The sequence below is a fragment of the Xenopus laevis genome, chromosome 3L, assembly GCF_017654675.1.
Source record: "Xenopus laevis strain J_2021 chromosome 3L, Xenopus_laevis_v10.1, whole genome shotgun sequence".
Taxonomy (NCBI): Eukaryota; Metazoa; Chordata; class Amphibia; order Anura; family Pipidae; genus Xenopus; species Xenopus laevis.
Window position 1 is genome coordinate 78,883,919 of NC_054375.1, and position 144,179 is coordinate 79,028,097.

Genomic DNA, 144,179 nt, shown 5'->3' on the forward strand with positions numbered 1-144,179 from the left:
AACGCTAGCGAGTTTTCGCCAGCGTTGCCACCCGTAGGGACATCACCAATTTTCTAACAGGCACAGGCGCCAATTCACTAGCGAACAGGACTGTTGCTAGCAGTCATTCGCACTCTTTCTCAAGGCGACTTTTCGATCTGTCAAACGGACGTTACTCCGCAAATTCACTAAAATGTGGATTTTACTGAACTTTACCTCTTTCGCCAGAGTTGATTCGCCACCTCAGACCAAGCGAAGTGCTAAATAGAAGTTAGATCTTCCTCAATCTTCTGTCACATCATATCCCGTGAGCTGAAAATGCATCAAAGTTCAAAAAAAGCTGCTGACTTTTCCTTTTTTGAAGTTTGAATTGGCTACAAAGGTCCTAACTTGAACTCTTTTTTGGCTGACAAACTTTTATTGGGTAACCGGATTTCTCCACATATTTCATGACCTGAGTATCGTCAAGTCTTGGACCCTCTTCCCAAACTACTTCCCCCCTATTATTAAATAAACCACAGAACACTTCTTTAATGGATTGGAAAGGCCCCAGCCACTTTTATTTATCCACAAGTTAATCACATATATTTAACATTTCCAACGTTAACATTATAACCAATGTCCAGTGGGATCCCCACCCCTAGCCGCTGAAGGCTGCTCCTATGGAGATCCCCTTGCTACTGGACCTATCTACATCCTGAGGCTAGGCCCCTTGTTTTGACCTTCCCCTCTTAACCGTGGCCAATGACCACACCCCCTAGCCTCAGACCTACCAAAAATTCCGCCACACTCCCTTCTCCCATTCCATCACCTACCCTCCTGAGCGGCTGCGACTTGTTCTCCTTAACCCTCACATCTCCCTGACAAAAAAGGGGCGGGTGGGCGGGCAGTTTCTTCAAAATGGCGCCGACTCCTTTCCCGCTCCTGCCTTTTGCCTACACCAAATTACCCGCCGCCTCCCTGAAACTACATTCCCCACAATCCCTTGCGCTGACTTCCGGGTTTCCCCTCCTCACCCGGTCATGGCCCTATCCCTCCAGTCTCTTCCGGTCTTCCCGGTCCTGCTTGACCTGAGTATCGTCAAGTCTTGGACCCTCTTCCCAAACTACTTCCCCCCTATTATTAAATAAACCACAGAACACTTCTTTAATGGATTGGAAAGGCCCCAGCCACTTTTATTTATCCACAAGTTAATCACATATATTTAACATTTCCAACGTTAACATTATAACCAATGTCCAGTGGGATCCCCACCCCTAGCCGCTGAAGGCTGCTCCTATGGAGATCCCCTTGCTACTGGACCTATCTACATCCTGAGGCTAGGCCCCTTGTTTTGACCTTCCCCTCTTAACCGTGGCCAATGACCACACCCCCTAGCCTCAGACCTACCAAAAATTCCGCCACGGGCGTCCATGATGAAGCCTCATCCTGGCGCGCCCCCCACCCCCATGCGCAGGGCCCTTCCAATCCCATCCGCTAGGCCAATATTGAAAATGTCTGCTCCCACCACCGACAAATGTACCCCATCTTTACAATAGTAACCCGGCATACGGGATTCCAAAATCTTATGCCGAACCACTATTCCCCCGGATTGCCTTATGAAGGCACTGAGCAGTTTGTTCAGCTTCTGTCTACTTCGCTCCATAGCCTCTCGGTCCCGTGCCCACCTCCAGACCAACCGACCGACCATCTCTGACCAGACTATCTTCACCCCTTGAAAAAATGACCTAAGCTTATCCACGTCTCGCTTCATTGCCCTCACCAAGTCTCTTTGAGACATAACCCCCATATCGTTCCCCCCAGCATGAAGCACCAAAACGTCCGGGTGTCCCTCTGCTGCTGATAAGCTAAATGCTTTGTCCATCACTCCCGGCCACAACAACCCGCCAAATCCAAACCACCTGATGGTCACTTGATCTTCCGGAAAGCCCAGTTGCGCTCCTCCTCTCCAAACTGCGGCTCTCTCCCCGGCCCTGCGGATGTACGAGTGCCCCAACAGCCATACCACTTTCTTGTTACCTTTTAACGAAACAAACAACAAACCAGCAACTAGTATAACATGGCATCGACAGCCCCCGACCCTCCATCCACCCATTGTACTCCCATTTACTTTTAAACCAAAGCGGGGCATACGTAGCTCTTAAACCTCCTGGACTCCCAACGTCCTATTTTCTTTATTGTCTCCTCCCCCAGTCCGGCCCTAGCCGCCTCCGTAGCCGCCCCAATGCGGAATGAATGTGTCCCATATTCTTCTGGAACCTTGCCTAACTTCACTAGGGCCCACCTAAAAACTGTTAGGAACTGATACCTAGATAATGGTACCCCATCCTCATGCATTAGCAGTGGTCCACCCCCCTCTGGGTGTACCTGCAAGTAACGCCGAAGGCATCCCCGCGGGCAAATTGTTCCCCCATCCAACTCACCCAGTATAATTTGTTTGCCCTTGGCCCATTTGTCGGTTTTGGACCGTCTTAACCAGATCCGTACACCATGCTCCTCTATGGATATATCGCCCATGGCCAACCCCCCCGGCTTGGACCTACTCGGGCTAACCAGTTCACCTATTCTGAAAGCCCCGAAAAAAGCCAGTGAGAAAGCTGCTTGGAACAAGCGTACCTCATATGGAGACTTACCTATTCCCTCTACCCCTTCCTGTATACCACCCAACATTTCCACCGACACCGGCCTCCTGGTATCCTGCCCCTTCGTCGCCGTTTTTCGGACCCCTTTCAGTACCTGCCTCACCTCAAAAACTTTGGTGTAATCCTCCCAGCCCCGCAATTTAAACAAAAATGCGAGGGCTGCCAATCCCCTCTCCAAACTAGCCACCGACTTACCCGTTTCCACTTTCCAAAAAACCCACCAAAGCAATGCCTCCCTTCTGTCCTCCGGTGAAAACGTCCCACCTGACCAGCCCGCTAGGCGGTCCCACTCCACCCAAACTCTTTGGTAAGCCACCCATGTGGCCTCTGACACCGATGTCCTCACCAGCCCACCAAGTCTCCTGTCCCGAGTTGCCACAGACCAGCTAGCATGGGACTCCCGACACGATCCGCTCCCGGTGCCACCTGCCAAAAACGCTCCCACTGGGAGCGGGACAGAGCGTCAGCAATGACATTCAATTTCCCTGGGACATGTACTGCCCTGAAACCCAAATTAATCTGCAGACAGCGCAGTACCAAAGCTCTCAATAATCTCACCACCTCCGGGGAGGTAGCAGACTGCCGATTGATTGCCTGCACGACCCCCAAATTGTCACATTGGAAAATCACGCGTCTGTTTGCCAAAACCGAACCCCACAAGTAGACCGCCACCAGTATAGGAAACAGTTCCAGAAAACATAAGTTTTTAACTGTCCCTGCCTGCACCCAGTCTTCCGGCCATCGGTCCGCACACCATCTCCCACCCAGATAGGCTCCAAAACCTCCTCCTCCCGACGCATCCGTGAATAGCTGGATCTCCTCGCCCGAAACTTCTGTCCCTGGAAACACCACCTTGCCGTTAAAATCTCGCAAAAACCGTGACCATATCTCCAAGTCCCCTTTGACCTCCTTAGGAACTCTGATGTGGTGATGTTGTTCCTTCACCCCCGACATGGCCAACCCGAGCCGACGGCAAAACACTCTCCCCATTGAGATAACCCGACAAGCAAAGTTGAGTTTACCCAAGAGTGATTGTAACTCCTTCAACGTAGCTTTCTGTTGCCTCCTGAGCTGATCAATTACCTGAGACAAATCCCTTAATTTGTCCTCTGGCAACCGCGTCAATCCTGCCTCCGAATCTATCTCCAGGCCTAAAAAACTCAGCCGAGTTGTTGGGCCAACCGTCTTATCCGGGGCAAGCGGAACCCCGAACTCCCCTGCCACTTCGCTCAGCATTTCCAGCAAAAATGAGCACTCTTCAGACGCGGCGGGACCGACGCATAAAAAATCGTCCAGATAGTGTACAATCTTACTCGACCCCGTCTGCCGTCGCACCACCCACTCTATGAAGCTGCTGAACCGCTCAAAATATGCGCACGATATCGAGCAGCCCATCGGAAGGCAAAGGTCCACATAGATCTTTCCTTCGAATGCACAGCCCAACAAGTGATGGCATTTCGGGTGTATAGGCAACAGCCGGAATGCCGCCTCGATGTCAACCTTCGCCATCAGTGCGCCCTTCCCCGCCTCCCGTACTTTCTCTACTGCTCTGTCGAACGATGTATACGACACGGAGCAAAGTTCCGGGTTGATGTCATCGTTCACCGATCCCCCTTTTGGAAACGATAGGTGATGTATCAACCGGAACTTTCCCGGTTCCTTCTTAGGTACAACCCCAAGTGGAGAAATTCTCAAGTTAGCTAAAGGTGGGTCCGAAAACGGGCCCGCCATTCGTCCTAGGTCTACTTCAGTGGCCAGCTTTTGACGGACTACCCCGGGATTGTGCTTTGCCGATTTCAAATTGTCATGTACCTCCCCCCCCTCCCGTGGCTTGAAGGGGATCCTAAACCCATTCAGGAAACCTTCCTTTAAAAATTCTGCGTCTCCCCGCCTAACGTACGACCCTAACCAAGGAAGCATTGCGCTTAGCCGCACTGGCGTCCTCCCCCTTTGCAGCATCGGCTCCCTTTGCCCCCCCTTTTCCTTTCTTAAAACATCTGTTGTAGGGATGGTTGGCGCCGCACCCAGAGCATTCATGCTTAAATTTGCACGAGCTGCCCCATTTGCACTGCCCTTCATTGTACAGCCAACAGAAACCCAATTTGTGGCCCGCCGATGATGATCCTGACTGGTCCCCACCGGCGGGCCGTGGAAAGGGTGAGACCTTCTGCGCCAACATCAGCTTCATCCATAATGTCATGTCTAGTTGATCCCATCTCATCCCTGGGTTTGCCGCTAACCGCTGCCTAAATTGTTCATCGTAGCGCCACCACGCCAAACCCCCATACACCCGGAAAGCCTCCCATATCCCATCCAAATAGCAAAATAAAGCTGAACACTTATCAGGCTGTTTTTCTCCGATGACCCCTGCTAGTATGCAAAAGGCTCTGAGCCAATTACCAAAAGTTTTTGGAATTTTCCTGTATCTCTTGGCCCTTTCTTCCTCCTCTTTCTTCCCTTCCTTTTTCTCATCCTCTTTCACCTCTACCACTTCCTCTAATGGGAGCAGTGAAAATATTTCGACGAACTCCCCTTTCCATATTTTTTCTCTACTTTCTTTCTTTAAATGCACCCCCCACGGGGCCTGCGAACGACACGTACGCGTTCTGCCTTGCGGACTCCGCCACTCCCCCTATGATGGCCTCTTTTTCTTTTTCCCTGGCCGTCTCCGACCCGCCGTGTGCCTCCCCGGCGCTTGTTCCCGGGACCTCAACCGTGGCCGTGGCTCCGCTGGCCACCGGCTGCCCCACTGTCCCAACTTCGTGTACTAACGCCGCCGACCCGGCCTCGCCTCTGTTCCCTTCCCAGACTCTGCCTATCCCTGGATGTTCCCCACTCTTGTCCTCCCAACCCGCTAGGAAACTTTTTAGACCTTCCAAGAGTGTCCCCCCAGCCTTTACCCCCGTACCTGCTCCTGGCCCTCCTTGGGCCGTGGGGGATGCGATTGCCTGGACACCTCGAGGTACTGTCATCTCAGCTGCGCCGGCCACCGCCTCCTGCACCGGTGAACTCTCCGTCCCGATGTCCCTCCGATCCGTCCGCACTCCTTGGCCCTCAATCCTCCGTCCATGCGTGTTGGGACTTCTCTCTGGCTCCCGACTCCTCTGCCTGTGTGGAGAAGTACAGCGGCAGCAACCATCACATCTCCCCCGGTTCCCACCTCCAGTCCCTGGTCGAGGCCGTGGCTGATCCTGGCCCCCTCTCCGCTCCCGAGCTGCCCCATACCGCTCATTTTCCCATGCTCTCCTGCCTCTGTCCCTGCTGTCCTCTCTGGTGCGGCTCCTAGATAGCCTGTTCCACCGCTCCGTGCTACTGGGCCGTGACTGCCTCCTCCTCTCTGGGGCCCTGCAATCTGGCCTGCCGCCTGAGGCCCTCCTTGCCCTCCGACTATCCCTGTTTCCCTCGCCAGGACTTCCGCGCGACGGGCTCCTCCTCCCCACTCCCTGCCTCGGGCCCTCTCTCTCCCGTGCCTCCAGAGCCATGGCTGGGCTCACTGACATGGGCCTGCTTGAATCCATCCTAGGCCCCTGTTCCTGTGCCGCCTCCTGACCAGCGTGTGGCCCTTCCACCGCTGCAGCCCCCTGACTGGCCTCCTCTGACCCCGTTGTGGCTGTGCTACACACTCCCTGGTCCTTCCTACTCAGTGCCCTTACTTGCCTGGACCTCCTGGGCGCCTGATTCCTGGGCTCAGATCTCCTCTGCGTCCCGCTCTTGCTCGGTGCCGGTCCCTGCACCTGCTGTCTCCTCACCTCTGGGCTGCGCTGTCTCCCCGCAGATGGGCTCCGCCGGCTTCTCCTGACGTCGGGTGACCCAGGGCTTAAGCACTCTGGCGGCCTGGTCCTCCTCGTCGGTCTCCTCACCGCCTTCACACTTGCCGGTGTTTGCCTTGCGCCGCCTCCGGCACCCGACAGCAGTGCCTGCAGCTCCTTCCGGAACCGCTCTGCATCTTGCCCGGTGAGCGCTGCTTTGATCCCGTCCATCACCGCCTCCGCTGCCATTCTGCTCCTCCGCTCCTAGCGCTCGTCCTGTTCGTCGGGCAGTTTCTTCAAAATGGCGCCGACTCCTTTCCCGCTCCTGCCTTTTGCCTACACCAAATTACCCGCCGCCTCCCTGAAACTACATTCCCCACAATCCCTTGCGCTGACTTCCGGGTTTCCCCTCCTCACCCGGTCATGGCCCTATCACTCCAGTCTCTTCCGGTCTTCCCGGTCCTGCTTAACATATGGAACATTCATTTTACAGGGGTTTCGTGTGTAGGGCATTATATTAATTCTCTTGTCTTTATTAAGGTTCCCTGGACATTTAGAAAAAGTGGTAACTTCACGCATTTGCACCAACATTTATAATAAAGACCTCCATACAACTTTAAATTACGCGCCGTATGCAAATTGACCTAAGCGTAAGAGCACTAATGAATTTTGCTAGGTACAAATGAACGCTAGAGGGGCAAATTCACTAAGATGCGAAGTTGCGCCAGGCGCAACTTCGCCGCACTTCGCCAGGCGTAGTTTCGCCAGCGCTTCGCAAATTCACTAAAATCCAAAGTTGCGCACAGGGGTAGCGTAAGGTTGCGGAGTTGCGCTAGCGTTGTTTCGCTATATAAAGCGAAGTTGCGCTAGCGAAGGCTAATTTGCATACGGCGCGAAATTCAAATTTCAATGGAGGAACACGTATCTGCACTACAAATGCCTAGAAAACCTTCAAATCTGCAAATAAAAATTTTATTTTGCCCTACACATGTGCCCACTGTCTAGGTAAGTTGCCATGAGTCAGGAAATGTAGGGGGGAGGAAGGGGAGCCCCAAAAAATTTTCGATCTTTTTCAGCCTATCAGCCATCATGTAGAAAACACGCCAGCGTTTTTGGGACTTAGAAAAAATTTTGACTTTTTTTGAAACAATCCCTATCTACTCTATTGCGCTTCGCCAGGTCTGAGGTGGCGAAGGAAGTCTAGCGTAAAAGGTAGCGTTCACTACACTGCGCAAGTTAATGAATTTGCGTAGTTTCGTCGCTAGCGAAGATTCGCCTGGCGTAAGGTTGCGAAGTAACACTAGCAAAACTACGCCAGCGTTCGTTAGTGAATTTGCGCAGTAGCGAAAATGCCAAACGCTAGCGAATTAACGCTAGCGTTCGGCGCTTCGCGCCTTAGGGAATTTGTCCGAGTATTTTTGCTATGAAATGCTCGCACTGCGGAAGTAGCGCTTGTGAAAAGTCGGCATCGTTTGACACCCGGGCACAAAACTTTGCATTTCAGTGAATTATCGTATTTGTGGCGCATTTGCGCCTGTCGAAGTGGTACAATGTGTATGAAGCTGACACTGGCGACAATTCGCACTTTAGTAAATCTGCCCCTAAGTGAGGTTAAAATGCTCCTGTCTGCCAGTCACTGCTTCTGATATTAAATGTAAAGTCACATGACACAAAGTGATGACAGAGGCATTTTACCTTCTACTGAATGCTGATGTACAAACCACCCTGTGAGCCATAAGCCTAATGAAAACTGCCTGAAACTGCTGCTTTAATGCAAATTTTCAGACCAAGGAGCACCTGTACATGCTGTGTCAGGCAGTTTCAGTTCAAGTCAATAGGAAGAGATAATCAGTGCTTTCAGACATATCTCTGCCAGCTAAAATATGCTGTCAAAAAAACAACCCCTTATCCCCTTAACGTTAGACTCTGAATAAACTTGTACAGTAACGGCCTTACTCTTGTTAATAAAAGTACAGTGACCTTCAAGAACAATATCCCTACATACCGGTGAATTATATACAGTAAGAGGCAGTGGGTACTTAACACTCTAAGGGGCATATTTACCTAGGGTCGAATATCGAGGGTTAATTAACCCTCGATATTCGACTGTCGAATGTCAATCCTTCGAATATCGAAGTCAAAGGATTTACCGCAAATACCGCAAATTTTAATCCATCGATCGAACGATTTTTCTTTGACCAAAGAAAGATTGCAAAGCCTATGGGGACCTTCCAATTCGATGGTCGAAGTAGCCAAAAAAAACATTCGAAATTCGAAAGGTTTTTTTAATCTATTCCTTCACTCGAACTAAGTAAATGGGCCCCTAAATAAATGAAATACAGTGAGAGGCAGTGAGAACATTATCTACCAAAAATAATATACAGTCAGAGGTAAAGAATCCTGACACTAAAAACCCTCCTCCTTGGAGAAGATTTTTAACATTCTGCAGGTCAGCATTAGCTCAGAAATTGCATTGACAGCTAAATATTCATCCTTGCACCTAGTTGCAGATTAATTATGTGTGGTATTGATGTGTGGGCCAACCAGTGACCCATGGGTTGGACCACTGGTTGGGCGGGTTTGGGTTGAAATTTGGCCAACCATTGCGGGTTTGAGTTGGGTGCAGATGGTATTTCGTCTCTCTTTCGCATAGGATGATAGGAATTTCCAGTGCTTATGAGTAAAATTACATCTGCATGGGATCAGGGTTGCCATCACGGGGGGACAGGGGTGAGAGTTGTAGGGGGCCCCGAGGGTAAGGGGGCCCGGCCACGCCACACTTACTTGATTAGCCGGGCCCACCATCTTTCTGAGAGCTGCTGACTTCGGGAAGGCACGGACGTTTAAGGGGCCCTGGCCACCAATTTTCTTATAATGTGGGGGGGGGGCTGGCCACCAATTTTTTTTTCTCATGTGGGGTCCTAGCCACCAATATTTTTTAATGGGGGGCCCTGGCCACCAATATCTTTATATTTTTTATTAACATGTGGGAACCCTAGCCACCAATATTTTTTTTGTTTTTTTACTGTGTGGTGGGGAGGGTGGACCGGTAGGTGGGGCTTGCGTGGGCGCAGCCCAGGAAATTTTGTCGTATGGGGCCCTGCGATTTCTGATGGCGGTCCTGCATGGGATTGTTATGGTGCAAATATGGTGCAGCTTCGTGGTGGCAGTAACTCGAGGGTTCCCGTGTGTCAATACGCACAATTGCCCATAGTTCAGAACAGGGAGTGGGATAGACGCACTGGTGCTGAGCACAACTATATAGAAGTGCAAGGAACGTCTTTGGACATAATTACCTTCAATGAATGGTGCCATTCATTGCTCTCATAATGAGCATTCCCCCGACTGCACCTGTTTTCTGCCACGGAAATCTTTCTGGTAAAAGAAGTGTTAATCACTAACCAGTGATTAAGCTGAGCTCTTCTCTTATCTCATACAAGTCCATTGACGTGCCGGATTTTGGAATAATTCTGGGCTAACTCTTGATATTAATAAATAGTTTACATTGGTTTAAAAAATTATCAGGATTTGTAAAAAATATGTATTTACTTTACTTTTACAGAAACATGAAATATGTAAGAAAAGAAAAGCACTGGGGTAAATACAGCAGTTTAACTACAGCATAATCTTAATAGCTGGTTTGGAAAAGGCAAATAACTTTTCAGACTAATGGTCATGGTGACAGTGACATTGTTCTAGTAGGTCACACACAGACTGTGTCAGCAGCCAGACTTCAGACTTGATGAAAATCAAAAACCTAAATGCATCTGCAGAGAGATAACACATAGCAAACACTAAAAGCTCCCTGACCTGTTCAGCTATTTTTTGGCAATTTTTGTGATTCAGCTGCAATAAACTGTAGCCATTGTATTACAATGAAAAAATATTTGTGTGTGAGTGACCTCTACTGGTGAAAATTGGAAAAGTTCCCATTTAGTGTACAAGTGTATTTAGTATAAAGGTACAGGTATAAAGGTGATACCTTTATTGGCTTACTAATATAATCATAGGAAGCTTTTAGAACATTTTAGTTCCTTTTTCAAGCTGATTACAATGAAGCTGTGGTGTTCTCTGGTGTATATACAACATTCAGCTCATATAAAATAATAACCAACAAAAGGGAATATCAGTCTATGTGTAAGGTGTCAAAGTCATTTACGAGGGGATCTGCAGATAAGGTACAAGATAATGTGGGTCAAAGAGGCTGAGTATAAATTAGGGCTGAATTTATACACTTTGATAAATTAACGGATTTACGATCCTTTGCCTGAGCGAAAATTCACCTGAGAAAGTTATTTAGCAATGAGGTAATTTACTAGCGAATTGTGTTGCTTGTCTTTCAGTAAATAGTAAACAGTAAAAATGTCGTTGTGCATTGTTTTTTTAGTGACAATTCGTCAGTAAAACACAATTCGCTCTTTAGTAAATGTGCCCCTTCGTGGCCGGATTTACATAGTATGTGCCCCTAGGCAGGGCCGCCATCAGGGGGGGACAGGGGGGACAAGCGTACCGGGCCCGGGCATGAAGGGGGGCCCGGCAGCGCTGCATTTTTTGAAGATCCGGGCCCCCCTTACGAGCGCCCGAGCCGTACGTCATTCCTCTTCAGTGCCGAATGCGGAAGTGCCGAAAAGCCGAAGCCGATGCGCCGAAAAGACCCGAAGTCACGGAAAAAGCCGAAGCGCCGAAAAGACCCGAAGTCACGAAAACAGCCGAAGTCCTGAAGCAGCGCAAAGACCCGAAGTCACGAAAACAGCCGAAATTGAAGTCCTGAAGCGGTGAAAAGACCCGAAGTCACGAAAGGAGGCGAAGTTGAAGTACTGAAGCCATGAGTTCAATTCTACTGAACACCAGTTTGTGTTTTTTTTTTTTAATCCCCTGGCCAACAATTATTATTATTTTAATATTCTATAGGCCCCTGCCACCAATCTTTTTTTTAAAACTTTTGTTTTTGGGGCCCCAATTTTTTTTTTAACTCGTAAGGGGCCCCTTGCCACCATTGGTTTTTTTTGGGTTTTTTTTTAAAAAAAAATTAATTTTCTTTTTGGTGGCCCCAAATTTTTTAACTTGTAAGGGGGCCCCTGCCACCAGTTTTTTTTTTTAAATTTTTTTTTGGGGCCCCAATTTGTTTTTAACTTGTAAGGGGGCCCCTGCCACCAGTTTTTTTTTTTTCAAAAAAATTTTTTTTTTTCCAAATTTTTTTTTGGGGCCCCAATTTGTTTTTAACTTATAAGGGGGCCCCTGCCGCCAATGTTTTGTTTTTTTTTTCAAATTTTTTTTTGGGGCCCCAATTTGTTTTTAACTTATAAGGGGGCCCCTGCCACCAATGTTTGTTTATTTTTTAGTTTTTTTTACATTTTTTTTTGTTGGGGCCCCAAGTTTTTTTTATAAGGGGGCCCTGACCATCAATAGCTTTTTACAACTTGTGGGGGGGGGGTTACTTTTTTAGCGCTGATGTTTGTGTGGTCTTTTAACTGCGATGTGGGCGGGATATGGGGCGGAGCTTGGTCATCAGTGTGGGCGGGGCACAGGGGGCCCCAAAAATTTTGTTGTACGGGGCCCCGTGATTTCTAATGGCGGCCCTGCCCCTAGGCCCACTGTCATTTGTCGCCCCGTCCACTCCCTTTTATTCAATCAAATTTTTATCATCTGGACCAGAGCAATGGGGGATTGAAGTACAGGAAATTTTAAAAACGGTTGTACCTCCTGCACCTCTCCAGCGTTTCTGAACTAATGTGGGTGTGGTTGGGCAGCCTAAAATCCTGCCACCCTAGGCCCAGGCCTTGGTGGCCTCTCCACAAATCTGGGCCTGTGCCCCTTAGAGGGTATTTGTTGATTGACCAAAAGCTTGACCAAAGCAAAATGCAGTCATGTTTAAAGGGGAACTATAGCGTAACTGAAAATGTAATATAAGTTCAGCATACTGAAATACGAAACTTTCTATATACAATCAATTAAAAAGTCGGGCTGTTTCTGAAATAATCAAGTTCATCTTCACTATTCCTCTCTCAGCATCTGTTTCTCTTCATTCTCTCTTCATGCAGGAGTTGGATGTCGGATGAATGATCCAATATATCTTATAGGGGACTCCTTTTGCCTATAAGATGTATTAGAGCTCACTCACCAGACATTATGTCTCTCTATATTCAGGATTTGTGCAAAAGGCAGTTATTTTGTTAGATTTTGTTTGTACTGGAATCAGTTATTTGAGTGAGCTCTAATAGATCTGCTAGGAAAGGAAGCCCCCCCTATAAGACTTGGATCTAACTGTCAATGAATATCTGACACCCAACTGCTGAATGAAGAGAAACAGATGCTAAGAGAGGAATAGTGAACATAAATGTGATTATTTCAGAAACGATGCAGAATATTTAATTGATTGTATTTATAAAGTTTCTTATTTGAGTATGCTGAAGCTGATATTACATTTTCATTTTTGTGATTGTTCCCCTTTAATTGATCACATGGCAACAGTGACACCTAGTGGGGAGTTTGCTATTGCAAACTGATATAAATGGCATGAAATATGTGTAATATGTTAATTTACACTTTGCAGTGGTATAACTACCAGGGGTGCAGAGGGTGTGATTGTACCCAGGCCCACTCACCACGGGCCAGTTGGAGACACACAGTGATACAAGGTAGAGAAAAGATAGGCATTATAAGCATTAGTGCATGGAGTGTGGGAGTCGTTGAGGGTCTTTATAATAAAACACCCTTGTTTGCACCTCAATATGAAGCCTCCTTTCTTCCAATCTCAACTCTATTGGAAGGATCTACTCGTAAATAAAGCATCATAGTCCATAGAATTTATTATATGGTCCCCTTATATATTTATACATAGTTATCATATTCCCCACTCTTAACTCTTCTTCAGTGTAAACAAACCCAAATTGGGGCATTTCAATTTCTGCTCGTCAATAAAAAAAATCTGGAATTATTCTGTCATCTTTGTTTTTAAGCAAATTGTTGGTTATTAAGCTCAGAAACACAGTTAAGCGACATTAGAATTTTACAGAGAATACCTAATGTTTTAAGGGATTTGTGTAACCTGATTATAATATGGTTTGGACTAAGCTGTTGGATCAGCCTTATTTGTACACCATGTGATTCTATTGCATATTTGTTCATTAGCTCAGTGTAAGGGTAAGCCGCCTTTGGCAAGTCAAGCCGTGAACAGTTAGGAATAAAATCCTAGGACTGTCCACAGTAATAGTAAAGGATGTTCTAGTTATTCAAGCATCACACAAGCCTGCAGAATAGATTTGGTGAAAACTAAGCAGAAGAGACAGTAACAGAAGAGTTTCATCTGATAAGGGAACATTTAAGGGGTTATTTATTAAGGTTTGATTTGTGTTTTTCGTGAAAATTCGAGTTTTCAAGTGCAAAGTCACATTTTCGGGTTCAAAAAAACAAATTTTTCGACATTGATTTTACCTCGACCCTGTAAAAAGCTTAGATCCAAAAATACACCATCTAAAATCTGTCGAGGTCATGTAGGAGTCAATGAGGTCCTTTGAACCATTTGAAGATATTAATAGCTTTGGTGATGTTCTGTCATTCTGTGTAGCAAAAATGAGCAGGCACTTCCAAAGACAGACATCTTCCAGACAGACTTGTCAGTTAAAAAGTATTTTTATTGCAGTGTACTAGGATACAGCCTTATGTGTTTCATATCATAAGAATACTTAATCATAGCCTATGATTAAGTATCCTAATGATATGAAATGCGTAAGGTTGTATCATAGAAATATTTTTTAACTGACAAGTCTGTCTGGAAGATTAGTCTTTGGTAATGCCTGCTCATTTTTGCTACTCGGTTATCCGCTACCTCAGCTTCAGGTTCAGGGGGGTACACCTGGACCCCTTTTTCAAACTGGTGAGTCTTTACTTTGAGACCTAAGAATTTTACTGCAAATCATCACCTACCATTGTTTATTATTCTATACTCATTCTCAGTAGTGATGGTATGCTTTTTACATAATTTATAAGCTGATGTAATTGACTCTTGTTTGTTTGCATAATTGTTTGTGTAATAGTAATGAAGTAAGTGGGGTACCCCTCTTAAATAACCAGAGATGTGTCTAAGACACAAATGAAGCAGTAAAGGAGCAGGTTTAGGGTGAATGATTATCTGCTTTCCTAAATACATCTGAAAGCCATGGATGAGGGTCAGTTCAGGTAAGATTTGCTATTCTAGATATTCCTGGAACTAAGACTGAATGACTGAAATACTGATATTTTCTTATATATCTGTAACTCGGAAGGGTGCTTGAACATTGCTTCCTGTATTCCCTGGTAGGGTTATACTTCTAAGCAAATCTGTTGTATTCTATATACTTATCTAATTCACTGCCAGCCTGTTTGAATGCAAGGAAGAACCTGTAATAGCTTAATGCTACAGAAATGTTTTAGTCTCAGTCTGCTGTATTGCTTATTTTTACAAATATATTCTGTTTTGTCAAATGTTAAGCCCAAGCATATCAGTGCAAGGCATATATAGCTTTATACAGAAAGATTTATGAATTTAAAATGTTGTGCACTGCAAGTCTCAACCCCCGACAAATATGCAAGCTGAATGCGTTTCTATCAGAGAACACAGTGTTCCAGGCCTGGAATGTTACATTTATTCTTATAGAAATATACATTTCAGCAGATGTCAGCCTAGCAAAGAGTGAAATGGTGATATTATTGTGATTATTGTGATGTAAAATTATATTTTATTTTGAAACTTAGATCAACAAAATGTGTTTAAAGGTCTAGTTATGTAAGACAAATCCAAGTAATTGAAGAGTCTGTGATACACTGCAAGATTAAACAAGTAGTAGGAATTTCCTTGTAATGTAGATAATCATTCAAGAATTGCAGATATAGGGGTACTGCATGAGGACTGGGTGATATTTCAGGAAGATAAGACTTATAGGCCCTTTAGGAAGAGCAATCTTATCTCAACCAGAGCAATAAACCAGGATAGCAAGGTACAGACTTGAGCACTGGAAGCCTGATGTTATAAATCAGTTACACAATAACAACACTTCTCCAGAGGATCCTCTCCACACACAGACACAAACAAACACAGCATTCCCTCTCCATAAGTCTCCAGTGTCACTGTCATGTGGAAATGCACTGGCAGAGTGCCATTAGCCATTGAGGGGCCTCCTTTCCCAATAAAGTTATTTCCCCCTTCTCTGTCATGTCCAGCATACAGTGCCCAAGCTTCTCTTTGCCACTACAGTTCCTATAGGTTCCTACTAACCTACATCTGAACATTCCAATTCCTAACTGGTGCACATACGCCCATGGCTCTAACCCAAAATACTGACTACTCATTGGGACAGCAGACTGTCCTTGCTGAGACTGATTAGCTCTCACTTTTAAAGACTAATACTAGCCTCCAAATTCCCCTAGTTCTAACAGGGCACAACCTCCTAACTGGTTAAGTCTGAAGTCTGTCTTGTCTTTGATTTTATCCTGGCTCCTGCACTTGTTATACCGTATAGGTTCCTGTAGGTAATTCACCTACAGCCCAACCTTAAGGATTAACTGAATATTACCTAACTATTTATATTTAAAAGACATCTCTATTTAACTTCCTTGCACATTCTTCTACTGATTTTCAATTCAGACTTCCAAACTACTACATTGTAGTTACAATCATTTACCAAATAGCAGTTGAAATTTGTTGTAAATATTTAAAAAAACAACAAAAAAAGAAACAATGATGTAAATTGCAAATTGTCTTACTATATACTAAAATTTAAGGTAACTACCCCTTTAGGGTACATAGACTGACCTTAAAGTTTAACAACTGATTGGTCTGTGAGTCAAAGGCTTGGTTACAGAGTAATATAGTCATCCATTCATTGAGGCCATAGACATAACTGAGAGATCCAATTCATGTGCCAAGAAGGCAGATGGGATTAACACTGCTATAGAGTAACTTCATGGAGTTCCCTTCTGTCACCAAACCTCCCCAATTTGTCATAACATAGCCTAGTCTTCTTAAATATAAATAAAGCAAATAAAGGAAAGGTAAATAGAAAGAGAGAGAGAGAGAGAGAGAGAGAGAGAGAGAGCGATAGATAGATTAATGTGTACATACCTCCTGATAAAACATAAATAGAAATATTAAAAATAGAGGATAACAAGGTGATAAAATACTGTTTGTTTTATTGAAATAGGACAAGGAACACAGTGTCCTGCTTGTTTTGAAACTAAACAAGACATTGACTTAAAAGAGCAAACCTATCCATAAAGATTTTGAAAAATAAAGCTAAATGATTCATTATTGTTACCTCCCAAATGACATGTACAGTACTTCAGAGTTCAGAATTCACGTAAATGTTTGCAGTCTCTAATAAACAAAGTACCATGATAATTACTGCACGAAGGAAATGTAGTAATCTCAGATTACACTAAACAGTCCTGAAAGCCTTTTGTGCGTCATTGCTTTAGCACTGTTGAATTAACAACAAGTATCCAATATAACTACAGAATTTATGGATGTTACAGCAATTATGTGCCAGTCAGGAGAATTGTATTTATAAAAGCCGATTACTTTGATACTATGTCTTTTAGATGCTCTACTGAGCACAGCCCTCTTTACTTCATGTGTTGGTTACTTTATTGTATGTAATCTGTAAACTTGATGTATACACCCTTCTATTGTGCAACGCTGCAGAATATGTTGGCACCTTGAGAGTGTGTTAATAATGATACTGTATTTTAATGATAGAACGAGACATTGATTATGTGTGTTAATTCTGGGCAGTGTCATTCTGTGGCTACTAAAGCAAATAAAGTTCTGTCTTGCATAAAAAAGGGCATTAACTCAAGGGATGAAAACATAATTATGCCTCTTTACAGGTCTCTGGTAAGGCCTCATCTGGAGTATGCAGTGCAGTTTTGGACTCCAGTCCTTAAAGGAGAAGGAAACCCCCAGGGCGCTAAACCCCTCCCCCCCTCCCCTGTGCTGCCCCCCCTCCCTCCTCCCCCCTGGCCTACCTGTCCCCCTGGGCAAATGCCCCTAACTTTTTACTCACCCCTCTGCGCAGGTCCTGTCCACGGAGTACGCAGTCGCCATCTTCTCCCACGCGCGTCTTCTTCCTGCTCTGACCGGCGTATTCTGGCGCATGCGCAGTAGGAACAGGTACCGGTACGGCTCTACTGCGCATGCGCCGAATGTCACGAAGTGAAATCGGAAAACTTCGTAACTATGTAACTATGTGTAAAGCCCTAAACCAAATACATTATTACATTATACACACAAAAACATTTATTGGTTACAGATAATTTCAAAATAAAAACTGTAAACTTCATACCAGCACATACTTGCAAATCTGCAAACCTCACATCATTTTCATATTCTGTGTATCTCCCCTAAGCATTGCAGTTACAAATTATCAAATAAATACATTTAGAAGCTGACGAATTACTCATGGAAAAAACTCACAAATGAGAATTCTACAAAATGAACAAAAACTTGATTAAAGATACAAGAGAATTCACAATGAGAATACTTATTAGCCATGTTAGACATCTTGCTGTTATTTTACAAATAGAGATTATTAGGTCATTTTGGCTTTATTCTATTACACTGTAATCAACTATACTGTACTTGTTCAGTGCTAGGAAACTGTAGGAGAACCAACCCCTTGCTAATAAAAAAACCCTACCCCCTACCCTACATAGACCCCCTCCCTGCTTCCCCCCAGCCTAGGTGTTACCTTTGGTAAATGCCCCTAACTCTTTACTTACCCCTCAGTGCAGATACAGTGAATTGGAGTTCATGGGTGCCAACTTCTTCTCTTTGATACTCTTCGGCAATAGATTGCTGTAACGGCGCATGCGCCGTTGGATCAATCTTCTGTTTCACGACAACTGCACATGAACTAAAAGTCACAGAAATTGCAGAAGTGCCGGAAGAAGACCCGAAGATTACCGAAGAGAAGAAGATGGCGCCTGTGAACTCCAATGCCCTGAATCTACACCAAGGTATAAGTAAAGAGTTAGGGGCATTTACCAAAGGTACCACCTAGGCTGAGGGGAGCAGGGAGGGGGGTCAATGTAGGGTACGGGGGTAGGGGTTTTTATTAGCAAGGTTTTGGTTCTCCTTTAAAGATTCTAACTCCAAATGCAGGAACAAACAACATGGAGCCAGAGTTACACATCAGGTGTATTGTAACCTCTCAGACAGTTGACTATTAACTTCTAGTGGGAATTCTTCAGATTTTTGCAATCTGGTCTTCAGATGCATAATGGTTCTCTTCTTCTGTTCTTCTCTCTCTCTGTTCACTCTGTATTTGGGAGACTTGCCAAGTAAAAAAAAATTAATTTTAACACTGCCATCCATAAAAGTACATAAAAGTATGTGGTCAAAATTGTTCATTACAACTAATTATTAGTGATATATGTGTAACTATGAATTTTTAGTAACAAATTTCCATACACATCAATTTCTCTTGCTATAGAAAAGAGGAGGATGTTATGAAAGCAGTAAAGAGTTTTATGAACTTTTTCTGGAAACTTTTGAACCTATAACCCATAGTCATAGTCATAATGCTTACAGCACTAGGAAGATTTTACATCCCTTTACTACTGTCATTATTCATGGAGACGCCTGTGTCTTTGCCAAGAATTGCAGATCCTCTGATTTAAGAACCATTTGCTATTTTAAATACAAACCTTGAGCACAAGCTTTGACATTTGAGTTGCTGCCTCTAGATATCACAATTTCACCACAACAAACTCTGCTTTGTTAATCTCTAAAGGAAAGTTTATGTTACAGATACATACCACCACATCAGAGGTAAATGTAGAAACAGCCTTGAATTCAAGAAAATATGCCAAGACAGCACTAGTGTAATAAAGTGCATAAATGCTAGTGTTATTGAGTATATTTAAATGTCTGTGTTCTTGCCAGGTGTGGGTAGATAACATGTCAATATGTCAACAATACGGTCTTCAACCCTTTGTAATAATTAAACCTAGACTAGTCACTGTCCTTGAGACTCTGATCGTTTATATTGCTATTTCCAGAAGAGTTGTCTAGGAAAATAACTATAAAAATCAGCTGGTAGGGTGGCAATACTTTCATCTGTATCCTGAGTTGAGGGGCCAGCATTTAAAGAGTATCTATTCCTGTTTTGTTAGAACATTTATAAAGTACAAGTTTTAATGGAATTACCAATCAAATTGCAATCTTTGAGGGATATAAGTTTTATCCATGAGGCTCTACAGGTGCAGCAAGATCCAGGTAAGCACAAAGTGATGGGTCCATTGGCATTAAGCAATAACATGTAATCTGACTGCAAAGGTCAAAAGACCATGCAGCATAAAGTCGCACCAACAATGCATTATGATTTGTATTTGTATATCTCTTTGTTTCTGTTGCATGTTGCATGTAAATTATGAGATTGGCACTGATAGGGTGTGGCAACAACAGCATGAAAAAAGTCCCTTAATACCAAATAATGCTGTGATTGGATATTTGGTCACCCCTATGTAGACTGGCAGCCTACAGGATGCTCTTTCTAGCAATAAATCTGGTTATACGCTACCAAAACTTGCCTCTAAGCCTGAAATCCAAAAAAAAAAGCACCTGCTTTGAGGCCACTGAGAGCAGCATCCAAGGGTTTGGTGAGCAACATGTTGCTCATCATGAGACACAGGTCGGGGATCACAGATGTGGAGAGTGATATTATGAGAGTTTGCCAATGGTATTCATTTTTTATTATTTGTAGTTTAGTTATTTAGCTTTTATCAGCAGCTTTCCAGTTTGCAATTTCAGCAATCTGGTTTCTAGAATCCATATTCCCCTAACAACCGCGCATTGATTTGAATACGAGACTGAAATATGAATAGGAGAGGGCCTGAATAGAAAGATGAGTTACAAAAAGTAGCAATAACAATTCATTTGTAGCTTTACAGATCAATTGTTTTTAAATGGGGTCGGCGCCCCCCCCCCTTTGAAAGCTGGAAAGAGTCAGAAGAAAGAGGCAAATAATTAAAAAAAACTATAAAAAAAGGAAAAATGAAGACCAATTGAAAAGTTGCTTAGAATTATCCATTCTATAACATACTAAAGATAACTTAAAGGTGAATGATCCCTGAAAGCAAAAGACAAATTCTTAAAATATATAATTTAAAACCTGGAATACATTTTTTTTCTTTCTTTTCAGAGTAAAGGGGATTTATCACATTCCCCTCCTTATCTGGCAGCTAACTGACACCTGAAGCTAGAACACATTGCACAGATCCTGAAACATAACAGAATAGTTTGTAAGCAAAAGGATTCCCCTGGCATCAGACAAATGGCCATGATTTTGCAGTACAGTATTAACAATGATGCAACTTTTTTTTGAAAGTCTGGAGTTTAATGGTGTCAAAGAAACATCTCCTATTGATTACAATACTTCACTCTATCTATTGTTTCTTACAACAACAAAATGTAATCTTTAAGCAGCATATCATTTTATAACCATAAGTCATACTCCATTTATTTCTGTCATCGAGGAGCAGCAAACAGACGGTGCTGCACACAATTTCTTTAGCACATTTTTCTTTGCACGTTCAACATCTGCTACTGTTTCTATGCCAAGTTTCTGTACAATCCAATGCACTATCAATACAAAGTTTTGTTTTTATTCTTCACATTTCCTGCAGTATTATTAAGTGCTCTGTTATCATGTGTCACTCATCTAGATAAGCTGTTTACATTGATATATCTGCTACAGGTATGGGATCCGTTATTCAAAAAGCTCCAAAATACGGAATGGCCATCTCCCATAGGCTTCATTTTATGCAAATAATCCAATTTTAAAAAAATGATTTCCTTTTTCTCAGTAATAATTAAACAGTACCTTGTACTTGATCCAAACTAAAATATAATGAATCCTTATTGGATTCCAGCCAATTGGGTTTATTTAATGTTTACATTATTTTATAGTAGACTTAAGGTATGAAGATCCAAATTACGGAAAGATCCATTATCCGGGAAACCCCAGGTCCTGAGCATTCTGGATAACAGGTCGCTTACATGTATTAGGAATTTTGATGTGACTTTCTACAATGCACCCTGTCACTGGTTCAACATAGAATGTAAAGTTTATAAATTGATTAATAGCTCCATATGCATTATAAGTGGTTTCATGTACATGATTAGCTGCACAGAACACCCCCAAAACTCAGCTTTTACATGCATGGAGGCTGGTAACCTTAATATAATCTAAGGACAACCTATACATAAAACTGTGCATTTCCCAGCACATGGATTGCATTTCAAACAGACAATGGGACAAATGCTGAGACTATTTGCAAAGCAAAAAACAGCTTCTACTTGGCTTGTTGCCGCTTCCTCTATAAAACACATGTATCTTCTGTAAAGTCATTGCATAAGAGATGGCTCTTCCGAAATTCCCTTTTAAAAAGCAGCATCATTGCAGAGATGCTGCCTGTGATCTTGTTCATTATATAATGGTTAATCCTGTCTTGTCTGCACTGTGTCAATAAGCAGAAGGTCATTTTTGTGTTTGGGGAGGTTAATAAAGGCTTTTTATACACAAATTACTTTAGGTCAGTTCCATTTATAATACCCTAGAAAGCATTGCAGGATAAATGCAATGACAATTTCATGCAATATGCCTGCCTGAACATCTTGCAGGACCATTCATGGCTTTGTACAAAAATCCAGAATGAAAACATTTCTCATATGAAACAGGATAGAAGTCGTAGTTGTCTTTTCCCGCAAGTGTTTCTTAGCATTTGCCCTACAGAGTCTCTAAAATAATCTTTTAACTGCTTAACTCTGATAGGAAGGATGGCTTTTCATAATTAAAGTGAACTCACATCCTCTATACCTCTGAGATGAGATACATATGTATAAATGTATGAGTGTAGTCTCTGTATATAACGGCACTCACCAAACTTTGAATCAAATTCCGGGTGTTCCTCATTAAATGTAGGTAATAGAAGATATTAGGAGCACATTTATAACAATAAGGGGCAGATTTATCAAGGGTCGAATTTCGAAGTGCAAAAAACTTCGAAATTCGACCATGAAATAGGCTAGTTCGACATTCGAAGTCGAATTCGTAGGATTTTTAAGATCATACTTCGAAACGACCGATTTGAACGATTTAATCGTACGATCGTACGATTTCACTTCGACTGCTAAAAACTTAGCCAAATACTGGCTATAGGTTCTAGGAGGTCCCCATAGGCTAACATAGCAATTCAGCAGGTTTAAGGTGGCGAAGTGTCAAAGTCAAAGTTTTTTAAAGAGACAGTACTTCGATTATCAAATGGTCGAATAGTCAAAGCATTTTCACTTCGAATCGAAGTCGAATTTGGCCTATTCGATGGTCGAAGTACCCAAAAATTACTTTGAAATTCAACATTTTTCAATTCAAATATTCACTTTGAATTCACTTCGACCCTTAGTAAATGTGCTCCTAAGTGAATTTATTGGAATTTTACAAATTCCCCACCTATGTATTAGTGTATGTGTATACAGTCATATGATAAAGTTTGGGAACCCCCTCTTAAATCTTTGGAGTTTTGTTTATCATTAGTTGAGCTTTCAAAGTAGCAACTTCCTTTTAATATGTAACATGCCTTATAGAAATAACAGTATTTCAGCAATGATCTAAAGTTTATTGGATTAACAGAAAATATGCAATAACAAAATTAGACAGGTGCATAAATCTGGGCACCCCAACAGTGATATTACATCTGTACTTAGTTGAGCCTCCTTTTAACAGCCTCATGAATTCATCTGACCCTCGACTTTAACATGGGCCCAAGTCTCTGAACTAGCCACACAGCCCCACAGCATGATGGAACCTCCACCAAATTTGACAGTAGGTAGCAGGTGTTTTTCTTGGAATGCGGTTTTCTTCTTCTGCCATGCAAAGAGCTTTTTGTTATGACCAAATAACTCAATCTTTGTCTCATCAGTCCAAAGCACTTTGTCCCAAAGTGACTTGTCTAAATGAGCTTTTGCATACAACAAGTGACTCTGTTTGTAGCGTGCGTGCAGAAAGGGCTTCTTTCTAATCACCCTGCCATACAGATGTTCTTTGTGCAAATTGTGCTGAACTGTAGAACGATGTACAGATACACCATCTGCAGCAAGATGTTCTTGCAGGTCAAGGGTACCCACATTTTTGCACAGCTAGTTTTTCACATTTGATCTAATTTCATACAACTGAATGCTGCTTCACTAAAAATCTTTGTTCAGAAAACACCCCAGTATTCAGATGTTACTGGGAAATTAAAGACATAGTGCTATTATCTTACATAGTTACATGGTTTTAACTCTATTTTAACCTGCCTAACTTCTTCCATACATGACTGAATGTTAGTGGCTGGTGTTGCCGACAGGCAAGCAGGACTGTTAAAACCTAGTGCCTATCGTACATGGAATATTGTGTATATATAGGATGTTAATAAGCAGAGAAGGGTTTCTCTGTTTAAAGACTTTTGTGGCCAGATCTTGGAAGCTGGGATATTCTGGAAGGAACAGGCAAGCCAGGTACTCTGATCCAGTAGTCCTGCTCACATTTGGAGCTCACTTTCCATAGCTATCCTGTGTAAAAGTATTTAATTCTAGTGAGACTATTAGGAAGGTCTCTCTTACCAGGGCACAGCAGGAAGGATACCTGTCTGTGTGAGGAACTGTGTGGATTCTGCAAACTAATATATATATATATATATATATATATATATATATATATATATATATATATATATATATATATATATATATATATATATATATATAGCAATTAAGGTTAATCTACCTACTGTAGCCTATATAGAGTTGAGCCTAAATTAGGGCCTTGGTTTGCTAGGTCCGTTTTAGAATTTGGATAAACTGTTTACAGAGGATTCAGTATTCGACCTAATCCAAAAATAACAGCAGAACTCAAAGTAAAATACTGGATTTCAACCTCAAACCACATGACAGTTGTACACGTCTGCATGGTGATCAATAGCAGTTCCTTATTTTCCTAACAGATACCATGGAAACATAATTTAAAACATTAGTTACTATGACGATGATTCATTATTATGCATTATTTTGTAAATGAAAAGGTGTGTATTTGGGCAGAGAAGTTGTGTAGGTGTGGCTAATCATGCTGGTGCATATTTACAGAGTTTGCTGAAGCTTGATGGATGTGTCAGTAAATGACTATGTCCTGCTTATGTGACACATGGATTTCTTAAGTGCAACTTGCTGCATTGTGGAAGAGAAACATAGCACACTGTGCCAATATTTTGCAGTTTACTGTTGTTAGTAAATGAATCCCATAATATATTTTGTGCATGTATAGGAAAGTGTATGAAATGGTTAAGTCTTGTTTCATTCGCGCCCGTAGCAGCGGCATTCTATGGCTGAGATTGTGATAACTTTCAAAAAGAAACAATCACACCCAAACTGCAATGGATACTTAATAATTTTGTTTTTTTTGTTTTTTTTATACATAAATGTGTGCTTGCTTAGTTGAACACTTTTTAAATCTACCTATTTAACTACTATTTTCTTAAGAGCGCATTTGGCAAAATTGTTGGGTTTATTTTCAAAAGTTGTCTGAAGGAAAGCGAATGGTCATGAACTGCAGTAGTGAAACTGTCCTGAATATCAAAGTTCATCCCTAATCAAAGATTTTTGTGGTGGGATAGATACTAAAACTGTTTGACCCCAATGGCCTTTACATACATATTAGTATGCGTTCCACCACACAAGAGCGCATGTGTTAAAAATCTCCTTTATTTCCGTTGTATTGCATTCTCATGAGGCTGTGTTATAACTGCAATAGATAGGTGACATGCAACATGCTGCATTTGGCGGTTTAATGACGCCCTGTGAGTACAAGCCACATAGCAACATAATGGGCTCCGTTAACACAAAACATTCCTAGGAGGTGAAACGTATAAAGAAAGCCGCTGCGGGGGGCTCATACTAAAATGCTCATGTCTAAGGGCCTTAAAGGCCATGTAATGCCTACATTTTCCTACCATGTATATAAGTTGGGCACATCTCCTCCACCCAAATTGCATTAATTGCACTGCATATATCCCCTCTTTTTGCCAGCGTCATTTCATTTCCCTAAAACAAATAGCAGCTTTCACCTCTGACACAACATCACTGCATTTATATCTGCCAACAGCACATATGTGATCTAAAGTGCATGCAATTAAAGAATGCAGAAAGTCCTGCTTGAATTGAGCACTGTAATGGTTACTCTGAGCTCAGGAGAGGGGTTTAGGATTTAAAAATAATAGCAGACAGCTAGAGCAGAGTTTCTATGGGAACCAGCAATGCCGTCTCTTCTTTGGCTGCTAGACTGGAGGGTGTGGTTATTAATCTGAGTTGAGAAAAACTGAGCATGCTTATGAGCCAACAGCCAAAGGAAAAACCCTGAGGGAGGGGGCTGAATGGGTTAGAGGAGCAGAAGGAATCCTAAGTGATTAAGAGGATGCTGCAGCCTTACTATTAACTTTTGAACAACTAGAGTGGCAGGAATTTAGAGATTTCAAAGAGGCTCTTTAGTGTTTGTTTTGTGTGGGGGGGTTTACATGTCCTTTAAGTCCCCATCCAGCAAGTGTGAAAGAGCAGTATATAGGATTTCCGTTTCCCTTGCTGCAAACCTAACATGTTTAGCTTACCGTTATTAATCTGTAATTCATTTTAAATGCATTGTCTTTAGATTTACTCCACCTTTGAGAGGTTAGAGATGTTAATATGGCACTACTGAAGGTAGGAATATAGAAATACTGCTAATTATAATCATAGCAGCAGATTCTTCTTGCTATCCATTGAAATCCATCTTGCAGGATGAATCATGGCTGTAACAGCAAATAAAAACCCAAATACGACAGTAGCTCAGTTTAGATACAACCAAAACACTTATCTCACAGGTCAATATCAGCTGCTCCCCTATGCATTTCCCTTCACTGGCTCCCAATCTCCTCTACAATTAAATTCAAACTACTCACGCTCACATGCAAGGCCCTTAACAATGAAGCCCCTCCCTATATTTCATCTCTGATCTCAAAATACTCTCCTTCACACAAACTTCACTCTGCTTCTGACTTTCACCTTGCTTCTCCTATCGTCACTTCTGCCCATTCTCATCTACATGACTACTCTGGGGCATCTGCTTGTCTCTGGAACTCTCTGCCTCGAACAGTCAGACTCTGTCCTTACTTCCAAACGCTCCCTAAAGGCACACTTGTTTATGGAAGCTAATAAAAGGTATTCAAAATGACAAATTTGTTTCTAAAATCCTTCTGTCTCCATCAAACCCCATCCCTTTAGTTTATAAACTCTTGCAAGTAGGGCCCTCTAATCCTACTAATCGCACTCTGTAAACCTTTGTTTGTGATTTGCTGTTTCTTCCCTGTTCTTTATCTAATGTAAAGCACTGTGCAACTTGTTGTAGCTATATAAATAAATGATGAAGATCTCAGACCTGATTTGTACAACATTGTACTGAATCACTACACTGCCAGATTATGCTTTGGTGCCATCAAGTGTATATTCATGGTATTGCCTCTTGGCGATTCCAGTTGCATTATTAACTATAGACCCAAATCTGCTCTTGATAAAATGTTAAATCCAGTTAAACAAGATCATATGACTTCTGAATTATATTTTAAAGGCTGAATAACTAATAATTTAAAATAATAAAACTTCTTGCCCTTTTAACTGTTATGATACAATACAAACAATGGACCTGGATTTTCCATTGGTGGCATTATATATAACCAATTATATACATTGTGGTCCCATTCATTGGAAAGTAACTTTTTCCTTTATACAGTGTTTTAAGTTAGAGCTAGACTATTCAATTCCTCTCTTCCACCTGGCCTGAACACAGGAGTGGTAACTGCAGGAGAGCAGGGTGGGGTGCTCCCCTGTAGTGGCTACAGTTCCTTGAACATTGTCAGGATTCTAAAATATTTCTGATAATCACCAGAGTGTAAAGCTGGCCATACATAGGGAGATATGCTCGTTTGTCGATGTCGAAAAACAAGCAGATCCTCCCCGATAGATCCACCTTGAGGTGGGCAATATCAAGCTGATCCAATAGTGGGCCCAATGGCCCAAAGATCTGATCACGAGAAGAATACGGGTGGTCGGATTGAGGACCAAATTAACCAACCATTACTGTCCTCGATCAGACAGGATTTTTAAACCACCCTAATCAACATCTAGCGGACTTTCAGACAGAAATCAATCAGAGAAGCCCATCAGAGGGCCCCATACACTGCCCAATAAACTGCCGACTATCAGCAGTTTATATCGGTCTGTGTATTATCTGGCCTTAACTGTGCCAGCCAAGGTATGTTCTAGGTATCAGTGGATGTCAGGGAGGTTTTTGAGAGATACTCCGTACTTAAAACATTCAGCCACACCAAAACTATACTTTTATATACATTGCAGTGCAAATGTATTGTGTAGTCATTTCTTAAATCTTAATCCTAAATGAACTACTGTGTAAAGGACCAATTATTTCATTGCCCACCCATCAGAGGATGGGTGGGGGAGGAAAAAAACGGTCTGCTTGAAATCAACTTGCATCCCTTCAGTGTATGTGTACACACACACACACACACACACACACACACACTAGAGGACCCGGAATTCTACAGCAATTGCATGGAGTCAGAGAAAAAAAAGTTAGAGTTTTGATAAATTCTGAAGAAAAACTGGAGGTTTTTTTTTTAGTTATCAAAACAGTAGGTATTTCCCTTTTGGTTCAAGGAGAGACTGTGACCATTGCAATATATATTTGTTCCAGTGGTCCATCACCTTGATGCACTGCTAGGGGGTGATCATTTTTGTAAGTCAGTTTGAGTACCAGCTGCTGCCTAACCATGAATTAGTATGATGGTAGGATGATGAATGGAACAAACCTTTTTTTAGTATAGAAGTTATATTTGAGCAATACACTTTCCTAATGATCCACTGACATGCACTTTTATCATAGATGGAGCCAGGCAGTACATTTTCACAGAATGAAACAAGTTTATTATAAAGTATTGTAGGAAAATAGAAGTTCACACTTGTGTTGTATTAAGAAACATATGCAGCGTTTAGGGCAAATCCAATCTCATTGACATCCAGCATCACTGGTTGGCAAAATGGTGACTCCTTTCACATGGCTACCTTCTTTGTAGAGTGTAAGTTTACATTTAAATAACTTAAAATGTTGAATGTAATGTTTTGGTAAATATCAGAGGTCCTCATGGGCAGTGTTTAAAATATTTGTGTCGCTTGCTGGGGTCCCCGTTTCACCTTCTGTAATTTCAGGGTTTTCTAAAAGAAAACAAAAAACACACAAATAAAGAGCAGATAAGTTTGTTATTTAAGGAAAATGTCTACACGGTCTGTTTCTTACAAAGGCAATACCCCCAACATTCCAGTAAACCAGCCAAATTCCCTGATCCACTCTGATCATGCCTAGTTACACCCATGCCACCAACACCATCCACTTTCAGTTGGACCCCTACCACATTTGAGGCCTGTGAATCTGGATTTCCCATTTAACTGGTTTGTAGGATATATGTATCCGTGTTCACAGTGGATAACATAATAAAAGATGCAATATTGGCTATAGTCTAGTAGCTGATAGCAAATAATGATTAGGTAGTAGTGTTTTGTAACCAAGTGTTAAAGCAGCAACTGTAGACAGCATGACTCCTCCCCCAGATTGTAATGGAAAGAGGATGCCTGCAATCTAAATGCCTGACAAAATGGTCACTGTTCATCATGTCTGGGGATAACAAAATTCAGGGTCTTACCCGTTTCCATAATTTTTACACAGTTTCCTTCCTTATCTTCAAATCCTTCTGAGCATGTGCACTTGTAGCTGCCTGCAGTGTTCAAGCAGACTTCATTTTCTCGCAAACATAGTTTTTCTGAAGCATCACATTCATCAACATCTAAAATGTAAAAAAAAATTATAATTGCCTTACTTATATTTTTAAAAAACTTTTCTTTTCTTGGCAAAGCTAGCGATAGAATGCCACATATTCATGTTAGAATTAAATATAATATTTCTACTCCATTTCAAACTTAATATTCTGAAGTAACAAAAACCTCAAAGTTTCTATCCGAGCTGGAGCTGCAGAGCCCCTGAAGTGCTTAGGCAAGGAATGCTTCTAACAGCAGTGAAAATAAAAAGATGACCATTCAGCACTTGACAGAATACAAACTGCATTTTAGCTATTTATTATTTTTAAGATTTTTAACATAACGTCCCATCTTTTTTGCATTAGGATTTTTCTTCGGGCTAAGAAAAGAGGGAAGTTATGATTACATGTGGATTGCTTGAGCACATACCTGTACATTTTCCAGACAGCATAACAAAGCCAGTAGCACAGTCCTTACAGCTTTCAGGGCCTTCACCAGAGCAGCCTGAGCAGCTTCCATCACATTCTTAAATAAAAGAAAAATTATATTGCATAGTGATAAATATATATATTTCTTTTCAACATCTGCAAATAGAAACAAATAATGCCACTAACCTTTACACAAAAAGGAGCCTTCGGTATTTAAACAATATTGGCTATCCTTGCATGGGGACTCTTCTGAGGCACATTCATTTAGGTCTAAAGGCAAAAGAAAACAATATTAGTATTAAGCAAATACCTGCACATTGCAGGTCTCTATACAAATGTATCATATGCACTGTTTCATATAAAGCCTTTTCATGAAAAATAAACATTTCAAGTAGTATGTGTCATCGGAAAATGGCAAATAGAAAAACTACTCCACTACTTCTGGCTGATATGAGGCATTGTGCTCACACACAAAGGGCACACATACATGCTAGGTTACATCAGCCGATAAATGGACAGTGCTGTACTTTAACAGTCCCACTTCCTGTTACAGTTAGACCTACATTACTTCCCATGAGGTGGTCTCTAATGGAGCACAGACCATACCAAAAGATGTAGAAGAGCAAGATTTACAGATATGCATCTCAGACAGCAAATATGCTTTCTCACCAGAAATCACCCTAAATGGCCTTCAAGCTTGGGTTTCAGGTGTACAGTATCTGTGAGCACCCACAATATGAGAAACCACTGCCCTAAAACTTTACCAAGAGGCTTTACTTGTCCTTTTAATTAATATTTACTAAACAAATGTGCCGTATACTACATAATCTTTCTATTCAGGCTTTCTTCTACAAAACACAACCAAAAAACGCCAACTTAAAACACATGCAAAACAAAGGAATACCAGGTGCAAACGGTCATTGAATGCCACAGTCTAGTCAAAATATTGTAACACCCAGTAAAATTTAGAGGAATGATAATCCAGCTGTTTAAAGGAGAACTAAACCCTACGAATGAATATGTCTAAAAAATTCATATTTTACATAATGAACTTATTGACCCAGCCTAAAGTTCCAGCATCTCAATAGCATTAATGATGCAGGACTTCAAACTTGTCACCATCTTGGAAAGTTACTGCGACACTCACATGCTCAGTGCTCTGAGCAGCTGTTGAGAAGCCAATTATCTGTATTAAATTACTAATCAGCCTATTATTGTGACATTTCTATTCTATGTATACTGTATATAGTGAGTGGGTCCTAAGCTCAGTAATTGAGAGTAGCACAGAGCATGTGCACCGAATCGGCAGAAAAGAAGATGGGGAGCTACTGGGACATTTTTTGGAGGCACAGATTTTCCCTACTGAAGGGCTGTGGGACGCGGGACCTGTTGTCCCAACAGACCCAGGTCTGCTTCTTTAAATCGGAACTGTGGGTGCCAATCGCGACACTACCCCCCTTCCTGCGAGTAAGGTATGTGGTAGGGGAAGGTAGCTCTCAACACTGGGGGGGGGGGGGGCAGATTCCAGCTCTTAAGGGCCCTGGATACCCCAGTATGACATTGGTAGTAAAAATCAAAAGTATTCAGTATACACTACTTACTAAATTTCATAGGTTTTAAAGTTATTTGTAAATGTATTTGCTTTTGAAAGCAGTTGCCATGCTTAACAAACCTGAAGGAAAACTGACTGATACTTAATAAAGCTAAACACCATGGGGCAAATTTACTAAAAGGCGAAGTGACTAATGCGGGCGAAAATTCGCCAGTGTGACTTCATTTAGGAACTATGCCGATTTATGAATGGTCGCTGGCGTAACTTCGCTAGCGAAGGAGATAGACTCTAGCGGTACTTCGCTCCCTAACATCAGGCGAATTTGCGCTTTGGCGAATGGATTTAACTACGCAAATTCACCAAGATGCGGATTTTAATGAACGTTATCTCTTGCGCCAGACTTGCCTTCGCCACCTCAGACCAGGTTGAAGTGCAATAGAGTAGATAGGAGTTCCTCAAAAAATAGTTGAAAATTATATATAAGTCCCAAAAACGTCTTTTCCTTTTTTTCAGGGTGATAGGCTGCAAAAGAGCGTAAATTTTTTTGTACCCGGCTTCCCCCCTACATTTCCTAACATATGGCATATAAACTATACACTGGGCTCATGTGTAGGGCAATATAACAATTCTATTTTCTTTTATTAAGGTTTCCCGGGCTTGTGTAATGTAAGGTATTTGCTGCAACATATACGTCCATTGAACTTGAACTTCCCGCCGTATGCAAATTAGGCAACACTGGCGCAACTTTGCTTTGCATGGCTCAGTAACGCTAGCACAACTTCGCCAGTGTTTGGCGCCCTGGACATCACTTCAGATTTTAGTGTCCTGGTGAATCTACGCCCGGCGAAGTGTTGTGCTGTGAGCGAAGCCGTCGCTGGCAAATTTTCGGAGGTTAGTAAATTTGCCCCAATGGGAGATTGTGTAGGATCATGTTGGATAGACAAAACATATCCTACAAGGATGTAGTCACAAGGATTAAAACAGAACAGGACTGATACAGAAATCTGATGGGTAAACTACATGAAACATTTGCCATCAGACACGCCAGTTTGGTGTTGGAGACACCTTTTTTTCTCATTGAAATGCAGTGACTATTGGATGTAAACTCAAAAGATTTAATCCAACTTTATCTGGTCCGACTTTACATTACAGCTGTGGGGGATCAGATTTCGTAACATCCTACAAAATCTCCTGGTGTTGCATGACAACATTAGATAAAATCTGACCCACAAAATCTGATCAAAATCTCTATTGGAGCAGAGACACACGCTGCTATTTCGGGAGATTAGTCACCCAGTGACAAATCACTTCTTTATCGGGGGACTAATCTCCCCGAACTGCCTTCCCGGTGGCTATAATGTAAGTCGACGGCAGGATGGCACTCGGATCATTTCCGTTTTCCAAAGTTGCCCAAAGATTCCTCGTGAAGCAACTTTGGGCGACTTCGGAAAACGAATCGTTTCAAATGCCATCCCGCTGGTGATTTACATGCAGTGTCACCATTTCATTAAGCAAATCATATGATTTTTTTTCCTCACTTGAAACATGCCATCAGTTGGCGCTCTATAAATACATGTTAATGGATTATTTTTTAGTAGACGAAGTATGGTGATCCAAATTATAGAAAGAACCCTTTATTAGGAAAACCCCCGGTCCCAAACATTCTGCATAATAGGTCCCATAACTGTAGTGCCATTCTTATTACACCAGAACAGTTACCATGCCAAATAACCGGAAAACTACAATATTGTTAATTAAATTATACACATAGAATATTAATAATAATGGTAAAACAAATCATATTTAAATTAAGGCACCAAAGGCTTTATAATACAAACACATACCTACACATTTTCCATCGTCCTTGACCCATCCATTATTACATTCCTTGCAGTCTTCATTAGATGGTCCATTACACGTTTTACATGCTTGGTTGCAAGCTGTGGATGTATTAGTAATGTGGATAATTAGCAATATCATCTGCATTTTGAAAATCTACTTCTACAGTAAATGCTGCAATACCCAGTACCCAGCCAACACCATGGTACAAGGTACTTAAAGGGGCAGTAGAACATGGGTTCAATGAATAGGGCTTGTTCTGAACATACTTTAGTCTATTGTTAATTGTGAAAAATCTATGGTTTCTGTTACTTCTTGAGCTAAACAGGACAAACAGGAAGGCAATTCCATACTCCCTACATGTATATAGGATGAAACCCAACTACTTAGACATATATTACTTGCTGATGCAGGATAATCATTCTTGTCTTCAAATCAATGTAAGGGAAATGGCAGACAGGATTATTTCAAGTAATTTGTAGGCCAAGGGAGGTGGACACGACTCTCATTCAACGTTTCCTTACCAGAAAGCTATGAATTAGAGGAAGGCCATCTTCCATACACTCCATTTTAAGCAAATAATTCTAATTTTAAAAAATGATTTCTTTTTTCCACATTAATATATATTGGTGGAAAAAAAAAATCATGTTTGGTTTCTTTATTATATAAATGTTTTAGTAGATTTAAGGCATGGTGATACAAATTAGAAAGAGACCCCTTATCAGGAAAACCCCAATCCCAAAGTATCGTAGATAATGGATCTCATACATGTAAATGGGAATCAGTGCCTGTCAAAAAAAAACTTAGTTATGCTTTAAATGTGATCACACTGTCTCCCTACTGGCATCTTAGACTGCATTATGATGGAGTGTGAAGAATTTCTGGATGATGCTGTGACTACACCGATATACGGTGCAGCTACAGCCAAGAAGTCTAATTTCTACAAGCAGTGCTGTCCTCAAAAAAATGGAAACAAAAATTATATGTGTAGTTGTATCTGGCATGGGTTCCTTATGTTTAATAAATTCTTACACAGAGATTATATAAAGTACCCCCTAAAGTATTCTGTCATTCTTCGATTTTAGGAAAGTGTGAATGTATTCCCTATCTGGATACAGGGGATGTAACTCTGGAGGCCCAAGTCCCTCTTGCACAAAACTGTGGATGACACATGATTTGTGAAAAAAATTGTGAGGCAGCCATTATTTTGTATGCATTACCTCTATAGTAACACCACTATCTGGACAAACACAAAGCCCGCTGTGCAGTATTAGCTCTACTTTTTTCATTACCTTAAATGCTAAGCTGAATGATCTATACCTCCTTAAAGGGCATGTAAAGTCTAAAATAGAATAAGGCTAGAAATGTTGTATTTTGTATACTAAATATAAACATGAACTTACTGCACGACAAGTAACAAAAAACAAATAATGTATGCTTTCAAATTTGGGTACAGGGGGTCACCATCTTGTAACTTTGTTAAACATCTTTGCAAGACTAAGACTGTGCACATGCTCAGTGTGGTCTGGGCTGCTTAGGGATCGTCATAAACAAAGGGCTTGAGTTCTGCATGGCTGGGAAGTAAGGTGGGGGCTCCCCCTGCTGTTCATAAGTATGATTGTTTCCCTGCTCAGAAGTTAGGGACCATCTGACAATTCCTATCCACAGCAGTAAATGAAGGGAGAATTTCACTGTATACAGTCAGGTTTCTTATAAAAATGGTACACGTTTTTTAACTAAAGTATAGTGGAGATAGGTTTCTTTTTTCATTAAATAAAGTTATAATGGGATTTTTTTTTTGCCTTTACATGCCCTTTAACTATCAGCATAAATAACTGCAGATTATTTACCAATGCAAACCGCATGAGTATCATTTCTTTCAGAACTATAGTATCCATCTGAACATTCTAGGCAAAACGATCCTGTGTATTCAGCTTTGCAGCGACATGATCCATCTCCACTTCTTGTGCCATCACCACTACAAAATCCATTGCCATGACACGGGCGCTCGGAACCACCCAGACAAGCTGAAAGGCATAGTTTCATACAGTTCAATACAAACATAATGTTTGTTCATTTATTTGTGAGCTCACCTGCACTTTTCTGATGTTCATGTTACTAATACCTAAGCTGAGAAAAGACAAAAACTAACAGAGCCTTAAGGACAATTACATATTTGCTCATTGGACAAACTCATTAATCAAACTTTATTATTCTTCCTTGTGCTGAACAGTACAGTATGATGAAATTAATTTTGCTCTAGAGGGTAACATTTAAAGCAGCTGGCATAAACTAATCCATTAAGCATCGAAATCTAAATTAAAACAAAAAGGTTATCACCATTTAGCTAATGACATATTTGTTTAGTGAGGTTACCAGTAGATGGCTCTTCACCACAAAGCTTAAAGCTGTATTTAGGACATTATTTAAGCATCAGACCATAGCTTGCCCCCTCAGTTCCACTGCAGAAATTCTTTTTGGAGGGAAAGAACACGATTTATATATAGGCATGGGCCTTTAAGTGCCTACATGGTATATGTATATGGCAGATTGCTTGTATTTTAGAATGCCAAGCCTCCCAAACAATCATTTTCCTCTGCCTATAAGTTGGCCATAGATGCAAAGAGAAAATTAGTTTTGTACGATTTTTGGACCGTGGATTGTCCCAACAGTTTTCGTACCATGGCGACAGGTCATGTAGCCAATTGGACAGGTTAGAAAATGTATTTTCGCTAACGATAATATCTCTGCATGTATTACCTATCTGACTATATCAATGGGTGACTCTCACTACTAATAGTCGGACATAACTTTTCTAAAATTGCTGTCTGTCAATTAATGACCAGAACATGTCTGATTTGTTCTTTTACTACTGAATTTGATCTGAATGGTTGGTTGATTTATATTTTTCTGTAACCCTATTACACTAAGTCAACTTCACGGAGATACAAGCAATACCTCAATTTCTCCTCTGTATAGAGGACAATCTTTTCCAAGCTTAGTTACATTGTATTACTAGTGGGTTTCATGCAGAACTTCTTTTGCAAGAAGAAGCAGCTGTAAACTAAACATAGGGTGTTGAATGGATGTAGGGTGTGTATGCTGATGACTTCATACAAAAATCCGAATTTATTCAGTTACATTGGACATCTTTATGAAGGAAAAAGCAGTAACTTCTCTTAAAAAACATAACCGATAAATTGCCTTTCTTTTTATACAAGACTGTGATTTAAAACAGTGTGTAGCTTTATATAATTGGCTTTCTACACCTTTACCTAAGCAGTCAGGTCCATATGAGCCAGATGGGCAGCAAACCTTGATAGCCTCAATGCAAAACCATTTCAGTAAATCTGGATATTTCTGTTTCCTGTTAAATAAATAGAGATAGAAATGATTTAATTATCTTCATGTATTAAGACCTTAACATACTCACAATATACCTCAAAATGTATTCTTATTCATCATTTTGTAATTATGTAAAAAAGGAGGAAAATTTTCTAAATTCAAGACCAATAAATGTTATTGATCATGCATGGCAGGATGCCCCATGCCTGACAACCTGGAGAGAGATCTGCAGCCAAAATGGTCAGGTTTTTTTTGTGCCCCTGCACATGCTGGGGCACACAGCACTTTCCACATTTTCTGAAGCAAACAATGGTGATTTCATGGAGCTGTCGCCACCCAGGGTACAATCTGATTAACTGTCAGGAGAACAAGCAGGGAACAATGCTTGGAAACCAAGAATAGCTTTGACTCTGGAGCCAGTATAAGGAATCTCATACCGGATTCCAAAATCTTCTAATGTATGGGAAAGCCCATAGACAATGCAATAGATCAGCTTTTGTCTGCACTTCGGGCAGTTGCTAATCAACCTTTTTTGCATTTGAACAGGATTTCTAGTGTTAAGTAGGTTCTGTGGAACAGATTATGAAACATTTGTGTATTGCATTTTTTGTGATTTCATTACTTTTTCAGTTCTACACAGTTAATAGCTTATTTTTGCGCATAATATTTAGTGATTTTTTGCATTATACATCGCTCTTGTTTTTGTCTCCAAAAATCTTTTTTGGGGGGGTCTCTGCAGACCAATTAGGCATTAACAGTTATGAATATCCCCGGCATTCATATGTGTGCTATTTTATCCTTGTCCCTAAGAGTATGTGACCACGAGATGCTGTAAAGTACACAATTTTAGTTGCAGTTTATAATTTCGAAGTAAAAAGATATATTTACCCATTTTGAATTCATGAGAATGTAGACTAGGGGCTTGTTTCTATCCCAAAAGAACCAGCCACATAAATTTGAAAGTATGAGGTAAATTTTTTGGTCTCAAGGAGCCGCATAGCTGGGCATTCATTTTATGAGGTTTTACTGTTGTACCTATGGACAAGTTGGTGATAAGATACTGTAAAATGTATGCTTTTAGGATATTTTCAAAGGTTTGTGCAAATTACTAATTTCACCAAAGTTAAGCTATTTGGTTGCATGCAGTACAATGTCAAAGGTCTGTTTATAAATAGTGACTTTCTGTGTCATCTTACAGCAGCCCCTCTGGCATTTGCCAGAATCCACAGATTGTCAGTCTGGGCCTGAACCAGACTGATAACTTGTTAACATCTGCTGTTTAATACATTAAAGGAGAAGGAAAGGCTAAAATTAAGTAAGCTATATCTGAAAGGTCTATATAAATACAACAGTAATTCCTCAAAGTAATGCTTCCCTAAGTCCTCGGTCAAAAGAAACACTGCATTTCTTTCCTTCTATTGTGTACACATGGGCTTCTGTATCAGACTTCCTGTTTTCATCTTAAACCTCCAGCATGCTCAGTTTGCTCCTCTCCCCCTCCCCACTGTAATCTGAGCCCAGAGCTATGACTGAGCATGGAAACTCAGGCCGGATGTGATGTCCCACCAAGTGAATATGGCAGCTGCTATCCTAAACAAACAGAGAGGTTCTAGAGCTGTTTACTCAGGTATGGTAAAGCATTCTACAGAATAAATAGTGTTATAGCTTGCACTATTGTGGCTAATCTATTGACAATAAACTGCTTCGGTACCTTTCCTTCTCCTTTAATGGACACATACATCAGCAGTAGTTGTAGCTCGGATTTCTCTGATGCTGCTGAAAATGTTTCAAACAAAGAATCAAATTTTAACAGTTTGGCAAATCGACAACATGTCTTACGGAGATTTTAAAAGAGGGAGGCTACTAAAATAAATTCAAAATTTTTAGAAAAAGGTGAAAAAAAAGTTACATATTCATGGTCTACTATTAAGTTTAATTAAGGTTTGTAAACCTGAACTACCCCTATCCAGGACTGTGTTACATTTTATGTAGATCTACAAGGAATTTATACGTGCGTGTATGGGTACAGTTTAAAGCAAAAAGGTTTGGACAGCCTTTGCCAAATTGCATATCTAGTTAGTTTTGTAAGTAGTAAACATTTCAGGATTCGGTGTTAAAGAAAAACATATTTCCAGTGTTAATACAAATGCATTTATGTGTTACTGCAACAGCAATCTGTGCGTAGATCTTATGTAAAAGGAACAGTGGGCAAAGATCCATACAACTTGACTCTCAATTAAATACAAAAGGTGTTTACAAGCTGTGATATATACCAAATGGGCTGATACTAAATACTGACTTAATGGGGTGGTAATAAATACTTACTAGAGTGGCCAAACATTTGCACATGTTTTAACTCACTCATTCCTGCACCAAAAAAGGTCCACTCCACCAACATAATTATGTCAAATGTATAAACAAAAACAGGAAAAAGGCAGCAGAAAGTGTTTTTACCACTAATGCGGGTCAGTGATGCTGGGGGAAATACGGATGGGTTGAATCAGGTGGACATTTTTTTTCAACCTATAACTATGTAGCCGTTACCATCGTTTATAGGTTCTCTGAATGAGGCATTTTAAGAATTACATTATGAAGAATGCTATGAACATGTATGCGTAAACACAAAGCACACTGCAACTTACATCTTAAACCACCATTTTTCAATTTGTTCTTCATGTTCTTCAACCATGTGGTTACATTCAAAGTCGCTGCTGTCACAGATATTTTCAATAATTTCTACAAGGCGAATTTCACTGCAACGAAATGACAAGATCGTTTATTTTCAGTTGTGTGTGCATACAATGTCTGGCAGTCAGTGTGGACACATTATATATATGTAACGTGGAAAAGGACATGCAGAGTCACATTTAAAACCAATATATGCTAACAGCAAAATCAAAGGTGTTGTTCAGATTATTCCCTTAGACAAGGGCCACATTGGTGACAAAGATGATGGCCTTGTTCTTTTCTGATGTGTAATGTTCCAGTTAAATGCCATCAACACTAATGCAGAGCTTGGCAGCATATAGATGGTCTGTGATAATAGGCAAGTTATGTTGAGAGCAAACTGGAACATTTAATTGCTAATAGGAACAGTTGACTAGAATGTGATTTTCCCATAATGTAACCTAAGTAATGTTAGCAATATATGGGAAAAGTGGTACCTGAAAAACTCAGTAATTATAGATGTACCTGCTATAAAAACCTTTGATGTTTGCACAAATATCTCTTTATAACGGTTATGTTTGCTGGAGTCCCTGCAGTACCCATAGATTACAATGAAAGGCAGAGAGGGGTGGTTTAAGAATCACTGGTTTGGCATTTGCTGCAGCTGTTAAAATATGCCCATGAGACATTCGCCTAAAATTCCCTTTCAGCAACAGATCATTCCGGTCTACAACAAGCAACAGGAGCTGTGAAAGGTCAAAGTGAATTGATGATTGGTTGTACAAGCTACTGGAGTGCAGAAAATATACTTTTTCTGTAAATGATACCCAATAACTTATTATACTTTACCTGGATTCATATTTGGATAATGTTTTTTCTTCCCAGGCTGTGTTTCCACCTCCAAAATTTTTTTTTGCCGTATTCTCTAATCCCTGCAGAAAACAGAAGGGCATAAAAACCATCTTCCTATTTACCAATTACTTACAAAATAGCTGTGGTGATATAAATGGAAGAAAAGGGGGGTCACCTCGCACAACCTGGCCGTCCGAATCTTGTGACACCTGGTGCTCGATGAAGGAGGTATTGGCAGCCTCACTTCTCTGTGATATAAATGGAAACATTTCATAAAGAATAACGATGGAAATTTAAGAGATTAAAATAACATTTGGGGGTGGGATGTCAATCTCTTACATTTTCATGGTCATTCCTTATTATATGTTTTCCAAGTCATAGGGGTGTGTGAAAATTCCATATGTAAAGTTAAGCATATAAAGGTGATTTGCAGAACAGCCTCTCTTACTCTTTGAACAGGGTCTATTTTAGGTATCTTTTTCTATTGTTTTTCCTTTACTACTAGAATTGTTCCCGGTCTCCTGGATTATTCGTGAAATACAATTGTTTATTATTGGCATAAATGTACATAGGCAATTCTAGGGAAGAGTATAAATAATTTAACTTCACATTAACTGTATTTCTGACAGACGTGATCTGAGCAACAGAGCAGTTGGCCTGGATGTTATCCACTTTCTTGATTAAAGGATGTAAAATTTAGGGATACGGGACATGGTGTGTATTCTCCACATTGTTTCAGCCAGCAGTGAAGTGTCTGAAGCTGCCACCTCATATTCCCCTTAAAGTAATACTGACACTAAAAAACTACTTTTTAAAATATGAATGTACATTAAAAGTTACCTATATGTCATGTTGATAATTTTTTGCTGAGAGCTTTGTTTTTGTAAGTAATTGTTACTTGAAGTTTCTAAACTTGACTCTTTTGCCAACCTGTCAGTTAAAGTAAAAGCATCCTGCAAATATTTTATGGCAAAGTTATAAGTTGCTTTCAAAGGCAATATTATGATAGATGTAAAAAAAAGAGTTTAATTTCTGGTGTCAGTATCTCTTTAAATGAGAAATCAAAGACCACTCTCTGGCACTGGTGTCAAATGCGAATTGGTTCGTAGGGTCAGAGACCTGACATCCAAAAAGCAGATTGAATGTTAAGCATTGTAGTAAGTAATAGATTGATTATAGTCTTTCATTAACTGTTAGGAATGTCTTCTTGTAGGTATGAGTTTGATTAAAGCTGTATATGTGACACTGTCACTCACCTTGTGGAACCTTTCTACCAGCTTTGTGCACGTCTCACAGGAGTCCTTTCTGGCTACAGCTGCAGAGCACGAGAGACACAACAGCAGCCAAGCGGCTAAGCGCCAAGCTCTGCTCCCATTCATAGCAGCCTGCACACTAGGCGCTACAATAAAGCCGCAGCTACACGAGTACTGACCGGCGAGCAAATATTACCGGGCTGCGCTAATGATTCCTACACAGCAATGGGCAGTCTTACACGCCCAGACATTTGCTTCAATGGCAGCATCTTTCGCAGCGTTCCACATCCATGTCAGCTACCGGCATCTAAATCCGCCCCAATAGCTCATCGACGCTCCCTATTGGCCTTCCGACGCGACCACTAAATGCGTGGACCAATAGGGACTCGCCACGCTGGGGCCAATGAGGACCACACGCGTACTGTTCGGTTCCGGGACCTTATCCGAAATGGTATTAGCAAAAGGTGACCGACACATTTAAATAGATTCAATGTATCTAGCTACAGGGAACAGGATACAATTGGTTCCCAGTTTGTCACATGTGGTTGCTGACAGACAAGCGTGTGCCCCCTCACGTTGTGACACAAGCACAACACCTCTGTCTCTGCGGCAAATCATACTCAAAGCAGGGATGATAGGGGGGTTGCTGTTCCTCTATGAACACTGTGTATTCCCGCACCTTTATTGCCTTTGACCTCGGCGCGGAGGAGGGGCCTCGCGGCAAACATGGCTTCCAAGAAGCAGAGGGGGACACAAGCATTCCTGCTGCTTCTCCTACTAAGCGCGGCTGCTGTGCATCTAATCGCTTGTCCATTCACTAAAGTGGAGGAGAGTTTCAATCTGCAGGCAGCTCACGATATCCTTTACCACAGGCTGGATCTGGAGAAGGTAAAACCGAGAGGGACGTGCGCTGTTGCTGTCTGTGCCCGTGACAGCTGATTCCCCATCTCTGCTTTTATTCACAGTACGATCATCATGATTTCCCCGGGGTTGTACCAAGGACCTTCCTCGGGCCTCTCTTCCTCGCTGCCCTGAGCGCCCCCGCGGTCTGCTTGCTCTCTGTCATGGAACAGTCCAAATTCTACTCTCAGCTCATAGGTAATACCCCCAACGCTCTATTGGCTAATACGGGAAACTGAATGGCCTTACAGAATCGAGGGTTTAAGGAACAGTAACATCAAAAAAAAAATGTTTTAAAGTAATTAAAATACAATGCATTGAAATACACTGGTAAAAGCTCTGCGTTTGCTTCTGAAACACTACTATTGGATATACAAAAAAAAAAAGCTGCTTTGTGGCCATGGGGCAGCCATTCAAGCTAAAAAAGAAGAAAAGTCACAGATTACTTAGCAGATAACAGTAACAGATACGCTCTACTTACAATACAATGGTATTCTACAGATTGGATCTATCTGCTATGTAACCTGTGGCTCCAATGGCTGCCCCCGTGGCTTCATATTAGTTTGTTTATATAAACTATAGTAGTTTTTCTGAAGCAAATGCATCAGTTGTCCCAGTGCAGGAAAACAGTACATTATATATTAATTACAATAAAACACTTTCATTTTTTTGGTGTTACTGTTCCTTTAATTAGAGCTTTTGTGCAGCCTTGCTAATATGTATGAACACATCTGCCAGTGCCAGTGTACTTCATAACATTCTGGAAAAAGCTCTTCTACCAGCAAAATACACCACCTCTCAGCTGGTACTAAAAATGCACTTTGTACACTCAATGTCAAAATTTAACAAAGAATGTTACATTGCAGAATGCAAGTAATTGTGTTTCCATTTGCAACTTTTATTATGTTAAAGTGCACAGGACAGAGGTGTCCATGTAGAGGCCGTAAAAACTGCCAGCTCTGCCCCTCCAGACATAGTCAAAAGCTCATTAGGTTAATGCCGCACATGGCTGAAAAACACAAGTTTAGAATAAGCCCAAGGCTGCAATTTGCCCCTTACCTGCACCCAGGACCATTGCATCGGCCTGGGTACAAGCAAATGCTGTGGATTTTGCCACAGAAACACAAAAGTTTCCATTTCAGAGCCAAACTCTGCTGCATGTGCCTGCTCCCGTGCCAATGCAATATCCAAGTTTCAGCACTGTGTGCTATTACCCTAAAACTAGGGCCACACAGGGCCAAAATCAGCTTGCTGAAATACACAGGCCATTTTAGCACCTACCATGGGCAGTATCCTTATTCTTCTTTCGCATCCAGAACTGGTGCAAAATAAAAAATGTTTCTAATATAGTTAGTTAGGCAAAAATGTAATGTATAAAGGCTGGAGTGACTGGATGTCTAACATAATAGCCAGAACACTACTTCCTGCTTTTCAGCTCTCTTGGTTTCCACAGACTGGTTACCAGGCAGTAACCAATCATAGACTTGAGGGGAGGCCACATGGGTCATATCTGTTGCTTTTGAATCTGAGCTGAATGCTGAGGATCAATTGCAAACTCACTGAACAGTTCTGTCCCATGTGCCCCCCCCTTCAAGTCGCTGACTAAAGGTGGCCATACACGGGCCGATAAAAGCTGCTGACTGACCGAGTCGGCAGCTTATTGGCCCGTGTATGGGGCCCCCCGACGGGCTTCCCCAATCGAGATCTGGCTGAAAGTCGGGCAGATCTCGATCGGATGGGACTAAAAATCCCGTCGGATCGCAGCCGCATCTGTTCCTTGATGCGGTCCCGCGATCCGACCGCCTGTTCACATTTGTTAGGATCCGATCGTTGGGCCCTAGGGCCCACGATCGGATCAGCCCGATATTGCCCACTTCAAGGTGGGCATATCGGAGAGAGATCTGCTTGTTTGGCGAAATCGCCAAACGAGCGGATCTCTCCATGTATGGCCACCTTAACTCAGAGTTAGAGAGCTGAAAAGCAGGAAGCAATGTTCTGGCTATTTTGTTAGACATCCAGTCACTCCAGCCTTTATATATTACATTTTTGCTTAACTAACTATATTAGAATTTTTTATTTTGCACAGCTTATCTATTTACACCGTTTTTATTTTCACACTGAACGGTTCCTTTAAGATAATGAGTTAGGGAATATGATAGGATGTGGAGGACCAAAGTGGTCTTGCTTATTCTTCCCTCACTCTTTGGGGTGTCCTTGAGTAGAGAACTCAGGATGCCAGAAGCTGTGGCCAAATGACATCCTAATTAATCACTAATTTGATGAGCTCAACTATAAAGGATGCAAACCAGTAGTACCATATAAGGGATAAAATGCTCAAAAATTGAAGGTGCTTTTGTGTCATTATTGAAAACAACATCCTTTGAAATATATTTACCTAACTCTAATCATGGACTCATTTTGAACTCTCCCCTTGTAATTAAATATAGGGGTCAAGCTTTTTTCGGGGGATTAAGGTGTTAAAGGGGTTGTTCACCTTCCAACATTTTTTTCAGAGCTACAGATGCTGCTGAGAAATGTATCAACTAATTTAGCAAATTGTAACAGTTCAGAATTTGCTGCCAGACTGAAAACCCAGAGACATGAACATTAAACTTTGAACTTCAGTTTTTGAAAAAATCGTCAAAGATAAAACATGGAAGGCAATTGAAAAAAGTCTTTATTTGGTTGGAAGGTGAACAACTCCTTTAGAATACACTTTCAGCATGTACATGGATACCATTATAAAGCACCAACAGATCACTTTGTTTTTAACCTTGCTAATTTTCTGTATTATAAAGAACAAATTAATTGATATTTATTTCTATCTTTAATATTTCCCTCTCTTACCCTGTGTAATCAGTAAAGTTTGATTAAAGAGTTAATGGACTATGTATAGACAAACCCCCCACCACCTGCAGCCTCTGGTTTACAGATTTAATTATTCATATGTAATGATACATTTGGTCACACCAATAAGGCATAAGACTAACGATAATGTTAATAAATAACTGTTAATGTAGTTATATTAACTAAAGACTATGGATTAACTATAGTTATATAAATAAAAGCCAAAACTTTTAAGTAGATACTATGATTGTCTAGATCTAGAACAATTAATCTGATCTGGATTGAAAGAGCAGCAACAATTTTTATTTTAGTAATAAGCAGTGTTGCCCTTTCTTGGTCATCTGCTCCCCTGTCACAGTAGACACTTAGTTTGGACAGTTCATTCACATTTCCTCCTCTGGGAAATGTGATATATTCATACACATAAATGGAGGGCTGCAGGTTACATATCTGTATAATATAGCTTCATTAAAGGGGTGGTTTGCATTTAAGTTAAATTTTAGTATGTTATAGAATGTGTATTCTCAAAGCAACTTTTCAATTGGTCTTCATTATTTATTTTTTATAGTTTAAGTATTTGCCTTTTTCTTCTGACTCTTTCCAGCTTTCAAACGGGAGTCACTGACCCCACCTAAAAACAAATGCTCCATAAAGCTACAAATTTATTGTTATTGCTACTTTTTATTACTCCACTTTCTATTCCGGTCCTCTCCTATTCATATTCCAGTCTTATTCGCTGCATGGTTGCTAGGGGAATTTGGATACTACCAGATGGCTGAAATTGCAGTTGCTGAATTAATAAACTAAAGAACGCAAAAACTCAAATACTAAAAAATAAAAACCAATTGCAAATTGACCCAAAATATCACTCTCTACGTCGTACTAAAAGTTAATTTAAAGGTGAGCAACCCGTTTAATGTAATAAATCAAGGCATTTTTGTAACTTGCCAGTTAAATCTCATATATATGCTACATGTTTCTCAGTTAATATAATTAAAGATACTAACATTACTTGCACTTTTTCCTAAATAGTGAGAGGATCGTTGGGAGTGACTGTTATATTTGCACTCTGGACCTTGCAGAAAGAAATTCGTAAGCAGTTTGGATCTACGGTGTCTACATTATACTGCTTGATAACAGTCACTCAGTTTCATTTTATGTTTTACTGCACTAGAACCCTTCCAAACATTTTTGCAGTCTCAATTGGTAAGCATTTATTCACTATTTATGGATCAGGTGATTTCTTGTACATTATGTCTATAAATTTTAAAGCAAATTATCATGACTTTTTTTAAGGTTATACTATGTACAGATAAAGCGCCATTCAGTCACTAAAATACAGTGTCTGATCTGTGTTTTATGTTTACGGTATTCTCTTCAGTATGCAGTGGAAATTCTACTTGCCATAATGTAACATAATTTTTGTTTACCTTTCAGTTAACTTTTAGTCTGATGTAGAGAGTGATATTCTGAGACAATTTGCAATTGATTTTAATTTTTTATTATTTGTGGTTTTTGAGTTATTTAGATTTTTATTCAGCAGCTCTCTAGTTTGCAGTTCCCAAAATCTGTGGTTGCTAGGGTCCAAATCCCCCTAGCAACCATGCACTGATTAGAATAAGAGACAGGAATATGAATAGGAGAGGACTTGAATAGAAAGAAGAGTAATAAAACTAGCAAAAACAATACATTTGTAGCCTTACAGAACATTTGTTTTTTCAGATGGGATCAGTGACCCCAATTTGAAAGCTGGAAAGAGTCCAAAGACAAATCATTTAAAAAATTATAAAAATAAATAAATCATGAAGACCAATTGAAAAGTTGCTTATAATTAGCCATTCTATAACATACTAAATGTAAACTTGATGGTGAACCACCCCTTTAAAGAAAACTCAAAACTTTAGAAAAGTCTGTTAAGTATATATTTTTTGTTTTAATTCTTTAGCTTTTCGCTCAGATGCATTCCTTCTTGGACTGCAGTAGATAGATATCTTGCTGCTAGTGTTCAGGAAGTGGTTTGAATGAGAGGCTGGAAAGTGAATGTACCGTATATACTCGTGTATAAGCCGACCCGCGTATAAGCCGAGGTACCTAATTTTACCTATGAAAAACAGAAAAACTTAATTGACTCGCGTATAAGCCTAGACACAACTCAGAAAGGCGCTGATCGCCTTCAAAGGCTGCCCAGAGTTGGGGTGGGGAAGAGCGAGAGTTGTAGTTGAGGAGGAGCCACAGGTTGCAGACATGAGGCATGGCCTCCCCATACAAATACATTGTTCCTACACCCAGGCACCTTCCCCCTCTCTTACTCCCACCTCGGGCCCTGGGGATTAACAGTATGAACACCGGGACATACTCACAGCTCCAGAGCCGAGCCGCGAGCACGGACACTGGGGAACCCGCACTCACTGCAACATGGCGAGGGAAACGACGGCGACCCGACTGTTCTATTCTCCCTCCTCCCGCTGGTGCGCACTGCAGCCTGGGAAAGACTGGCACCTCCTCACTGCAGCCGCTACCTGAGCCCGGCCTAGCGCGTATTCACTTCCTGCTCCTCCCCTCCCACTTATTGTTATACCTCCCACAGACGCGACGCCTCCTAGCGCTGTTCTCTCTTCGCTGCTCTTCCGGCTACTTCATGTGGGATTCATCAGCAGCTGACCCGCGTATAAGCCGAGGTAGGATTTTCAAGCACATTTTGGGTGCTGAAAATCTCGGCTTATACGCAAGTATATACGGTAATTTACATTACCCATCTTAATAATGAGGTATTACTGCTCTTTAGTGATGTAGAGAATCAGGCCAGTGCTTGTGAGAACTAATGCTTCCAGAGATTTGCTGAGCTTGTTAAGCCCTGTGGTTATATAGATATTTTCTTTTTCTTCTCAGTACTGATTGCTATTGCATCTTGGATAAAACAAAAACATGGGCAGTTTATATGGCTGTCTGCACTTGCCATTATTGTATTCAGAGCTGAGCTATGTATATTTCTGGGACTCATGCTGCTCATGCCACTTCTGAGGAAAAATGTTTCTGTCTTGAAGATCCTTTTGCATGCAGTGCCAGCTGGATTTGTTTGGCTGGGTAAGTATAATATTTGGTTGAAAGGGGATAATATTTTTTTCTTATTTGAAGCATTTAAGAATTCCTAGGTGAGGGTCTGGTCATGGCTGCTCTGGCTCTGGGTCCAAAAAAAACTTCAATAGGTCTGTCCTTGATGCTCTTAATGAATGCAAGACGAAATCACAGCACCATCCAAATCGTGTATAATCTTAAAAAGCCTTTATTGGATTTTCTGGCTTGGATCTCAAACGAACAACATTTCAGGCCTATGTGGCCTTTTGTCAAGTGATGCTCTTAATGAACTCATAGCCTGTATGGAAGTGTGTCTGTACTCTCCAGTGTATTCTATCTTGACTCTTGACATTGTTGTATTTTCCAGGAACAAAAAAATTGTCTAGCGAGATGTTGGCCTTAAACTTAAGTTTAACTTTAGTGTTCTCCCTTTAATCTATCTATAGTTATTGGGCTTGATTATGACTGCATCTCACCTCTGCTTCAGTTTACACCCAGACACTAGTTACAGCTGCTTTCGCACACTGTAACTTACTGACTGTACTTGCATAGACTGTAGCTTATTATGCAGAGGCCCTTGTTTTTGGGTAAATGCAGACCCATCCCTGACTTATTTCAGACTGGAGGAGTGATAGTTTCCTGTTAACCTGAAATTATACATGTGCATACCTTTTAATCTTGAAAAATTAAACTTTTTTTTTGATGTAATTTATTTAGGCTTAACAATTGTTGTGGACTCCTACTTTTGGAAACGTCTGCTTTGGCCTGAAGGAGAAGTACTGTGGTACAACACAATTTTAAATAAAAGCTCAAACTGGGGTGTATCCTTTCATTATTTGGTGTTCTTTGTACAAATTGTAGACAATGTGTAACAAGTTGATGTTTTATTTTTGTTCTGTCTTGTTGATTTTCCCGCCCTAAAGTATGAGATACGTGTGCTATTTGGTATATGCTAATGACTTTATCTTCATAATTTAAATGTTCTCAGCGTTTGATATTTTCTTCTTGATTCTGTTAAAATAATAATAAAATATAGAAAAAGGTATGGTTCTTAAAGGGGACCTGTCACCCTAAGAAATAATTTCAAATTCTTTTCTATCATGTTAGTTGAGCAAAATAAACTTTACTTACACTGTATTTATTATTTAAATTTAGTTTCCTTCTGTCTTGGAATTATACAATCACAGCAAGCAGGCAGCAGCCATTTTGTGGACACGGTTATTAAGGGAAATTGTGTATCACCCCAAAATCTTGTGTATGCACCAGAATGGGGGACCTAATGTCCATGTGCAGTGCCGTACACAATTATAGAGCCTGAGGAGGGAAGGGGGAATGTGAGGAGAGCAGTGACATGTAGGAAGTGCTGAATGGAAAGTGAAAGTAATTGACTGCCCCTCCTCTATGCCACGGGCATAGAGGCGGGACAGGTAATATTTGATTGACAGCTTAGATATTTAAACACCTTAATAACAGGTATGGATGTTTTAATGAAACATTTTTTAGGGGTTTCATATTTAATTTGCAAATTACTTTCATTATGCAGCTTTTTATGTGTAGGTGACAGGTCCACTTTAACCTTATACTATGAAATAGGATAGGATACAAAGTTAGCTTTCCTATGAGACACATTTACTGATGAGACAAATTTACTGGTACATTTTAATTAACAACTCCAAACATTTAAACACTACTAGAAAGATTAAGGGAAATTGCTAAAATTGGTAGAGCAGGAGCAAAGAGCAAACTGATTATTTCAGAAAGGCACAGAATTTTTAGGAATTATATCTCAAGTTTATTTTCACAAGCAGTATATACAGTATCTATATTTAGTTTTCACAATGTGCCTTTCTGAAATAATCAGGTTGCTCTTTGCTTCTGCTCTACCAATGTTCAGTGTGCTTTATTATGTCTTTGGTCTGTGCTCTCTTTGTCTAGATTTAAACTGGTTACTATTCCCTGTCTCTGTATCTGGTAAAATCAGTGCATACTACATTTGACCACATTGAGGCTGCTAATTATTAACTTCAGCAACATTATGTTCCTTAACCAAATCTATTTCAGACATCACCCTTTTTGTGGTACTTTTATTCAGCAATGCCACGAGCTTTAGCATTTAGCTGTTGCTTTTTACCAGTCGGTCTTCTAGATAAGAGAACCCATATTCTGATCGCACCGGCTATTGGATTTATATTTTTGTATTCTTTCCTTCCTCACAAAGAATTGCGGTTTATAATTTACACTTTTCCTGTTTTAAATATAGCGATCTCTAGAGGATGTGCATACTTGTAAGTAATGGCATTTCCCCCCAATAATATATGTTCTATGCAGTGTTTCACCATGACATTCTTTCATTAAATGGGTGTGCTTGGGGTACAGCATTTGGCTTTTGAAAGAAGTATCCATCTGTCCTTTACAATTCAATGCCCTTTGTGACTACATGCACCACGGAAACAATGTAATGGCAATCTTTTGCCCTGGGGTATATGAAATCTTCATTTGATCATATAAAGGGTTAAACCCCACAGGTTTCCTTTTTGTGGTGCCTAGGGTGAAAAAAAGAAGCCTGAGAGTTTAAAAGCAAATTGTCATAAACTTTTAACTGGTAAATGTGCCCACTGCATTTTTTTCATTGTTTTTATTTCTGCTTTTGATTTTACAGCATCAATAACTATAAGAAATCTTGGATATTTAAAGTCGGATCTATCTGTGTTGTAGCACATATTCTGGCAAATGCAGTTTACTCTGGAACTTCTCTGTATGTGTCACATTTCAACTATCCTGGTGGTGTAGCAATACAAACACTGCACACCCTTGTCCGCCCTTCAACAGGTTTGCAACTGTTTCTTTACTTGTAACATCCGGGGGCAGATTTTTTTACAATGCGAGTTTAGCGTTTAATAAATAAAAACTCACCCATGTTCTAGTCATTCCTATGGAATGTTTAGAGCCGTATTTATGGTGAGTTTTAACATTCACCCATAGATTAATGCAATTCTAAAAATCCCATAGGAATGATTAGAATGTGGGTGAGCTTTTGTTTATCAAGTTTAAACTCACATTTTGATAAATCTGCCCACAAATAACATTTTTTGTAACAAAAAAAACAGTATAACATGAATATGGTATCTTTTGATGTCGGCTACATGTGTGGTCATTTTTTTCTTACTATCCAGATGTGTCAGTACATATAGATGTTGCAGCAGCACAGACAGGAGTTTCACGATTTTTAGAAATCCACCCTCACTGGAGGTAAGTGATCTTGAATTAAACATTGAGTGTGCTTTGCTTATAATTTATTCATAACACCAATTAAATGTAAAAGTATGGACCAGAATCCAAATTTAAATTGTCCAATCAGTGAAGTGCAGGAGGCTCCCTTACGCCACATTTTGAATAGAAATAGAAAGTGAATGCATTACTAAAGTTGTTAAATATATGGAGGGAAATCCTTGCCTTCTCTAGAGGTATTCTTATTTGGTCTAATAAACAATCTTTTCTACTTAAAGGGATACTGTCATGGGAAAAAAAAATGTTTTCAAAATGAATCAGTTAATAGTGCTGCTCCAGCAGAATTCTGCACTGAAATCCATTTCTCAAAAGAGCAAACAGATTTTTTTATATTCAGTTTTGAAATCTGACATGGGGCTAGACATTTTGTCAATTTCCCGGCTGCCCCTGGTCATGTGACTTGTGCCTGCACTTTAGGAGAGAAATGCTTTCTGGCAGGCTGCTGTTTTTACTTCTCAATGTAACTGAATGTGTCTCAGTGGGACATGGGTTTTTACTATTGAGTGTTGTTCTTAGATCTACCAGGCAGCTGTTATCTTGTGTTAGTGAGCTCCTATCTGGCTACCTTCCCATTGTTCTTTTGTTTGGCTAATGCGGGGGTGATATCACTCCACCTTGCAGTACAGCAGTAAAGAGTGATTGAAGTTTATCAGAGCACAAGTCACATGACTTGGGGCAGCTGGGAAATTGACAAAATGTCTAGCCCCATGTCAAATTTCAAAATTGAATATAAAAAAATCTGTTTGCTCTTTTGAGAAATGGATTTCAGTGCAGAATTCTACTGGAGCAGCACTATTAACTGATTCATTTTGGAATTTTTTTTTTTCCCATGACAGTATCCCTTTAAGTGATTCCTGTTAATTAACAGCAATGTGTAGGATGGGACAACATCAGCCTGGGTATTTCTAGTATATAAATCTCCCCCCTAATTAACCCGACACCTGAAGTTAGTGTGGTAAGTTCTGTAGAATTCTGACCCCCATAGACAGATTTTACTCATTACACCATACTAATGGTTTCCCTAATAGTATACTAGTAATCCTTACTTGGAGCATCTATAATCCATTGTTTTCTTGCATTTACTTCATTGTAAATATATAACGATTTAGGGGCATCAAAATGTGAGATTAGAACTCACCACAGAAAAACTCACTTTTTTCACTCCTATGGGATTTTTAAAAGCATATTTATCAAATAGTAAACTCCATTGATAAATACAATTTCTAAAAATCCCATAGGAATGAATAGAAAGTGAGTGAGTTTTTCTGTGGTGAGTTCTAATCTCACATTTTGATAAATATGCCCCTTAATGTTCATGGTAATGGTCTCTATAAATGATTTATAATTTCCCACATTATTCAGGGTGCTACATTAACATGAAACATGGCTTAAGCTATCATGTATCTAGCAAGGTGATGCCCTTGTGCCCTCTGGAAGGATTTACTGGGGAATAGGACATCAGAGTTTACGTATAAATATAAGAGTTGCATAATAGTGATCATATGCCTTTGAGGAGGCTCTTCTCTACTTCAATTAATCCCAATTTGGTCAGCAATTCTCTATTATTGAGCCTGTCTAATGGGGCATATTAATTAAATGGTAAAAGTTAAAAAACTTAGTGTATTTTCCCCAAAAAATAAATTTGCCAACTTACTAAAAGGAGAATGACAAGTTTTGGCAACTTAATTGTTGTTGATTGAACAAACATTCTCCTTGCATTGGTTAAAATTCACATCTCTTTGCTCCGTGAAATTCCCGTGTGAAAATCAGAGCAATCTTTACTAACAGTATCCGAAGAAATTCCGGTTCGCACCTCAATCTGTCACTCCCCCTACATTAAATATTTATATATATTTTATTAAATATGAGATGTTTGTGAAAATAAAATTGAGGTGGAGAACACTAATAAATATGCCCCAATGATTCCCACACAATGACTGTTAATACAATTGTGGATCCAGCACACTATTTAATGGTTGACTTTTGGAAGCTTTATATATATATATACATATATAATTTTCACAGTAAATATATTTAATGGGGCTATTGACATGAAATTTAATTAGACTAACATTAATAGAAAGAATGTTCATTTATGGATTTTTCTTTCCTCTTAAAAGGTATGACAAAAGGGAAGACATTTTGCCAGGAGATGAAAGTATGATGAACTATTCCCACATTATAATGGAATCTGTGGCTTCACATTTAAGTCTTTACAGAGCTACTCATAAGGTATTATCAACCATACCTGCAGTGAGTGGCATCGGATTGAACCACACAGCTCTTCCTCCTGTACATATTAAGTTAACAGATAAACTAGTTATATTAGAAAAACTTCCACATGCCTATTAATGTTTGTTTACATTAAAGTTATTTTGTACATATATTTGTATGGTTTGAGTTACACAAGGCAGTTTTTTTTCAAATACATGATTTCAGCAAGTCTGATACTCCGTGTTTTAGGACTTTCTTGTACATACAGTAGATGTCAGTAAACCGGTTCATAACTAGCAGACCCCCATGCTGAAATTGGGAAATAGTGAATATTATAAAGTATATTTGTGTGTATATAAGCAGGATGGCACATGCTTTTTATTCCTCCCTTGTTAGCACAAACTGACAAGAAGAAACGTGTAATGTAACTTGAATATTTCCTGTAGACAGTTTGATTCACATAAGCTCAATGAACATATACCAGGAAGTTTTCCCAGCTTTTAATCAACTGGAATGTTGAGCACTCCCTGCACTTTACTAGTTATGGAGTTACTCCTGGAAATGTGGCTCAATCATCATTAGAACAGATAATAAATGGAATCCAGTCACTCACCATATGCTACAGCATTAAGTTTATTCAGTCCGCTATCCTGCCGTAAACACAATTTCAGGCAGTAAAGCTATATACAAAAACAATGACTGCATTCATTTTTACTATTGTAGCATCTGGTGGCCCCATATTATCAATCTCCCCCCAATCTATAGCTCCCTGAGGCTCATTCAGATATAAATTAGAAAATTCCATGGACAGTAGGTCATAATTTTGTGCACTTTCATCAAAATCCACCTGTTTGGCAAACTTACCAAAAGCAAAGTAAGGTAATTAAGGTAATAATGTCACCTTTTTTCTTACTAAATGCAGTGTCAGCCAAGAAGTAAACTGAACTGAAGTTTTTGTTTTTTGTTATAAAATGCATAAAGGTATAGGATCTAATGTACAAAATGCTTGGGGGGGTCTGGATTTTTTTCAGACTAGGGGTCTTTCTGTAATTTGGATCGACCTACCCTATGCCTAGTAAACATTTAAACCAGGGGTGTCCAACCTCCAGCCCAGCTTGAAATGCCCAGTTCCCAAGGAAATGTCTTAAGTCTATTTAATATCCAGGTGTCCCATATTCCAGTGTATAGCTTCATCTGGTTATCCAACTGGTATTGTAGTTCTTTTCTGTGTATTTTCTTTACTTTTACAAAAGTGTTTGTGTATTTCATGTGTGGCCCCAGACAATTTTTCTTTTTCCAATGTGGCACAGGGAAGCCAAAAGGTTGCACAAACCCTGGTTTAAAGGTAAAACATTTTTTTCAAAATGAATCAGTTAATAGTGCTGCTCCAGCAGAATTGAGAAATCCATTTCTCAAAAGAGCAAACAGATTTTTTTTATATTCAATTTTGAAGTCCGACATGGAGCTAGACATAGTGTCAAAAAGTCATGGGACTTGTGCTCTGATAAACTTCAATCACTCTTTACTGCTGTACTGCAAGTTGGAATGATATCACCCCTCCCTTTTTCCCCCCAGCAGCCAAACAAAAGAACAATGGGAAGGTAACCAGATAGCAGCTCCCTAACACAAGAACAGCTGCCTGGTAGATCTAAGAACAACACTCCATAGTAAAACCCCATGTCCCACTGAGACAAATTCAGTTACATTGAGAAGGAAAAACAGCAGCCTGCCAGAAAGCATTTCTCTCCTAAAGTGCAGGCACTAGTCATTTGACTGGGGGCAGCTGGGAAATTGACAAAATGTCTAGCCCCATGTCAGATTTCAAAATTGAATTTAAAAAAATCTGTTTGCTCTTTTGAGAAATGGATTTCAGTGCAGAATTCTGGTGGAGTAGCACTATTAACTGATGCATTTTGAAAAAAACATGTTTTCCGATGACAGGATCCCTTTAAACAATAATTAACCCAATAGGATTGTTCTGCTAGCAATATGGATGCATGCAGCTTAGTTACCCTCAAGTACAAGGTACTGTTATCAGGGCTGGAACTAGGGGTAGGCAGAGTAGGCACGTGCCTAGGGCGCAAAGCTGGGAGGGCGCCAGGCACGTACCTCCTCTGTCGCCTATCCCAAGTCCGGTTCTCTTCTCTGGCCGACTCGATGTAGTTGTCGCGATATGTGCGCTTCTGCGCATGCGCAAATTCACGCATGCGCACACTAAATAGGCGATGCGACAGCCGGGCCTGCCTAGGGCGCCTGCCCAGCATGGCCCGGCACTGACTGTTATTAGGAATTTAAATAATTGTTTAAAATGGGAGGTGGCGCTTTCTGGATAATGGGTTTATGGACAAAGGGAATCACATAGCTAGTTTATGGAAACTATTATTCAGATTCAGTATTCTGAACGGTTATGGATTTGGTGCACCCTAGTTCTCAGTCTATGATTAAAACAAAACTGATCATTGTGCATGCAGCAACATCTGTCTACCTGTGAGCAGTGCCACAGAACATTACGGAGCAAATTTACAAAACTTCAAACTAGAGAATCCTGAAGGATTCCTAGCAGATCAATTTCTTCCTTATTTATGAAAACTTTCCAGACATTCAGGAAAGCTTTTACTACTCTGGGCATTCAGATTCCATTCTGACCTATAACCCATCTGAATATTTTCTCTCTTATGCATATCGTTTGGGGAGAATGGATCGGGCAATATTATGCGATGGAATGAGGTCTAATAATTGGTACTGCTTGGCACAGTTTTCCATGCAATGATCAATGGTACCTAGTATGCTAACAAAAGTTCAAGCACTACTCAATATCAATCAAAAAAGTGACATTTCCAGTCTACTGTAAATAAATGGTTTAATTTCAAAAACATTTGTTTACCATTTATAAATACACTAATACATAGATGTAAAAATTAAGTCAGACTGGTACAGTATTACACAAAAAATTTATAGTTTACAGCAACGGTGAAAAAACTGATGCAAAAAAAAAAAAATTCTTACTTTTCTAATGTTTTTGAGAACATTGTTATGACAGGAACATATTTCAACAACAGCAGAAATATAAAAACTGTTGTGAAATAAAGAATAACAAATTTTGGTAGATACCTTGTATTTTAAAAACTGGACAATACAAGAAAATGCAGTCTGATGGTAAACTGAAAGTGTTTTAGCAAGAGACCAACTAAGTTACTCAGTTATTAAAGGGAAAGGAAACCCATCATGTATAGCCTATATGGATTGGAAAGTATAGAAAAGTATAACACAGATCTATAATATGCTCATTGTATTGACAATGTAAAAGCTGGCAGGTGGTAAATCAGTGTATGCCAGTAAGCCTTTGAGGGAGAGAGCACAGTGGAAGGGCTTTTGGTGCACCTGTTTGGAAGCGGTCACTTGTTATAAAGGTAAATGGGTATCGGTGCAGAATTTGTGGGTTTTCCTTTCCTTTTAAGCACATTTAAAGGGGAACTATAGTGAAAACTAACATTTAATATAAGCTTCATCATACTTAAATACAAAGTTTTCTAAATAGTAATTAAAAATTCTGCATCGTTTCTGAAATAATCAAGTTTCTTTACTAACCCTCTCTCAGCATGTTTCTCTTCATTCTTCATGCAGGAGTTGGGTGTCTTATATTCATTGACAGTTAGATCAAATACATATTATAAGCGGCCTCCTTTTGCCAAGATGTATTAGAGCTCACTCTATTAAAATTAAATGCAGAATTTGTGCAAGAGGCAGTTATTTTGTTTGTACGCGAATCCATTATTTGATTGAGCTCTAATTCATCTGCTAGGAAAGCAGATAAGATATATTGGATCGGTCAATGATTATCTGACACCCAACTGCTGCAAGAAGAGAAAATGGAAAGAAACAGATGCTGAGCAAGGAATAGTTTAGTTATAGTGATTAATCCAGAAACGACGCAGAATATTTAATTGTATTTAGAAAGTTTCTTATTTCAGTATGATGAAGCTTATAGTACATTCATTTTCACTATAGTTCCCCTTTAAGATCTATTATGTAAATGACCCAATTTAATGCTGAACATTGGAGCAGTATCAGGAATCTCATTTACACGCACACACCAGGTACTGTGTGTTAGCAGCATTACACGCTTTTTGTGGTTTGCCTATAAAAGGTCTTGCTTGTAACAGACCAACAAATGTATTTCATAAAAAATTGACTATCGATTTGTAAACAATTCTTCTATGTTTCACTGAAGGGGTCATTGCAGTGTAGACACAAGTTAATCATTTTAACCTCACTGGATACCCGACATATCAGCAGACTGCTAGCTGGAGCAAAATCAGCTGCAGTAACTGACTCCCTTTCATAGTAATATGTCCTAATCTGTATATGCAGCATTATTAAAAACACACAACATAAAAGTAATGCCTGAATGAAATACAGTACCTTTTTGTACAAAAAAAACCTACAAGATAAAAGTTTACATCTTTTTTGCAGTTCTGTTTTAAAAGAAATCACTTTACATATGTATTTACAGATATGACAAACCTACATTGTTTAAAATTGTTACACAACAAACATTCTAGGGTGAAATTAAAAAAAATGTACAAGATCTGGCCTGAAGAACTAAGTAAGGCACATGTAGACAATATTTAAAGCCCAACATTGGAACGTTATAGAATAATTTGTCAGTTCAGTTGTCATACATGGCCCCTAGTGGAGCAATTTAACAAATGTACAAAATACAGTTAAAATCTAGGGGAAAAGCTTCACCTGCTAATTGTAGATCAATACTGGAAGTAAATTAAAGGGAGATTGACTTTTAAAAAGATTAGCTGCTCAAAATGTTCCATCATTAGTCTATTTTGGTTAAAATTGCAGTTTTCATTTGCAGTGTTAAAAAGTCTCTCAGAGGGAATAATGCTAGGTGGACATCCAAGAAACCTGACAGCCAGTGTTGCTAATAAGGGCCATGCCGACTTCTTCAAATTCCAGTAAGTTAATGGATCACAGTTATGTTCAAGAACCTCTTCTTCCAAATAAGCAAACACAATATCTTCTGGCAGCGTTTCCTTCAATGTCTTTGATCTCTTTACATTTTCCATAAGTGACCAAATGTTTTCCTCACCCTTGTTTTTTGGCGAAGAACTTTTGTTGCACCCATTAAGGATGGGCGCATCATCTGAGGTAGAACTTAGTATCTCCAGTTCCCTGATTAGTCCTTGTTTGTACTCCTCAGCCTCCTCCTCTGAAAATAAGGAAGCTTTGTACCTGGGATCTAAGAGTGTAGCAAAAATATATCGCGGATCATGAAGGGTCGATGAAAGACGATAAACCATGGCTTCTTTAAGAGACTTTAGCATTGTATCGATACCCATTGTTTCTTCAAATAACATCTCTATCTTTTTGTTGAGTATATGAATCATTGGAATAACCTGGCTCAATGTGGCCATGGGCATACTCATTTCTTTACTAGCTGCTTCAAATGGTTTCAGTGCATGGCAGACAGACTGCATTACTTCCCACTGATCACAACTTATAAGTTCCCTGAAGTTGCACTCAATAGACATTTCATCAATTGCCCTTTTTTGTTCAGTCAGTCGTTCTAACATATGAAATGAAGTATTCCATTTAGAAGGGACATCCTGAATCAGATGGTGCTGAGGTAAATCATATTCTTTTTGCAGTTCTGCTAATTTTTCTTTTGCTTTTGTGGATCGGTGTACACGTTCACAGATTTTCCTTGCAATACTTAACAAGTTTTGCACCATTCTTTGACTTTTAATAGCCTCGTTAACAATTAGGTCTACTGTGTGTCCAAAACACTGAACACTTGAAAGTTCACTCTCATTTAAAGTTTTTGTTATGCTAGGATTATCCGTCACAGTTATACCTATCTGAAGACCAAACGAACTAATCCAGGATTCCCACAAGTATTCTAGATGTTTTTGAACACTGACACCATTATAGTCACAATCAATCTGCGAAATATGCAAAAGTGCTGAACAGTGGTGATTTTCACAATGTGGTCTTAACGAAGACTCAAATGTTACCCAATGAGCAGTAAGAGTTAAGTATTCCCGTGTCTGACTGCTCATCCATATTCCAGCTGTAAAATGAATTACGCCACTTTCTGCTTCTTTTAAGTGTGAAGCTATGATCTGCTTAACATTTTCATACATATCGGGAATTGCTGTTCTTGAAAAGTAGGATGTAGATGGTAATGAATATTGAGGTTGAAGATATTCAAGAAGTCTATTGAATCCAACATTATTTACAAAGGAATATGGCTGAAGATCAAGTGCAATCATTTCAGCTACAAGACTTGTGATTTTTTTGGCAACTGGATGAGAGTCACTAAATTTGTCAGTGGTTTCATCAAAAGGGGAGGCTTTTAATTCAGATTTCACTGGTGTTTGTGAATCGGCAGGACATAATGTTTCAGAAACGCTATTGTTTTGAAGTACATTGCTGTGAAAACGCTGTAAATGTCTCAAGAGACAACTGGTTCCTAAATTGGTTGGTTTTTTCCCTCTGCTTATTGTTCGACCACAGTGCATACATATAACTTTTGTAGAGTCTGCAGAACAAATTGAAAAGTGATTCCACAGTTTTGAGGTCTTTTTGCTGTTTGTTGGAGATACAATTTGATTATCGTGATTTACTATTGTTAATTCGGTCATTTTCGATGAGCACTCTGCAGAAGCTAAAGTAGCATAAGGAGAATTGGCTAGACCAACATCAATTTTTTTTTGGTTCAATAGGACTTCTGGGTGTTGTCTATACAAATGCTTCATCAAATAGCTTGTTCCCAAAGCCCCCTTTTTGCCTCTGCTAATCATGCAATTGCAGTAATTGCACATTGCTTTCAGACTATCGGTTGAAGATAATGAGAAATGATGCCATACTTCAGATTTTAACCTTTTCATAGATTTTTTATTTGACTGAAAAACAGCTGACTTGTATGTTAAAGTTCTGCGACCATGACCAAGTTTTTCAGGAGAAGATATTAATAATGACTCACTATGACCTTCTGAGGAATGCAAAATAGATTCTTCTTCATCAAATAAGTTACCATTAGGAATACCACACTGAATTTCCACTGAAGCCCGATCAGGAGATGAAGGTATAGAAGCAGGTTCTTTACCAATTTTTCCTGGAGATACAACAACAAATCCAGCATCCCCACCATCTGGAGGAAGGAGAGATGGCAATAAGGTAGGAGGCACAGAATACGGGGGTGGCAAACTTGTTCCACCATTCTCTTGCAAAACAATTGAACGGTGAGCTCTCCACATATGCCTTATCAAGCAACTAGTTCCAAGGTCCTTTCCATTTTTTCCTCTGCTGAATTCATTCATACAGTGTATACAAACTGCCTTCGAATTATCCAGTGGAGATAAATAAAAATGCTTCCAGACAGCAGACCTTCTCCTAGAACCAGATGAACTTTTTGGAGTTGGAATGTGTTTTTTTTCTTCTATGTTTTCACTGGTTTCATCTGCTTGACTGTTTGAGAAGAACACTGGAGAATCCACTGAAACTTCTTCTTTGATTTTTTCTGACACTGAAAAATCTGATGAAATTTCATCTGATAAAGTCAACGTTTCCTCTGGTACTTTTTCTGAAATTATCTTTAACACAGATTTTTTACATTTAGTAGGTGTTACATTGGTTTCTGCAGAATCTGAAGACTGCGGAGGTAGTAGTAATGTAGGTGGAGAGTACGAAGATATACCTGGTATATTTTCATTTTCAGAAATAAGCACTCTTGGATGTGCCCTTCTTACATGTCTCATTAAACAACTTGTACTTAGGTCTTTTTCGTTTTTCCCTCGGCTAAACTCTTTCATACAGTACATGCATATTGCTTTGGTACTGTCCCGGGGAGATATAAAAAAGTGATTCCAAGCTGGGGATTTTTTCCGATTGCTAATATTTTTATTCTTCAGTATGCTTTGAGTAACTGCCTCCATTGCTGCATCATAAAGAGTAGTAGTGTACTGAGAAAACAGAACACCATACTCATCCTCATTGTCAGTTGACACAAACGTATTTGAGGTATCAGCACAGTGTTGTTCCTTATCTTCTGGCTCATCACTACTTTCAGTTTGTTTTAAGTCGTCTAATTCCATCTTTATTTGCATACCTTCCAAGTCACTATTTCTGTCTTCATCTTCATCTTTCAAATCATTGATTTTTTCTTCAATAAGACTACTTTCCATTTTTGAGGAGCAATGTATATTGGTATTGCTAGAGTACTGAGAAAAAAGACCACCATACTCATCCTCATTGCCAGTTGATACAAACTTATTTGAGGTATCAGCACAGTGTTGATCCTCATCTTCTTGCTCATCGCTACTTTCAGTTTGTTTTAAGTCGTCTAATTCCATCTTTATTTGCATACCATCCAAGTCACTATTTCGGTCATCTTCATCTTTCAAATCGTTGATTTTTTCTTCAACAAGAATACTTTCCATTTTTGAGGAGCAAAAAATGTTGCCAGAATTTATATGAAAAATGAAGTAGTCATTTAAAAATAATTTTATGCATCACAGTAACAAATACTTTAAGAAGAATTTAACATCACAGACATTTCTTGCTGTCAAACTGTGAAGACTTTTCATGAATCTTGTGGCATCCAATGTGTATCTTGCAAAAAAAAAATTCGGTACAGCTTGTTAAATCAGCATATTTGATGCAGTTTCGGTCAGATTGATAAGAGTCCACCTTAAAAAATAAAAAATGTAATTTTAAAGTCAAGGTAATTTACTCAATTTAACATAATTGCAACCCTTTAACAAAAAATACAAAGTTAGAAAGTAAAAAAACAAGGTCCACAGAAGGACTAAAATATTTTTGTTTAGCAAGGCTTTTAAGAGGAACATTATACCAACACTATGCTGAGATTTTATTTCAGCAGGGAAGGATCATACTTGGAAAAAATGGGCCAAGTTTACCAAACACCAAGCTTACTCTAATAGTGGTGACTATGGCTTCAGGACAGTGAATGCAAGATATACAGGAAGAGCTAAGATTCTGTAACAAGACATGCTCTCTGGGTAATAACAGACTTGTTACTTTATCTGCTAGCTTCTGCCAGTAGATAACTGTCCAGCATTGAGCATTAGGTCCAAATGAACAGAAGAAGATTGTATATGGCCATTTGTACAGTACAGAGAGAACGCTAATTTAATTTTAGGTTTTCATTTGTAATAACCTTATGATGTCATCCTATAAGTCTATTTTCATACATGCATTCTGTTCTCATATGTCTAAGACTGTTTGTTTTTTGTATCTATGAAAGTTAAGGAAGCAAGTTCTGTCTTGTAATTACATATCTGAAGGTGAGGACAGTGACCATGGCTGCAAAATAGAGCTGAACTTTTTCACACCTGATTTTAATCCATTTTTTAGAAAAATCATGAATATGTTAAAGACTACCAGAACTATGTTTACATTTAAAAAGTTGTGTGTGTATCTACTGTATGCCAAAAACCTTTTTGGGACAAGAAATGCCATGCTAATTATGCATTCAGTTCTGCTAAAGTGCATAACCGTATATTTTACAGAGACATAAGGATACTCAAAATCCAATATAAGCAACCAATAAGCTGCGCTGACTCTGTAACGAGGGGTAATTACAGGATATGGGGCATTTACAGGTGTTAACACCAGTGCGGAGGGGAGCAGAGAGGGGTGACTATGGAAGGTAGGGGTATTTATTAATTGGGTGGATTGAATTCCCCTCTAAGACAGACTGGATGGGCCCTATAATGAATAAGTATTTATAAAGTTTTTTTCATTTTAGAATCCCTAAAAAGATTCTAAAAGTTGATCTGGTAGCTAAAATCAGTCACTACCCATATGGGGCTTATCAGCACATCAGATATGCAAGATGGTCTACCGAAACTGCCACCTAAGAAACCCATACAAATAAAGTTCGGGCAATCAAAAGACAGAAAATTATCCATACTCTCATGCAACCAATATCACTCTTTCTGCAGCCACCACTTAGAAAGTTGTGTGGGAAGCCAACATTCTTAAATGTTCATGCATACAAATTATATAGCTATGTTTGACAAAATCAATGTTAGTATAGAAACAAAACATGGTGACGTCATACATAAAGGCGAGAAAGGCCCTGAATGGCTTACCTGGCAACTGAAATATAAAAATAACGACAGCACATTATGTCTCAGTAATATTTGTATGGAAAATGATCACCAAAAACAAAAGGTGACATGCCAATAAAAATCACTTATGGTACATGCACTTACAAGCAGGCATGTTTTAGGGAGATATATTGCATTTTTCATAAACCTTAGTTGCAGTTTTTCTGAACTTTCCCATTTTAAAACACAACTGCTAAGGGGGCTCGCATCATGAAGGGGAAGGGGGGGAAAAACACAGGTGCGAGACAGGCAAACCCTGTTGAACATATCCCAAATTTTCCCCCATTTAGCCTACCTTGTATACGGAGTCAAGATTTTTTTCAGCCACTCATGCTGTGTGGCCACCAGTGTCCAGGTTGATCAGATGTACCAGATTTCTCCTGAAGGCATTCAAGTTCTAGATGAGTTTAGAAGGTACAATCATGGTGACTGAGTAGAGCATGCACAGAACAGAACAAAGCAACTCTGGAGCAGTCTATATTAAAACCTGAAAAAGTAGAACATTGTTTAATTTAAAAAAAAAAAAGTAAATGAGGGATAAGCAAAAAGAAATGTAGTACAGAGAAGAAAGATAATCCAGTAAAATACAGTATGTATGCAAATTGTGTGCATCTGAATGTCTTGGTTTTTTCTTACATAAATTACACAGAATGGATAACTTATGTGCAGGGGTATGTCACACAGTTTCAAGACATATTATGGCCAGTAGCCTGTTTACACTGTGTCTTTGCTAATAACCTCTATGCGCAAAGTTGTTGCGGTGACCAAAAACCTGGACTGCACAGCTACATGGGCTGGTTAATAGTCTTGTTTGTGCTGAATTATAAGATAGGATGCCCAGTAGAGCCTATTTGCACTACATATAAGCTTCCCCATCGTTATTTCATATACCAAGGGGGCCATCAGCCCATTCCCATATGCCAACCTGAGAGGCTATTCAGCAGTCCTGCCCCATGTCATATCACAAGGTAGCTAGCCTGTTTTCAGAGATTTTATGCCAAAATAGCTAGCAGCCTGTTAAAGAGTGCTTCATGTGTCAAAGAGGCAAGCTGCTCCAGGTCCTAGTGTCATATGTTTTCTATTATTCCAATAAATCTTGCACAGTGCACAAATGATTGGAATAGTAGAGTGTGAAGAAAAGTTGCAGGTCCTATTTAACTCATCTGCGGATTCACTATAAATTGGGCAAAAAGATGTTCAATCCTGCTCGATCCCTGAACTGACCAAAACCCACAGTACAGGGATATAGCAGGATCATCGGCTCAGCATTTTTGCTCAGATAATTCATGAAAAAGAGTTTTACACAACTTTATAATAACAATTTGTTGAAAGTTGTAGCTTTCATTAAAATTGCTTCCATAGTGTAACTCTCAATCATGTCACAATTCAACTTTAGAAAAAGAAAAATGCTTGTGTAAGAAATACATGCCCATTATAAAAATATGCAAATAAATGTAAATAAAGGTAGTATAAAGAAAATGAATTTGGGAAAAAAACAATTCATAGGGTTGCATGTACTTCACTACACATGAACTAAGTTCAGGAAACTTAAAACACTGGGAGGTAAGTGGTAGCAAGGCTCCTTTACACAGCAAAGCTCTGCCCTGGGAAGTTGCGCAGATGCAGCACCAAATGTAGCTAGGCATAGACTAAGATCCTTTATTTAAATTGGTCACCAAAAGAGGAGCTCACAACCAATGATCTGGGTCAACTCAGGATTATTTGGACCCTGTGCCATCAAGCAGACAGCATATAAAATCAGATTGAAGAGGGCTGCATCACACCAACAGTCTGCAGATTTTTTTCTCTCCACTCTTTTATGGGCACCTTTAGTTATCATAAATACATGGGACTGCTAAATAGTTTCCCATATAGAATAGCGCTGATAATCTCCCCTACCTCCATTTAGGACAACAGTCTGTCATTTCCCTCTAAGCTCCATGCGAATATCCTTAGGGCATGGACACGCATGCGAATCCTAGCTGCGTTTTCAGCGTGGTTCACATCTCAATTTTTTTTTAAAAAAAGCTGACCCCGCAAATACAATAATGTAACATGCCATTGCCTTAAGTTAAACCGCTAATCGTATCTACGCAGTGACCAACTTTTTTAAAAACTGTGGCGCGAACCACGTCGAAAATGTGGCTAAGTTCCATATGTGTGTCCATGCCCTTGAATTTCCCTAAACTGACCCAACTCTGTTTGTATGTGTGTCATTGTACAAGTTAAAATATAGGGAGCACTTCAATATACTTGCAATTATATTCCTTCCTACTAAGTGGTACTTCCATAACTCTACAAATCCTTAATGTAAAGGACAACGTGAACACTATGCTACTTGTTCTGGGTAGGCAGTTCCAGACCTGTACCAAAGTAACTTCTTTCTGATCATGTTAGTCCTTACAGTTAGTGCAGCATTTGTGCATGCACAATGTCCAACTCCTTTACCACAGGCACTTCTATACCAAACAAGGGAAAGTTGTGCACACAACTAATATTTAAACTGGGGTGCAATGAGGCTATGACCGCAAAATTCACATAGACAAATACAAGAGGTCCTCTGCACTCAACCCATTATCAATATATTAAAGACACAGACATGTTGTGCCTTAAAGGAAAACTATACCCCCCAAACAATGTAGGTCTCTATTAAAAGATACTGAGTAAAACAGCTCATGTGTAAAACCCTGCTTCATGTAAATGAACCATTATCATAATAATATACTTTTTTAGTAGTATGTGCCATTGGGTAATCATAAATAGAAAATTGCCATTTTAAAAAATAAGGGCCGCCCCCTGAGATCGTACGATTCACTGTGCACACATACAAACCACATGTAAGGTCACATGAGCCAATTAACAGACAGAGTTCTGCCTTTTGCTTCCTCACTTCTTCCTGTTACAGTTAGTGTTGTAGTATTTCTGGTCAGGTGATCTCTGAGGCAGCACAGATAGAGTCACGAAATGGTGGTTCAAGGCAAGAGATGTAAAAGGGCAATATTTATGTAAATGTATATTCCATTTTGGCAAGATTCTTTAATATGTCATTCAATTTGATATAAACTATCTGTTGCTTAAGTATTCATTTTGGGGGTATAGTTTTCCTTTAAGCTACTAAAAAATGCCTTACCCTTTAAACAAAACAGGGATTGTTAGTCCATATATTGCAAAACATTGCCAACTACATCAAACTCATCCTTGGAATGGTCAGACCTACACTCAACTTCCATCCGATTCATTAAGAATTCTATTGCTTCATTATACATAGGGACTGGGTAAAACCAGGAACACAATATTAATTTATAATAACCAAGAGCCGCAAATATTATTTAAGTTGATAAAACGTACATGATATTTGGGTATTAGCCTGTCACCTTGGCAGCGCATGACCTGTACGGATGTGCGGGTTGGGCTTTTCCCACCACCTGCGTGATCCCAACTTCAGGGTTCCCTTTATAGACCTGCCCCGCCGATGACGTCACAAAAGGTGTGTGGTGAGCGTCTATAAAAGTTCAACCCGGAAGTCGCCATTTGGAAGGTCATCCACGACCAGTAAAGGGGGGTGCGAGGTCAGCCCAAACCGGCGGGTTATCGGGCCGGCCCGTTCATCACTAATGCCCCGTATATAGTGAATAAAGTACCCCCTTTTGTAAAATATAAGGATATTATAAGTTACCGAGGAGTTTCATGACCATATAAAAAACACGAGGCCGGAGGCCGAGTGTTTTTATACAGGTCATGGAACTCCGAGGTAACTTCTAATATCCTCATATTTTGCAACTGGGGTACAAATTTCAATGAGTCATGTGACAGAAATGACATAAGAACTCACCGTTTATAAGGATATAATTTACAAGATATTCATGGCTTTTGTGTATTATAAAAGCATAAGGAACTGCTCAGTGATAACAGCCTTATATTTTACAATAGGGGATACATCATTGCCTATGTTTTACCTATGAACCAGAGGCTACATGCGATTACTTGGCAGGTTATCAGTAGTCCGCAGACTCCTGTTCAGTAATTACACCCTAGCACGGCACAGGCAGGATAGCATTCAATACACGAATTGCGCTTCCTACCTTTCTTTTTGAGGAAGCAAAATGTATTTTTCCGCAGCTTGATAATCACTCAGTTACGTACATAACAGCTGGTGTGTGGGACTGTAAGTCACGTGATCCAGGTAAAAAAAAAGTTACACAAGTTAGAGAGGAAGCTACATCCATATTAGTAAGCAACACGTCTCATGCCTTCAGTCTCTACTGCATTTCCGGTGGGAAAGAAGATGCTGCTGAATGGCCAGTGTACATGTATACTAATGATGTACTTACAGTGACACTTACAGTGTCCACACCACACGCATTCCCGCCCGAGCCCGTTCAAATCAATGGGTGGCCATTACAGTATGTGTCGCGCTGCTTCGCACAATAACTACGGCCGTATCATCTGGCCAATCTACAGTCAGCGCCAAGAACGACAAACATGGCGTCTAACAAAACAAGCGCACGCAACAGAGTGTACACACAGACACAGAGGGGAAGTACTGAGCGTCCTCCTTCCCATGACGCCGTCAGCTGCCTCACAGACAGAAGTAAGGGTCAGCAGCCTAGCATGCCCCCCCCCCAGCATTAACCCTACTACATCTCCCAGCATTCCTAACAGTCGAAGGTTGTTCTGGGTTGCGATCGATTCCTTATTGCACAATGAAGCTGTAGGTCAAACATTCCCGTGCCGGTTTAGCAACTGTAAATGAAATCATAAAGCAGAACTCGATCATCTCACCTGCCGGTGGCAGACTCACACTGGCTTATCAGCAGCGAACGGAGACGGCTTGTTATCCACAAGTAAAGGCAGGCGAGAAGCGTAGCCACTTACAAAGGATCACACATCGCCCTCAACCCAAGTCCGTTACTCAGTTGGATCCAGCCACTGGAAGAACAAAACAAACCCACTTTTGGGAACAACACGAAAATCTTCACGACCACCCGGTCTTTTAAAGACCTTTTACTCGGTGGCCTTAACTCGGCCCAGATTCCTCCTTTCAAACAGACAATGCGCTCTTACTACAACGCGTGCCGCCCCTCCCCACTCGCTATTACGTAGCTGCGTCACAACCACTACGTCCCGCCATCATTAGGGAGGCAAAAGAGTCCACTATGTTTTCGTTGCTGTGGTGATACGCGGGGGGAGGTGGGGGACGCCGATGGCTCTGTTACAGGCTGCACCTCGTGTTACGTCTTATGGTGGACGCTTAGATTAAAGGGGCTCGTTTAGGACACTGTATTCAGTTCCCATGACAAATAAAATCTATTTGCAGTTTTAAAATAAAATGTTTGGTACTATAGCCATTTGTTTCGTCACTTTTTATTACCATTACTATTTTTTATTTTATAAGTACGAATCCCTTTGAATATACTGCATCAAGCCAATGTTTTATTTATGCAGCCATGATATTTTTTAATTTGTATTCTTTAAATAAGTCTGGCTCTGATATATGGGCAAAACAAAGTGTAACATATTATGGAGATATTCCTGCCCAGTGTGGCCACAGTATGCTTTTTTTTACTTATTATTGAAATTGTTTCACATGTCAATTATAAACACATGTATGTTAAATGTGAATTTAGATAACAATTATGATAATGCTGACGTATTGCATAAAGGCTTTTGTGACTTACAGCGCCGGCGGCACCCATGGCCCAAGCCTACTCGGCTTTCCCAAAACTTTCAGGAGTGCTTCTCAACGGAGGCTTCTAAGGCAAGATGGCAGCACACAGGGCCGCCGTCTGCCATCATCACGCTGTGGCGTGTGACGTCATCATGCTGCCATGCATGTGACATCATTGCTCTGCGCTTTCATCACAAAAATTCTAAATAAAAAGGACGCCAAGATCTGAGTTCAATGCCCGCAGATAGGTCCTACTAATTAGTATTCCTGGGTGCTTTTTTAAATTCCTAATTGATTGTGTAGCACACCCTTGAGTGTACCTTTGCTGTGTATTAAGGCGATGTGTGACCAGGCTAAAACTGCTTGTAGTGTGCCCAGTGTACCCGTGCAACTCCCGGTACCTGGTGTGGATAAATGCAGCAGGATATTCAGCCAGACAGTTTCTTTGCAGTAAACTATAACTAGTTTATTTACAGAGAACAGTGGCAAGGTAGTAGTTCACAAGTACTTTGATGTTCACAGCAATCATAGAATAGCTTCAAACAGCAATATTCCCTCCAGGGGGTACAAGGTACAGCAAACGGGCTAATATTCAATTTATATCAAAGTTACAGCAACAATAGACTTGGGGAATAGTTACCACTCTCTCTGGGCAATATCCCTCTGGTGAAGCACTACGGCATGGGTTTCTCAGCCTGGGGTCTTGTATCTTGGCACCAGACTTGGTCCTCACCTCACCCACTGTATTCAGCCTGGGGTCTTGGTACCCTATCTAGTCCTCAACTCACCCACTGTAGTCCCTGCTCTAGTGGTTGAAATACCACGGGGTCCTAACCCTACTATTTCTCCTCATTGGAGCCACATCTGCTCACTAACTACCCTGTGCTGACTCTCACTCCTAGAGTGACTATTACTGTATTCACTATCACTAACTCACACGTAACTAACTTCACCGGCAGACCTGGACCTGTAGTACCTCTCAGCGAGGCAAAGTCCCAGGACAGACCCCGACCGCATGGTGCTAAACCCCTTTATATTGACAAACAGTGCCATCTAGTGGACAATCTCCATGAACTAACGTGGACCCAGCAAGGAACATAGCTGCCAGAGTTAACTAAAGGACCCTTAGGTGTCCAAATACTAAAGGGGAACTGCCTGAGTAATTTAACCCAAATCTCAGGGTCCCTACAATTGTGTCCTGGATTTCTTGCCCTTCTTGCTTTGTTCCTGACCACGTCTGATTGCTGCCTGCCTCCGAACCCATGCCTGAATACAACAAGCCTTCTTTACCCTTCTGCTACCACACACTGAACTCTGTATCTAGTGCATCCTCCTTAGCCCAGAAACTGAAGAGCCACAGGGAATAGATTTGGCAGTGCATTGAAGGTCCCACCCCATTTTGTCCTGCTGGTAAGGGTTAGGGAAATTCTTTCTTCCCAACTGTAAACTACTTACCTATATTATGCCTTCTACTTGCTGGTGTTTATTAATTATTGTCTGCCTGTATTTATACATGGAATTGCTATGACTCAAAGAAAATGTGTCTTTGTCCCAAACATTATGGAGGGCACTCTACATGAAATTGCCACTGTGCCATCCTGCTATGAGTTCTGGGGGTATTATGGCATCCTGCTATGAGTGTTAATGGTATTCTACAAAAAATACAGGCTGAATCTGTAAAATGGGGAATGGCTTATTGGGGTCATCTCCCAAAGTGGGTGTGACCTAAACATTTTGCCACGATGAGCTTCGCTCTCTGCAATTCTTTCCCCAACAAAATCTGATCCCCCTATAGCTAGAATATACAGTCATATTTCAATGGGGGGAAAGTCTGTCAGACTCTATCAAATTGTATGTAGTTGGATGAAGACACAGCATGCTACATTTCATCTGACAGTCATGTTGTGTTACTTGTAACTTGTGAATTTGTTGATCTGGCACCATCCTACAAAATCTCCTGTGGAGTTTAGCTCTACAAGTTATCTAATACCAAGGAACTCTGGTAGGCCATCTCATTTCTGAATGTTAGAGAGTTGCACTGTATAGTTGCAACACTGCAATATACTTCTCGACAAAAAGTACTATTGCAATGTGTTGTATTACTGCATTGATATTTATTAATTACTCACACCTCCAATCACATTAAAAAGATACGAAAAATTAAACCTTTTATTCCAACTATCATAACATTGTCTTTGCTCGATTTTGCCATGAAAGCATTTTACATTACCTCTCCATGTTTCTGCTATAGTATTCCATTAGTGTGAGAAATTCTAAATGGCAAGAGGGACAGTCTGGTTCAGGTAAAAATTACTTACCAAAGCAGCTATTACTATAAAGTAGACCAATTGATTTCCCGAGTTTAAATGAGTTTCTCAATTGTATTATTACCTTTATAATTGATTGATATCGGTGTACAATAAATTAACTTAATAAATGTATTATTGCATACAACCTTGTAAGGATCTGCAAAGGGATACATGGAAAATGGCTTTCTGTGACATATATGGGCACTTCAAATATCTAGTCAAGCCCTTTAGCCTCTGCAATGCCCCAGTCAACAGTGTACCTTATAAGTACAACACCTTTTAGGCCCAGATTGGCAATATGAATATTCTGGCAAATTTCAGAGGGGCGGCTGTAGATGCCATAAACAGCTGTGCCATAGGATATACACCATACATTTCTTACCATCCACAGGTCCTGAATTCCGTTTGCTAAATGAAAGGGTACTGGGAATTTCTCCATGGCAGTGCTTCCACCTAGTGGGATCTGGGGATGCACCTACAGGTAGCCCCAGTAGGAACAAATGATTAATTACAGTAAAACAAATATAACTTTATATAAATTGAAGATGCAAAGTAAAGTATATTTACACAAAGCAATACAAATACTGCCCTGGGGTACCCATGTGGTCTTCTGACTCCTGGCACAGTCTCTACCCAAGACACGGTCCCACACGCCACTTTTGCTGGACACACATTCACAGTTCAAAGAGCTCTTTATCGCAGGTAGCGCTACCTGCCTCCTATACCTTTCCTTTGGATAGCAGCAGTAGCTTCCACATAGCAGGCACACAATCAACAAATGTCCTAATACAGGGGACACACACTGGGATCCTTCAAAACCTTTACCTCAGGCAGATCACTCACCGAGGGCTCACACAGAACTGGTACAGGCATCCACAGCGAAATCTTCAGGGCAGCTCCAACACTCCTCTGGAGCGTGAGCACATCCCAGCCTTTTTCATGGGAATCATTTTCCAGGCAGCTCCTGCACATTCGCTCTGCTGCATCTGAGCTCTAGAACCTCCATGGTCAAGCTCACAAGGCTTAAGCCCTCCACGGGCCTCTCACATCTTTAAGCCCCTACATCTTGATTACATTCCCTGCACTCCAGACTGGAGTGAAACTAGGAAGTAGACTGCCACTGATCACATGGCAGCTCAGCTATATGAATAAATGGCTCAACAGTGACACCTTCTGGCCAAATCTGAAATCTGCCAGGGCACACTGCACAGGGTAAAAAAAACTCACTCCTCCTCTCTTATCCAATTTAGGTCCAACTCTTAGCTGGCCACAAGGTCCAACCATGTGGGAGTTTTAGACCATAGGGGAAATCAACCATATGGATCCCTACATTGCCACTATTTATTGGGCATGTGGGGGAACTATTTGGGCCTCTGTGTACTCTGTGGGCCTAATTTGAATCTCGGCCCAGGCCTGATCCCTTTAGTGAAATTGGGGAACAGGGAATCTGTATGGAGCAATAGGACTAGGTATTGCGTAAACACTCGTAAATACTAGGTCTGTAGTTAAACACTAAGTTTAAAGTTTAGTGTCCCTTTCTCTAGTGTTTCAATCTGGCAGCTCAGAAATTCAGGCGCAGACTCTGAACTGTTACAATTTTGCAACATTTAGTTGATACAGTTTTCAGCAGTATCTCTGGAGTGTTAGCAACTATTGTATCAATTCTAACAGCGGCCTTTAATAAAACTCAGGGATTCTGCTCAGCAGGGATAAAGATAAGAAATGTATCAATTTAGAACAGTTTAGAGAGTCGGTGCCCCCCCCCCAGAGCTGCTTTAGAAGGTGAAAAATTACACGTTACACTTCAATTTTAGAAAAAAAGTCATGCATAGAAAATAGAAAGTAATTGAAAAAGTCTTTATTTCTAGTGAACTATCTGAAACCAACTGAACTGAAAAAAGTGTTGGAAGGTGAACAACCCCTAAAGCAGTTTTAGTTTTTGAAGCTTAAAAGTACTTGCTAGTTTGGGATTGAGGTAACTTTCCTGGTGTCCTTTTGTATCGTCTTGGTCAACTAATGAAACCTAAGAATTCAGGGGTCTTTTTAAAACCAAATTTTTCAAGTTTTCCATAAAATTCATTGCAGCATTTATACAAAGTGTTGAAATATCACTAGGGCCTTGTTGTCCTAGGCTCTCCAATCCGATCAGAAGATGGTGGCCAAAATGGATACAGCCTGGGTTTAAGTTAAACAGAAAATGGTCATCGCTCTTTGGGCCAACAGGGTAATAATATAGTGGATAATGTACCCCCTACTGTAATTTATAAATATATTATAAGTCACAAAGGAGTTATGTGACCATATAAAAGCATGAGGCCGCAGGGGGAGTGCTTTTATACAGGTCACATAACTCCGTGGTGACTATTAATATCTTTATAAATTTTAAGTGGCGGGGTACATTATTCATTATAATCTACAGTTTCTGGGTTCAGTTTTTACTTTTTGAAGATCTCTGTCTTTGCTTTTTACATAATGCCATACTTTAGTCTATTTTGCTGGTGTCTCTACAAGTTGAATTTTATCTTTAACTGCAGCTCTTTTAGGTACCTGTATTTTTTTCTTGCTTTCTAAATGTCACACATCTCCTGCAGTTGCCTCCCTGGTGTTGCTCTTTTCCTCACAGGATTCATCTACATTTTCACTCCCCCTCCCGTCCACTATCTAAAGTATTGCTCCCCCTCTGTGTGACATAATTTTCTTTTACTGCATCAGAGACGGGTGAAGCAGAGAAGGAGGGGGAGTGAGTGGATGGGAGGCGAAGCGAGACTTAGGCAGTGTAAGGGAGGGGGAGCGAGACTTCAGACACTGGACAGGAGGGGGAGTGAAAATGGAGAGGAATCCTGTGAGGAAAGCAACACCAGGGAGGCAGCTTCAGGAGACTTGTGACAGGAGTGAGACATGCGATGTAGGAAAGAGAAGCCCTTCATCACATAAAACCGGTGAATCACGTTTTGGGAAGTAATGAAATGTGGAGCCCGAAAGCAATAGTGGTGGGAAGCAAGGGTAGAGGAGAAGGCAGCAGCTGCGAGTGCTGTCTCTTTAAGATTACAATCCGCGCGTTCTGTCGAAAGAATATAATATATATAAAGGATATAATTTACAGTCTGGTCCCATAGGTAAATGACCAGACTGTAGATTATATAGTGAATAAAGTACCCCCTCTTGTAAAATATAAGGATATTATAAGTTACCGAGGAGTTTCATGATCATATAAAAACACGAAGCCGAAGGCCGAGTGCTTTTATATAGGTCATGGAACTCTGAGGTAAATTCTAATATCCTCATATTTTACAACTGGGGGTACTTTATTTATTATAATACACACATTTCAGTGAGTCATGTGACAGAAATGATATCAGAACTCACGGTTTATAACCGATGACATCAGAACTCCCCGTTTATCCTATATAATCCTATATAATAAAGTTGAAGTGTCTCTGCGTCCAGTCCCTGTGTCCGTGGGATTGCGCTACTGCGCATGTGCCCCACGGACCGTCTAGCGCCCGTTAATTTAACGGGCTTAATGTCTAGTAAGGATATAATTTACAAGATATTCATGGCTTTTGTGTATTATATAATAATAATAACTATCCCACCCAGGTAACTATGGATACAGGTACAAGCACATACTAGAGAAAAAAAATTGCCTAGCAAAGAATGGACTAAGACACAGGGGAAACTAACCCAACAGCTAGTGTTGTTAGATGTAGCGGGTCACAGGCCGAGAATCCACTCCTACTCTACTTTATGTGCCTGCAACAGGATACATTGTGTAAGCCTGGCCCTGGGTACAGGCACACAGTGGATTTCTAATGAAATGCAACAGTTTGCATTTTTGCCCAAATAGATTCAATATTTTTGGCCTGTGGACAAATGGATCCACCACCTCTGAGAAAAATAAATAAATATATATATAAATATATATTTATTTCCTACTATTAGACTTCTTTCTTTTAAATGCAAAGTAACAAATATACTTTCTTCTGAAACAATGTTTCACCAAAACACCATTACTGCCCAATATAATAGGTACACATTTACACGTTCCCTTATTTGGCTACGTAAAGAGACAGAAACCACTCATGGGGGTATATTTATCAAAAAGTGATATAAAAGAGTATTTATCAACGAGTGAAAGTTCATCCTTTGATAAATACACATAGAAATGAATGTAGAGTGGCAAAATTTTATTCTAGGGGCAAATTCACTAACCTCCGAAAAATTGCCAGTGACGGCTTCGCTCCCATCGCAACACTTCGCCAGGACAACGCTAATTCACTAAAATCCAAAGTTGCGTCCAGGGCGCCGAACACTGCCGAAGGTGTGCTAGCGTTACTGTGCCAAGTGAAGCTACGCTACTGTTGCCTAATTTGCATACGGCGGGAAGTTAAAGTTGAATGGACGTATATGTTGCAGAAAATACATTACACTACACAGGCCCGGACACCTTAATAAAATAAAGTTGTTATATTGCCCTACACATGAGCCCAGTATATAGTTTATGTGCCATATGTTAGGAAATGTAGGGGGGAAGCCAGTTACCCCCAAAAAAATTTTATGCTTTTTTCAGCCTATCACCCTGAAAAAAGGAAAAGACACCAGCGTTTTTTGGGATGTAGAAAAATATTCAACTATTTTTTTTGGGAACTCCTATCTACTCTACTGCACTTGGCCTGGTCTGAGGTGGAGAAGGCAAGTCTGCGATAGAGGTAACTGTCAGTAAAATCCGCATCTTAGTGAATTTGCATAGTTACGTCCATTCACCAGAGCGCAAATTTGCCTGGTGTTAGGGAGCTTAGTACCGCTAGAGTCTATCTCCTTCGCTACTGAAGTAAATCGGCTAAGTTCCAAATGACGTCACACTGGCAAATTTCTGCCAGCGTTAGTCACTTCGCCCTTTAGTAAATTTGCCCCTAGAGGACTGTGGAGATCTCTAACTTAATTTTTTTTTATAAATATATATACCCCATCTGCAGTGGTGGTATTTTAACACGCGTGGTCCTTTAACCACCCAACAGACCAGATCTCACACGAGAATTTGCTTTTAAACGGACGCTCGTAACATGAGAATACCAAAGTGGACTCTAGAGTCACATAAACGTTTACACACCCACAGTGTTACCACAGTAACCAAAACATAGCCTACAGGACTGAGCAGCCGCTTTGCCTCTCTAATGATGGCGGGACGTATCAGCCATGACGCAGCTGCGTGGAAGCTAGTGGGGAGGGGCGACACACGCTGTAGTGAGAGCGCATTGTTTGTTTGAAAGGAGGAATCTGGGCCGAGCCGTGGCCGTCTAGTAGAGGGGCCGGGGAGAGACTGGGGCGGCGGCGCAGATCCTATGGATTAAGGATCTTTGGGTTGTTACCGCCAGACTGTTTCGTTTCTTCTCGACTGGATCAAACTGGGAGACGCACTGAAGACGCAGGGGAGCGGTGCGGTCCTTTGTGATCGGCTCCGCGGCTCGTCTGCAGTTTACGGGAAAACGGATCGCCGAGCGAGCCGTCTCCATTAGCCGCTGACAAGCCAGTGTGAGCAAGTCCGTAGCCAGCAGGTGCGTTAAATCTATCTAATTCACGGTTTCTCACTGGACACTCCAGTTTCGACTGTGTCCCTCCAGTTCTATTTGATTCACACAACTCTATTACCCACCGACAACCTTCGGCCTTTGTTGTAGCGGAACAAAAGCTGCAGAGGCTCATGTTGGACAGCCCTGCCCTGACCTCTCTCTTTCTCCCGCCCCCAGGCAACTGCCGGCGTCAGGGGAAGGAGGACGCTCAGTGCTTCCCCTCTGTGTATGTGTACACTCTGCTGCCTGCGCTTGTTTTGTTAGACGCCATGTTTGTCGTTCTGACTATAAACAGGCCGAGGGATGTGGTTGTCGTTATTGACTGTACGGTGGCCGATTGGCAGACTTAATAGAAACTCTCCCCGTAGATAAACGGCCACCCCCATTGATTTGAACGGACCCGGGAAAGCGTTTGGTGCAGTGACGTCAAGGGGCTGGCATCCTTCCCAAGGTTTTAGGGGATATTAACCTTCCCTTCGCCAGTGTGTTACCTCAGTGCAACTACTGCAAGAGCCTTTAGCCAGTGTAGGGCATGGTAATCTATGTTGGGCTAAGAGCTGTGAGTCGCTAGCTGGTCTAACCGGAAGGTGTGTGGAATACTTGCTGGGCAACTTGTGATGATAAAGTTTTCCCCGAGTCACGTGACTTTCTGATCTCACTCCAGCTGTTCTGCGCTTCTGCGAGCTTTTCTGTTAACTGTTGGAGTGCTGGGGACAATTGATCTGTGTGCATACCGTGTACTAGATTTCAGGAAAGAAGGTTATGTATGTCAACTGTGTTGGTAAACTAGTCAAGGGCTTGAGTGTTCTAGTCCATTGTTATCTCTTTTGGAAAGTAATCTTTGCTTTGTGATGGGCAACAAACATGTTCTGCTTCTGTCATGATTTTTCTGTATTTCTTTTCCACTTCTGTATGTGAGATGCACGTAGTCACTGGCACGTTTGCCTTATATTATCGCCTGATCATGTTCTGCTCTTCTGCTTGTATTTCATACGGTGCTACTGCAGTTACATTGACTCCAGCTCCATGTGAATCTCTTTACCCTGAGCTTGTTGTGTTCTTTGGCAGGATGCAATGAAATCTACTCTAAGCCTCCTACGAGCAGCAGCTATTTATTGCCTTGTCGGTCGTGTTTAACTTGGAGTATTTCCTCCCCAAATGTACAGGAAGAGTAGAAATGATGTAGTGCAATCTCTGGCTTTTATTTATTGAAGTTAGCGAGTAATGCAAAGGCAGAATGTTAATAACTGTTACCGTTAGGTGATGCACCCATCATGTCTGATGTTTAGCATTATTTACTTAACATATTACATCTGCTGAGTGTGCACTGTCTTGTCCTGTCCCTGCACTACGCTGTCCTGTCTTGCAGGAGTTGCATATTTTTGCAGTTGCACTTTTTTGCAGTTGCACTTTTTTGCAGTTGCACTTTTTTGCAGTTGCACTTTTTTGCAGTTGTACATCTATGTTGTGTGTAGCACCCTGGTCCTAGAGGAACGTTGTTTTGTTTCACTGTGTACTGTACAAATGTATATGGATGAAATGACAAACTCACTCTTGACTTGACTACAGTACATGTGTTATTGCACATGCAATTGGTTTTGTGTAGGATGTTTTAAAATGGTTGTTTTGGAAAACAACGCCCCCTTCTTACTTCTAGAAAATGTCACTCTAATCAACATTTCAGTATACATTAAAGATTTTCAGTTACTTTATAGTACTTTATAAATGCGATGGCAGTTGAAAGCACTGTTTATCTTTTCCTGTTTGGTTTGGTTCTGACTACTGAAGCAGCCTAGCAGAAGTCAGTTTAGCAGTACCCCAGGCTGCAGTTTTTTTTTTTTTTTTTTTTTTTTTTTTTTAAAGCAAACAAGATCACTGGCCCCGGGGTCTCAGGTAAGCATTTATAATCACTGTGTTGGAGGAGGTGTGGTTTACGTTTGGCACCACTCTGTGAATAATACCTTTCATTCTCCTTTTGCACAATTGAAAATGTTCTGTATTTTTGGAAACCAAACTGTGATTTTTGCTTGAATGAAGAAAAAAAGCTTTTGAGTGCAGTGCCTCGGTAAACATTGACTGTTTTCCCCACATTCCAAATCTTTTGTGCCATACTCTTACCTTTTTGGAATATCTGGTATGGTATGCTTTAAACAGTAAACAGTGAGATGCTTGAGGGGAAGAGAAAAACACTCTATAGCAAGTGGTACATCCTGAACAGAAACCACAGAAACCAGTCACTTTTAATCAGTTTTTCAGTTTTGCTTTCCTTTTCTTCCTCTACCTTGTGCTTTGCATATTAAATACATGCTTAGGCATTAAAGGGGTTATGTAATAATAGGCACTAAATTTGCCCAGGAGCACCTGTTTAAAAGCAAACATCTTATTGGTTGCTATGCATCATTATTTAGATTTGTATTGTAATTTGCTGTTCTTCACACTATTCATAATTTTTTTCCAATCTGTGAAGTTATTAAAGGTTAAAAAGGAGGAAACTGGAATTCAGCAGTTGCGTTTGAACCCCCAAAAACCATAAAGGGGTTGTACACCTTTACATTAACTAAGCATGATATATAGATGTATTCTGAGACGATATGTAATTGGCTTTGATTTTTTAGTACTTTGAGTTATTTAGATTTTTATTCAGCAGTTATCCAGTTTGCAAATTCAGCACTCTGGTTGCTAGGGTCTTAATTACCCTAGCAGCCATGCATTGATTTGAATGAGAGACAGGTATATGTATAGGAGAGGGTCTGAATAGAAAGAAGAGTAATAAAATGTAGCAATGACTTTTGTAGCCTTACAGAGCATTTGTTTTTTTAGATGGGGCCAGTGACCCCCATTTGAAATCTGGAAAGAGTCAGAAAAAAGGCTAATAATTCAGAAACTATACAAATGAAGTCCAAATGAAAGTTGCTAAGAATTGACCATTTTATAACATACTAAAAGATAATTTATAAGAATTTAAAACGTAAAAAATTCGAATTCAGGGAGTAGTTATCCATGAGTCGTTTATTTTCTGTTTGATATTTTATGAGTGGAAAAAAAAAAAAATTTTTTTTTAACGTTTCGGCTCCTCTATTTGGCCCGTCATCAGGATTCGGTCCTGCTCTGAAATGTCTTGAGAAAGATCCAGAACAGGACCGAAACGTTGACAATGAATTTTCCTTTTTAACTGCATTATGAAATATAGATAGATAGAGATCTATATCTATATCTATATCTATATCTATATCTATATATATATATATATATATATATATATATATATATATATATATATTTCGGCTGTGACCCAGGCTTTGTCAAAGTGGGTCACAGCCGAAACGTTAGTTTCTAAATAAAAAACATTTATACTTTGGATAAGTCCTGTGAGTGCGGCTGCTTTTTGGGAGGACTATCTATCTATCTATCTATCTATCTATCTATCTATCTATCTATCTATCTATCTATCTATCTATCTATCTATCTATCTAAAAAACCTTTTTTAAATTTATTTTATATAACTGTTACTTGGCAACTGTAGACACACTTTTGGCTTGATTTCTATCGGGAGGCTTATAAAGTTTTAAATTCTGTTTATAAAAGCACATCTTTAACGCTGCTCTAAAGACTTGAGCCTTGCCTTTGCTTGCTATTACATTTTTTAACTAGAGTTTCATTTTGCCAGAGATTCATAAACAGCTAGTGAATTCTTATTTTCATGCATACAATAGACTAGGTTGTTCAATATTGAGTCAACAGATAAAAGATTATAATGTATAATAGCAAACACACTGCACTATTTACATACTTCTATAAAGAGGACATTTTTATCTCTAACAATTGTGGTGATACTATTCCTTTAATATAAGCACATGAATATGGCTTAAGTTGTTTGAATTTTTTATTAACCTGTAGACTCTGTTGTTCTGTGATATTTTTTGTTTCCAACCAGCTTCTCACATTTTTATTTTGTGATTTAGTTACTATGCTTTCTTGCAGACTGCCTAAAATGAGGCGAAAAGGACGTTGGCACAGGGTTCCTGCTCCCCGTTCCTCTACTTCTCCATGTAGTATTAAACATTCTCCTACACGGGAAACCTTGACTTATGCCCAAGCTCAAAGAATGGTTGAAATTGAAATAGAGGGTCGTTTACACAGGATCAGTATTTTTGATCCTTTGGAGATTGTTTCGGAAGATGATCTTACTGCTCAAGAAATTAGTGAATGTAATAGCAATAAAGAAAACAGCGAGCAGCCTCCCCAGATTTGTCTAAGATCCAAGAGGCATAAAGCAAGCAAGGAGAAAAAGAAAAGTGAAGTTCTTCCAGCTGCTCATGGCCACACTACTACCAGCGTTCTCCCAGAGCCCAAAGTTCGTGTTATAGAATGTAGTCCACCATCTGCTCCACACAGGTCTCCCAGCTATTACAAGTTTCAGGACAAATCATCTGAAGAGCTTGATAAAGAAGTAGAGTATGACATGGATGAGGAAGATTATGCCTGGCTGGAAATAATTAATGAGAAACGTAAAAGTGAGGGATGTTCTGCAGTGTCCCAAGACATATTTGAATTTCTTATGGACAGATTTGAAAAGGAATCTTACTGTGAAAACCAAAAGCAGGGTGACCAGCAGTCATTAATTGATGAGGATGCAGTATGTTGCATTTGTATGGATGGTGAATGTCAAAACAGCAATGTCATCTTATTTTGTGATATGTGTAACTTAGCTGTACACCAAGAGTGTTATGGGGTGCCATATATACCAGAAGGACAGTGGCTTTGTAGGCATTGTCTTCAGTCTCGTAATATACCCATTGACTGTGTTTTGTGCCCAAATAAAGGAGGTGCCTTTAAAAAGACTGATGATGATAGATGGGGTCATGTTGTGTGTGCTTTATGGATACCAGAAGTTGGATTTGCAAATACAGCTTTTATTGAGCCTATTGATGGTGTTCGAAACATTCCTCCGGCAAGATGGAAGTTAACTTGTTACCTCTGCAAGCAAAAAGGTGTTGGTGCCTGTATCCAGTGCCATAAGGCTAATTGTTATACTGCTTTTCATGTGACCTGTGCTCAGAAAGCCGGTTTATATATGAAGATGGAACCCGTGAAAGAAGTGACTGGCAGTACCACAACATTCTCTGTTAAAAAGACTGCGTACTGTGACGCACATATGCCTCCAGGTTGTGTGAGGAGACCATTAAATATTTATGAGGAGCCAGAATCTAAAAATGGGATTTGTAGAAAAAGTTCTGAGAAAAATATCCGATCAACATCAAAAGCGAGGAGGAAAGCTAAGAAAGCAAAACAAGATTTAAATGAAACATGTAATGTTCTCCCAACAGTCACTGTACCTGATATACCACCTCAAAGGTAAGATCCTAAACAAACATTCTTTTTATATTATTTAATTGACTTGATTTGCAGAGTTAAATTATCAAAGATAAAATATCCATTAATAGTTTTTGAAAGGAAACTATACCCCCAAAATGAATATGTAAGCAACATTTTATAACATATTAAGTTACATATTAAAGAATTTTACCAAACTGGAATATATTTTTAAGAACATATTGCCCATTTGCATCTCTTGCCTTGAACCACCATTTCGTGATGGTCTGTGTGCTGCCTCAGATCACCTGACCAGAAATACTACAACTCTTAACTGTAACAGGAAGAAGTGGTGAAGCAAAAGACAGAACTCTGTTAATTGGCTCATGTGACCTAACAATTATAGTTTGTTTGTGTGCATAGTGAATCGTACGATCCCAGGGGCAGGTCCTTATTTTTTAAAATGTCAATTTTCTTCTATTTATGTTACCCAATGGCACATACTATTAGAAAAGTATATTATTATGAAAATGGTTTGTTTACATTAAGCTGGGTTTTACACATGTGCTGTTTTATGCAATATCTTTTAATAGAGACCACATTGTTTGGGGGGTATAGTTTTCCTTTAAAGCGATTCTGACACGTTCCTATAAAAATCATAGGAACGTGTCAGTATGAAGAAAATGCTGCACATAAAATATTTCCTGCAAAGGCCCCCCCCCCGCAAATCCGCCCCCAGCCCTGCGCACCTTTCTCAGCCGAATCGGTTCCTGCACTGACTGATCTTCCGGGTTGCTTCACTGACGCAGGGCTGGGGGCGGAGCGATCCTTCCATAGGCTGACGTCCAGTTGTGGTATGTAATCGGCCAATGGAAGGATCGCGCCACCCCCATCCCTGCGTCAGTGAAGCAAACCGGAAGATGTAGGAAACAGTTGAAGAGATTTAGTCAGCATTTCAATTCAGTTGAAGAGATCTTTTAGGTGGGTCGGATGAGTGCGGGTTTGCTGGGCTGGGGCGGCTTTGCGGGGGGCTTTGATGGGAAATATTTTGTGTGCAGCATTTTCTTCATACTGACACGTTCCTATGATTTTTATAGGAAAGTGTCAGTATCACTTTAAGGAAAAATAAAGGGCTATAACATTGTAAAAAGGGATAAAAATGATCGAATATCTTCCCTTTTTACAATGTTATAGCCCTTTATTTCAGAATGTCAATGTCAGATGTATTTATTGGTAAAATACACAAGGTTAAGCATTCACTCCAGCCCTTTACTTTATACTAAAGTTGGCATTTGTATCCAACTGTTCAACCTCCAGGTTGAATGGTTTGATACTGTACGAGTGACCATACATGTGCATGACCCCGTTCCATTTGTCAAAGTGATCAGAACTGCAGAATTTGAAAAGTACTTGCTGATCCTCTTCACTTCCTCATTTGAAAATTTTCATCCACCCGTCAACATGGCATATCAGTATTGATAATTCCCAGTGCAGGCTTGGTTTCATATTCATATCAATTGGAGACTGTCAGCAGGTATTGTTTGTTCACTGTAACCCCACGCCACATTTATCATGTTTGGTTTTCTATGTTGATGGTTTTCTTCATACAGATTTGGGATCACTTATCTGGAAATCTTTTTATACAGAAAGCCCCTAATTTCCAGAAGGCCATTTTAAGCAAATAATCCTGTTTTTTATAAAAGATTTCCTTTTTTTCTGTATCAGTGTCCGCAATACAAACCTATTAGGTTTATTTAATGTTTACATTATTTGTAGCAGACATTTCTCTGAAAAGGTACAGGCCCACAGCATGGTGGGCAATAGATTCTTTACCTGTACACTGGTTAAAGAAACCGTAACCTCAAAAAATTAGTGTTTTAAAGTAATAAAAATATAATGCAATAAATAAAAATATTTATAATAAAAATATCCTGCCCTGGTAAAACTGCTGTGTTTGCTTCAGAAACACTACTTTTATTTATATAAATAAGCTACTGTGTAGCAATGGGGGCAACCATTCAAAAGAGAAAAGGTTCGAGTTATAAAGCAGATAAGCTCTGTAGAACATATTAGTGTAATCTGTTATCCACTATTTAACCTGTGCCATTTTTTAAATTTCCACCATTGCTACACAGCAGCTTGTTTATATGAACTATAGTAGTGTTTCTGAATCAATCACATCAGTTTTACCAATGCAAGGCAACACTACATGATATTTTCATTACTTTAAAATACTCTGATTTTTTTAGTGTTACTTTTCCTTTAAGTGAAGTTTATTTTTGTTAGTCATTTTAAGGTAATGGATCCAGTTAATGCATTTTGCACCTGTAGAAAAACAACCACATGCTATAAATGTAACTTTCACGGTGATGTAATGCGTTGTCTCATTAATGTGGTTCACACCTGACGCATCTTTTTGTGTATCAGCCCTATTTAACCCATCAAATGTGTACTTTATGCGTATGGTATGTTAACAAAAAATTACTATAGTCACTAACTTTCTTTTAAAGGAGAACTAACCCAAAAGGCAAGTCAAACCCAATGGCGACACCATTAAATCATCTTCTTGAGTTGTTTCAGTCACACTGGGCTGGGGGCAGCGCGATCTCTCCATAGACTAATTACAAATGAAGCAAGCCAAATATAGCATAAAAGCTTCACCAATGAAGTAACTCGTCAAATTACATAGATGGCCCAGGTGCTCTGGACAATCCATAAATAGATAAACAAAAATGTTGGAGCAAGGCACTCTGATAGGTCACACATAGATCAGATCAAAAATGGCTAAAAATATGAAAATTCTATTTATATAAGCATCTCTCGCCTTATTTTATATAGATAAAATTTTCATATTTTTATCAGAGTGCTTCTCCAACATTTTTGTTTATCTAATTACAAATGAAAACAGGACACCAGCCTATGGAGGGATCGCACAATATTACAATTTGTTGATTCTGGAATATAATTTTATATGGTACAGTGAACTATTTGCAATGTAAACATAATCATTTAGAAGTAAAAAAAAATTACCATAAAAATCACGACAGAATTCCTTTAAGAACACAGTACTGTATGCAAACACCTGCCTCGTATGCATATGATCTAAAGGCATCATAATAGTTATTTTATTGTGACTTCTACTAATCTAAATATATCTTTTTTTTTTTTTTTTTTTTTTTTTTCTCCCCCCCCTCAGAGTAAATAAAATTGTAAATCAAGTCTCTATTCCGAGGAAAAAGCAGTTCATTGAAAGAGTTCACAGTTACTGGATGTTAAAAAGACTTTCAAGAAATGGCATTCCTTTGTTGAGGAGGCTTCAGTCAAGTTTACAGTCACAGAGGAATGTACAAGAGGTATAGACCCCAATACATTAAGACATTTTGAAATATCTTTAGTAGATTTGCTTATATTTAAAGGGGTAGATATTAAAAATAAAAACATTGAAATGCAGTCTAACAGCCATTATCTGAATGCACTTGTTATGAATGGTTCCTTACCTTCATTCGTGGTATTGGAAATTGCAGATCAAATTGAACTTTACAAAAAGAATAGCTTGTATCAAGCGCTTTTTCCTGGTGTTTTAACTCCCCAGGGTTTAACATCTGTTCTTTTTATGATCTTCACAGGGTTACATCATTTCTGCCTTTAGAAGGCTGCTATCAATACAGTGCTGAGAGCTGAATAATTTAACCTGTCTACTTTTCAAGTAACACCATTTGATGTATCCATATGCAATATACAACAGTAAAATAAATGCATGCCGATCCTAACATGGCTTTACTTTTACTAAAATACATTTAATTCAAAATAATTAGCTATAAAACAGACGTGGGCACAAATATACACATGCAATCGGCACATGCCAAGTACCCCTTTGTATTTCTGTCTGGTGGGTTTTGAAACACTAGTTATGCCTGTTGTCACTGAATAGGTTGTATGCTGTGGTCAAGAGTGTCTGGGAATAACAGGAAGATGTCTTATAGTCCATTTTCAAAACAAGGCTTTGAGTTGGAATACCAGTAATAAATTCATATGAAAGTCAGAAATCAGTCCATTAACTCACTTTTTGAAAATTTTAGAGTGACGACGATGAGGAAGTACAGGCCCTGAAGAAGAAATTGAAGTACTTGCAGCGTTTAAGACATGACCTCGAAAGGGCTCGATTGTTGATTGAACTAATCCGAAAACGTGAAAAACTAAAGCGTGAGCAGGTATGTTACTGTATTCTTTCATCAAAATGTTTTTTTCCCTCCACTTGGTGGGTGACTGAAAATATTTCATTTTGTTTTTTTGACCTTTTAGGGTAGACGTAATTATATGGTATTCAAGTAATTCCAAAATTTACAAATGCAGATGCCAGGCTACGTATCTATTGCAGGTATAGGACCCCTTATCCAGAAACCACAGGTCACAGGCATTCCATATAAAAGATCTTGTATCTGTACTATATATGTAACATGATGCCTACTATGTATATTGAAACCAAAGTGTAGCCTAATGAATCCAATTAATAGAGATCTTAAGGCACGATTCTGCACAGGATGAGTCCTCCTGAAGGATCCCGGGATCTCTGCTCAGGGGCTTCATAGACATAAGTAAAACAATTATGTTATGCATAGATAAGTGACCCCTTACATGTAAAGGTTGCACAGTTTACTCCTGTGGTTGTATACTGTGGGGTTTTTTTCCAATATATATTTGTCATTCTTTTATAGTGCCATAATCCTTGCTCCAATTCCTGTCAAAAACCTCTTTATCTTCGTTATGTGTTACAACCTTCTGATATTACACTCTCTTGTTTTTTGGCATTTAAAGTAAATTCAATCCCTTTAGCTCTTAATGGTGTAGTTCAGGGTTGGCCGTAAAGATCATTTTTGGACCATATCCCCATAGGAGTCCATACTGCAGTTTGGAAAATTTTTGCTTTAAGCTACCACAGATTCTAGGTTGTAGAGATCATTTAAAATGTGCTTAAGTTTACCTTCACTTATAATAGGTTAAATTAAGCAAAGGGAAATTTTACGTAGTCCAGTAACTGGGACAGTGTGGATGCTGAGTCTATTAATATTGTATGGTTAACACTTATTCTAAATCTGTTGACTAGGTTAAGGTTGAGCAAGTTGCTATGGAACTTAAACTGACTCCGCTCACTGTATTGCTACGATCCCTTCTTGAACAGCTGCAGGAAAAGGATCCAGCTCGTATATTTGCTCATCCTGTTAATCTTTCAGAGGTGAGTATTTTTAATTTTTGTGAGCTCTTCATGTCATCACAAATCGTTAATTTGGGTTGACAAAGGCTATAAAATTCAACCCTTCATAGGCAAAAAGGCAAGAAGCCATAAAGCTAAACCTCTCCAAATGATTCCCAGAGTTGACACATGCATGCAGACATACATATAGAAACCTATTGTTACACTAACATAAATTATAGAGCGCACTTTTAACTAAAGCTTACAAAACTTTTCTCAAGAACATTTGTCTTGGTTCTGGGACCTATTTCAAGACCTTATATTATAAATGATATTCTAAAACTATCAGTAGTTCTTGAGATTACTGTAGCCTAGGTATTTTGCATGTCCAAGAAGTACTTATAGCAATTCTTAAGGTATGAATATAGTCTGGAAGATAACGGCTCCCTGGCACAAGATGACAGCTCCCTGGTAGATATAGCACTCAGTAGTAAAAATCCCACAGGACTCCTCCAGTTACATTGAGTAGAAGAAATAATAGCCTGTCTGAAAGCCGCTCCATCATGAAGTGCTGACTCTTTATGAAAGCACATAACCAGGCAAATGGACCTGAGATGTCTGCCTACACACCAATATTACACCTAAAAAAAAATGCACTTGTTGGTTCAGGAATATGGAGTAGAGGGAATTATTTGCAGTGTAAACAGTGTCATTAAAGGAATAGTTCAGTGTAAAAATAAAAACTGGGTAAATAGATAGCCTGTGCAAAATAAAAAAATGTTTCTAATATAGTTAGTTAGCCAAAAATGTAATGTATAAAGGCTGGAGTGATTTGATGTATAACATGTCGGTCAGAACACTACTTCCTGCTTTTCAGCTCTCTTGGTGTACACTGACTGGTTACAATCAGAGACTTGAGGGGGGGCAAATGGGTCATATCTGTTGCTTTTGAATCTGAGCTGAATGCTAAGGATGAATTGCAAACTCACTGAACAGAAATGTACCATGTGGCCCCCCTTCAAGTCGCTGACTAACTCAGAGTTATAGAGCTGAAAAGCAGGAAGTTGGATTCTGGCTGTTTTATTAGACATCTGTTCACTCCAGCCTTTATACATTACATTTTTGGCTAACTATATTAGAAATATTTTTTATTTTGCACAGCCTATCTATTTACACAGTTTTTATTTTCACACGGAACTGTTCCTTTAAGAAAAAATCAAATATTAAGCTACATACTGTGAGCTATTTAGGGCACTAGCTTTTCTGACAAACTCTTGCCCACATTAGTAAGGTTTTTTTTCTGATATACAGGTTCCAGATTATTTGGACCATATAAAGCACCCTATGGATTTTTCTACTATGAAAAAACGGTTAGAAGATCAGAGATACAGAAATTTGAATGAATTTGAAGAAGATTTCAACCTTATTATTGAGAACTGTATGAAATACAATGCAAAGGATACAATTTTCTATAGAGCCGCAGTACGGTTAAGAGATCATGGAGGTGTTTTACTGAGGCAAGCTAGAAGAGAGGCTTATGTCATTGGCTTCGATGAGGAAACAGGGATGCATTTACCTGAACAACCAAAAATTGAACCCCCACCACAGTTTTCATGGGAGGATGGTAAGTCATTTGATTACCTTACACCTTGCATACTGTCTTTGAATGTATATATTTATGTTTAACAAAAAAGGTACTGCATTTATCCTGCATTTTATTTCTTATGAAATTCATAGTGGTGACCAAAATTAAAGTAAACTGGACTGGTTTCTAGGCAGATTCAGCAGCTCTGTAAGCTACTGTACGAAACCTAATGCACAAAACCTCTTTTAGACATGGTAATATCCTTGTGTCTACAGTGGTGTGAAAAACTATTTGCCCCCTTCCTGATTTCTTATTCTTTTGCATGTTTGTCACACTTAAATGTTTCTGCTCATCAAAAACCATTAACTATTGGTCAAAGATAACATAATTGAACACAAAATGCAGTTTTTAAATGAAGGTTTACGTTATTAAGGGAGAAAAAAAACTCCAAATCTACATGGGCCTGTGTGAAAAAGTGATTGCCCCCCTTGTTAAAAAATAACTTAACTGTGGTTTATCACACCTGAGTTCAATTTCAAAGGTTATAAAGCCATTTCTAAAGCTTTGGGACTCCAGCGAACCACAGTGAGAGCCATTATCCACAAATGGCAAAAACATGGAACTGTGGTGAACCTTCCCAGGAGTGGCCGGCCGACCAAAATTACCCCAAGAGCGCAGAGACAACTCATCCGAGAGGCCACAAAAGACCCCAGGACAACATCTAAAGAACTGCAGGCCTCACTTGCCTCAATTAAGGTCAGTGTTCACGACTCCACCATAAGAAAGAGACTGGGCAAAAACGGCCTGCATGGCAGATTTCCAAGGCGCAAACCACTTTTAAGCAAAAAGAAAATTAAGGCTCGTCTCAATTTTGCTAAAAAACATCTCAATGATTGCCAAGACTTTTGGGAAAATACCTTGTGGACCGATGAGACAAAAGTTGAACTTTTTGGAAGGTGCGCGTCCCGTTACATCTGGCGTAAAAGTAACACAGCATTTCAGAAAAAGAACATCATACCAATAGTAAAATATGGTGGTGGTAGTGTGATGGTCTGGGGTTGTTTTGCTGCTTCAGGACCTGGAAGACTTGCTGTGATAGATGGAACCATGAATTCTACTGTCTACCAAAAAATCCTGAAGGAGAATGTCCGGCCATCTGTTCGTCAACTCAAGCTGAAGCGATCTTGGGTGCTGCAGCAGGACAATGACCCAAAACACACCAGCAAATCCACCTCTGAATGGATGAAGAAAAACAAAATGAAGACTTTGGAGTGGCCTAGTCAAAGTCCTGACCTGAATCCTATTGAGATGTTGTGGCATGACCTTAAAAAGGCGGTTCATGCTAGAAAACCCTCAAATAAAGCTGAATTACAACAATTCTGCAAAGATGAGTGGGCCAAAATTCCTCCAGAGCGCTGTAAAAGACTCGTTGCAAGTTAGCGCAAACGCTTGATTGCAGTTATTGCTGCTAAGGGTGGCCCAACCAGTTATTAGGTTCAGGGGGCAATTACTTTTTCACACAGGTTTGGATTTCTTTTCTCCCTAAATAATAAAAACCCATTTAAAACACTCATTTAAAAACTGCATTTTGTGTTTACTTGTGTTATCTTTGACTAATAGTTAAATGTGTTTGATGATCAGAAACATTTTGTGTGACAAACATGCAAAAGAATAAGAAATCAGGAAGGGGCAAATAGTTTTTCACACCAAAAAATTCAAATGCAAAAAATTCAACAAAACTTGTAAAAGTTTTATTTTGTAAGTGTGGTTAAGGTTTTGGCATGTGCCTGAATAATCAAATCAGACCAGTGGACTGTTAAGATTGCACATGTACAGAATTATAATTATCATTTTAATGGCTTTACAGACATGTTTACATTATTCCTAGCATATTCCTATAGGAAGTTGGGTCATATACATGGTCACATGTTGGCTGGATTATCTTCTGTTTGAATACATTGTAAGATTTGTGTTGATTGTATGACTATATAATGCAACCATACATGGGACGAATTAGTAGTGGCTGAAGGTGGATTTGTTAAGATTTTCTCATTTTCAGGAAAATTATTTTGCTAAATTACAGTTTCGGCCATCCTCTGTGTGAAAACATTTTAGTGACTGATTTCACATTTTCTATTGCAGAGTGACACATGCACATGTGCACCTTGTATCTATACTCAAAATATATTTAACGATTGTACTGCAAGATTGCAATTTTTTTTATATATATTTAATTTGTTTATTCAGTTTTTTTAGAACAAAAATTTAAATACAGAATGAAACAAAGCAATAAATATTTTCTCATTACATAATCATATTCGACTCAGAAAGTAAATTTGTATATATACATAAGCATATACATATGCATCATAGAAATGATGATAAAATATAATAAAAATATGGTTCTGCCACAAGCTATTGCAGCAGATGCCCTTTTTTGTGTTCTGCTGTTGCAATAAACAAATTGTTCAGTATAAAAATGAACTTAGCCAAAAATGTAATGTATAAAGCTGGAGTGCCTGCATGTCTAACAAAATAGCCAGAACGCGATTTCCTGCTTTGCAGCTTTCTTGGTGTCCACTGATTGGTTACCAGGCAGTAACTAATCTGTGACTTGAGGCGGGGCACATGGGTCATAACTGTTGCTGTTCAATCTGAGCTGCATGCTAAGGATAAATTGCAAATACACTTAACCGTTATGTCCCATGTTTCCCCCCTTAGGGTCAGGGCACACAGGCAGATTCAGGGAGATTAGTAGCCCGGCATCAAATCTCCTCTTCTTTGGGGCGACTAATTTCCCCGAACTGCCTTCCCGCCGGCTAAAATGCAATTGCCGGCGGGATGGCACTCGGCCACTCGACTAATCTCCCTGAATCTGCCTGTTTGCCCTGTCCCTTAAAGTCGCTGACTAACTTAGAATTAGAGAGCTGAAAAGCATGAAGTAGCATTCTGTTATGTTATATTAGACATCCAGTCACTCCAGCCTTTATAGATCACATCTAAGCTATCTATTTACAGTTATTTTTTTTACACTCTACTGTTCCTTTAAAGCTTTTGTTTAAATATTTATAGAGCCATGAATGTCAATTTTTTGAAAATGTGAACAGACAGTGTTATGTCCAACTGATTTCCAGGATGATATATCTTAATAATCCAGGATGATATATCTTAAAATCTACAATTGTTTTCCATTATTTATGCTAAATTAGCAATTTAATCCTGAAATGAGTAGTTCGGTAGTAAGGAATCTTACCTTGTATGGCCATAATTCGAGAACAGCACAACCCTCCACTAAAGAAAGACTAACTTTTTTTTACCAAAGTGTTCAGACTTTGGTTATAGTGAGGATAAAAACAACTCACAGTTCTCTTTGCAATCTATGTGGGTATACAATGAATTCTTACTGAGCATGGTGGTACTACTTGAAAAAACCACACTGGCACACAAGACTTGTGTCTGCAGGGCAAGCCCTTGCAAAAAAGGCACAAGTCTCGTGTGCCAGTGTGGTTCTTTTTTATGCAGTTCACTGGGAGGTTGCCGTATCCACCAATCACTGTGCACCGAACGAACCCTAATATTTACACAACGGGTGTGCGAGTGTCCTCTCCAATTGAACTACTTGAAAGAAGTCATATTTTGTCTTACAAACTGACTACAGATTGTTGAACCTCTGGATCTGCTTTGCTATGGCAAGCAGTAGTTTGCACATAGACTGCATAGGGTGATTACAAAAAAATGTATCTAACAAATGTGTGTATTTCTGTCCTAAAGCTAAGTAAAATAAACTGGGTATCTTATTAACCGTTTAAAAGAGCAACCCCTAAAACAATCTTTATCTCTCTAGTTGACAAGCTGCTTAATCCTAATAATCGAGCACATATGGCTTTGGAAGAACAGCTGAAAGAGCTACTTGAAAAATTAGATTTGACTTTTGCAATGAAATCAAGTGGATCCAGAAGTAAACGGCTAAAGTTGCTAAAAAGAGAGATCGCCAATGTTCGCCAGATGCTATCTCAACAACATGTACAGCCCCCACAAATAGAATCCGGTATTGGAAGTTTTGAAGAAGATGGATCTATTTTGAATGATGGCGAAGAAGAGGGTAAATATTTAGCCATTTATATATGTTTAGTTTTTTAGATAATCAAACTAGGACAAATGCTTATTTTTCAAGTAACATACAGTATTTTAGCATGAATATATTTTAAGTAGGTAGACTGTTTACGGTTGGTTTGATTACATAGTCCCTTCAGATTTTATAATGATAAATTGTAAAGCTGAGACAAGGCAAACCATTATAGTTATTACACATGATTCTTTCAATCTCTTGAACTATGTTTAGATATGCTGCACCCTTTTTTTCTGCTGCTGCTCTGCAAATGGATATCCGTAACCCCATCTTCTGCAGGTTTCAGCTGCCTGAATAGGAGCTACATGTTTCTATGCTGTTAACCACTGCTTTGCTTTGGCTAAAAGCACATACTGGTAGAACCAGTGAGTGGAGGTGTAGGCAAATCTTCCCCTGCTGCCTCCCATTCTCTTCAAGGGTTTTGACTACTACTACTACTGCTGTCAAGGGAAAGCTATCTGTGGTCAAAACCTTTGTCTGCATGTTGCCACTTCTAACGGTATTAAACGAAAAGTGCAGTCACTGACCCACATGGAGCAGTGGCGGATGGACTGCAAAATGCTTTCTTTAATGTTTTTGTTGCATAGGCCTGTCTTCTGCTGCTCCTTGTGCGTGACTTTTAATTTAATATGATGCTTTTAATTTAATACGATGAAGAGTGGTGATGGCGATTTAGATGCTGCTGGCATGCAGAACACCTTGTGTGCCATAGCCCTTAACCTGCCAGACTCCGTTTGTACGGGTGGTAATTAAAATTCTTTAAAGAATATGTTAATCTTTTTGTTTAAAATCCTTAAAAGATCCCTCAAAACGACATACCATAAGCAAACTGCTGAAAACAGTAACTCCCTCATCTAACATGATGCTCCACACCCTTTTGTATACTGAGCTTTCCTTCTTCTTTGCATAGGTATCAGTCAAAGAACTGTTTACCATTCATGCTTGCTGCCTCCTGCTCCAATCGAAATCAATCAGGCATGTGCAGTAGACCACTATATGACCAACTTCCTATTCAAGGGAAGGAAAGCTTTTTATACTAAATAAGTAAGTTACTGATTTCAGCAGCAGGTTTCTGCTTCTTTCTTAAAAAAAATACATCGGATTCCATGTGTGGCACAAAGGCTTCCAAAAACAATATCCCCACATCATGAATACATTATACAGTAAGAGGCAATGGGAACTAGCACTAAAACACATTATGTACAGTTAAAGATAATGCATCTAGATATTCCCTTTCAAAAAGCAGGTTGCCTGAAGGTTGCAGTATGTCTCAGCATCCTACAGGTCCAAATTTAGCTCCGAAATCATCTGTACTGCTAAAGATTCTTCTCTGTGCCACCTAGTGGTAGATGTGAGACTAGGACTCCACAGCAGAACAGGAGGAAGTTCTGTCGCAAGAGATATGAATTAAATAGTTGAAGCAGTGGGCAGGTGGAGAGAAGTTGATGTGCTGCCATCCCACTCCTTACAAATTCACTGATGGGCATGGCATCAGCCTGAAAGCACACACATGGAGAGCAGAAAACACATGCACGGACATAGCTACTAAAATGCGAAAATATGCATTTTCGCACCAAAAGCCACTCCATATGTGTGCTGAAAAGCTTAACCCTATCTGAGTATTTGTAAGAAGAAGCAGATACATAGAAAAGCCAATGAACAGCATTGTGTGCACTGGTAGCCTAAAGGAAACGGCACAGTTTGCTTATGGTTTTCAGTTTTTACATTTGAAAGCATCTAAGAAAAACAGGTATAATAACCTAAGCAGTTATCTCAAGGTTTATGTTAGTTTATTATTGGTATGTGCATATATTTATATATGCAAGTGTATTGCTGGGCCTCTATAGCTTTGTGTATATAGATATTGATTTTTCTGGGGGTCGTTTGGAGCGGATGAACTCCACCCAACCCTCCCTATCACACACCAGAGCTGCAGACTAATCGAACCCGCACTCGGTTAAAGGAAATACTTCCTTGGCAAAAAACTTGCTCCTAGCGAGTGTAATTGTGAGTCCTATCATTCTCATTATCCGCATGCATGTGATGTTTCACACATGCACATAATGAGCAAACCAAGTTCAGTTAACACCTGTAAAACGCCCTTAAAGGAGATCTAAACCTTAAAAATGAATATGGCTAAAAATTACATATTTTATATAATGAACTTATTGCACCAGCTAAAAGTTTCAGTACTCTATAGCAGCAATGATCCATGACTTGAAACTTGTCACAGGGGGTCACCATCTTGGAAATTGTCTGCGATACTCACATGCTCAGTGTGCTAAGCTTAGGGGTCGTTGCAAATTATCAAGCAGTAATGTAATATAAGTTTATGCTACAGGGATGATTATTAAAGGGATCTATCGTGAAAATTAAAGTTTAATATAAGCTTCAGTATACTGAAATGGGAAGTTTTTTTTTAAATATAAGCAATTAAAAACTCTGTACCGTTTCCGAAATAATCAAGTTTATCTTCACTATCCCTCTCTAATGCATCTGCTAGGAAAGGAAGCCCCCCTCTAAGATATTCATTGACCGTTAGATCCAATATATCAAACGCACCAACTGCTGCATGAAGACAGAATGAAGAGAAACAGATGCTAAGAGAGGAATAGTGAAGATTAATTTGATTATTTCAGAAACAATGCAGAATATTTAATTGATTGTAGTTACAAAGTTTCTTATTTCAGTATGCTGAAGCTTATATACATTTTTCGTGATAGTTCCCCTTTAAATTCTGATGCCAGTTGCATTGGTTTCTGTGCTGCCATGTAGTAATTATCTGTATTAATTACTAATCAGCCTTATATTGTGACATTTCTATTCTATGTGTACTGTATATTGTGAGTGGGTCCCTAAGCTCAGTAAGTGACAGAAGCATAGATCATGTGCAGTGAATCAGCAGAAAAGAAGATGGGAAGCTACTGGGGCATTTTTGGAGACACAGATCTTTACTGCTAAAGGGCTCTGTTTGCCTTGGATTGGTACAGAAGGCCAAAACATAATGGACAGTTCTAGTTTTTAAGTTCAGCTTTAGTTCTCCTTTAAGAAAAATTGTTGTGCCTCCTTTATAAAGTTCTAAGTATCTTTATTTGTTAAAGTGTGATTTTCTAATTTGTGGGTAGTGCCCTCTTGGTTGGGCCCTTCTTAGACCATAACAAACATTTAGCCATGCAAATGCATGTATGTATATGATGTGTTCTACATATATATGAAAATGTAGTTTTAAAATTAACTGCCACATTGTTCCAATAGACAGTAACTAAGCATTTACCCTAAATGGCTTTTAACCCTTATCCTCCCCCCCCCTCGGTTTGGGCTGTGCAGCCCCACAGTTTGGATATTTATAATTTAACTGGGTCTGGAGCAAGGAATGCAGGGAATACAGTAAGGTGTTTACGCATATCTGTTAATTTTTTTCCTCAGCATTGTGCCCATAATAGAGCAGTGACCCATGAAAAATAGCTTAGCAATTTAAATCACTGAGGGTGTCTTAACATTGTCCTTGCTCTCTAGTGAATTAGCCATTCCTTTTTTATTTTATTACTGTCTCTGTTTTACAATGGAGCAGAGCTGCAATATTGTTTTTCTTTATAAATAACTTTCATAACTTTATGAAAAATTGTGTTTGCAATGCTAGTGTGTGTATGTATATATTCTAATTTGCTACCTGCTTACACAGTTTGTTTAAAGGAGAACTATAGCTTAAGTAAAGAAGTTGTACATTATGTTTTGTGCTTCTGTACCACAGAAGGCAACCACAGTCCTTTAGCAGTAAAGATCTGTGTCTCTAAAGATGCCCAGTAGCTCCCCATCTTCTTTTCTGCTGATTCACTGCACAAGCTCTGTGCTACTGTCACTTACTGAGCTTAGGGACCCACTCACAATATACAGTACACATAGAATAGAAATGTCACAATATAAGGCTGATTAGTAATTAATACAGAGAATTCCTACATGGCAGCACAGAAACCAGTGCAATTAGCATCAGAATTTAATAATCAGTCCTGTAGCACCAACCTCATTTTCTGCTTGATAATTTGTGACAGCCCCTAAACTCAGCTTCTCAACAGCTTCTCACATGCCCACTGAGCATGTGAGTGTCACAGACATTTTCCAAGATGGTGACCCCCTGTGACAAATTTGAAGTTCTGGATAATTGGTGCTATTGAGAAGCTGAAACTTTAGGCTGGTGCAATAAGTTCAGTATATAAAATATGGCATTTTTAGCCATATCCATTTTAAGGGTTTAGTTCTCCTTTAAGATACCCTCTTTCTTATGAAACATACCTACCATAATCCTCCTGCAAATAATTAAAGGGACTGTTAATAATATATTCATTTCTTAATATGGATTTTTGGTTATTTCACTATTTTCAGTTCCCTGCTGTCAATTTAAACATCTGTATGTTTTTTTTTCAGTCACTGACTGAAAGTAGGATGATATGTAGAAAAAGGCAAATGCACAAACAAAGTTGCAAACTTTTAGTCTAAATTTCCATGGTAATAAAAGACTTCAGTTCTACATAAAATAGGGGCGGTCCAAATTTGACTTTGATTGCATGTAGTTGTCACACTGTTGACATTATATACCCACATTTTATAACTGATCTTATCGACCTAGCCATTTACCTATTGACGTCTGTAGCATCATTTTGGCAAGAACTGCCCATAAAGCATGACTTTTTATACACATAAGCAAAAGTAATTTAGAATTATAAATTGCTTTGATAAATAGAAGTGCAATTATCTTTTTTCACTGATATTTAGTGCCACAATGCTTTCCATGCTTGTATTCAAATGCACTTAAACTTTTTTTGGAAAACAGCTAGAAAAGGTGAATCTTCATATTATGGTATGAAGACTCTATTTTAATAATCATTTAATGAAGATTTAATTTATCTTAAGTCATACTCGTACGGTCTATATAACTGGGTGTTAAAACATTCATATCATACGTCTGTCACCCTGTGTGGTGCTTGTGCACAGCTATAATGGTGGTTTTTAATATCAGTCTCTGGGCTATAAAACAAGATGCAAATGGATAGCACACACAAAACACAGAATTGTGTTTGAGTGTGTAGGAAAAAGTGATTAATTGTAATAAAAAAAGTCTGTTGAGCAGTTTCTTACAAATTGTAATTTTCCCTACCAAAAACACACAAATTTGTTATATTGGATATATTACAAATGGAAAATGATCTGCCAGCAGCTTCACCTGATTGCCTTGTATCATAACTTTAGTTCATTCACATACCTATGTGTTTTTACTGTGTTTAAGGCAGAAATACATATTACACACCTAGCGTTATGTTTGATAGATAACTTTATAATACAGTTTTCAAAAACTGCACTTTATTTATAATTTTTTCAGGAGATAAATCTCCCCCTAAACTTGAACCATCTGATGCATTACCTCTACCTTCAAACTCGGAGACTAATTCAGAACCACCAACCCTCAAACCTATAGAACTCAATCCAGAGCAGAGTAAGCTTTACAAAAGAGTCACATTTGGTAATGAATTGCATAGCACTACTATTCAAAATGAAATGATAAATGGACATACTCCAGAAAATTTACTTAAGGACAGTAATCTCAATGAGTCGACAGATTCTGAAGTAGCGGAATCATCAGCTGATGTAAACAGACGTACATCTATTCTCTTCCACAAATCAAAAAGTGTAAGCCCCCAAAAGCCTTCAAAGAACACTGAAACCCAGCCAACTTCTCCACAGCTAGGGACCAAAACCTTTTTGTCTGTAGTCCTTCCAAGGTTGGAGACACTCCTGCAACCAAGAAAAAGATCAAGGAGCACCTGTGGAGATTCCGATGTTGATGGAGAATCCCCAGTGAAGCGAGTGGATACAGGTAAAAAGCTTTTCTCCATATTTGTGAAAACAAGGATATTTAAATATATTTACTAACCTAATAAAAATGTGCTCATTCCATGATGTCCTCATGACTATTAATCGTTCTGTGAATGTTTAGTAAGTATTCACTTTCTAGAATTAGCATAACTTTGGATTTGACTGCCTGCTGTTTGTATGTCCCTGCAGTCAGTAGGTAAAATATTTGCCCCCTATGTCTATGTATCTATGGGGATGAAGATAGCTCATTTTGACCAGAGCCTTGTATCTTCCACTCTTGGGAATAGTAATAGGTATGTGCCCTTAGTGAAAATTCTTATTCTTAGTACAGCAACATCTGAACCCCAAGGTGAGTGTTTCTGCTTGAATATGTATTGGTAAAAGATACAAATCTCTATACTACATATGTCCTTTTCAAAGAAGAAATATATTGAACATTAATTGCTCCAGATTCTAAGGAGCTTGGTAAGTAATATATGTTTTAGATTCCTTGAATCTGTAGATGAGTGCTTGTGATTGAGCGATTTGATTTATAGGTGTCACAGCAAATCCACACATAGCAAGCCATATATTCTATAGATAGGATGTGTTCCATAGTTTATCCCAAATTGGTTATTCACTTTTTCTTTTGTGAAAATCATGTGGCAAAGCATGAGAGGAACCTACAACTTAAAGGAACAGTAACACAAGAAAATGTGTGTTTTAAAGTAATGAGAATATAATGTACTGTTGGCCATATTTAGCACCCTGCTTTTTGCATGTTGTCCCACAGGTTTTCTTTCTAAGGTTCAGCCATTAGCACTCATAGAATGAAGGGCTAAAAATCATGCTGTGTGAGGGAAAAAAATTAAGCTTTGTATAAATTTTCAATGTAATAGTTGTTAGCACAAAAACAAAACTCAGAAAGAAATCGCCAGTGCTTGGTCTAACTCACGCTGTGGTGTTGAGCAGCTGCTAAAAGCACCCTTGTGCAAGCAATTGGTCTAACCCACACTTTGAAGTTGACCTGTTGCTAGAAATGATTAAAAGCCATTATTTGAAGAAGAAAGATTGCAATTGCACAGTTTGCCTTTAAAAATAATTATGGCACATGCCATAGAAAGGTCCTTCATTATATGCAAGTCCTACAGTGCCTATTGCCATTCTAAGGCTGTAGTCCATTTAAAATTGTCCCACAGCAAACAGTGTGACAGAGTAATAAGACCATGGTGCACTTATCCTTGAAAATTCTTTGTAAAAAACCACAATCCTCCAGTGAAAACAAATAGCCTATTTTACAGTGGGAATTTATACTTACCAGCTACATCCTTCCAGGTTACTTAAATGGGTCATGCCATTAAAGGTTAGTGCAATTTGAGTAGTTGAAGTCATAATGGGAATTTACTTGTTAAATAGTGAAATCTTATTATATAAATAAAATTTTAATGACTGACAATTACCGGTGGGTAGTAAAATATCAATGATTTGTTCTCTCGTTTTACAGAAGAGGTCCTTCTCCCACCATAGGAAATAATGGGGTTTTCTAGGCTGGAGCTGGTGAACTCAAGTGCAAAAAATGTCATCAGTTGTATTGGAATGAAATGTTTCTGTTGAAGATTGTTTAATAAATAGGCAAAGTCTGTAAAATCTGCAAGTCTTTATCCATTTTATTTCTTTGCTTTCATCATTTGGGCTCCTTGTTCCAGAATAGTTAAAAATAATCCCCAGAGCAGCTAGTAGAATGCAGGCTCCCAATTTGGTATCAGGCTTTTTGGGGGCTATGTCACACTGCCAGCAGAGAAGACACAGATTTGGCCCTCTACTGTCCCATGTGTACTGTAAGTGACAGAACATCATTGAGCATGTAGGGCTAATATCAAGCAGAAAGTGAAATGAACCCCATCTGCACAATGACAAGTGTATGCCATTCATGATAGGTACTGCACACACAGGCAGTGGCAACCTGTGTAGGTAATTTTACACCTGCATACTGTGTAGATATATAGTTGTTGTAAGAAAAGAGCATGGATACTATACTGCTGTAAATACCAGTAGCTGTATAGTAGCATCCAAAGTGTGACTGTTTACTTAAAGGAGAATTAAACACCCTGCTATTAAAAATCACTATCCCCTACCCTACATAGTTCTCCCCCCAGCCTAGGAGTTAACTCCTGCAATTGCCACCAATTATTTACATAACTCTCCTTGCAGAGTCAGCATAGCGGAGCTCAGGGGTGCAATCTTCGGTCTTCTTCGTGAAGTGAGCGGCCTATCGGTGCATGTGCAGTTGGAGCAGTCTTTCAATACGTGACAACTGCACATTTGCCGAAAGGGCCGGAAATTGCTGATGGTAAGGAAGAAGACCCAAAGAATACCGAAGGGCCGGAAGATGGCGTCCGTGAGCTCCACTGGGATGACTCTGCAAGGAGAGTTAAGTAAAGAATTGGGGGCAATTACAGGAGTTAACCACTAGGCTGATGGAGCAAAATAAGTGCTGTGGCTCTGTTTGGCTGTACACCTGGTTTTTATGCAACCAAAACTTGCCTCCAAGCCAGGAACTCAAAAATAAGCACTTGCTTTGAGGCCACTGAGAGTAACATCCAACTTGTGCTCAGAGCCACTGATTGGGGATCACTGCTCTGGAGATAATTAAAATACTCAAAGGAGTATTTTTGTAAGTTTGTTTTAATTGCTTCTTTGTGTTTTTGTATTTTTAATTCTAATTGTTATAGGAAAAATAGCAGAAGAAGGTCTTTATCTAGGAATCTGCTTGTGTGGTGTCTTCTCTCTCTGATTACCTCTTTTGGTACCTGTACTACCATTTGCTATTTTGAGGGGAAGCTAGGTACAGGATATGTGTGCGCAAAACTAAATACACATACTAAGTAGTCTTGCTTTAGGCCCCTAAATATGTACAGGTATTTTTATATTTAAATATCTACATTTCTAGATAATTACCAAATGTTTATTTTCAAAAGTTTTTTTGTATGAAATATGTGGTGAAATTGAGAGAACATGAGAGCAGTGCTGAGTGTGCTTCTGATCTAGTTTGGACAAATGTACCTCCTTTTATAGCAGTTCGAACCCGTTTCCTTTTCTTTCACCAATTAGGACCCTCACAAGCATTACCAATGAGAGGCCAATTCTTAGTTTAACATAAACAAGGCTTGACTATTTATAAATTTGCTGAAAAATGCTCCTTGCCCAGAGATATAATGTGGCTGACCTGGGCTATGCACTTGCACAATAGAGTAAAATTGTAGCGGGCAAAAAAAAAACACCTTTTTATTCAACTGTGCATGCACACAGCCTAGGGCAGAGCAAAGATTCCAAGAGCTGAAAGAAGATGGGGGGAGTGTTGCCATGCTCACTAGAATATCCGTGATTAACCCTTAACTTGTCCTTTTGAAGAAGTATGCCATGTGTCAAATCTGGTTTACTCAAAGTATACTAAACATTTTTCATGAAGGTACATTATTACAGTTTTTTTGTAAGACACTCTGCCCCCCCCCACCTCAATTCTGTAAAGAATTTTCTATTGTGGCCGATGAGGTGGGATGCAGGCTATTGAAGTGCATATTTATTGATGTGGTTTTTTCCCACCCGTCTAAAAATTGCTTATACAGGCATGGGATCCATTATCCAGAAATCTCCGAATTACGGAGAGGCTATCTCCCATAGACTTCATTTTATACGAATAATCAAAATTTTTAAATATGATTTACTTTTTCCTCTGTAATCCTTATTTGAAGCAAAATCAGACTTTTGGGTTACTTAATGTTTACATTAGGGATGCACCGAATCCACTATTTTGGATTCGGCTGAACCCCCGAATCCTTTGCTAAAGATTCGGCCGAACACTGAACCGAATTGGAACCCTAATTTGCATATGCAAATTAGGGGTGGGAAGGGGAAACCATTTTTTACTTCCTTGTTTTCTGACAAAAAGTCCTGCAATTTCCATCCCCACCCCTAATTTGCATATGCAAATTTGGATTCGGTTAGGCTGAAGGATTCAGCCGAATCCTGGATTCGGTGTATCCCTAGTTTACATGATTTTTTAGTAGACTTAAGCTGTGAAGATCCAAATTACCGAAAATATCCGGAAAATCCCAGGTTCCGAACATTCTGGATAACCAGTCTCATACCTGTATTACCTATTAACAGTGTGAAATGCATTGCCATTTGATTAATTCAGTTATGTTCCTGTAAACACATGTCTCTATGTTGCAGGTCTCTCAAATGGTTATGGAGAAGGAGACAAGGAAAAAGAATTTACTATAACTCCAGGAAGAAAACTGGAACCTCGCAGAAGATGTGCATCAGAGTCAAGCATCTCCTCTAACAACAGTATCTTGTGCAATTCCAGGTACTAGTAATTGAATCCTAGTGATGCCCTATATAGCCTTCTGTTTATGATGCTGGTTATGGTGCCAAACAAGGCGTGTTTTTCGTATGCAGCTTTGTGACCGTAACTATTTGGCTTTTTAGTGATATAAGCGTGGTAAAGGCCAGCTTATTCCTGCTACCTGGGGGGGGGGGTCTTTCTAGCAGCTCCCTACATGATTTAGGTCATGTGACCCCTCAGGGGATCCTCTAGAAGAAGTTAAACCACTTTAACCTTCTGACTGTCTCATTTCCTGCTTCTCTGTAGACACTGTTTGCAATGGAGTAAATAGTAAAACAATGTACCAGTCGCAGATAATGAGCTGCATCTTATATCTTATCTCAACAGCTGCAACTTAGGAAAGGGAGCTTGTTTATACATTTTGAATAAATTACCATGTTTATAGGAGTGTAGGCACAGCAATGTGGGAATCTTCAGCATTTAAGGTATTGCTAGGAGTGTTTTTTCTTCAGGTTCCTCTACCCAGATATCACCTCTTACTATTACCACTACCAAGATTTGTTTATCTGTTAACACTTCTAACTGCAGTTTGTTGTATCATTCAGCTTTGGCTTGCCAAAATGTGGGAAAGGTAAACCAGCCCTTATACGACGTCATACGATAGAAGACAGAAGTGAATTAATATCTTGTATAGAAAATGGAAACTACGCTAGAGCAGCAAGAATTGCAGCTGGTATGTTATTTTATAATTAAAATTTATTTTTTTGTCTAAGGCTGAATTAACTTTTTTCTAGTACAATGAAAATTGATTATACTGTATGATATTTTTTTCTGAGCTCCGTGTTCCCCTCTTGTTGTTCCCTGTATGGGATCATAACAGTGGCATCCCTGACCTAAATCAATTTGAGACGTAATCAGTATTTTCCAGAAAGCACAATCAAATATTTATCATAATCATAGAATGTACTTAAAAGAAAAAAAAAGCAAATTTGCATTTTATTTATTTATTATTTTTAGAAATGCTGTACATATATAATATACAGATATGAAAACACTTTTACATATTGTCTGGAAAATTACTAAGTCTAAAGGACCATTAATTCTGGGAGAGCTATATGTTCTCAACAAAAACGAAAAATGTATACTGTAACTTGAGCCATCCTTTTGAGATGTTCTGTGCATTCACTCTGTGATCACCTGACTGCATGTTCTAAGATATGTGAGTATAAAGGGCTCAGATCTGTCCATTCATTGGCTGATGTAACCTATCATGGTATGCTTGATTTGTGTTTGGGCACGGTGCCTCATACAAACCAGAGGTACTAAACTCTTAATAAAAATGGCTTTATATGAAAGTGTTTCAAATATGTGCTATTTTATGTGTGATATCTTTAGAGACACATGCAGTTTTCATGAGTAAACTTTAACTTTAAGACATTTAACTTAATTAGTGTTAAAGGAGCTCTGAGATTATGATTATATGTGTATATATATTTTTTTTTACTAGAAGTTGGGGAGACGAATATGTGGGTCGCTGCAAGTACAGCTGCGTTTCTTGAACCTTTAAAAGTGGTTTGGGCTAAATGCAGTGGATATCCTTCCTATCCAGCTTTGGTAAGTTACAACAGTAGTGCTTTTCTTTTTATTAAGCAGGGTAGAACTCTTTCAACCCACCTCCATTGTGAATTCAAGCAAGTGTTAAAAATTGAATTGCCATTGTTAGAAATAATTTTATTTTCTACAATAATTATTAAAGAATTTACAAATGTTTTCCAGATAATTGACCCTAAGATGCCTCGAGTTGGTTGCCACCACAATGGTGTTGCAATTCCTGTACCTCCCATGGATGTTCTAAAAACTGGAGACCAGATGCAAACCAGGGCTGAAGAAAAATTATTTTTAGTGTTGTTTTTTGACAATAAAAGAAGTTGGTAAGATTTTCTTTTTTAACTCTGTATGAACATTTCTAAAATTACTGTTTTTTTTCCTCATTAACTAACAGTATTAATCCTCTAAAAAAAAAAAAACATGCCAATTGAATTTTACATGCTTTTACAATTGTTTTTGTTATTAGTGAAGTGTTTGGAACAGTGTTTTGGCCTTGACTCTAGATTTTACATCCCCTCAACGAACTTAAACTAGCTTAAATATACTTCATTGACAGGCATGTCATTGGGAAAATGTTAATATCTTACCTAAAGGTGGCCATACACTGAGAGATCCGCTCGTTTGGCGATGTTGTCAAACGAGCGGATCTCTCCCCGATATGCCTACCTTGAGGTGGGCAATATCGGGCTGATCCGATCGTGGGCCCAATGGGCGGTCGGATTGCGGGACCGCATCAACGAATAGATGCGGCCGCGATCCGACGGGATTTTTTGTCCCATCCGATCGAGATCTGGCCGACTTTCGGCCAGATCTCGATCGGTGAAGCCTGTCGGGGGGCCCCATACACAGGCCAATAAGCTGCCGACACGGTCTGTCGGCAGCTTTTATCGGCCCGTGTATGGCCACCTTTAGTTGGGGTGATCTTGCCAAGGTGGCAAATAGTTGCATTGTCCGCTTGTAGTTCCAGCCTTGTGTAAGGTGCCATTGTTCCAAGATTGTGCCTGCAATGTACCTTTTTAACTTTTTTTGTTACAACAGCGCCTTCTGCTGGTCATTTTCCCACCAGTCTGACCACCATGTAGTCAAGGAAGTTGTCAGGAGAAAAAAAAGAGGATGTTCTCCTGCTTCTGAAAAAAAAATGAGAAACCTCGGATAACTTTTCTCACATCTTTCCTAAGCAGAAGAACAGTAGTAAATTCACGGGTCCGCATGCACTCTAAATATCTGCAGTCAGAGACACAGCCCACAATGATCAAAGTTTCGGGGGGGTTTAACCTCCCCTGATGAAGGGAGGTTAAACCCCCCAAAACGTTGATCACTGTGGTGAAACATTAATAAAAAGCTGGGCTGCATCCCCGACTGCAGATATATAGAGTGTGTGCAGACCTGTGAATTTACTGCTGTTGCGGAGGGACCTGGCCGGGGTTGACGGGGGACCAGCACCACCATTGCAGTAAAGTGAAGTGGTGGTAGACATAACACATTACTAAGCAGAAGAACGTCACAGCAACCTCTTTCTTTCTCCCAACAACTTCCTTTGATTACTTGCTGGTCAGACTGGTGGGAAAATGACCAGCAGGTGGAGCTGTTGTAACAAAATTCATTCATATTAACAGTACATGTATCCCTTAATATCTTCGAATTGAAAGAAAGAAAATAAAGAATTTGCATTGCATGAGTGCTTAGAATACCCCCTCATCAATTTTACATCCACTTATGTTTGTTTCTTTATTCTTTAAACTACTCTTGTAGAATTGTAATCCTTTTACAAGGAAAGCAGAAATGGCCTAGTGACAAAGGAACATGGTTTGATATCATGAATGTATGGTTAGCAAAACTTAAAGGTTTTAGTAAGTATAGCTGCAGCAGGGGCAATCCCTTTTGTATTCTAATAACCTTTGAAGAGAGGTACCATAATAACTATGTAAGCATGGATAGTCCCACATGATCATGCTTAGGGTTGTCCAACTCAAGGCCTATGGACCAAATGAGGCTGTCAAACATATTGTTATGGCCCACATATATACCCAGGATCTTCACTGACATCTTTGCAACACTTACAATAATACCGGCCCAAATATTTGAAATAGCATGTAGCAGCATTGAAAATCTTGGACAGCACTGCTTTGCCATAAAAAAAAAAAGTCCTATACTGCCGTATAATATTGTTTTTGCTTCAGCCAATATTGTTGTACATCAATTTTTGAAGCGTAGAAATGTTACTTTCCCTCAAATGTCCAAAATAATTGGAATGGGGTTAGTATGTCAAAAACAAACAAACTTTAAACTACAATATAATCTGTTTACTTTACAGGCAGTGGCTTCCAAAATCCAAAATGGTTCCTTTAGGTGTTGATGAAACAATTGACAAGCTGAAAATGATGGAAGGACGTAATTCAAGCATTCGAAAGGCTGTTAGGGTTGCGTACGATCGAGCATTAAATCATTTAAATAGAGTTCAAGGAGAATCCGTTAGTGACTTCAGTGATATTGATTAAAGAAGGTGCTACAAAGACACAACATGCCTCACGTACTCTTAAGCTTTACTTAGATCCTCTTTTCTCAGAAAGAATGTATTGAAGATACAATTCCTAATCATTGGATGGGTAAAGATGTTCTGTAATGGAGCATGAAAACTCATGCTGCCGTTCTGCTGATTTTATCTAATTCATATAGATTGGAGTAGCTTCCACTAAAGTTGTTGAAAATTATGTTTATAGTGTTCATACTGTGTACATATATGTATATTGGGAAACTTAACTTATTCTGACCTGAGGTAGTTCCTGCTTCCTCTTGGCTTTTTGTCTGTTGAAAGAAATTTTGTTTGGCAAATTTTTTAAACTTTTTTTTTTTTTTTTTTAATGACAACAAATGGTTGAGCCTTAGCACCACTTTACTACATAAAAAGTGTTTTGTATTTGTCAACTAGATTGAAAAAAAAGTTATGTTAAAAAAAAAAAAATCTATTTAAATAACATGTATTGCTACCTGGTGTGTCCATTCCCGTATTTTGACTACTGTACCTAAAGGAATATTTTTTAATTATATAAAGTCCTTGCAAAAGATTTCAGTGTATCAAAAAATAATTTTATTTACACAGAACATTGGAAGAATCCACTAGTATTAAAGTATTGTATCTGATCAGTTATGAGTTATACAGTATTTTAAGTTTTAACACTGTTAATGGCATAAATTGGAGTGTAAATTACCATCTAGGAACATACTTTCTATATTTTTCTACAGTGTTCTTCTTAAATAACTAGGAAAGCATAGTATTCCACGGTGGTTCATGGTGTGTGTTTTTACTTTCAAAACTGCTTACAGTTGCACTCAAAACCCAAAGTTTTAATTTCTTTTTAGCATATGATTGAATTTTATATATATTTTTTTTAATTTACTGCATTTATCTTTTTTAAATGTTCTGGAGAAAAGTTTTCAGCACATTTTCCTCTTCAATATCCCACTGCCTTTTCCCCCAAAGATTTTATTTTTTTTATGTATACAAAAAAATAAATGTAATTATAAATGTGCCTGAGTTGAAAAATATTAATTTGTTTAAATTGAGAATTTAATTTTGAAAAATTCTATTAATGCGTGTTTTATTAAAGGCACATACATATGGCAACCTGCTTATGAAAGAATATGCATCAAATTGTGTTAATGAATATGTAACTGCTTTTCTGTATTAAATTTTTTTTTTTTGTTTTTTTAGTCTCCCTAGGACAGGCAGTTTATGTAACCAGTTATAGTTAAGAGAAAGCTTGGTAGCAATAGAAACTTTGGATACATTTTGTATGGTACATGTGATGTATATAGACTTAGTACAATTTTTTTTATTTTTAAGACAAGAAGCATTGTTAGAGATATACATATATGTATGGTGGTTTTCAGGAGCTGCATTTTTATATGAAAATAAAAAGTCAAGATTTTGATGATGAACTGTTGCATTTTGGAAGCTGATGATTTCATGGACAAGGAAAGGTAGAATATGATAACACAATCAGAAAGGTCATCACAAACTTGCTTAATCTAACTTACAGCACTGCTATATCTGTCCTGTCATCACAAGATTTTATTATGCTGCTGCTCCTTTATATATGAGTGATGACATATTTCCTATTTGTGAATCCACTGTTTTGCCTTGAGCAAGAGTATGTACGCATAATTTAAACTATAATCTTGGCTATGGCCCTCCACTGGTTTTGTTCTTTTAATTCAGCAATGACACATTAATCACATGGTAGGCCCACAGGTCATCGTTGACTCTGCAGGACTGTTTTTGCGGCATATATAAGAATACTTGTACTAGCATCTGATTTCCTTGGTGATGCTACTATTGGAAGACACTTTCCACTTACCGTTTGCATTTATTCTTGAAAACAACATAGTAACAGAGAGCAGGCGGCCGCAGAGTGTACAGTGTCCGAAGGAGGAGCTACAGCACATGTACGCACCATTGAATTTCCCCCAGTAGGAAGCAACAAGAGGAAAGCCAAAATGGCTGCCGCAAAATATAATCAATGTGGTCTTTGCTGCTTTATTTTAATGATATTGGGGACATTTTTAGTGGTTTAGAAAGCTGTTCTGAGTCAAATCACCATGCATATACTTGTTTAGATAATTTCTGTTAAGTGGAATATATCTAAAAATGCACTTGCTGTAAGGGTAAAAAATATTCTATAGCCGTAATACATGGAAATAATTGTCAGACATACAAACATATACAAAACCATTTTATGGACCTCAAGGGTATTACTGAATTATTTTGTTTCCTAACATAGAAATCCTGTTACAGTAGAATCCTTTATTTACGTACCTCCAACATACATTTTCCTGACTTTATCTCATGGTCCAGCACACACAAGCCAAATTTTCTACTTCCTGGATTTTACATAGATTTTTTGCAATCCCCGAGGGAAAGTAAAAGCGGGGTTCCACTGTAAACATAACCCTTAATATGTTTTGGCAAACCAATTTTTATTTATAAATTTATGAAGCTGAATATGGATAGATCTAATTGGCAGCCATCCTAAATGCTGACAGATAAAGAGGCAGAGTTTGTCTTTTCATTTGAGGTTTGTTGCACTGTGCTGAATTGAGCAGCTTATCTGATCCACAAGCTAGCCACTATTTATTATTGTACTTGATAACAAATATCTATGAGAAACTTACAACTTGTGTAAACACCCACAGGAAAAAAATGTTTCTAGTTATATACAGTGGAATCCTGTGTTTAAAGGGATACTGTCATGGAAAAACTGTTTATTTTTCAAAATGCATCAGTTAATAGTGCTGCTCCAGCAGAATTCTGCACTGAAATCTGTTTTTTTAAAAGAGCAAAATTATATTTTTATATTTATTTTGAAATCTGACATGGGGCTAGACATATTTTCAATTGCCAGCCTTGTGCTCTAATAAACTCTAGTCACTCTTTACTGCTGTACTGCAAGTTGGAATGATATCACTTCCTCCATCAGCAGAACAAGGGTACAGTAACCAGAAAGAAGCTCACTAGCACAAGATAACCGCTCCCTGGTAGATATAAAAACAGCACTCAATGGTAAAATCTAGGTCCCCAAATCTGTGATGCATTCAGTTACATTGAGTAGGAGAAACAACAGCCTGCCAGAAAGCAGTTCCATCCTAAAGTGCTGGCTCATTCTGAAAGCACATGACCAGGCAAAATGACCTGAGATGGCTGCCTACACACCAATATTACAACTAAAAAAAATACACTTGCTGGTTAGGGTATTACATTGTATATGGTAGAGTGAATTGTTTGCAATGTAGACAGTGCAATTTAGAAATAAAAACCGAATCCTTTTAAAAATTTTCAGGAGACCACAAAAAATATTCATAAAATCCATGAACAAAAGAACACTACTTGCATGTGCTGCACTGTGAAATAAAAACATATCCAGGAAAACGTATTATGCAGGTACGCAAGAGCTGGATTCCACTGTATCTTGAACTGACAGGTGTACTTCTCAACAGACGAGTGCAGAATGTTTGGAGTTCAAGATTCAATTTGTTCTGACATTTAGGGGCCGATTCATCAAGAGTCGAATATCGAGGGTTAATTAACCCTCGATATTCGACTAGGAACTAAAATCGTTTGACTTCGAATATCGAACGATTAAATCCTTCGAATCGAACGATTCGAAGGATTTTAATACACCGATCGAAGGAATATCCTTCGATCAAAAAAATCTCAGGCAAGCCTATGCGGACCTTCCCCATAGGCTAACATTGACTTCGGTAGCTTTTAGCTGCCGAAGTAGGGGGTCAAAGTTTTTCTTAAAGAGACAGTACTTCGACTATCGAATAGTCGAACGATTTTTAGTTCGAATTCGAAGTAGTAGTCGAAGGTCGAAGTAGCCCATTTGATGGTCGAAGTAGCCCAAAAAACACTTCGAAATTCGAAGTATTTTTTATTCTAATCCTTCACTCGAGCTAAGTAAATCTGCCCCTAAGTGAGGCTGACCCTTAGCTAACAACAAAGACGGATAGAAAACCTCATAGATGAAAGCATGTTAATTTTAAATTTAATCATCCATTATCTAAGCATTGATTAGTTGTCATTAGCAGTGTGGGTAATGCTGTGCAAGAAATCTTTATTATAGAGTAGATAAACAAATTGTAATTAGACAATATAAATTGCAGTGCATGATGGTGGGCATTGTGTTAGAATCAAGAAAAACCAGGCTCATTCACAGAAGATAAATTATAAAAAGTCTTGGGGTTAAACATCAGAATAATTACTTTGATTCTTGCCACAAAGTGGTTAAACCTGCAGTAGCTAATTTAATGGGAAAAAGCTATCTGATGCATGCTATTACACTACAAATATGGGATACTTTATCTGGAAACCTGATATCCAGAAAGCTCTGAATTGTAGGAAGGTCATGTCCCATATACTCTATTTGAAGCAAATACAATTTTTAAATGATACCCTTTTCTCTAATAAAATGTATCTTATGCTTGATGCTAACTAAGCTGCATGACTCTATACTGGTGACAAAACAATCCTGTTGCATTTAATATTTTTGAATGATTTTAGCAGTCTGAACTTATTCATTTGAAAATATCAGTAAGATCCATTATCTGAAAATTCTCAATTCCCAGGATAGTAGATTCTATACCTGTAAAAGGTTATTGTATTAGAAGGCATCGGGTAGTTCTCAGACCAAATAACAAAACTGCTGGTAAAGATGGAGTATTTGTAATTAAAATTATATGCAGTGGAGTTTTGGGTACATTTGTACAGGAAGGTTAGAATAAACTTAAGAGTTTAGAGATGTACAACTAAAGGAATGAACCAGTAAAGGTCCAAGGTAAACCTATTAAATGTTTGTGCTTGTGATGGTTTTGACATAACTCAAAAATATATGAGAGTACTATACTCAAATTTGACATTCAATATTTTTCCCAGGTTCTTTTAGCCACCTGCTTGTATTGTATGCCTCCCAACCCTGCTACCACCTCTCTTTATAACAGTGACCCTAACCCAATCTGGTTCTGACCTGGCCTGCCCTATCGCTGATGTTGCTAGAGGGGCAAGGCGAATGCATGTATATAGGTAAGCGCCAGAACATCGGTAGTGAGGGTGGAGATGTCTGGCCTTGCTACCATCTCTCTTCAATGATTCAGTGATGTGTGGGTCAACGTATTTACAACCTGCACTAACCCTAACCCAACTCCGTTCAGTCCACCTGGACCCATCGTTGACGTCATTGGATGGGAAAGTGATGAAACAACAGTAGTGATGCATGGAGAGGATGGGCTGGTGGCGAATACAGCACATAACACACGCCGTGGGCAATTAGTCAACACGAATACAACCCTCAGGTTTTGGGCTGACAAGCATAACTACTCTGCTAATTTTTCATTGTGGAAGGTTCTATGTTGTGAGCTTTTGGGCAGGTAGATGCGACATTGTTTACATGTGGGTTGCCAAGGCAGTAGCTTCAGGAAAATGAGATCCTGTATAATTACCCACACATTTTTTATCCTCCCTTTCTTCTTGATACATTTTCTTACAGAAATATGCACAGGCCAAAAGCTGTATTCACAGCAGACGTTTTATAGATAACTTCTACATGACCTCAACAGGTTTTATATGGTGTATTTTTTGGATTCACACTATTTCCAGAGTTGGATAAGCCTAGAAAAATGTAATCCAAACATAATTGTGTTTAGCAAATGATATTAAAAGATTCTTAACTACCCACATTTACACATAAAGCATCAGTATGATACAGAGGTAAAGAGGCTAACACCCAAACTAACTAAAATTAGCTCTTTACCCCCTATATTGACATCTGGTAATTTATTGGTGTCTCTGAGATGGTATTTACTCCTAGATTTTAATTAGGCAGGTGGCACCGTCAGGGAAACAGTGAATTAGTGCATCCTGTAATGGGATGGCCTGAGTAGACAGGGTCCTAATTTATCTTTGGCAATATAATCACAAGGTGCTTTCCATTTCATCATCCATTGTACAATTCTGCACCATTTTATAAGGAGGCTACAATGATTCTGTAAATTTTTCCAAAAAGATCACATTGTCATTTTTTAATATACTATATTGTTAAAGCATTTGTGCATATTTTAATATGATGGCTAGTATGCATTGCAACAATGGAATCCCCTTTGTCTCTTGGGTTAATGATCGGATGAGAAGTGATTAGTTATCCTATCTATCTTCTTGCTCATGTTCAATGAGTGTTTCTGTTGACTTTCCTTGGAGAAGTTAAAACTAAATTCGGCTGGAAACTTGTTCTTCACAGCAACAATGATGGTATGCCAACCCAGGAAATGGGTGGTAGGAGACTTCCTTTCAGGTATAAACTGGGATATAAAATAGGCTCTGGTATTTTAAAGAGATATTGACACCAGAAATTAAACTTTTTTACATCCATCATAATATTGCCTTTGAAAGCAACTTATAACTTTGCCATAAAGTATTTGCAGGATGCTTTTACATTACCTGTCTGATGCCCCATGTTCCTGTATGACGGAGCTGCCATATTTGTGCAGCAGGAGTCCATTAGCATTAGAAACTTTAACTGACAGGCTGAGATGGAACAGCCAGGTTGGCAAAACAGTCAGGTTTAGCAACTTCAACTAACAATAACTTACAAAAACAAACCTCTCCGCAAAAAACGATCAACATGACCTATAGGTAACTTCATATTCACATTCATTTTAGTGTCATTATCACTTTAAGTAAACAGAGGCCCAAACAGTCCCCTCAGGGCCAATAAATAGACTGTCTATGGCATCTTACAGCAGCCCCTGGCATTTGCCAGAATCCAATGATTGCCAGTCCATGGCTGCTTCCTTTGCAGACATCTAACAGTTTGCTACACTTTATAAGTAAGGTGTTAAGATTGCTCCAACTGTGCTTGTGCCATTACGCCGCTCTCTTCCACTGCACAGAATCTGCACCAAAGGGCTAGGGACAATTACCAATTAACAGTGGAGGTCATTGCTAAATTATTTAAATGGGGTTTTGGCAGCAATGTCTATTTTGAGACTCCAATGCACATTTTACTGCTGAATCTGCTTTAGTAAGCCTGCCTCTGCCTCAATTTGCAGCAGAAAATGCAGCACAATTTAAAAGGTAAGTGGCTGATACCACCTGGAATAGGGCAGAGATCTATTTTCAGGAAGGGGTAAGCTGGGAATATTAAAGACGAACACATTCTTTATGAAGACTGATTTTCTGCATTTTTTACATCATGTGTAAAAAATTGAAAGTGACAGGAAAAACATGAGATAAACAGATGGACTGGTCTCATTAAGGTCTGGATGACAGTTACATGTGAAAATGAAAACAATAGTAATTCTCAAGCCCAGAATCCTGCAGAACACAACTGCTGATTGAGTGAGGGCATAAAGGCATCTAAACTTTTAAGAGGCACGGCCTTTCCACCAAAATACAGCTAAAGGGGTTGTTCACCTTTTTAGTATGATGTAGAGACTGATATTCTGAGAAAATTTGCAATTGGTTTTCATTTTTTATTATTTGTGGATTTTTAGAGTTGTTAGCTTTTTATTTATTAACTCTCCAGTTTGCAATTTCAGCAATCTGGTTGCTAAAATCCAAATTACCCTAAAAACCATGCATTGATTTCAATATGAGAATGGAATATGAATAGAAGAGGACCTGAATATTAAGATGAGAAATAAAAAGTAGCAATAACAATACATTTGTAGCCTTACAGAGCATCTGTTTTTAAAGTAATTGACTCCCATTTAAAAGCTGTAAAGAGTCAGAGGAAAAGGCAAATAACTCAAGTAATAAAGACCACTTGCAAAGTTGCTAGGAATTGGACATGCTATAACATACCAAAAGTTACCTCATAGGTGAGCCACCCCTTTAATGTATTCAAACATTAAGGGGCAGATTTATCAAGGGTCGAAGTGAATTAGAGGGAATTTTCGAAGTAAAAAAAAATTTCAAAATTCTAAGTAATTTTTTGGATACTCCGACCATCAAATAGGATACTACGAATTTGAATTTACTTCGAATTCGATTCAAAGTAAAAATAGTTTGAATATTCGACCATTCAATAATCAAAGTACTGCCTCTTTAAAAAAACTGCGACTTCAATAGTTCGCCAAATTAAACCTGCCGAAGTGCTATGTTAGCCTATGGGGACCTTCTACAACCATTTTCTAAGTCTTTACACATCGAAGTAAAATCGTTCGTTCGTACACTAAAATCGTTTGAATCGTTCGATTCAAACGATTTTACTTTGTTCGATGGCCAAATTCGGTGAAAAATACTTCAACTTCGATATTCGAATTTCGAAGTATTTTTTACTTGATAAATCTGCCCCTATTAACTTGCCTGCCCAACACTTCTTTAATGGTGGATTTTATGGTACATCCGTGTCTCCTGTTTCATTTTTTTTTTTGTTAATAATAATATTAATAATAATATATTTGCTTTGTCATTGCTAGTGTGGGAAAAATGTTGTATATCTTGTATGATAATAAACAAATTTATGCTGTTTACTGGTCATATAAAATAAAAACTATTTATTCAAGTCATTCTATATCTTTCAAAACAGTCTGGATTTTTTTCCTTTTAATTTCACCTAAAATAATCACCAAACAGATCCCTCTGCTGTAAACTAATTAAGCAGGCAGGTATTTTTTTTTCTCTGTGTTTTTCCCATTGTTTTTTCTATAGGTTTTTATGGCTATAAAGATTTCATTCATCGAGTTGAAGAAGTCATTGGATGAGTGGTGATATTTTTCAATAAAGTAATATAGCAGCATGCACCCAAACCATAAATAACATTATTTAAAAATACTTATTTAGTAAAAATTATTCACAATAAATTTTTAAGTCCTTTAAAGATAACTATGCATTCAGTGATAACTCTGGGAAGGCAGGGAATTTAATGCTTAGAAAAGCTGAACTTAGAAGCAAATTATGTTTTCTTGTTCTTACATTTGAATGTAAAAGGGAGAATTTATTACAGCAGGTTAGGAGTATAACATTGGTTAAGACTGGAGTTTATGTGCAAATTATCCACAAGATGGCAATCTTGGACTTCACGAGTATCAGCACTCAAGGGCAACTGAAAATGCTCATTGAGGCATTGTTATAATAAGATATTCAATAACAAAACAGCTTTTTATATAAACAGTTTAATCAATGCACAAGCCTTTATACAACTGTATTTTCCCTTTTACACATTTTTACAGACGAGCAATATGTTTTCTTTGTATGCGTGGGGGAGGACAGAAAGGAAGTTATTTTTAGGAAAATAATATAGGACAAATGTGGTGTTCAGCAGAAAAGTGGGTTTAGCACATGCAAGCACAAATGGCAAATTGAGTGGTTTCCTTTAAGGATAACTCTCGTCCTGTAAGTAATGCAATATTCACAGCAGCGCTAGGGTTAACTGAATCACAGACAGTTTTAATCAGCTTTGTATCAAAGAAATCATCGAAAGGCAATATTACAAAAACTACAAAAACATCCCTTGCCAGTCTGACACTAAACTACATACAGCAGCTTCCAAACTTTTAGTTGGGGAGTAAAAAATATATGTGATAACTTACATGGCAAACCTTTTACCCATCACTACCACCATTGCTTGACTGTCTACTCGTTTTTCATTGGTAGGCAGGTGGGCCAAGCAGAAGAGACGGCCACGGGCCTCAGGTTTTGTGCGCTGCTGAAAAGAGCAGGTATGTGGGGGAATTGATTATGCTCAACTAAATCTAAAACGAAACTCAAAACTGGTTCATAAAAAATAATTATTTGCAATTTGAAAAATGCTTCTTTTCATTCCCGAAAGGCAAAGGGGGATTATAATTTTTGACCATACATCCCCTTTAAAGAATAAAGAGGTAGGCAGCTTTGCATCCCATAACATGTTTCTGATATGATAAAGCAATTTTGCTGCACGCCTGTTTTTTATATTTTCTCTTCATTTTAATCAAACTTTATTCATACTTTATGATGAGGGTTAGGGCGTTAGGTTATATGCCCTGTGAATTCACTAACTACTTTTCCTGAATAAGCAAATATGCTCCCTGTCTAATTTTTTCTTCTTGAGCAGACCAAAACTCTAGTCATATTTTGATTTGTTGTGGCTGGCCTTCTTTGTATCCATCTACACTCAGATTTAAGTATTTAAGTATTTTAAGTATTTATTGTTTCCTAAAGTCCCTATCTGGTTCTTGATTATGGATCCATGGCTTTTAATTAAACACCTGCATATCCAAATGTTTATGGTTCAAAAATATTAATATAGAGGGGTATGACAATACTTTTATTGGAGTCGGGTACCCACAAAATAATCACCACAAAGTGGTTGGGTTTCAGGCAGAAACTCTCATATTCCCTGATCATGCGGACAGTCTGCAACTACCCTGGTTTTGCCGTTCCTAGCTCAGTAAGTATGCTAACCCATTGTGGGTAGGCCAGTGGATCTGGAGAAGGAAGCATATCAGGACGGAGGGTCTGTCAGTTTGAAGGTCAGCAGATCTGAGTCCTGCGTGAGTCTACCCAACTGGACCCACAAAGGACTATAAATTAGGATCCAGTTCTCACCAGGTCATTCCCTGGTTGGAAAAAGAATTGTCTTTAGTTCACTTGTGTGTGTATGTGTGTGTGTATGCAAAAACTTTAGCAAGGTCATTAGTCATCAGTAATCTCTGGATTTAATATTAACCTGTAACTATTTTTAGTCGATATCTGGTGCTTACAAATACAAATATTTCCATTATAAATTCTGGATAAATAGTAGCACCGGTTAAAATATGGAGGTCATACTATCATTGCACACCTTGCTAACTATATAATGTCAGCAAGGATGACATTTGTACTGGTGCATGTTTCAAGTCATGTATATAGTTGTTTTGTTAATGTGTGACACTGACCTTTTCTTGTGTGATTGAGAGAGGGCTACATGATTAATTATTGATGTGTTTGGGCCTTGTGTGAAAGCAATGGCTGCATGGACTGCATAGAAATAAACATTGTTCTGCCTGTATTGATTCAATCAAGCCCTTATGATAGCAATCGTATGCTCTCAAATACAATGCCGGACAGAATGCTTTATTGTTCACAGTACAAACATGATGCTTAATCAGCGAAGTACTTTCTCCTTATTATGACTTGGAAGAAAAGATATTTTAATGTACGCAACCAATTGGTGGCACCAATGCGTATATTAGTAAATATATATATAACCATTTTTATGAACTTCATTTTACATAATGGTGGATTTTCACTGTTTTCCTGCAGCCTTCCTCTCTCCATCAATTCACAGCAGATATATTACACCACACATACTCACCAATGCCACAATACCTTTAAAGCCACAAAGTACAACCTTTCCTACTCTGACAATACCTTTAATTATGATAGTAGATATTTTAGTGAATGTTTCTATCACTGAACAGATAGCTGATTGCTTATTTCTCACACAAGGCATCCATCACTTATTGCAGCCCCCTACATTTGTGTGTATACAGAAAAATTTGGCTCTGGGATGAGGTTCACGACTATGAATGTGACACACATACACACAAATCATGATTGTCATTCTAATCTTTAAGCTAGCAATGAAACATTTAGTTTTGGAGGGAATTAATTTTACCAAAATCTCTGATTTGTTTGAGATCACTAAGGGGCCCATTCATTAAGTTCGAGTGAAGGAATATAAGAAAAAAAACTTTGAATTTTGGCTACTTCGACCATCCAATGGGCTACTTCGACCTTCGACTATGACTTCGAATCGAAGGATTCGAACTAAAAATCGTTCGACTATTCGACCATTCAATAGTCGAAGTACTGTCTCTTTAAGAAAAAACTTCGACCCCCCTAGTTCGCCACCTAAAAGCTACCGAGCTCAATGTTAGCCTATGGGGAAGGTCCCCATAGGCTTGCCTAATTTTTTTTGGTCGAAGGATAATCCTTCGATCGTTGGATTAAAATCCTTCGAATCGTTCGATTTGAAGGATTTAATCGTTCGATCGAACGATTATTCCTTTGATCGTTCGATCGAAGTATTTGCGCAAAATCCTTCGACTTCGATATTCGAAGTCGAAGGATTTTCATTCCCCAGTCGAATATCGAGGATTAATTAACCCTCGATATTCGACCCTTGATGAATTTGCCCCTTACAGTAAATATACAACATAAGTATGAAGAACATACTCAGGAACAAGGACTGTTAAACAATCAGGATGAACGCATTCTACATTTTTACCCAAGCCTATAATCTTTTTTAAAATATATATTATCTGAAAATCAGATACAATTATGTTTAATGTAACTATTTTCTTGCAGATTTCAATAACTTTAACACAGCAGGCATAACTGCTGCTGCTTGGTAGTTACAATGTCAAAATGCCTGAAAAATAACTTTCCAAGTAACTGGAATGCTCTGCATAAACAACCTCCTGTAAAAGTCACTCATTTTCATTAAGTCTGTACAGATGTTTTCCTTGACACATCTTGCAATCATTTCTGGTATTGGCATGAAATCAGAAGAGACCTTGCCCAAGGGGATCACCAGATGATACAGGAACTATTTATCAAGGTCTCTGGTTGCAATGCATCATAAAACGAGTCAAGGCTGCTCATGCAGCACCTTGTCTGCACTGTGATCCTTTCATATCTGAGAGTGTACTTTTACTGATATGAATAATAAATTATAAACACATAAATCATTGATTTTCATATGTATCATACCTGGAGAGAAATTGTTATTCTGTTGAGCAAGGCTTATTAAAGGATCTATATTGAATAGCTACACGTCACCCCTTAGATATATATCAGGTAACACCATTTTTACACCAAAACAGTTTATATACAGGTTAACAATGTTAAGAGCCACTGCCCACTGGATCTAAATTCCTTTAAATACCATGGGCATATTCTATGTATGGGCAGTTTAACAATAATTGTCTGTTTTTCTGTTCACATAAGCCTTGTTGTTTGTAAGTGTACTAAAGGACATACCAAGCATATTAGATAAATTGCAAAAAAGACTGTCCATAAAGTTCAACCTTTCATTGTATCCCTGAGCATCACTGAACAAATACAGGACTCAATGGGATTTAAACAAATATTAATATAAAGCCTATTAATCCTACAAGGGATTAACACAAATAGTGTGCTGATGTTTGATTACAGTGAAGTTATATATTGCAAATACAAATTTAAAAAAAACATTCAAAAGATCTTACTAATGTAGAAAATACTATATATGATACACAAAGAAATGTACTACTACAACCAAGTCTTGACTGAGATTTCAGCTACACAGAGGCCCAAACAGCACCTCACCAGCCCAATAAATAGTTCCTGTCTATGGCAACTTACAGCAGCCCCTCTGGCATTTGCCAGAACCCACAAATTGCTAGTCCGGGCCTGACTACAACATATATTGTAATAAGCTGCATTGACACATGACCTCCAATCCTAGGCTAGAAAACACCATTAAGATAACACAAACGTAAGCCACAATCACAAGGGATAAACTTGTTTACTAGTGGAACACATTCTGACTGTCATAATAAGAATCACCCTTAGTACCACCCATCTTTCAAACTGGTCCTAAGCTGGTGTGCACTTGGTAGTGGACACTTCATGCTGAGTGCACCATGTCCATAGAAAGTCCCTGTTGCTTGTATGGAGCTATATATACCATAATACCTACCACCCCATGTCAAGCAGACCTAGAAAGAGACGGATGGCTTCAACAGTTTTCCATATGTTTATGAGTGATATGTGTCTAATTATGGGTGCCACCAAAACCAGTGCTGCCTTAGGGCTAGACTTAGCAGTAAGCACCTCTCAGGTCTGGACTGAGAATTAAAATAGGCCCTGGCATTTCAGGTACAGTACACAGAGACCCAATCAGCCCACATAGAGGCTCAAACAGCCCCCACCAGCCCACTAAATACTGACTTTCTTTGGCACCTTATAGCTAGGGTTGCCACCTGGCCGGTATTTTACCGGCCTGGCCGGTAAAAATGATGGCTGATTCCCAATGTTATTAATAGGGAAAAAAGATAAATATAGAGGAAGGCCGGTATTTTTTTCTGGAAAAGGTGGCAACCCTACTTATAGCATCCCCTCTGGCATTTAGCCCATTAGTAACCGATTCCTACAAAGGACAATTGTGGAAAGCCTGGTTAACAGACCACTGCAAATGCACCTGGCTAGTGTTATTGGCTCATATATCACTGTGAATGAAAGTAGCATACATCAATCCGTAACTGATGAAAATGAATATACCTGATATTGCCCATGTGATGTTAATGTAACATGCAACATAGGGCACTGTAATCCATCCACTTGGACTCAAATGTCTATTATAAAAGTTCACCAGTTGTTCCATAGTATAAAATAGTTGAAAAACAAATACTAATGGGCAGGATTACTAAAGGGCGAAGTAACTAACATTAGCGAAATTTCACCAGCGTCGCGTTGTTTCATTACTTCACCGATTTACTAACGAGTGCAGGCATAACTTCCCTTGCGAAGGAGATAGACTCTAGCAGTAATTCGCTCCCTTACACCTGGTGAAGTTGCACTCTGGAGAAGGGACGTAACTACGCAAATTCACTAGGATGCGGATTTTACTGAACGTTACCTCTTGCGCCAGACTTGCCTTCGCCACCTAAGACCAGGCGAAGTGCAATAGAGTAGATAGGACTTCATCAAAAAATAGTTGAATGAATGAGTCCCAAAAAAACGCTGGCAACTTTTCATTTTTCAGGGTGATCGGCTGCAAAAGATTGTAAATTTTTTCTTCGGTACCCGGCTTCCCCCCTACATTTCCTAACATATGGCACATAAACTATACACTGAGCTCATGTGTAGAACAATATAACAACGCTATTTTATTTTATTAAGGTTTCCCTTGTGTAGTGTAATGTATTGGCTGCAACATATATGTCCATTCAACTTTAACTTCCTGCCGTATGCAAATTAGCCAATGCTAGCTTCCTTGCTGCAGTAACGCTAGTGCTACTTCGCCAGCATTCGGCGCCCAGGACGCAAATTCGGATTTTTAGCGTTGTCCTGGCGAATCTACGCCTGGCGAAGTGTTGCGATGAGAGCAAAGAGGACGCAAGGGCAAATTCGGCGCTTAATGAATCTGCCCCTTAGTCTTATATACACTTTATTCATACAAATGTGAGTTATAGCCAAACAGATAATACTGATCCTATTAACTGATTGTACAAAAACATATATTGATATACAGAGAAAACCCACAGCTGTGAAAAACTATACATTATCACACAATCTTACAATATATATCCACTAAACAAATAAAATACATATTGTGTTTTAAAGGCCTCTAAGAGCAACACTGTCCATCATAACCAATACAGTCTCTAACAGCGACTAACAAATACAGTATACATATAAAAGCATCCAATGGTAATTTATTATGTAGGTACCCAGTGCCCAAAGTATCAATCCATTTTGCCTCAAGCTTGATAATTGCAAGTTCTTGTTTCCCACGTCTCCTAAATGGTGTGACATGATTCATTTTCATATGTTGCATGTTTAAGCATCTCAGTGCCAGTCAATTTTGCATTCAATGGCATTCTTCTTCTAAATAGTTTGATACATATTTATGGGTCTCAGGAAAAATCTAACCCCAGAAAACCTAAAAATGGGAATTTCGCTCACCTCAAGACGAAAAGTAGGATCTGTAACATAGCCAATCCAAATTAACCATCACCTATAAGACTACATGAATTCCCCCTCACAACTGTTATACATTTGGGGGCAGATTTACTAAGGGTCGAATATCGAGGGTTAATTAACCCTCGATATTCGACCAGGAACTAAAATCGTTCGACTTCGAATATCGAATGGTCGAATAGTCGAACGATTTTTAGTTCGAATCGTTCCAATCGTAGTCGAAGTCGTAGTTGAAGGTCGAAGTAGCCCATTCGATGGTCGAAGTAGCCAAAAAAACACTTCGAAATTCGAAGTTATTTTAATTCGAATCCTTCACTCGAGCTTTGTAAATGTGCCCCTTGATATAGCAGTACAGGAACCAACACTATACTTGGGATAGAAATAACTTGAATCTATATGCTAGAAAGAAATGGAATTTACAGCATGAGGTAAATGAAACTCCTATTTGAATCCACATCAGAACACATGGGGCATATTCACTAAAGGGCAAAGTGGGGTTTTTTTTAGAGAAAATTCACCAAAATGACAATTCACAGGGACATCTGCATTTTACTAAAAGGCGAACCAGACAATTCTGTATCGAAAAAGCTCAGCACTAGAGAAATTTTGCACTATTTCGCCAGGCGAATTTTCTCTCAAGCAAATGATTGTTACTCCAAATTTAATGTGAACTTTCCAATCTGAGTCTTTTCCGTTGGTTCTACCTGGTGAATTGATAAGATGAAGCTAGATCCTTAACATTATTATGTTGGTGACATCATATCCTGTATACCAAAAAAGTCTTTAAAAAATACAAAATGCTGGCATGTTTTAATATTTGAATGTGGAATTATGTTTACAAGTTGTAATGGTTAAATATTTGTTATTTACACTTTTTTTAACCATTTGAAGCTCGTGCCACATTTGTTTTAGGGTGAGCTCATGTCTAGGACAATAGAAGATCTCTTTTATCTTTATTTTGCTTCCATGAACATTTTTAGCCACTTCCAGCAATTTCACCAACTACCATTAATAAAGACATATATGATCTGTATGTACCCGTCATATTCGAATTGACGTAAGCGTAAGTATGTTAATGAAGTTTTCGCTAGGAAAAAAGAAACACTAGAGAAAATTTGCTTATAAACGTTCCCACTGATGAAGTTTCACTGGTGAAAGTATGCCAGTGTTCATTTGTTGAGATGAAACTTTGCATTTTGATAAATACGCATATTTGCTGCGAAATAACGTCTGCTGAAGTATGGCAACGTTTCCCGAAGTGAAAATTCACTCTGTAGTAAATTTGCCCCATGGGATCTACAAAGCCATGCCTAATAAGGAGTGAGAATTAAAAACCATCTAAGTTAAAAATAGATAAAATAGCCCCACTGAACCCAGCTGAGAATGTCAGTGTCAGTATTTAAGACCAGTCAATAATGTGAACTTAAAGAAGACATTTTGTGTACAAATATAAAAATGTATCAGTGCGTTGTACTCATTTAGCTATAGAAGAATTGTGCTTAAAAAAGTAATGTTTCAGGCAGCACTTAGCTCACTGCACTGTAGGACAGGAACCAATCAGCAGCTAGCAGGACCTGATAGGGAACTGTAGCCTGTCTGTGCTTGTGTGACTGCAGGGCTGTGATTGGCTGTCCCCCTCCTACTTTGCTTTTGGCAGGGACCATTAGGAGACGCCCACCCCTCATTTGAAACACAGACAGGGTCCAGGGAACATCTATAGGGAGCTCTAATAAAGGGGTTCTTTTTAAAGATAATATCCATTTTTAGCACCATGTAAAAGCAACACCATATATTACTTATAATTGCCTACAAAATTAGGGTTTTTTTTCATTTATCATATATGTCTCCTTTAAGGTATCTTCGAAGAAGTTTGATTATTAGGCAAAGGCCTCTTACCTATATGGATTTTTGCAAATCGCCCATTAGCTTGCTTACCTGCGTTTCAGATTATATTTCTTTTTAGTTTTTCAATACCTGCTTTTTAAACTCACCATGTTATTTAAAAATATACTTTAAACAGTATCCTACAGTAAGAATGAATTTGCTTTAAATGTTACAGCCAAATTCTTTCTCTTCTTCCCTATCTGTAGTAGCTGAGTAAAATGTATCTTAATGTTGGTCTTGGTCTCTTATTCCTCTCATGCATTTCTCAGCATGCTTCTAACAAGTTGAGAAATCAAAGTAACCTCATTTATATTACCTGCTAGCCAACATGTTTCCTGCCACCGTTAAATGTGCGATTTGAAGAACATGCTGTGTGTGAAATAAGCTCACCTGGATTCATGACATGTTTCCTCTCCAGTTCCTTGACTTTAATAGTAATCATTGAACACTTGCTCACCCCATCTCACATAGATTCTCCTGTTGCCCTATGCTAGGTATAGTTATTAGCAAAACTCACAGAAGTGGAAATATATGGTGTGGTAGGCTGTGAGTATGTCACCCATTCCCCTTTGTCTAAACTAAACTTTCTCTTGAATGTACCTGTTATCAAATCATCAGAACAAATCTACTTTTCTGTATACAAAATATGTAGCATCTTCCCAGCTCAATTCCCACCTTGCTATTTATTCTACCGAGATTACCGAGATCAGTTGCTGTTTACTGGATGTACTTAGGTACCATAATATAACTGTAATGGGATCATTTCAAGACAACATTTCTGCTTAATAAGATTAACAACATAAAGTTTAATTGTCAAATAGGATCCCTTTATGTTTTACACACACACACACCCACTGTGAATTTTGCAGCAGCTTCACGGAAAAATTTGCCAATGGCGAAATGCGGAATTTCGCCATGAATTGCTCATCACTATAATTGACATCTTTGTTAATTATTAAGTAACTGTATCCATCTTTATTATTGCTTCACACTTTAATTGTATAGGTCAGCATGATACATTGTATCTCATTTGTTGACTTTATAGGTATATTGCGTAGTACTTGACTTGTCATATTTTTGCCAGCGAAACTTTGTTAGCAGGAATGTTTCTAAGCAAATTTTCTCTAGCGTTGCTTTCTTCCTAATGAAACTTCATTAACATACTTATGCTTACGTTAGTTTAAATATGTTGGGTACATATAGGTTGTATATATGTCTTTATTAGTGGTTGTTGGTTAAATTGCTGAAAGTTGCCACTTTTTATTAAAAATGTCTAAGGAAGTAAGACAAAAGAGATCTTCTATTGTCTTAGACCTGAGCCTACCCTAAAACAAATGTGGCACGGGCTTGAAATGGTCATAAAAAAATTAAAACTTGTAAACATAATTCCAAACGCCAGCGTTTTGTCTTTTTTATGACTTTTTTGGAAACAGGATATGATGTCACTGATAATTTTAGGAATAATAATTTTGAGGATGTAGCTTCATCTTATCATTGCACCAGGTAACATGGCGACATAGTCTCTGGCAAAAAGGGTGACAAATAGGAATATTCACACTTTTGCATTTGCAGAGTAACGATTGTTCGTCTGAGCAAAAATTTGCCTGGTGAAATCATGTGAAACTTCTCTAGTGCTGAGCTTTTTAGTAAATTGGCGGTGTTCCTACGAATTGTAATTTTGGTGAATTTTCCCTGTGCACATCCTGCACAGATGCACTTTCCTTTAACCACTTTAGATATGGCAAATAAACAACTAAGGGTGCTGTGATAGTACACAACCTTAACTATTTCAAGGAAAACTGTAGTTTCTTTTGATCAATTTTCAAGGTTGGAATGAATAGTTAATTTAGCTTCAAAAACATGGTCCACTCCTGCTGTATTTGAATTCTTTCCTAATATATTTGATTGATATGTTATAATGTTGTCCCCATAGGATACAACTAATTTTGATCTCTCCACAAGAAAAAATGTTGATAAATTATTTAAAATGAAATCCTTCAGGCCATCGTGTTGGTAGCATTCCCCACCAGTGGTTACTGTTTCAACGTTTTAGAGTAAATGCTAATTGTTCAGAGCTGCCTATTTTTTGGTTTCACTGCATTAAAATGTTTTTGTCATGCCTATTTCCTGCTGAGGAAAAATATGGAAAAAATCCCTCAAAGAAATTCACAGTGAAAACCCATGCATTAATAGCTAAATAGGAAAAATATGATAATCACGAATATGCTTATAATGGCATGAATAAATGTGTTTCAGAAAACACTTTGATGCAAAAAATAATTAGCCTGATCCAGATTTTTGAGTATGGTAAAATAATGCAAGCATATGATGTATTCAGCATTTATTTTAGAGTGGGCTTTTAGTAGTAGAATATCTGCTAGTTACAATTTCATGATATTATTTTTAGCTTGTGACCTATTGTTAAATAAAACATATATTTTTATTTGTTTGCGGAATACAGGTGAATACAGCTGACACATCAAATTTGTTAAAATTACTGAAACAATCAAGTATCCATTGTTATTTTGTGGGCAAGAAAAAACAGAAATGTTTTAGAGTCATCCCTGTATTCACTCCACAGTAATGTTTGGAGCCTTTGCATTTGTAAAAGGGTTTTAGCTATTAGTTTTCACTGCATGCTCCAGCTTGTAGCAAAATACAGAATTTATTAATAAATAAAATGGGTTGGGTTAAAATATATAAATGAATAAGAGTTTTTGTTGGCATATCAGATAATGGAAGTATCGATTGAAGTGGCTGGGCTTAGTGATGTGGGAGGGAGAAGGGTATTTTTGTCAGCAGAACAAATGTATACAGAATATACAAATACTTGATTATAGGTTAGAATTCAGTGTAAAGATGCATTTTCTCATAGAAGGTGAAAAATGGCAGTGAAGAAGCTAAAACTGAGGATATTAAAGTGATACTAACACCAAAAAACGATTGCACTAAAGGTTTTAATGTATATAGGTCATGTTAATACATTTTTGCAGATAGGGCTGCTTTTGGGGGATCATATAGGTGATGTCAAAGCATTGGGCAAATAGTTTTATAATAATATCATACATAGCCTGCTGAGGCAGATTTATTTCAGTGTTAAGGTTTGATTTCTAGTATCTGTATCTCTTTAAAGTACATATATGAATAAGAAAGTTTACATAATTGATATTCTATTGTATAGAAATATTTCCATTATTTTTAAAATTTATCCAAGCAATATAAGCTGGAAAGGGGTTAACAGACTTTCAGTGGAATACAAAATATAATCATCATGAGCCACAATTCATATCCCTTGATTTATACAAGTAGATCCCACAATATCCAGCAATAATGCTGAAGCTTAGATGTGGCAGAATGTATATTAACCTTGTGTTTTGTATTTGCTGCATTTTATTTCTTCCTTTTAAGAATAAAACACCTCTGGAGAGTAGTATAATTTAGCAATTTTCTAACTCTTACAAATTCCCAGAAACTACTGAGAAGTTGAACATAGTGACATTTTCTCTTGTTAGTTCATTTATAGGAAGGACCAACGTGTGCGTAATATTTATGTTCTCTATATGCCATCTATTGTATATGTTCTAGGTAAATTCAAAATGAAATATGATTAAAAAGTCCTTCCAGAATCTTGGTTTCGAAAACCATTTTCACTTACCAAAATTAGATATAATTGATTACCCATTACATGTCTCACTATGATGAATACTACCCAATGTAAAGTGAATGGATATGGTTTGGCCAATGCAGTTTCTGGTATCAGTTTACCAAATACTTATGAATGTTTTTTAACCCAGAATTTTAGCTATTTCTAATGTTACACTTGCTGTCCTGCACCCCCCTTCCCCTGTCTGAGTTTGTTTTTAATGTATGTGTACTGCCATAGGTAGGTCCAGAAGTGCCACTGTCAATCTCATCTCATTTCTCCAATCACCTTGCAGCTCTGATGTGCAAGAAGATATGTGTCATTTTAAGGAAATAACAGACGCTGAATGTGCAGGTAACCCTCGTGATCATGCAGCTGAAAATATTTATAAAAAAGGTGTGTGAAAGGGTATTAATGCAGCATAAAGGGAAATATAAAGCAAGATGAGTAATATAGGAAACGCACAATCGGACGAGGAGCATATTCCCTTGGGAGCTCACTTTTGATGCATGCTAGTTAATTTGTATTAGCCGCTCAGCATCTGTACTTAAGTATGCAATTGCAATTGCTTTTATTTGTGGGGTTTGAGTTATTTAGCTTTTTATTCAGCAGCTCTACAATATAGGTGCAGTTTCGCTGCTGCTATCCCTCATAGGAATATCCTTTGACCCCTCTTTTTCAGCTTTTTTCAGGTGCAAATTTGCCCACTGTTTATGACCCTACTTGGGGTAAGAGAAAAGGAGGTTTTTGACAGTCCAGCAGTCTAATACTGTGACGTTTATCATAAATGAACAATAGAAGAGAGAGGTACATTTTTAACGTTCATATAAATAAAGGGCACATTTGGTATTATTGGTATTTTCATTAATAAGTTATATAATTAGATTTGGGAAAGTTAGCAAGTCCTGTACAGTTATAAACATTTGAAATGTGCAATATATTGGCAGACATTACGCATGTATATATCCAATATCTGCCGATATATTGTACATTTCAAATGTTTACATATTTATTGTGTATTCTAAGTGCCTTTTTGTGATATATACCAGCTGGAGCCACGTTGTCTCGTTTCACTGTGTATTCGTATACTGCTAAGATGACAATAAAGTTTACTTTAACTTGACTTTGATAATTGAACATTATAGATCCCTGGGGTGGACATGGAGCTTGTGCAGAGCCTGTGGGTATACACAGTCAAACCAGGATACAGAGGGCCTCAGTGACTAAGAGAGCCCCTCTATTTTCTATTTAAAACAATTCTGTACACTCCCTGTTAATTCTGGAGCAGCCTACTGACATTGTGGCCGCTGAGCACCCCAACTATGTGCTCAGAGGGTTAGCAGCTGTTTCTAGGGCTTTTTAAAATCAGGAAGAAAAGTACATAGTTTGGCAATGTGCTTCTCCCTGAGGCCATGCAATTGTGCAGCAGAGAAAAAGTGACACCATGAACAACAATAGATTTCATTCAGCAGAGGCAATATATGGGTGCATTTATTGTGTAGGGTAAACTGCTGAGATGTTACAGTATACTGGACAATGAGTAAAAACAAGCTGAATGCACTGACTTTGTTCTTTGTAAAAACACAATTGAAACATACAATAACAACTGTTTCTCTTCCATTCCTGTGCATTTGATGATGTATTGTATATTTGCACAAAATTCTCAAAAACAGTATACCAACAGCTGAGGTGGGGGGTTCAGATTGAAAGCCAGGTAGGATGACATTTGTGGAGTATGCCAGTTTCTTCTACTTACTCCTGAAACCCTAACTAAAAGGTTAATTATTGTAGTCGTGAAAACCTACAAGGGTTGTTCACCTTTGAGCTAACTTTTATAATGAGGTAGAGAGTGATATTCTGAGACAATTTGCAATAGGTTATTATTTTTTTATTATTTCTGGATTTTGAGTTATTTAGATTTTTATTCAGCAGCTCTTCAGTTTGCAATTTCAGCATTCTGTTAGGGTCCAAATTACCCTAGCAACCGTGCACTAATTTGAATAACAGACTGGAATATAAATAGGAGTGGACTCAAAAAGAAAAAGGAATAATCAAAAGTAGCAGTAGCAAAAAATTTGTAGCTTTAGGGTAGGGACACACTGGGCGATTTGGGGAGATTTAGTCACCTGGCGACTAATCGCCGCGACTTTCCACGACCAATCTTCCCCGAATGCCTCCCCTCGCTCTGCGCCTGGCTAAAATGAAAAATCGCCTGCGCTAATCACACGCGGCGATTCGTTTTCCGAAGTCGCCCGAAGTTTCCTCGTGAGGCAACTTCGGGCGATTTCGGAAAACGAATCGCCGCGTGTGATTAGCGCAGGCGATTTTTCATTTTAGCCAGGCGCAGAGCGAGGGGAGGCATTCGGGGAGAAAAGTCGCGGCGATTAGTCGCCAGGCGACTAAATCTCCCCAAATCGCCCAGTGTGTCCCAGCCCTTAAAGAGATTAATTTTCTGTCAGTCAGTGACCCCATTTGAAAGTTTTAAAGAGTCAAATAATTAAACAACAATAAAGAAAATGAAAACCAATTGAAAAGTTACTTAGAATTGGCCATTATATATAATAAGTTAATAGTTATATTAAAGGTGAACCACCTCTTTAAATTATGCCCTAGATCTACAGATAACTATGGCTATGGCAGATACATCTGTCTCTCTCAACCAAGGGGGATGCTGACCAAACTTTGCACTTAGAAGAGGAGTCCAGAAGTCTGACAGCCTCTGGCTTTCAAAGCTTAGAGGAGATGGAGGAAAAAGAGATGACTTTCTTTTTAAGCCAGTGTTTAAATGACAAGAAAAAGACAATTTGTTAGGCACCCCTTTCCAGTTAATATAATTTGCACATGTTACCCATTAGATTCTCCTTAATTAGCCCTTATTCGTCCCTAAGTTGTGAAAAATCTGGCCACCTGCCCCAGAATTTAGATACTCTCCAACCGAAACGCAATACAAATGAAACATGAACCTTTTTGTTCTGTTATTGTTTTCAGTCTAATACATGGAAACAATAAATATGCCCTAATTATTTTCTCTAAAGTGTTTCGATCCCTAGGTCAACAAACCATTTTAGGAAGATCTCAACTTAAAAGTGTAAATAATAATGAGGAGTCTGGAATCTCAATTTGTCTGACCTACAGAAACCACATACGAGTATGTTAGATAATAGAGTGTGTATGAGAGTTCAGAGGGGAGATTGAAGTGTTGTTATTCACCATTGTTGCTGTCAGATATTAACATGTAAGATAAAAAAAGATCAAAAGATCTCACAGTAGAAAGGAAACTGTTCAAAGCAATAAAATTAAAACAAGGTGATTGGAAATGTACTGAAGAAAAATGTAATGTGCAAGATAAAGATTATTACCTGCAGTATCTTGATGCAGTAACTCATTTGAGAAATAAATGATATATCCTTCAACCATAAAAAGTTGCTGATAAATTGTTTGTTAGAAGAACATTCACAGATGTTATAATTCAGTACAGCATCAGGTGTCTGTAAGTGGTAGCTTCAAGAAAATGAGACCATTGAGCATTTATTGTTCTCCTGTGCTGCCCAAAACAGCATTATGCAGCTTAGCAATATGCAACCAACACTCTGGCATGTGATTGACCACAGAAATAAACAACTACAGTAAAAAATCTCACACAGCATCTCTGAAAAAGAGACAAATACTAATTTTGTATCATTTCAATTTTATTATCAAACCACAGGATTTAAATTATGACATATTAAGAAACAGTTTGCAGCAAGGGGGGTAGCTGTTTTTCAAAAGGCAAAGAAATTACTTTGACATACTTAAAATCTGACAAAAAAGCACTTGAAAATTAAAAAAAGAGAATCATGTCATGAAAAATTGTTTAAAGGATAATAAGATAAATGAAAACCCCATAATTTTTTAGGTGCTAAGGAATTAAAATGCCTAAACTATGGGGGTTATTTATCAAAGGTTGAGTTGATTTTTACCTGAAAAATGTGAGTTTCTCAGGGTATTTTTCAGACAAAACTCGGATTTTCAGGTTAAAAAAACTTGAATTGTTCGAGATTTATTATACCCAGAACCTGGAAATACCCTTGAATCTGAAAATACTCAAGCTACTGTAAAACCTGTCGAGGTCATGTAGAAGTCAATGGCTTGAAGATGTTTGTAGCCTTCATGATGCTTGGGTTTTTTCGGTGGACATTGCTCAAATACTCGCTTAATTTGAGCAATCGTGGGGGGGTTCGCAAAAACTCAGTTAATGAAAGTTTTCGGGTTCTTCACCCCAAATTCACTGTTTCGAGTTTTTTACATTTGAGTTTTTTCTTAAATCATTAAACATTTGAGTTGTGAGTTCATTCGCAGTATAAAAAACATCACAACCTCTAAAACTCAACCTTTGTTAAATAACCTCCTTAATGTTGCTGGTTTTACTTTGGGCTAAAAGTTAATATTACCTCTAAAAATGGCCCCTTTATTGGAGCTCTCTATAGATCTGCTACGGTATTTGTCCATGTTTCAAATGGGGGGTGGACGTATCCTAAGAGTCCCTGCTACAGTAGGCGGGGGATAGCCAGTCACAGCCCTGCGGTAACACAGGCAAAGGCAAGATTCAGTTCCCTATTAGGTAAGCATATCTTACAGTGCAGAGTGCTGAGTGCTTCTGGCTCCCCTGTACAGCCTGGGAAGGTGCAAGCAGGAAGTGGAACGGATGGGCAGGACTGTAAGGGTTCCTGAAAAAATGCAATTTGAAAAAATTCTCACCACTTTCCTTCTATATTTAAGTGTCTATAAAATGCATTGGTACATTATTGCTTTTCACACAATATGTATCCTTTAATACTAAAATTATGAAACAATCAAAATATATCAACATAGCATTGCAATATCCACTATCAAGGATTCTACTTAAGAAAACAGATATAACACTATTATTTATTTAAAGAAATTTATCATGGGGGTGCAATGGCTCACCACTAGGAGCAAACATCCAGCAGTATGACCATTGTATAGCACAAAATGGAGAAGTATAGCACAAAATGTCATCCTGTATCAATATAATCTACGCTGGGGCCTGCACAGGACTCAGGGTCTGAAATTGTATGATACGGGAGCAACAGGTACAGATACACTTATAGTTGGGACCTTCTTGCTATAACCTATTTTTAGGAATAAATAAAGAACATGCAAGAATGTCCTTGAAATTGACACATTTACACTCGGCATATCATATCTTTGCAGGACATGCCAAATGTTACCTTATAATGGAAGCAGATATCAGGACATTCTGAGTAGGAGACACCTTTGTATTGTACCTCCTGATATACTGTGGCTCATTTATAAACACTGGGAAAATTTCCACTTGGGCAGTAACCAATAACAACCAGTGGTTATCTTATTTCATCTATTTGCATGTGGAACAATAAAAACAAAGATTTGAATGGTTGCTATAGGTTACCCAGGTGCAAATGTGCCCTGTGTTGATAAATGACACCCAATCTGTCTTCAGCTCAAAAACTTCACAATAACTTGCGCTTGATAGGCCTTCCTGAAAAAGCAGAGAACCAGAATAGTTTATGGTTTAATGAGGCTCTGGGAATACTAAGGGACTGATAAATTGTTAGCTTTCCTGGTCATAGAAAGTGCCCTCTGTTTCCTATACAACAGCCTCCCTAGGAGTTTCTTCCTTGCTTAGAGACTTCTTTTGTTTGGGTTTATAGAAAAAGTCAGCATGAACAACCTCAATTTGGCCACTTTTATTTATGTTTACTTTGGCAGTGGGGGGACCAAGGTATGCACTGAGACCAAACCAGCCATTTAATTTATGAAAAATATTAACCATCATCTACTGGAGTTTATTTTAAGCAAATAGTCCTAATATCTTTTCTCTGTAAGAACACAACAGTGCCTTGTAATTGGTCCCAACACAAATGCATTCATCCATATTTGTGGCAAAACAATCCTATTGGATTTATTTATAGTTGATGTTTTTAGTAGGCTCCAAGTATGGCAATCCAAACGATGGAAAAGCTCCTTATCTGGAAAGTTCCAGGTCACAAGAATTCTATGTAATGTCAGCAAAGCAGTAAGGACCTATGTAATCCAGTATCAGATAGCTGAAGTTAATATGTATTGTACTTGTGAAGAATATGTGTGTTGCTATCCAGAATGCAACATAATACAAATAATATAACATATACACATACTGTAGGTTGCATCAGAGAGCCCTGGCTATTTACTGTTAGCAGATGATCTCCAACGCACATACTTGGGGGTACATTAGCCAACAAGATTTTCAGTATTGATTAAGGCTGGATTTCAGTTTCTCAAACAGATATCAGGTGTTGGAATAACTAAATAAAACCTTTGAATTAATAGCAGTCAAGCTGTGTTGGGCTTGCTCCATGTGTGGTTATCTAGAAGCTGAAAAGATGGGAAAACTGAAAACAGAAGATGGGAAAACAGAGTTGGTGATGTTTTATAGATGGTATATTTATAATAATGAAAGTAACATATACAACATTCTGTTAACAAGACTGAAAATAGTGGAATTTTTCTCTTGCAAGAGACTGTAGATGTACAAAAGGGTGTTGACGGTCAGTGTTGGCAAATACTTGCAAGATAAGACTAAGCAATGTGCTCAGTGGAGTTGCTTAAATCAGTAATTTGTAAAAGTCCTGTGTACTTACTGACAAACTTACTTCTAACTACATCAGTCTTCTTGGTCTTGCAGTCAGGCCTTGTAATGACTATTATTAAATCTGCTTTCCTGCTTATGGTATCGAGCCTGTTGTTATTTCATATCCACAATCTGCATTTTTCTGATGCAATAATCTTCCTAAATCTGGAATTCCTAACTGTTCTACTGTGAGATCCTGCTTTCTTTATTTTCTACAGAACTGTCTCTTGCTGCTAAGCATTCCACTGCAGAGACTGGAAACTTGTCTTACCATTTTCACTGCAGTGATAGGCATTATATCTTCATGGTGAGCTTATTGGGCCCAGCTAAATATCACCATTACACCATTTTTGTTCTCAGCAGTTTCTAAACTCTTCCTATGTCTTCTTCAATTTCTCTTGCAGAAGGCATCACATTTACTCAGTCTATGGGAATTAAACCTGATTTCAGGACTGAATTAACATTACTTCTCACTTTTGTCTCAGCATTTCAGACAGTACTGCAACGGCATATAATTTAATAGACTTAAACACTGTTTACTTTTGGTTACTCTATTCTAAAGCAGCTGTACTTCCCCCCTGTAAATTAAAAATTGCCTCTTAATGTGGCCAACGAGTCTTCTAGCCAATGTTTCTAGTGTTTCATTTTCTTGTATGCAGATCGTGATTCTGCTGCTCATCCCATTTTTACATTATAAACAGCTTAACTTTGTAGACAACTGTTCTACTTTGCTTTGCAAGCAGTACATGCAGTTATGTACCGTAAAGAGAATAAAATATGGGATGGTTTATGATACATTTACCATCTATGGCAAAGTAATTGTTTTTACAAGTAGGACTGATGACTTATTATGCAGGAAATAGATGACTATTTTCTGGAAGAAAAAAAATGAGAATTTGTGCAAACACTGCATGAGCTGCAGTCCTCTACAGTGAGCTCACAGTGGATCTTGACTAGAGATATGTGCTTGTGATAATTAAACTAAACACAAAACATTCATCTCAAAGTACTTTCTGCACAAAGTCAATGTTATTATCATATTCTGTAGCATATGTGGCTCTACTATCCAGAGAGTGATTTATTTATGTTACTTAGACCTTTCATTGTTTGCATGTAATTTGCTTTCTGAAAAATACATTCACTGTTATGCAACAAGTGTTTTTATGATTTTATCTCAGCCCAGTCATGATGCATACTGCACATGCCTCAATAATTTATACATGTACATTTCAATATCGTTCTTTGCAAATAATTGGTCAACAATTTGTTTTTCAAACATGAATGCACAAGTGCCAATGGCTGCTATTATAGACACGGGTATATATCATGCATTATGTAAAGTGCACCACTTTGTATATAAAGAGGATATACATGTGAAACTGCTGGGCAGTTTTGTCAAGTAAATATTGTTTTAAAATACCGTACTGTATGTATCCAGCATTATACAGCAATTGGACCTGAGTATAGCACTTACTGAGTTATAGACACTTGGGGGCCGATTCATCAAGGGTCGAATATCGAGGGTTAATTAACCCTCGATATTCGACTGGGAATTGAAATCCTTCGACTTCGAATATCGAAGTCGAAGGATTTAGCGCAAATGGAACGATCGAAGGATAATTCCTTCGATCGAACGATTAAATCCTTCGAATCGAACGATTCGAAGGATTTTAATCCAACGATCGAAGGAATATCCTTCGATCAAAAAAACTTAGGCAAGCCTAAGACACACACACTCATACCACCCCTCCATACACTTACATAAACTATATATACCATAGCTATATATTATTATATATTTATTAAAGGTTGAGGTGAAATTTTGAATTGAAAAAATTTGATTTTCGAGCTATAGTTCAAATTTTATTTGAATTTGAAAAAAATTCAAAAATTCGAATATCGAAAATTATCATGTACTGTCTCTTTAAAAATTAGACTAAGACCATTCGCCATCTAAAAATGGCGAATTGCTGTTTTAAGCTATAGCGGACCTCCTAGAACCTACTTGGAGTCAATTGGTGGACTTTGAAAAATTGAAGGTTTTTTTGGAAAAAACTTTGATTCAAATACAATCGAATGCACTTATACTTGAATTCCGACGAATATGGACCTATTCGATCCAAAACAGACCTATTCAGCCAAAAAAAACTTTGACTTAATTTCGGTTGTACTTTTTGAATTAGAATTTCTAAAGTTTTTCAAATTCGACCCTTGATAAATATGCCCCTTATTGTAGATTTTAGCATCACCATATCCTTGGATATTATGTCTGTCCAAGAAATCATCCAAGCCCCTCTTAAAGGCATTAGAGAATCTGCCATCACAACATCACTCAGCAGGACATTCCACAGCCTCACTGTCTTCATTGTAAAGAACCACCTATGCTGTTTCAAATTAAAGTTCTGGTACTCTAGTCTAAAGGGGTGGCCTCTGGTACGGTGATCCTCTTTATGGGTAAAAAGGTCCCCTGCTATGTTTCTATAATGTCCTCTTATTTATTTGTAAAGTATATTCATGTCTCCTCACAGGCATAATTTTCCGGAGAAAACAACCTCAACCTTGACAGTCTAGCCTCATAATTTAAGTCTTCCACCCCTCTTACCAGTTTAGTTGCATGTCTCTGCACTCTCTCCAGCTCATTTATATCCCTCTTAAGGACTGGAGTCCAAAACTGCACTGCATACTCCAAATGAGGCCTTACCAGGGACCTATAAAGAGGCATAATTATGTTTTCATAATTATGTTTTCCTTGAGTTTATGTCCTTTTTTATGCAAGACATCACTCTATTTGCTTTAGTAGCCAAAGAATGACACTGTCTGGAATTAGACTAGGAATGCACCGAATCCCGGATTCGGTTCGGGATTCGGCCCGAATCCAGCCATTTTTTAAAGTATTCAGTTTCAGCCGAATCCTCGATCAGCACCGAATCCCTTCCTTGTTCGTCACTACCACGAGGCAGCTACGCGAGACATTGCTGTCCTATGGGAAGCTGTTGCGCTAGGCTGCATTCTCCCACCCGCCCCTCCCCTGTGATAGTTGCTGTTTCCTCTGCCTCTCTGCTCTTTTCACAGCGTGGAAGAAGAGCGGGTCTTTCAAGTGCTGCGTAGGTTTGGAATGTGCCTGGCTTTAAAGGGGAAGGAAACCTAGTCGGCGCAAACCCCCCACCCCCCCTCCCGTTTGTTGCCCACCCTCCCTCCTCCACCCTGGCCTACCCGTCCCGCTGGGCAAATGCCCCTAACTTGTTACTTACCCTTCTGCGCAGGTCTAGTCCAGGGAGTTCACAGACGACATCTTCTTCCACGCGATCTTCTTCCTGCTGTGAACGGCGTTTTGGCGCATGCGCAGTAGGATAATTTCACCAGTACGGATCTACTGCGCATGCGCCAAAAGTCACGCGCATGCGCAGTAGATCGTACCGGCGAAATTATCCTACTGCGCATGCGCCGTTCTTAGCAGGAAGAAGATCGCGTGAAAGAAGATGTCGTCTGTGAACTCCCTGGACTGGACCTGCGCAGAAGGGTAAGTAACAAGTTAGGGGCATTTGCCCAGCGGGACGGGTAGGCCAGGGGGGAGGAGAGAGGGTGGGCAACAAACGGGAGGGGGGTGGGGGGTTTGCGCCGACTAGGTTTCCTTCCCCTTTAACCCTGCGGAGTACAGTTTGGGGTAACTATCGAATCACAAAAGTGCAATATGGTGTTTCTGTGTACCACCAAGCACTTTAAGGTGTTATTGTGTGTTTACACAGAAAATAATGTTTATGACATAGTGCCTCAGGCTCAAACTGTATATAATGGGAACTGGGAAGGCAAGTAGCAACCCTGCTAGGACTATTATTCTAAGAACTGTGGATAATGTCTTAAAGTAACAGTATATGATGTGGGGGGGGGCTTGTAGTTGTAAATTCTATTTTATATTTTTATTATATTTATTGGTTGCTCGAATTGCTTATGCTTATATGATATGTTTATGAATTGTTGGGAATGAATTGGATATTAGTGATGGTGGTTAATTACACATCATTTATATTTTTATACATTTAAAAAACAAAAAACAGATTAAATGGTTATAATGAATGGCAGAAAAGTGGCAGGTTGGATGTTGTGATTCAGTGCACGGGCAAAGGGCGCCCAAACGGTACCTGCAATGATATTAGCAGCATATGCCATATACATTTATTATTGTGTTTGTTTTTGTAATTACAGTAACAGTAATACAGACAGTCAGAAAGAAATCCATGCTACTCAGTGCAGTCAGAGTTTTTCCTGTGCTCATTATCAGTGGCAGACAGTGCACATCAACATCATCATCATTCTTCATCACCCAGCCAAAAAGCCTCACTCAAGGTAGGTAAGGGAAAAAATGTTCTTTGTCAAAATGATATCATTAGTCATATTACTGGTACTACTAGTATAGTGTAGAGCAGGAGTGCCTGATGCCCACATACTTTACTAATGCAAGACTTGTTCCTGTGACCATTGGCCATAAGTTTGGCCCGGTGCAGATCCCCATTATCAGTGGCAGACCGTGCACATCAACATCATCATCATCATTCTTCATCACCATCACCCAGCCAAAAAGCCTCACTCAAGGTAGGTAAGAGAATTAGAGAAACAAAAAAATAATGTTGATGTTCTTGTTCTATGATGAACACTGTCAGGGTAGAGTTACCATTTTTTTCTATGGCAGCCCCTTCAAGTTATATATATAGTAGTGTTTTTTGTTGTTGCTCCAAATCCAAAGTGATGTTGTTGATGATGGAGGAGGCAGCCTGGTGGTCATTGAGAGTTTGAGACTGAGATTTTTTTTATTGTTGTGTTGTGTTATCTGCAGGCTATAGAAGCAAGTGCAGCTAATGGAAAAAATCTCAAAAAACAGTCCAGTCTGGAAACATTTCACAGTGCAAGAGGGAGATTCAACAAAAGCAAAATGTAGTATTTGCTCTGTAGAATTATCTTGAGGTGGCAAGGAAGCAAAACAATATACCACATCACCACTGTTAAAACATCTACGTGTGAGGCATTCAGCAGAGTATAAAAAAATTATATGTTTTGCTCCAGGTACCAATATCACCTCTACAATGACTGGCAGCACATCTGCAGAGGTTTCCAGTACTATATCTCCAAGTCCACCAGAAAACAGCCAGAAATCCATTTGTGTCCACACTGCCAACCTAAAGCAAGCAACAATTAATGAGTTAACAAAACCGAAACATCAGTGGGCATCTAATAACCCTCATGCAGTTATAATTCACACTGCTATTGGAAAGATGATGACAGTAGATTTGCAGCCTTGCTCAATTGTTGAGGATGTTCGATTTACTGAACTGGTGAATCTCCTAGAACCAAAGTACAAAATTCCATCCCGTTGTTTTCTCTGATAAAGTTATACCTGAAATGTATGATAAGGTGATAAAGCAAGTTAGACATACAGTTGACAGAGCAAAATGCCCTAGCTTTCACATGTGACACGTGGACATCAGAGTACACTATCCAATCATATATAATTTGACTGCACATTGGATTGATGTTGAATTCAGTCAAAGAATTGCAGTTTTGCAGTGTAAAGCTTTTAATACCAAGCACACTGGCAAGCAAATTGCAGATTCTGTACTAGAAACCATGAGAACATGGGACATTCCCACAAGAAAATGCCATGTTATTGTTTGAGACAATGCAGCTAACATGTTTAAAGCAATATTCTAAGCTCAGCTTCCTAGCATTGGGTGTTTTGCTCACACACTCCAACTCTGTATCCATGACAGTCTTTTTTCACAGCGCAGAGTATCTGATATGATAGCAGTGTGCAGAAAAACAGTTGGTCATTTTAAGCACTCATCAAGTGCAAAAGCAAAATTTACTTAGTTGCAGTCAGAGTTAGGCCTTCCAAATCATAACTTAATTCAAGATGTTGCTACTAGATGGAATTTTTCCTACTTGATGATGCAGAGATTAATGGAACAAAAACGTGGAGTTAACTTGTATATCTCAGAGACAGACAACGTGCAGCATATTCATGCACATCAATGGACTCTCATGCAACAGTTATAGGTATACTACAGCCATTCGAGGAACTGACAAGAGAGATAAGTGCTACAAATGCTTGTATATCCATTATCTTACCAGCAGTGGCAGTGATAAAGCGTTGCATAAGCACAGATGTAGTAGATGATGGTATCAAACATATGAAAAATCTTATACTATCATCCATTCAGTCAAGGTTCCAGGGTCTAGAAGAGAAAAGTCTCTTAATTGTTGCTACTGCATGAGACCCCAGATTTAAATTAAAACTTTGCACGGCAGAAACACAGAGGTGTAGAGCAAAAATATTAGTTCAAGAAGCTGTTGCAAATGTAGTTAACGCTGACCCAGCCCTAACAATTGAAGATGACAGTGATCATCCTCAGTATGATACAAGCAGTCAATGTGATGATGATAGTGGCAGTGCTGAGTGTGGTCAAGGTACTCCTCCTCAAAGCCTTAATAAGGAAAACTCTAAGCAGGCTTCAACACCAGGTAGAGTAGAAAGAGATTCGTCACCTTCCAAAGGCATTTGGAATAATTGGGAGGAGCTGTTTGGCAACAAAAATAATCAAGCTATTCCCACTAATACCGTAGAAAAAGAAATGCTTTCTTTCTAGATCCAAATAATGGTCGCTCAAAAGATCCTGTTCAGTGGTGGAAAAGAATAGAATTATCTTCCCAAATTTAGCAAAAACTGCCCAGATATATCTCTGCCCCCACCTACATCAGTTCAAAGTGAAAAGCTTTTCAGTACAGCTGGGGATGTTTGTTCTCATAGTCGTTCTAGACTTTCTCCTCAAAATGCTGAACAGCTTATTTTCCTGAAAGCAAATATCCAGTTTATGACAATGACATAGACAATACTATGCTTGGCTGCTAGTGGAATGCTACTGCTGCCTGTAACACAATATCACTTCTGACTAGTTGACTGATAGATAGTTGAACCTGCAAATGTGGCTCAACTATCTATCAACCAACCAACCCTTGTTCTTTGTGTTACTTAACATTGCATCGCTGCTCAGTCATTCGACTACGGGAGCAAGTAATTTTAAAGGGAAGTGATACAGTCAAAAAAAATGTGTTTTTTTTTCAAAACCCATCAGTTAAAAGAGCTGCTCCAGCAGACTAATATTTTGAAATCTGTCATGAGGCTAGCCAGCCATATTGTTAGTTTCCCAGCTGCCCTCAGTCATGTGACTTGTGCTCTAGAAAACTTCAGTCACTCTTCTTTACTGCTGTACTGCAAGTTGGAGGGATATCACACCGCTCCCTTTCCCCTGAGTAGCCTATATAACCATGGGAAGGTAACCAGATAGCAGCTCCCGACCCTAACACAAGGTAACAGCTCCCTGGTAGATTTAAAAACAAGTCCCACTGAGACACATTCAGTTATATTGAGTAGGAGAAACAACAGCCTGCTAGAAAGCAGATCCATCATTAAAGGAGAAGGAAAGGTCCAAGCCAGTTTATTGCCAACAGAATAGCCACAATAGTGCAAGTTAGAACACTATTTTTATTCTGCAGAATGCTTTACCATACCAGAGTAAACAGCTCTAGACACTGTCTCTGTTTGTTTAGGATAGAAGCTGCCATTTAAGCTTGGTGTAACATCACTTCCTGCCGTTGTCTCTCCCTGCTCACATACAGCTCTGAGCTCAGATTACAGCAGGGATGGGAGGAGGGAGGGGGAGAGGAGCAAACTGAGCATGCTCAAGCCGTGCCCTGCATGTTTATGCTGAAAACAGGAAGTCTGATACAGAAGCCCATGTGTACACAATAAAAGGAAAGAAATGTGTTTCTTTTGACAGCATTACTTTGAGGGTTACTGGTGTATTTATATAGACCTTTCTGATAAAGCTTACTTACTTTTAACCTTTACTTCTCCTTTAAGTGCTGGCACAAGTCACATGACTGGGGGCACTTGGGAAACTGACAATATGTCTAGCCCCATGTCAGATTTCAAAATTAAATATAAAAAAATCTTTTTGCTCTAGTCTTATGAGAAATGGATTTCAGTGCACAATTCTGCTGGAGCAGCACTTTAACTGATGTGTTTGTAATAAACATGTTGTTTTCCCATGGCAGTATCCCTTTAACTATACCAGAAGTTTTAGTTTTTGTTTTAGTTCACTTCATGCTGCTGTTTTGCTGAATTTGTTGTAGTCTTTTCTTGTGGCACTGTTGGGTCTCACTCACAACAAGCCTCACTAGAGAAATGATGATGATATTGATGTGCACATAAAAAATTCACGAGGGCCTATCAGATAAGCCTTACTAACTATGGGGCAGACAAAAAGCAGTGGGTCTACTTTTCATTATGTAATATGCTTGTAAACTGTAAAGTATATGAATGGATATTATTGTGCTACACTGTGACTATAAGTATATTCATATGCTTTGTTGTATTATATAAGTGCATATATATCATATGGCAATGGCATAAACATTCTGTAAAGTCTGGACTTTGGATGAGTTGTCTTCTTGTCTAAGTAACTAACTTCTCAAAA

General features: G+C 38.9%; 4 protein-coding genes across 15 annotated transcripts; 2 read left to right on the forward strand and 2 right to left on the reverse strand.

Annotated features, from left to right (window-relative positions):
* Nucleotides 1-19,430: 19,430 nt before the first annotated feature.
* alg12.L (ALG12, alpha-1,6-mannosyltransferase L homeolog) lies at nt 19,431-53,721 on the forward strand. 3 transcript variants are annotated; one of them, XM_018252612.2, is made up of 9 exons: nt 41,736-42,115; nt 42,193-42,325; nt 46,007-46,180; nt 47,864-48,058; nt 48,767-48,870; nt 50,111-50,334; nt 50,709-50,878; nt 51,223-51,298; nt 53,458-53,721. In XM_018252612.2, exons 1-9 carry the CDS (start codon nt 41,954-41,956, stop codon nt 53,687-53,689), a joined length of 1,470 nt encoding a protein of 489 aa, XP_018108101.1. In that variant the 5' UTR covers nt 41,736-41,953; the 3' UTR covers nt 53,690-53,721. The 3 variants fall into 3 exon arrangements, with proteins under 3 accessions (XP_041442367.1, XP_018108101.1, XP_018108102.1); XM_041586433.1 differs by lacking the exons at nt 41,736-42,115; nt 42,193-42,325 and adding an exon at nt 19,431-19,622; XM_018252613.2 differs by lacking the exon at nt 46,007-46,180 and having other exon boundaries at nt 41,757-42,115.
* Nucleotides 28,384-41,499, reverse strand: creld2.L (cysteine rich with EGF-like domains 2 L homeolog). The gene is made up of 10 exons (NM_001096069.1): nt 41,231-41,499; nt 39,972-40,054; nt 39,098-39,208; nt 36,386-36,477; nt 34,961-35,137; nt 33,116-33,211; nt 29,906-29,989; nt 29,721-29,816; nt 29,180-29,320; nt 28,384-28,694 (listed from the first exon to the last, which is right to left on the reverse strand). Exons 1-10 carry the CDS (start codon nt 41,351-41,353, stop codon nt 28,612-28,614), a joined length of 1,086 nt encoding a protein of 361 aa, NP_001089538.1. The 5' UTR covers nt 41,354-41,499; the 3' UTR covers nt 28,384-28,611.
* Nucleotides 53,722-56,400: 2,679 nt separating the features above from the next.
* zbed4.L (zinc finger, BED-type containing 4 L homeolog) lies at nt 56,401-69,044 on the reverse strand. Of its 5 annotated transcripts, none has more exons than XM_018252617.2 (4): nt 68,485-69,044; nt 67,785-67,865; nt 63,998-64,189; nt 56,401-62,257 (listed from the first exon to the last, which is right to left on the reverse strand). In XM_018252617.2, exon 4 carries the CDS (start codon nt 62,005-62,007, stop codon nt 58,315-58,317), a length of 3,693 nt encoding a protein of 1,230 aa, XP_018108106.1. In that variant the 5' UTR covers nt 62,008-62,257; nt 63,998-64,189; nt 67,785-67,865; nt 68,485-69,044; the 3' UTR covers nt 56,401-58,314. The 5 variants fall into 5 exon arrangements, with proteins under 5 accessions (XP_018108106.1, XP_018108104.1, XP_018108107.1 ...); XM_018252615.2 differs by lacking the exon at nt 68,485-69,044 and adding an exon at nt 68,034-68,478; XM_018252618.2 differs by lacking the exon at nt 67,785-67,865 and having other exon boundaries at nt 63,998-64,099.
* Nucleotides 69,045-76,656: 7,612 nt separating this feature from the next.
* On the forward strand, nt 76,657-109,209 carry brd1.L (bromodomain containing 1 L homeolog). Of its 6 annotated transcripts, none has more exons than XM_018250949.2 (13): nt 76,666-77,234; nt 81,212-82,604; nt 85,759-85,915; nt 86,642-86,773; nt 87,667-87,795; nt 89,065-89,377; nt 93,183-93,440; nt 98,842-99,336; nt 103,548-103,683; nt 104,268-104,395; nt 105,170-105,276; nt 105,439-105,593; nt 107,585-109,209. In XM_018250949.2, exons 2-13 carry the CDS (start codon nt 81,217-81,219, stop codon nt 107,766-107,768), a joined length of 3,582 nt encoding a protein of 1,193 aa, XP_018106438.1. In that variant the 5' UTR covers nt 76,666-77,234; nt 81,212-81,216; the 3' UTR covers nt 107,769-109,209.
* The last annotated feature ends 34,970 nt before the right edge of the window (nt 109,210-144,179 follow it).

What these genes read in the sequence shown, in the direction of transcription:
- creld2.L (NM_001096069.1), bottom strand. Translation starts at nt 41,353, where the DNA reads ATGAATGGGAGCAGAGCTTGGCGCTTAGCCGCTTGGCTGCTGTTGTGT. An exon ending in AGGCTCCTTTTTGTGTAAAG is followed by an intron (nt 29,817 to 29,905) that starts GTTAGTGGCATT and finishes CTTTTATTTAAG; the next exon opens with AATGTGATGGAAGCTGCTCA. An exon ending in GCTGTCTGGAAAATGTACAG is followed by an intron (nt 29,321 to 29,720) that starts GTATGTGCTCAA and finishes TTTACATTTTAG; the next exon opens with ATGTTGATGAATGTGATGCT.
- alg12.L (XM_018252612.2), top strand. Translation starts at nt 41,954, where the DNA reads ATGGCTTCCAAGAAGCAGAGGGGGACACAAGCATTCCTGCTGCTTCTC. An exon ending in ATTCTACTCTCAGCTCATAG is followed by an intron (nt 42,326 to 46,006) that starts GTAATACCCCCA and finishes TTTCCTAAATAG; the next exon opens with TGAGAGGATCGTTGGGAGTG. An exon ending in ATAAAAGCTCAAACTGGGGT is followed by an intron (nt 48,871 to 50,110) that starts GTATCCTTTCAT and finishes AATCTATTTCAG; the next exon opens with ACATCACCCTTTTTGTGGTA.
- zbed4.L (XM_018252618.2), bottom strand. Translation starts at nt 62,007, where the DNA reads ATGGAAAGTATTCTTGTTGAAGAAAAAATCAACGATTTGAAAGATGAA.
- brd1.L (XM_018250949.2), top strand. Translation starts at nt 81,217, where the DNA reads ATGCTTTCTTGCAGACTGCCTAAAATGAGGCGAAAAGGACGTTGGCAC. An exon ending in CACAGAGGAATGTACAAGAG is followed by an intron (nt 85,916 to 86,641) that starts GTATAGACCCCA and finishes TGAAAATTTTAG; the next exon opens with AGTGACGACGATGAGGAAGT. An exon ending in GAATGATGGCGAAGAAGAGG is followed by an intron (nt 93,441 to 98,841) that starts GTAAATATTTAG and finishes TAATTTTTTCAG; the next exon opens with GAGATAAATCTCCCCCTAAA.